A 140,522-nucleotide genomic window follows, 5' to 3' on the forward strand; every position below is an offset into this window, starting at 1 on the left:
TCAGGAAGAGCCTATGAAATATGCATTCTAACGGCAAAGTTTTGATCATCAAAGCTGTTCACTTTCAGCAAATTTTCAGGTCTCAACAGACCTCCTTCATTATGGGATGGCCTGCTTCTGACACCCATTCTCATCTCAATTGGGCCCATCGGAGGCCCCTCACAGAAACGCACACGATGTGCATGATGAAACGCAGACTTGAGGGGATCAAAGGGAAGAGGAAAGGAATAGCTGCAGAATAATGTTTTTCTCCTGGGTCCCCACTCAGTTGCCAGAGCAGGACTCCCACCTGCCTGTGGGGGCTGAGGTCTGTCATGGCCCGAGGACAGTGCCGGGGTGGCCCTCGGCCTCAGAACTGTCACCTGGGCTTCCCACACAGGAGCACCTGAATGCAGTCCCAGAGGGACTGGAGGGGTGCCAACATGGCCCACACAGAGCTGCCTCGGAGCTGGTGGGGAGGCTGATGGGGCAGCGAGCTCCTTCGTCAGTGCAGATCTGATGAGAATGCCTTCCTAGAGATTATACACGTGGGGGCCAGAATGGCCAATGTCACATAGTAGATTTTATCCTTGCTGAGATGGGACGTTTGTGGAAGATCTACACTCCTCGGCCCTGCCTGCCTCCCCCATCGAACAAGCCCATTCAGTGAACCCCAAGTGTGTTCAAGCTTGAGAGCCACAGCATCTGAGTAGTGACAAAGGTCACTGGAGGTCGGGAAGGCTGCACCTGTTCTAGCTGGGTGACTCAGGCAGTAACAAAGATCAAAGCCAAACTAAACCAGACAAAATACAAGTTAAAACATAATCATTTTAGGGCGCCTGGGTGGCTCAGTTGGTTAAGCGACTGCCTTCGGCTCAGGTCATGATCCTGGAGTCCCTGGATCGAGTCCCGCATCGGGCTCCCTGCTCGGCAGGGAGTCTGCTTCTCCCTCTGACCCTCCCCCCTCTCATGTACTCGCTCTCTCTCAAATAAATAAATAAAATCTTAAAAAAAAAAAAAAAAAAAAAACAATCATTTTATTAGCTTGGGTCATTGAAAACTTCCTAGATCTCCAAACCATGACCCTGGGCCCTCCCTGTGCATCCGCCTCACTCAGGAAGCCCCTCGCAGAGGGCAGCAAGGCAGCCCCGGGCTTGTGTCACCCTTGGAGCTGGTGACCTCTGTCCCCAGACGTGTGTTCACATCAGCCTGGGAGATGGTCTCAGCCTGGACCAGGCATGTGCCCAGAGAGACCAGGGGCTCTGATGGGCCAGGCTCAGCCAGGAGCTGCCCCCATGAGGTGCCCTCAGACCCCGGCAGGTGGCAGGGACAGAAGAAACAGTATCCCAGCAGAGCTCACCCAGGGCTGCAAAGGCCGCAGCTGTTCTCAGCACCGCACATTCTCCGCACAGGAGAATTGGAGGGATTCTGCTCCCTCGGAGCCCTCGGGCCCCACTGACGGGCCTGGCCACATTCATAGGTCTGCAGGGCACTGGCACTCCCAGGACTCATGGGTCTGAATGGGAGGTGCTGGAGCAAAGACTCTCACACCCCATTCTGTTCTATTGGCTCCTCGGCGGGTGTCCAGTCCCTGCTGGATTTGGGGGTGGGCATCGGGGTGTGGAGGCAGAGACCTCCCACAAGGGGATGTGTTGCTCTTTCTCCTGAAGCCTGCTGGAGAGGTTGCACTGGCAGCCGCTGGAGAAGGATTCGTTGAGCAATCTTTTATTCTGCAAAGTAAAAATAAAAAGCCCAGGTCCCTGTTTACAGGAAGGTAAAGAAATCATAGTTATCAAAGGCAGCAAAGTAGTCATTTAGTTCGATACGAGGTGTATACTTAAAGTGTCTGAATGTTTCCCGCCGGAAGCATTTTCAAAGGCATTTCTCCCCGCTGCTGATTCTGTTGGCCAGCCACCCAAGGAGCTAACACCCACCTTGGAGGAGGGTCCGGAGGGACGGTCCACAAGGACGCGGGAGTAGGAGAGCTTCGAACCACCCCTACGGGAGCGAGGAGGCGTGGCCTCCGCTGGCAGCAGTGCGTGCTGGGGGCCGTCCCCGTGGGCCAGCTCGGGCCCCCCCAGCACTGGGTTTCATCAGCAGGCACCTCGACCCTCTGGGAGGCAGATTCCCGGGGCTCAGGGAGTGAATCTGTCACCGGCCCAACGTTCTCACTGCACTGCCGCCCACACGGCCCCTTCCCACGAGGCCTGAGCCGTTTGCAAGGACCCTGTGCTGTGTGCTCTGAACACACACTGTTGCCAATGGGGTTTCTTGGACGCCGTGCACCCCTCATTTACAGTGCCTTCGATTCATGGGATCCTGGCAGCCAGGGCTCCAAGGCAAAGCTGGGTGAACCACCAGCTCCTCATCAGCGAACTGAGCAATCAGCTCTCAGCCTAATGGAACCTAACTGGGTTCCGACAGCAGGTTTTCTTAGAGGAAGCTGTGCTCCCTCTGCCTCCTCGCCGTTAGAGATGATGATGTTCTCCCAGCTGTGAGGTTAATTTGTGGAGGACTCTAGGCTCTGGAGCCTGAGCACATGTAGACAGCAGTTGTCTGGAGGTTCATCCTACAGCTGGACGACCTTGTGCCCCAGACAGAGCCCCCCCTCTAAGGGACTAGAGATATTGCTTCTGACCATTTGCCACATGCCTCTTAGGACCCCCTGCCTCCATCTGCCCTCCACCTCTGACCCGCCCTCTTACAGGACATGGGCTGAAGGCAGGAGACGTGGGGAGTTTGCTCACTCGGTGCTGGCCTGCCCATCAGCAGCACCCCAAGCAGGGGCTCCCACCCCCCAGAGTCAGGGACATGGGCTGCAGGCAGGAGACATGGGGAGTTTGCTGTCCATCAGCAGCGACCCCACGGGGCAGCGCTTCACTCCCGACTGCACTGCAAACACCAGTAGGGTTTGACACTTCCCTGGTCCCGGCAGTCGGACCATGTGGACCAGATCCAGGGGGTCTCTGTGACTGGCCGCCCTTGCACCAGGCCTGTGGGGCAGGTGGACACGTCCTGGCCTGGAGCACAGAGCCAGGGTGGGCAGAAGGAACGAGTCGTAGAGTGCCTCCCCATGGCCTTGGTTGTCACCCGCCCCGATCCTGCTGTCCACAGCTGTGCAGGAGCACCCCTCAGTGTGGCCACGTGTGAAGCCCACAGGCCCCGCACGAGCCCTGAGCGGCTGACAAGACAAGCAGACGTCGCAGAGACCTGGCCTGTGCTGGGGGGCCGGCCTGAGGCTCACAGGGTGAGTGGTTGAGGAGGTGGGGACTGGGGGGTGTGCTGGCCTCTAATTTGGCACGCACTGGAGAATTTCCTCTCTATAGGCTGTGGAGGCAATAATGCCACTGAGGAAATGACCCACATTAAGCAGCTTCTGTGAAAGCATGGAACGCTTCCTCACAGGTCTGCGGGTTAGCATGAGTTTGGGGGTGCGGGCGTGTGCTTGGGTCTGGGTCTGCTCTATGTGTCTCTCATTCTTCTGGGTCAGTGGTGGCAGCAGAAGCTCAAGAAGAGAAACCCAACCCCTCAAGCACGTTGCAGGGCTGGCTGACATCACACCCACCAAACTCCCACTGAAAGACAGGGTCCTGCCATGGAAGCCAAGGGCAGGAGTGGTGCCCTGGTCTGGGCAGCTGTGAGCCTCACCTCCGTGCCTGCTGCAGTCGTGTCCACGGAGGAGCTGGGGTGTTGGTGAACACACCCTGCATGAGACCCTGCGTTCCCAGATCTCTGCCTCCAAGGTTGAGTTCAGACTCCCTAAAGGAATGCACAGCCCCCACTAGCTCCAGGGTCCTGCACAACGTATTCTACCAACCCCAACATCAGCCCCGGCTCGGCACTTCTATACATTTGTGCTGACAGATACCACATCTCCTTCCATCTCCACCTGGAAATGTTCTACTAACCCTTCAGGCTGGGTTAAATCAGCAAAGTGTGTTTGGGGAGGGCCTCATCCTGAGCTCCAGCCCTCCTGACAGACACGCTGGGAGGAAGGTCCCGTGGGAGGGTGCTGAGTTCCAGTCCCTGGGCGGGGGAGGGGGAAGTTCTAACAGAAAGGCATGGAGTAGGTGGTCTGGGGACTCCTGCCCTGAGGCTTCACACCTGCCTGACTCTGTGTAGGAAGGAGGGTGGGGAAAGTGGGTTCCAGTGGTCAAGGGATCTTCCCATTGGGCTCCTGCCCAGGGGTCAGAGGCTGTTCTGCTCCTGGGCAGGAACCAGAGCCCAGGTGAAGGGGACCACACTCAGGGGTTTGGGTTCCATCCCAGCCACTCACCAGACTCTGCCAGCCCTGAGGACAGAGAGTTCCCCCTCTCAGGGACCAGGTCAGGTAGAGAAACAATATCTACATCCACTGATGCTGAGGAGGGAAAACAGAATCGGCATTTATGAGCACTTACTGTATGCTTGATTCTATCCTGGGTAACAACACAGTCCAGGCTCTGACGCATACCCGCCCTATGACCCTGGAAAAGCCATCTTAGTTTCCCCAAGCCTCTGTCTGCTCATTCCTAAAATGGGCAGAATAGTCCTTCCTGGCTGGGTGATTGGGAGCATGACATGAGACAGTCCCTCTCTGGATCCAGCTTGGCAAGCCCAGCCCACAGAAGCAACACTGCAACATTTAGAGCCCACCGCATCCCCAAGAGTCCTCAAGAATCTCTCTGGAATTATGCCTCCTGACCAAACAGGAAGTTAAACAACCATAGACTGAGAGAGCCTGCCCCCACCCAGGCACCGAGGTCAAGGTGAGGCAGCTGCCAAGACGGCTCTTCTGGGGGCATCTACATTTGGCGCCCATATGTGCTGGGCCTTGCCGCCCTGCCTTGGAGAGACTAGGCTCTGCTCCCTCCCAGAGTCCAAGGCAAGTCTCCAGAGTCTGGTTGCTGCCAACATTGTGGGTGGGAGCTCCTGGTCCTGTGTCGTGGCCTGGCCAGGCCACACATTGTCCGTTATCAGGCCTGTCTTGCCAGAGAAAGTGCTCAAGGCCCGACCAGCCAGCCCTCCCAAAGCAGGGTCCACTTGGAGCGACTGCCCATGTCGTCAGACAGGTGTGCCCAATGTGAAGGCATGGCTGGCACCCGGCGAGGTCGGGGTCTCTAATGGGTCCCTTAGATCCTGCAGAGGTGTAGGGGCATCCCTGGCACCACCAGAAGGGGGTGAGGAGAGGCCTGGGGGGGATTCGGAGCCCCCACCCTTGGCAACCCCCTAGTAACTCCGTTGTGATGTTTTATCTGCTTTTATTTAAAAATCCATTAAAAACAGAATATAAAATCACTGAATCTAAAACACTTTAACAATCCAGAGGATTATTTCAAAGGGAAAATAGACTTGAGTTGCCCCCTGCCTTAGGGGGAGACCCTGCCTGTGACGTCTTTAAATGGAGCCTTGTTGAAAGCAAGAACCCTTAAGTCAGTCCAGCCTTCTCCTGACGCCCAAGAGAATAGGTGTGCCTGTCCCCTCGCTGCTCCGGCCGCCCCTTCCCCCAGAGCACCCAGGCTGTGTGGGGGGAACCTGTGCATTAGGCAGTCATCAGATGCCTCCTGTCGAGGGCTGCAATTTCCTCATTGTGTGGGCTCCAGCCTGGCTTTTAATAGCACCCACACCATTACCAGGAGGAGGAAGGCCCACTTACTCTGTGCGGATAAGAATTCCATTAATGTTCTAAGAATTCCATTAACGTTCGCTCTGACCTTTGCTAATTCCAGCATCATTAGCAGTGCATACGTTTCAAAATCTCCTTAATGCCAAAAAGCAGTAATGGGTGTCTGCTATGCTTGCTTAATGAGCCATAAAATGAACCAGTGGGTGATGTGTTTCTTGCCATCAAGCCCCTGGTTAAGTAATGGCCAGGCCGGTGGAATGAGGCTATGCATCTTGTCACCAGACAACAGCTCAAGGCACTGGCTTTCCTAATCACAATTGATTAAAAGGTAAAAATATTTATATGCACACATCTTATTTTCCATTATCTTAAAAATTTTTTCTCAGTAATTAGTTTCTCCATCATCATTTTGAGAGAATGTTAACATCATTGATCTTTGTTTCTTGAATTATGATAAATCCTCATGGGAGGATCCCCCAGAGGCTGGGCCTTCCTCCCCAGGACTGCCTCCCACCTCTTTCCCCGAGGCCCTAACTCCCACTGTCAGCTTCCCTGCTCAGACCTGGCCGTGCTGCCCTCCTGCCAGTCAGGGTCCCGCACACCAGGCCCCCGTCTCTGTGTTCACAAAACCTGTATCTTCTTGTTAAGGAAGAATGTGAGAAAAACACACACCCTGAAGTCTGTTACTCTACCATTTTTTTTTTTTTTTTTTACATTTGCTCACATCAAATAACATGTTTAGTATGTGGAGACATTTTAAGTGGTTTCTGTCTTAGTGCACATATAATACTGCTTTAACATATAATTGGCACTATTTTCTCAAGATCTAAGTCATTTTGAAAACTATTATTGTAAACAATTGCATCATATTCCAATAACTCCCTAAGTCAAATTCACCTTCCATCCCTCGAACGCTGAAATACTCTTTTTCCCCTGATATATATCCTTCAACAGGTAATGCCACATGTATCTTTAAGAAGGGAAGTCTACCTTTTTGTTGCTATTGTTATGTGTTTGTTTGCTTGTTTCTTCAGTTGAGTCATTTCTTTGTGGGGTCAGTGGTTATGAAGAGCTTTATGGGTCTAGCTTTTCTTTTTTTTTTTTTTTAAGATTTTATTTATTTGTGAGAGAGACAATGAGAGACAGAGAGCATGAGAGGGAGGAGGGTCAGAGGGAGAAGCAGACTCCCTGTTGAGCAGGGAGCCTGATGTGGGACTCGATCCCGAGACTCCAGGATCATGACCTGAGCCGAAGGCAGTCGCTTAACCAACTGAGCCACCCAGGCGCCCTATGGGTCTAGCTTTTCAAAAAGGTGGTGCCGATCTGCAGGGCGGGATCCCTCAGGACGGAGCCAAGTGACAGGCCCTAGAACAGGCTCTGGGCTCAGACGGGTCCCCTCCCCTTTGCTCTCACGCCTGTGTTTTATGAACTCCTCCCAGGCACCAGTGCAGCCCCTCCCCTTTGCATGGCCAGGACCCAGGGACTTGCTTCCAACGATGGCTGGCTCTTCCTCGAGATTGGGTGGTAAAGGCTGTCCCTCCTGTGCCTTTCTCTCTCCCCCCTTCACCCTCGGCTTGCTCCCTCTGGCGAAGCCCCCATCCTGTTGTGAGCTGCTGATAGAGACCCACGTCCAGGGAACTGAGGGCAGCATCTCCAGGGCCCTGGGGCTCCCACGGAGGCACTGAACTTTCAGCATGAGGCATAACCTCCTCCAGAGGCCAAGCTGTGGCCAGGCCGGGGTTGGGGCTGGTCTGTCTTCCCGGACCGGAGGCCTGCAGGGGGAATCCTGATGGGGCACCCCCCTCCCACTTCAAGACCCCCGTCAGGAGCCACATTCGGATGGTACCTTGATCCCAGACAGAGGCAGCATTGGAGACACTTCCTCTGGGCTACTCAGCCCTGGCTTCATTCTGTAAGCAGAGCCTGAGCACTCCCCACCTCCCCTGTCAGGCTGGTGTGAGGGGATAAGTGAGTCTCAGAGAGCCAGCACACAGTAGGAGCTCAATACATGTCAGCCACCAGCCTCCCCAGCCCATGCATTTATCCCCTGTCCTTCCTGGCCGGGTGATTGGGAGCATGACATGAGATACATGTCAGCACGCCCCTCTTCCCCATCAGACTGTGAACACCTATCCACTCTCCTGGCACCTTGCGGGCACTCGGAGATGCCTGTTCAGTTAACAAAGGGGTGTGTGGACCAGAGGGTCAATCAAAGGCCTCCATGTAAGGGCAAGGCCACCGTCTGCCCCAGAGGACTGTTTCCAAGGGTCAGGGCTGGGAGGCCACAGTGTAGCCAAAGGCGCGGGGAGCGGGCGGGTCTGGGGACCACCAGAGGTTTTGCCTACTGTCTGCTCACAGCGTCTCCTCTGTTCTCCTTCCAAGGGCCTGAAGCCAGATGATGCACTGGAGATGGAGAGGGGAAGAGAAGTGGGGTGTGGACGCTGGGGTGTGCCAGGGCAGGCTCCCTGGGCTTAGCCGCCTCGGACCCGCCGCCCTAAGGCTCCAAGAGGCGAGGCTGAGTCGTTGCGCCTGGGGCTTACTCACCTCAACGTAGCTGCTCCAGGAAAGGCGCCAATGCCCACTCTTCTGGGTAGGGCTGGGGCCTCTCGATCCTTGCAGAGAAGCCCCATCCCCAGGCCTGTGCACAGGCACACACACACCAACACACACGTGCCCTCGAATATACATGCATGCACGCCTGCATACACACGTGTGTACATGCACATAGGTGTGTGCACACGTGCACAGAAGAGTGCATTCTTCATCCCTTGGCATCTCCCAAAAGGGCTCGTCCTAATTTCCTGTGACAGGACGGTGACGGGCGTGCAGCCTCCGAGGTCTCAGGGTTGCCTGGGAGACGCCCCTCTGTGCAGTTGGGGACCTGCGGGGGACTGCCTATTCTCACCGCTCCCCTGCCCATCAGACCCCCAGAACCTGGGCTCACTCCCTGACTGACTTTGGGCACCTGCCTGCTGGCCTCAGTTTACCCAACTTGTGCTGTGAGCAGATGGACCAGAGCATCACTGGGGTCATTTCAGCTCTGGCGGTGGAGGACTCACCCCCATGCTACCCAAATCCTGGCCAGTTTTTCCTGCATCCCTCTGGTTTTCTGACAAAGAGGGGCATGCTAGCACTTGAAATGTTCTCACCTCTTGCTATTTTTGCAAGAGGCCTGAACGCAATTGTTAAAAATAGAAATAATGAGGGAAGGCAGAAGCTTCTGACCTTGAGTCACGAGGCCAGGACAGGTTCCCAGTATCCTTCCCGGCTCGTGATGATAGATGATGGTCGCGCTGCGTGTGTCCTTAGCTAATTTATCCTTGGCCTAGAGAGAGAGAAAGTTTTCTGCCTGCTTTTTCTTGGGGGTGGGGGGAGAACTGGAAAGGTGCTTTAGGCCCAGTAGCTTTGCCTGCTCTGTTTTAGGTGCCTGGTAGTGCTGGGAGGAGCTTGTCCCAGGTGCTCTGAGTCATCATGCCACCTGTGCTGGCCAGAAGCCAGCGAGGCCCCACCAGACATCTGGCTGTGTGCCAGAAATGACCCCCCCATATTCTTGTTCCCTTGAGCTGACCCGCCCCCCTGCAAAGGGACTGTGGAGGCTAGAGATCCTCGAGCACCCTTGCGAGGCTGTGTGTCATTGAAACAAGAGCCAGCCTCCCGGATGTCCCACACAAAGGCTGTGTAGGGCAGGGCCCAGGAGGTGGCGGGACCCCAGGATCTGGCTACTGCAGGCCTGGCATGTCTTGTAGATAAGGGAGAGTTTGCATCTGGAAGGGCCCTTGGCATCTCCTACCCAGGAGGATTCAGAACACCAGCTTCTTTCCACTCTCGCCTCACACATGTGGCTGCCCCTTGCCCCATTCTGTCACCCCTCCCAGACAAAAGGAGCCCCCACACCCCCCCCAGGAGCCATAGAGAGAGGCAGGGGGTCTTCAGAGAAGCTGGCATCCACCACCCACAGCACCTGGAACTGAGCTGAGATGCTGTCCCCATCCAGGACTTAAGTCTACACAGATTTAGAGCTCCTTTTTTAAAATCCAGGACACTGCTCAAAGCTCACAGTTGTACCTCTGCCTTAAGGTGCTGAGACAGGGAGAGATTCAGTGAGAAACAAACCAAAGGACTTTCTTGCAAATTGTGGTGTGGAGAAGGGCATGTGGATGTGGCTGGGGGGTGTGGGTCCACATAGGAGGGCAGGCGGGGAACCCTGGCCAGAGTGAGTGCATGGGTGTATTTTGGAGATGAGGTGGGCATGTTTTACTTTTTGCCTTTTACAAATCTGGATCAATCCCAGGAGCTATGGGATGATGGCTGATTGTGCCTGTCTGCTGTGACCAAGAGGACACTTTGGCATGGATGTTCCCCACCGTCCTGCCTCCCTGGGTTTGTGTATTTCAAGAGTCACAGTGTGTTTGCTGCTGAAGTGAGGAGGGTGTGTGTGTGTGTGTGTGTGCACAAGTTTATACACATGTGTGTACACTCACACGTACACATAATGTACACGCGCCCAGGTACAGAGCGCATATGCATGTGTGTATCTGAGTGTGCACACACATGTACACCACACGTTTGCCTGTGTGTGCGTGTGTGAGCATGGCTGTATGCACCTATATATGTCACATGAGCGCATATGCATGTGTGTGCACATGCAGAGGTGCGTGTCCGTGTGTGCGTGTGGGCCTGCCCAGATACTCAGCTGCACTCTCTGCCCTGAGTCTCGCCACTGGGCTCCCCAGAGCTGACGGTTGGCTGGTAAGTCTTGCTGAGGCCCAGTCCTTGGCTGGCACTCCCTGCTGCCAGGATAGAGCGGCTCTCTTAGTCCTTACTCTACAGGAATTGAACCTCCAATCTGGGATTCTCAGGGTTTCCTCTGGTCAGCCAGGAAGACGACAATAAGGAAAGGCCCCGCCAGGCTTTAACAGTGTTCCAGTGGTGTAGACCAGTGAGAGGGACCCAGGAGTCTCGCTTTAAAAACCGGCATCAGCTACCCAAGATGGACAGGGAGGCAGGTGCCAGGTGGCTTCCGGTAGGCAGGGCTGACATGCAGTCGGCTCCAGTTATCACCGCAGTTCTGACGCTTCCAGAATCAGTGCATGCAGGGCCATTCTGTTAGCACATTCAGGCTCCACAGGAAAGAAAAGGAAGAAAGACATCTACTGATGCCCAAAATAGAAAATCAGTTGAGTCACCCTAGGCCAGAAGCAGGTGGTTAAGTGAAGGAAGAGGCCCCAGGTCCGGAAGGGGCCAGGCGTCTGCAACCTGGCCTCAACGGAGACAGCTCTGCTTTATGCCCGACCAGCCTCACAGTCCTACTGCTTCCGCAGTCGTACAGGTGCAAGCACGTGCCACCCGCTTGCCCACACTGAGCCTTCCCCACTCTCCCAAGGCCCCAGCAGTGCCCTGAGCCAGGAGGGCGACACTCCGGTCCTGACGCCTCCCCCACCATCCAGGCCCCGTGCTCTAAGTTACACACAGCCATTTATCTGAGCTCCAGAGGGGCCAAGTCTGACCTGGAAAAGCAAAGCTTCTCACACATACATGGTGCTGGCCTCTTTCTCAGCTGGTGGCCACTCCCTTGGCCTCGGGGGTCCCTGGGAGGCTGCAAGGCTGTGTCTCCCCACCCAACTCAAAGGCTGATCCCACCCAGCCAGAGTCCTTTGGGTGGACTGTGCCAGAAGAAGGAGGGGCAGGACTGACTGACCCCAGCCACGGTGGTCTGCCGTGTGTGAGCCCACCAGGTGTGTGTTCTCAGATCCTGCTTATCAAGTGGGCAGGACGGTGGCAGGTCCAGGCAGGGGTCAACCCCCTTCTATTTTACTGATGGATTTGGACTGTGGATGAGCTGAAACCCTAGTGCATTTCCTACACCACTTCTGCTATGGACTGGATGCTTGTGTCCGCTCCCCCCACCCATTCATATATTGAAACCTGATACCCAGTGGGATGGTGTTAGGAGGTGGGAACTTTGGGGTGATGAGGTCATGGGGTGGAGCCCCGAAGGATGGGATTAGAGCCCTTATAAGAAGAGACCCCAGAGAGCTCTTCTGTCCTTTCGGCCATTCGAAGACACAGATGGCCATCTAGTGTCCAGGAAACAAGTCCTCACCAGACATCAAATATGGGGGTCGGTGCCTTGATCTTGGATGTCCAGCCATCAGCCACCCGAGTGGACTCGGACACCTTCTTAGGCATCCTGCCTGCGACCGGACCAGCCCATGAGTACCGTGCCGGGTGTGTGCGCAGACCAGGAGCCACAAGAGCTGCAGACGGTGTCCACACCTGCAGAGCCGGGTCTCGCCACGTGGTTTACCGACAAAGACCGTGCGGGAAGGCGGAGCTCGGGGCCAGAGGGTGGAAGGAGGATGGACAGTCTGCTTCTTTCACCTTCAGTGATTTTAGTCCGTAAGTGCTTAAAATAACACCAGCCGTATCCCAAATACCAACTTTGTCCCTGGTTCAGCAAGCAGGATTGGGTCCATGGTGCAGGCTTGACCCCGTGCCTGTGGGGGGGGGGGGGGGCTGTTCCCCCCCCTCTGGTGTCTCCCGGGGGGGGGGGGGGGGGGGGAGATCCCAAAGGCCAGAGTCCAGTGGTCACCTCTCAGGAAGTCAGGAATGCATGCCCCCAGGTCACACCTGAGCCTCTGCTGCCCCTGCAGTGCTGGCCTGTTGCCTTCCCCAAGCCCCAAGTCAGGCCAGAGCAATTCCAGATCCCTGGGCAGCCTGTCCTGGGCAGGCCACACCCCACTAATCCTGGGGCTCCCCTAAGCCCATCTGCAGAGTGAGGTATGCTGGCAGGGCAGGAGAACCCGACACTGGAGGAGAGCACCTGGACCCGCAGGGGTCAGCTCCGCTTTGGAGCCACTGTGGGCACCCAGGGTGCTTCCAGCCTTTGGCTCCTGCATCTCCACTTTGCATTTTACCATTTGCATAGTCCAAATTGCCAAGGTCTCTGAGAATGTTAAAATCTTTGCACCTGTATTCTCAAAGGAGGGGCCAGCCACACTGAAGAGTGAGTAGTGGGTGGGGGAGACAGACCATGGAAGGAGGCTGCATTTTCCAGGGAGGGGTCAAAGGCAGTCTGGGCACCCCCTGGGGCCCCCGAGGGCTGGGGATAGGGGCTTTCTAAAGGTACCCCATGTCCCCCCAGCATGTCCAAGACTCCTCCTTGGCTCCCAGGAGAAAATAAAGACTGCCCTGAGGGCACCAGCATGGACCATGGTCAGATCCCATCTGGGGGACAGCAGTCTGGAGCAGGCTCTGCTCAGAGGGACGGAAGAGATGTCACCTGGCCACAGGGTGGGGAGGGCAGTCTGGGAAGTTCAGGGTGGCATGCCAGCAGGGGTCCCTGAGGTGTTGACCCTGAGACCCACATAACAAAAGTGCTCCAAAGGAAAATGAACTACCTCAACCCTTGGCTGTCCTCCAGCCTGGGTGCCAGGGACATGGGCTTGGCCCCCAAGTGAGACCCCTTCAAGAAGCTTCTGGACACCCCCCACACATCTGTCCCAATCCCTATTTCTACTGCAGTCCGTCTACCTCCCTGCTTCTAGATCATCTTCATCCTGCAGCTTGTCCTGCCTCGCTCGCCCTGGCTGAGGCTCCTGAGTCTTTTTCTCTATTCCTTAACCCAGCAGTACAGTGTGGGCCCTGGAAGCTGGCCCCTCTCAGGGGGCCGAGCTCTCCTTTAAGCCTTTGATCGAGGAGCTGAAGCTGAATTTTGGGGTATTCAAGTCATTCCTCTTTGGACCAAATGCAGTGATTTCCCTGGACTGAGAAATCTTTTTAAATCCTGTTGCAGTGCCAGGAGGCTCAGGAACAGATCTGAGCCACAGTTACAGGATCCCTGGGAGACAGGCACCCATTCAGCAGGGGCCCAGGGGAGAGACGGAGGAGAATGGGGTTTTTGGCCTTGGCCACTAGACACAGGTCTGAATTGGAGGAGCTCAACAAACACTGATTTTTGTCTTCTGGAAAAGAGAACAGGTTGGCCAGGGAGGTCCACGCAGGTGGCCATGGGGCAGAGGATGGAGGAGAAAGGACAAAGGCTTCGGTGCGGGGCCCTCAGGGTGGGGGGCAACCAATCGTGGAGACTGGCCTGAGCCAGGGCTGTGCCCAGATACAGGGGCACCAACAGTTGCTTTTGCTGCAGTGACGTGACGGGCAGGAAAACAGAGTGGGAAATGAACCTCAGTCAGTGTGGTCCAGGGACCCCTACTCAAGGCCAGACCTGCAGGCTGTGCCCGCGGCACCCGCTCGGGTGCCCACGGCCACAGGGCCTCGCCACGGCCCTATCACCATAAGCGACAATGCAGAGGTGTGATAAAAGCCATCTGTCATTCATAAACTGCGACGTCGCCTTTTTGCAAAGCCATAAGCCATGCTGGGGCTCAGCCAAGAAATGGCCTATAAAATCCTGAGTAATGACCTCAAAGCATACTTTCCAATATAAACAATATTCTAGGCAGCTGTTTCTAGGATTTATCTGTGTGCAGTAATTTTATACCCAAAACGATTACCGGGCTCAGTGTCTGATGCCCCTCTTCAGCAGCACCCCTCCCCCCCATTAACAGCAGTAAAGCATCTAGAACGTGTTCCACAGTCCTGGGAGCACAGGATCCTGTCCCCTGGGTGACAAGTGGCAGCGTGTGCTCATGTGCCGTGCCCTTTGCCATCGGATGCATCGGCACGCAGGGGCCTGGGGGGAATGCTGGCTGTCTTTGGGATCTCCAAGTTACCAGGGAGGAGGAGCTCAGCCTTGTCCTGAAACTGTTTCTATGGTAACGCAAGAACAGCAGGTTTCGTCTGGCTTGGACAAGGGCAGGCATCCTCCCTGGCAAGGGCTGTAGGGGACCCTTCTGACCACATGCCCCGGGGCAGAGCCTGAAGTGTGCAGAGGACAGGGAGCCTCAGGGGGAGGGGCCTGCCGGAACCTGCTCGGGGCCCCACCTGGGGCTTGCACCCAACAAACAGAGGAGACTTGGAACTTTCATGATTTGGCTGAGGAGGTTGTCAGCACTGGCCATGGGGGTCAAAGCTCCTCTTCACACAACTGCTCCCCCAGGGAGAACTCGACATCCCCACACCGGGCAGGGTATCAGCTTGAGACTTGTGCTCCAGACCTGGAAAATCGAGGGCTCTGTATAAGTTTTGCTGTAATTTAGTTTCTCACTTGAATCTTGCGTTTGCCTCCAAATATCAGAACTTAGTTTTCTAATATCTGTAATTTCATCTCTAATCGGCAAACCTGTAGATTACATTATGCATAAAATAATGTTTGATGAATGCCTTTTAATTTCACAAAATGCCTCTTTCTAAAATTATTCCCCTTGACCCAGGAAAAGACAGAATGATGTCACTGGCAACTTGGAGATAAGAATGTTTTGCAAGTTCTATCAATTTCGGCTTTCTACATTCAGGTTAGGAAACACTGATGGACATCGGAGTGATGTCCTCAATTGTTGAGAGGAAGGAGACAATCTAACTGATAACATGTTCAATTGCTCTGTCCCCGTCCTCCCCCAGACCCTCCCCTTAGCAGGGGCAATGGCCCCAGAAGAATCAGTGGTCCCAAAGCAGCGCCCCAAGTGCCTTGCAGTCGGGATCTGGAGGCATCTGCCTTGTAATGTCTGTGCTGCCGGCCGAGAACCAGAGCTGGGCCAATCCAGCAACAGCATCCAGCCAGTCTAGGACCCACGAAGGCTGCACAAGAGCTTCTGGGAGAGCCCCGACCTGTCTGCACACTCTGCCCAGGTGCCAGTCAACTTCTCCGTCTGCCTGCTCACAAGGCCCCTCACGGGAGCCTCCTAAGCTCTCCGGGCAGTGGGGATCTCACACCCCCAGATTCTTATGACTCTGTGTCTACCCGTCTGCTTTCCGTGAGGCCCGAGCCTCTGTGGAACCGAGAACACTGCATGGGCTTCCTTGTGGCTCCCACATGGGTGCACTCAGCTGAAAGTCTTCATTCAGAACAGAGAGCCAGAGGCAGCCACTTGTGTTTCTTGAGAATTTTCTGTGCTATGAACCCTGGCCACTTAGAGCGCTGGCTCCCCACTTGGACACGTGGATTCTACCCTCCAGCACCCTTCCCACAGCCCTGGGAGGAGGAAGGGTACTCCCGTCCACTGTCGCTCAGGGCAGAAGCCAGGCTCAGAAATCCAAGCAATGTTGCGCACCTCATGAGTGGGACGCGACCGCAGCTGGATACAGATCTGGCTAATCTGACCCAGAGCCCTGCCCCTACTGACCCACCAGGGCAAAGAAGAGTGGCTCCAAGTGTACGGACTGACCCACATGGGAACGGAGAACTCTGAGCACCAGCGATGTGTGCACGGCGCCAGGCGCTTCCAAGACAGCTGCCGATTGAATCCTTGCCATAAACATCCCTTTCGCAGCAGGGAAACCGAGGCCCCAGAAATGCATCCACATGCTCACCATCACTTTGCCAGCGAGGGATGGACCAAGCTGGACCCAGGTCTGCAGGGCTTCCTGCTCTACCCCCTGGCACCAGCTGTGTCCACAGTCCCCCTCCAACCACCCTGTCCTGGGGCTCAGTCCCCAGCCCCAACGCATATGCAGCTGTGGGAGGGCAGTGTGGGACTCTGCAGGCCTCTGCTTCCTTATAAAGAGTAGTAACAGTACCTGTACTTTGTAAGGGTGATTCGCTATGTGGCCACTCTTGGTGGCCATCGGCTGGCCCCACCGGCAGCTCCTCTATCCTTCCAGGGGTCCCATCTGGGGTCCCATCTGGACTGGTGATGTGGCCTCCATGGGGGTCTGTCCCCTTATTTTCAAAGGCCAGTGTCTGCAGGGTAAGGACTCCCTCTCACCCCTAAGGCCAGATGTGGTGACCTCTAGGAGCAGGGTTCACTTTGGCCAGAGCAGACGTCAGCCTGGTCCTGGCCCCATTGACCTACCAGGGTTTTCCCAACAGAATCATCCCAGATCCTCAAACACGTCTTCCTTCCTTCCCTTCTTCAGGGGCTGACAATGTGGACTCTGGGATTCTCCACAGGACCATGTGTTACCCGCTAGCATCCTACTGGTCACTAAGCGTGTTTCCCATGACCAAAGGGTGACACACCATGAGAATCTTCTGGGACTAGAACGTGTGCTCTTCCAAGGAGCTGGGGGGAAAGCCCTGGGCCGCCGCCTGCATGTGAACTTGGGTCCTCGCTGGGAGGCGCAGTCTCAGACTGGTCCCTTCATGCTGGTTTTGCCTTGTGGTTAGGAATTACAGCTGCTTTTTGCTTCAATGACACCAAGTGAGTCTGCTGAGGGCAATTTGGTTAACTGTCAGCGAGAACATTTTTATACTTGTAACCTGTAATACTCCAATAACTGGTTTTTAAGAACTACATATTGAGTATCTGAACTATGAGCCACTCTGCCCCTGCAGCTAAGACTTGTGTGTGCTCCCTGCCTCCTGCCCCATGAATCTCTACATTCCCTCTGTTTTCCATCAAAGAAAGTGTGATTATTTTATAAATTCTAGGGCATCGTTTTATCATATACGATTATGACTGCAAATTCACTTTCCTCCACAATTCAGTAGACACAAGGTATTGTCATGGCCTCTCAAGAATGCCTTGCTGGGTTGAGTTGCTTCCTTCTGTAGACGGTGGTGGGAAGCTCGGGTCTGGCCCTGCCTGGCTCAGAGCAGGGATGTGGACACACAGTGAAACTTTTCATCATGTTCCTTCCTAGGTGGATGAAAATAAAGTGATGTGACTAAACCTATGGCATGGAAATGGAAATTCAGACCTCACATAAATGATGTCAGGTGGCAACAGGCAGAACAAGGAAGCAGGGTGAGGGGTGGCAAGTAAGGGCATGAAGATCTAAAAGAAATGAGGGAGCAAGCCCACAGACATCTGGGCAAAGAATCCTTCAACAGCACATGCAAAGGCCCTGGGGTATACACCTGCTTGTCTAGGAAGTAGAGGAGAGAGAAGTATAAGACAAGTCAGAGAGTGGGGTAGAGGCAGGTCCTGGATGGCCTTGCAGGCCATGGGCAGTGCTTTGGATGGAGAGTAACTGAAGGACTTTGGGCGAAAACTGACCTGTTCTATTTGTCTTAATAAGATCGCTCTGATGTCCTGTGCAGCATGCAGTGGGGGCGGGGAGGGCAGGGCAAGGACGAAAGCCAGGAAAACCAGGGAAGAGGATGTCCCAACAGTCCAGGCAATTGACGCCAGCTTCAATCAGCAGTGGAGGTGGTAAGGACATGTTTTGAAAACTGCATTAACAGGATTTATGTCTGGGATGATTCCAAGATTTCTTGGCCCAGGCAAATATTTGACCAGTAGGAGTGTTGGGGTGGTGGGGGGCGGCTGGGGGCTGAGGGCAGATGTTGGTCTTGGGCATGCTGGGTTTGAGATTTTCATTGGTAATCCAAGCAGAAAAAGCCAGTTGGGCATTCGTTCTGCAGACATGGAGTGGGAGTGCACCGAAGACATTTAGTGGGACTGGAGGAGACACCAGGGGTGCATGGAGACAGGGGTTCCGGGACTGAGCTCGTGTCTCCAGGTGCAGGAGCCAGGCAATTGGACTGCTCAATGAGGGCGGCAGAGAAGGAGCAGTGGTGGTAGGAGGGGACTGGGATCTGCTCAGTGGTTGGGATATTAGGGCTGGAGCAGGGGAGATGGGGGAAAAAGGAGCCTGGAAGTCCCAAGCCCATGAGGACATGGCCACATGTGTGTTTCAGAAGCACTCCTTCATTGAACGGAGTGTTTATAACAAACCTCTGGTGAATGGGATGGAGCAGCAAGTTCCACAGGCACCCCAGTCAAAGCGATGCAATTTCCTACTCTTTGTGGTTTGCCGGGCATTTTAACAATGCTAAGTGCTGAATTTTACAAAGTGGATTTTCAGCACCTATCGAATGATCAGAGGATTTTCTCCTTCATCTGTGAAGTGAACAGAGTGGAGTGCTTGCTGCTTAGAGGTGGGATGGCCTTATCTGGGGGACACCAGCGTCAGGATTGTCTGAAATGGCCAGTGACTCTCCACCCTTTTCCTCCACTTTGGAGCAATTTCTGTAACATGCCAGGTGTCTGTTCCTCAAGTGTCTGATAAAGGGCAGGCAACACGGGCCTGACTTCTGTGTTTAGGGATAAATATTTGATCATTTTTCAACTTCTCCTACGATGATTGGTCTAGCCCCATCTTCTAGACCTTTGTTTGAGCTTTTCTTTAAAAACACCTCTTTGGGGGCGCCTGGGTGGCTCAGTTGGTTAAGCAACTGCCTTCGGCTCAGGTCATGATCCTGGAGTCCCGGGATCGAGTCCCGCATCGGGCTCCCTGCTCGGCAGGGAGTCTGCTTCTCCCTCTGACCCTCCTCCCTCTCATGCTCTCTGTCTCTCATTCTCTCTCTCAAATAAATAAATAAAATCTTTAAAAAAAAAAAAAAAACACCTCTTTGGTTTGCATCATCAAGCTGATATCATGGCACCATCTCATCAGGGACTTTCAAGCCTGTCCCCCTCCCAGCCCTGCGCCTCACTCCAGAGCCCTCATCTGCATGCCCTTCTGTCCCTCACTCTGGCCTCACCGCTCACTGGCTCTCCCACTGGCCTTTTCCATCTTCTTAGCTACCTCCAGCACTGCTTACTTTCTAATGCATTTGGTTTTGGTTTGTTCTGCGTTAATTCATCCCTTCTTTATTTGGGATTTTTAAAATTGCTCTTCTTTTAGTTTCTTGGACTGAAAACTCAGTTCATGTACATGTGGTCATTATTGTGTTCTAGTGAGTGGGGTCATCACCCCAACTTCCCTCTGAGCGCCCCTTTGGTGGCCTCCTGAACATTTTAATGGGTGCTGTTCTCATTTGCTTTCATTTTTAAATAGTGTGTAATTTCCCTTCTGGTTTCCGTGATGACCTCCAAATTATATATACGAGTTTTTATTTGTGGTATTAATTTCCGGGTAGAAATATTTTTAAAGCTTAGCTCTTGTTTTTATTAAACTGCGTTGTGTTCAATGAACAGACTGCAGATCACGTATGCATGTGTTTCTGCACGAATGTGTATATGCACACACAGTGAACAGACTGCAGATTGGCCGCCTTTGCAATTTCTTAACATTACCCTTATGGTCAAAAGATGGTCAGTTTTGTGGCTCTTTGTGAATGATAGAATATAAATCATGTATTTGAGCAATCCAAAATGTCCAAAATAAAGTCAAGCTTTTTATTGTTTTATTTGTTCATTTTTGGCTTTTTGACCAGTTGCTTTAAATTAGAACAAAGAAGCTCTATTTTCCAATGACCCCTCAGGCTATGGCCTTGTGGCTGAGGAATGAATGAGCCAGAGGTCCCACCTTGTCCACTGAATGCTTCCCCACTCCCCCTGTTCCAAGTCACCCCGGGAGTCCCTCAAAGCCAGCACAGAGGACAGTGGTCTCAACTCACCTTCTCCTGGGGGGCCATTTCTCCTGGGTAAGGTCTGCTGGCCAGGCCCGTTACCCCATCACCCCTGCCCGCCGAGTCCAGTTCCACTTTCTCTGGTGCCAGCAGACAGGGGTTAAAAGTGCACACCCCATGATGCCTGGACACAGGTGCCGGGTGAAGACCAGGACCTGCTCCTCCTCCCTGCTGTCTGTCCGCCCCCAGCTCCCAGAAGAGCCTGTGGTCAAGGCTGGCCTGTGGTAAACCGCCACAGAAGCCTCCCTGCTGGGTCCTGGATGAGTAATCCTTGGGAAAACATCGAAGGGTCTGAAAGATGTAGGTGCCAGGACTTGGTGGGTGGGTCCCTCTGGGCCTCCCTCCTGGGCCCTTCTGGAATGTTCTCCAGCCATTTGGCCAGGAAAACCAGTCATCTTCCGCTGATAGGCCTGCAGCTCCCAGGACAGTCTTCCTCCAGCAGCTCTGCCTCCTCACCCGGTTATGCAAACCCGAAGTGTCTTCCCCACCCTCACCCTTGTGGTGCGGGTTCCACGTCACAGATGACCGCTGTCCTGGCTCCTCCATCCCTCACTCAACAGTCACCATTATGCATCTCCTACACTTCCACTCTTCCTGGGCCTCACCTCCGGTCACCTAAAGGAGCCCTGTATTAATGGCGGCTTCTCAGCCAGGCCAGCTGGTGGCTTCGCACACCCAGGGCAGGTTTAGGGTGAGAGGCTCGCCTCCGCTGTGCTTTAACCAGGACTGAGGAGTGACTGGCAGACTTCTCTGCTGCCCTAAGCACTTTAGAGCAAGTGGCGCCTCCCCATGCTGCCTGTCCCCAGGGACCCAGCCACAAAGAACCCAAAGACCTTACATCTACATCGGGTACCCAGGCTGCTTGCTCCCTCTCTGCCTGGAAAATCCCTCCCTCCACCATCCACCAGGGAATGCCGTCCCCACCACTGCAGCCCACTGTTTTTTTTGTGATTTCCATGGATGAATGGATTGAACCAAATCAAATTACTCCTCAGAGCAAAGTGTAAAGGGACCCGGCAGAAAAATCTGGCCAAGGGTTTTCGTGCTCCGTCCCCGTAGCACGTGCTCTTTTCAAAGGCCATTTCCTGTGTGTACCTAAGCCTGCTAAGGCCTGACCCCGAGTTGGATGGTGGCTTGTGGTCTGCTCTGAGCACCTGCTCTGCACCAGGGCAGAGCTGTGAACAAGGCATGGTGGGAGGCTCCTACATAGTGGGGCATATGCATTTTAGGGGAGTCAAGCCATAAACAAGAACAGAAGATGTTACCTTCAGATAGTGGCGGGTGTTGCTAGGAAAATAGAGTAGTCAGACATTGAGGAAAGGGGGTGGGGATACTTCGAAACCATCTGGTCAGCGAGACAATGCCTCTTCAAGGTGATAGTTGAGGTGAACCAAGACCTAGGCAAGAGAGCCATCCAGTGGTGAACAGGAGTCCAACTAACACCTCAGATCCCCAAAGAATCCATCAGGGGAGGGGCATGAATAAGTGCCCTGTGAGCCCCAGTGAGGCCCCCTACATGATATCTACAGTTCATGGGGTCAGGTCACCCCACGGCCACCCTGAGGTGGAAATTAATTACCTCTCTGGGTAACCTTGCCCGAAGTTACCTCTTCTGCACACAAATGGTGCAGTGTGGGAGGGAGGGGAGCTCCATCTCCAGGTCAGACCCACCTTCACACCCTGCCCCCTCCAACCTCCAGCTCCAACTCCAGAAGGGCTGAGTGACCATTTCACTTACTTCCAATGACTTCAGAGACACTTACTTCACTGACCAGCTGGGCTGGGACTCCTCTCCTTCACCAAGCATCTAGTGGGTGCCAGTATACTGCATGTTCGGGCCTGGGCCAGACATGGAGATTCAATGATGAGTCTCAGGGATGAAGTACCCTGAATTCAGGTAAGAGGAAATTGAAGTCCAGAGAGGGCAGTGAGATGCCCAGGCAGCACAGCAAGTGGACATGAAAGCAGGGGCTCCTTCCTTGGCCCCCCACCAGAGACTGCTTCCCCTCTCAGTAGTGCCAGGGGCTGAAAACAATTTGCAGGGCCTGGAGGGCATGGGGCAGACAGCCTGTTTGCTTGGCGACGGATATGTTTGGACTGCCTTCCCCCGCCAGGTTCACTTAACCCTTCTCACCAGGACTTTAGACTGAGGTCCACATTAATATTCCCTATTGGGGGCTGGGGGCCCAGAAGTTGTGTGGGCCCAAAAGACGGAAGAGGCCACGTAGAAGTGCCACGCCCCTGGGTCTGGATGGCTGATTTTCCGCATCTAGAGAAGCAAATGACACACACACACACACACACACACACACACACATACACACACACACACACAAGCCAGGGAGGTGCGGCCTCCGCAAACACCAGGTACCTCTCAGTGCCAAGCGTATCCTAGCACTGGGGCGCCCGCGCCACCAGAGTTAAGGCGCAGGCGTGTCCCCTTGGGGTGGGGTGGGGCCCCAGCCGGGTGCAGGAGCTGCCCTGGCATCCCCTCCGGATTTGCTATTTGGGCGAAATACCGAGCTCCTTTCGTCTCTCCGGCGGCGGCGCCCGGTCGCCCCTTCCTCCCCTCGCCGGCAGCGGGGCGCGCGGGGGGCGTCCCCGAGGCGGGGGGGCGGGGGGCACAAGGTCGCCGCCCGGCGGGGAGCTCATCCGGCGGCGCAGACGCCCAGCGGCTCCGGGGAGGGATTTGGCCTGGGCTCTGGCCCTCGGCTCATCTGGGGAGGAGCCTGGAGGCTGCAGCTGGCGGCGGCCGGCCCCGGGCAACCGGAGGTCCTACGTACCGCGGCCTGGCCGGAGAGCCCCCCTAGACATCGCCCGCGCGCGCTCCCCGTGCTGCAGGAGCCCGCTCGCCGCGCCCGAGCGCTCCGGCCTTCGTCTCTCGGGTCTCTCCGTCTTCTCTCGGCCACCGAGGGAAGAAGGCGCCCTCTCCTTAGCGGGCCCGGAGCTGCAGAAGCAACGCGGGGCGCGGCCGAGGGGAGGAGAAAGGAGAGGGAGCGGAGTCGGCTCGGGCCTGGCCCTGACTCGCGGGGCTGCGTCTCCGCCAATCTGCGGGCGCTGACGCGGGGGGCGGCTCCGCGGCTCTCCGATATCTGCCGGCCCGGGCGCGGGGCGCCGAGAGGCTCGGCCGCGCGGGCGCTGCGCTCCGGGGACGGCCGCTGCACCTGCCCGGGGACCTCCCCGGCCGCTCCGTGCGCCCCCAACCCCGTACCCGCCCCCTCCTTGTCCCCGCGGCCCTGCGCCCTGCTCCCCCTCCAGGTCCCCGCCTCCGGACCGCAGCGTGAGAGAGACGAGCCTTGCCCGAAGGAGCCGCCCCTTCTCCGCCTGGCCAGCCCGGCGCCTGGCGCGGCCCACGGAGCCGCGGAGGGGACTGCGCCGCGCCATCTCCACCGCCACCCCCAGGCCGCCGCGCCCTGGCCTAGATGGGCCGCAGCGTCGGGCCCCTGCGCGCCGGATGAGCGCAGAGACCACAAGCCGGCCGCTGAGTGCGCGGGGCCTCACCCGGCTGCGCACCCAGCTCCGCGGACGAGGGCCGCTAGGCCCGGCCGCTGAGGGCGCGGCCACTCCGGAGAGGCGAGAGGGAACGGCCCCGAGATGGCCCGGCGAGCGGGCTCTTTGGCGGTGGGCGCCCTACACGTGGTGCGGGCCGGGGAACAGCCCTGGAGCTGGTAGCTGTCCGACGCCAGATGGACCTTGACCTGGGCCTCGGCACTGCGTTCGTGCCAAGCCAAGACTAGCTGGGCACGGGCGGAGCGCGCTCTAGGAGGTCGCCCGGAGCCCAGGCCGCGCTCGCCGGCGCGGCCATGAAGATGATCCTGGTGCGCAGGTTCCGCGTGCTCATCCTGATGGTGTTCCTGGTGGCCTGCGCGCTGCACATCGTGCTGGACTTGCTGCCCAAACTGGAGCGGCGCGCCGTGCGGCCCTCGGGGGAACCCGGTTGCTCGTGCGCGCAACCCGCGGTCGAGGCGGCGGCGCCTGGCTGGGCCAAGGCGCGGGGCCGCCCCGGGGAGCCCCCGGCCGCCTCGTCCGCGGCCGGCGACGCGGGCTGGCCCAACAAACACACGCTGCGTATCCTGCAGGACTTTAGCTCCGACCCTTCCTCCAACCTCACATCCCACTCGCTGGAGAAACTGCTGGCCGCAGCCGAACCGGCCGAAGGCGCCTCGCAGGGGCAGGAACCCGGCAGTCCCCGGCCCCGCGATCCCGCGCACCGGCCGCTGCTCCGAGATCCCGGGCCCCGTCGGTCGGCGCCGCCCCCTGGCCCGAGCGGGGACAGCTCTCTCCTGGCTAGGCTGTTTGAACACCCACTCTACCAGGTGTCGGTTCCACCGCTGACGGAGGACGACGTCCTCTTCAATGTGAACAGCGACATCAGGTTCAACCCCAAGGCGGCAGCTGAGAATCCTGCCTGGTGAGTGAGGCGAGAGGCAGCTCAGGGTGGGTGCTGCCAGGCCCCGGACCCTCAAGCAGCCGTCAACCTGTGCTCCCCTTCCCAGGAGATGCCCTTGCACACCCCAGGCATTGTTTAAAGAGGCCCAGGGGCTCGGGAACCCCCAGGGGGCATGGACCCCCCATGGCAGAGTTCCCAACCCCCACGCCCCCTCCTCCGAGGGCAGCTTCGTGAGGCAGGAGAGAATGCTGCCCCTTGCTCAGAGCAGTGCCTTTGTCTCCAGAATGACTGCCTCCTTGAGAAGGGCTGCTGGGTGGTTTGGGAGCTCCTCCCTGGGGAGTCGGGGGAGGGTCAGTGCTGACTCCATAGGACAGCAGTGCTGGCCCGTGAGGTCCTGGTCGCTGGCTCCGGAAACTAAGTCCGGCGCTGCAGGCACCAGCCGGCAGAGGAGTGAATGGGAGAGCCTGCCCCTGACCTTTCCCTGGGGAGCTGCTGGCCACCGAGCTTTCAGATCCCCGGCGACATTTCTCCAGTGGACACGTCAGGAAAGTCTGCAGAAGCCTAATGAGCCTTGTAAGCCAGTCGCTGAGAACAAAATTAGCAGAGGGGCGTGCTGGCCCCAGTGAGGCGTAACAAAAGGGTTCTCCCAGCTGGGGTGCAAACAGCAGCTGCCCTTGGAACGCTGCCAGCTCCGTTGGGTGACAGCTTCATAAAAGGTGAGAAGCATCCTCAGGAGCATCTCCTTAAGCTGTCCCGGTTTAAACCTTTCCCCCCAGGCCCTCCACAGCCACACAGTTCAGAATAAGCAGATTCTGCAGCCTGGAGTAGTGAAATATTAACTAGCAGCAAGGCCAGAATAAATAGCTACCCAAGCAACTCAGGGGGAAGGCAGCTTCCCAAAACATCTTATACAAACCCTTTCTACCCTGAAATTTGACTAGGCCCAGGCTTTTCTGTCAAAATACACCACGGTGTTTGGTGGCATCTGAGCTTTGTCTGCTGGCCAGGTTCAAGGAAATGCTCAGAAACTTGAGAATCAGAGCAGTGGCCCAGGCTTGGGGCTCTTCACAGGAAGGACAGAGCCCAGGACTGGTGGTCAGTGATGTGGCCCTGGTGGGACAGGGCTTGGGGCCAGAAGGGCCTCATTTGCAGGTGTATTAGAGCTAAGACAAACTCCACTTTCCCTCCAGCCCAGCAGCAGATAGGCTCTGTCCTCCCGCAGACTGGCCCCTTGACTCCGGAGATGTAAGGACAGGCCACATGGGCAGCAGGTCCTCACATTGGGCCTCAGCAGGAGTGAGTGCCTGCCTCTTTCCTCTCTCCCCACCCAGGACTGCTCTCATTAAAATCAAATTTAGCTTCTTGCATCATTTCTACCCTTGGTTGTTGGAACCAAAGCAGAGTGCCCAGGGAAGGTTTCTGACAGGCAGGGTGTGTCTCTGATGTGCACACAGTTTGTGGTCAAAGAAGGCTCGCTTGTCTGTCCCCAGGAAGAGCTGACAGCCTCTCATACCCCAAGCTGACATCACACTTGCTGGGCTGTTTTCGTGACCCCAGGACAGACTCGGTAAGGCCTGGCACTGAAGTTCTGGGCTTGATCTTGACTTAGTTATAGCTGTCTGGGCGTCTCCTGAGGGAAAGTAAGAATTACAGTTTAGATATGTTATTAGTTGGTACAACAACAGCCACAGAAAAAGTAGGGATGTCCGCAAAGTCCTGTTTGGGCAGAGGCATCTTTGAACAAATCTGCATTTGTTTGGATCCAAAGTTAAAACCTTGGCATTGGCACCGACTCACCCGTATTCATCCAGGATCTTACCACTCTGTTCTTTCCCTGCTGACTCCAGGTCCCCTTCATTTTCTGTAGGCCACGTGAAGGCACTGAAAATGAAGAATTCTTGCCCACGGGGGAGGTGGCAGTGGACTCCTACCCCAACTGGCTTAAGTTCCACATCGGCATTAACCGGTACGAGCTCTACTCCAGACATAACCCAGCGATCGAAGCCCTCCTGCGTGACCTCGGTGCCCAGAAGATAACCAGTGTCGGTACGTGCCCTCCCCGAGCTCTCCGATGGGGTCAGGTGTGCTGGGGGCTGGCTTTCCTTTGCTGGAACATCGCTTCCTGGAGTGATTGGTAAGGGCAGCCTTCTAGAGGGACAAGCCTGCAGGGCCTCGAAGGGAGAGGAGGGACACCTTCGATGCCGTCAGTGGTTCAGGGGCTACGGCCTGCTTTCGCAAGGCTAGCGGGGGGGGGGGGGGTTGCTGCACAGCCATTCCTGTTGCATTCTGCTTACCCACCTGAGGAGGGGCACTTTCCAGGCTACAGTGTAAAGAAGGGGCATGCGCCCCTGATGGCCGGGGCCCCTCCCTCAGCACAGCAGGGAGACCCAGGGCAGAGCTCAGAGACCAGCTCTGCCCCAGAGCTCTGCCAGGTGCTCCTGCCATTTCCTGTGCCCAGGGAGTGACCAGGGCTCAGCTCTGTCTCGGGAGGAGGCCCACATGCTTAGTAATTCAGAGGCAACATCATTGAGTACTTTGGGATCTGCTGAATTTCAGGAAAAAGGCATCCAATTACTGATTTCAGGGAAATGTGTCAGCAGCAGTTTCTGAGCATGGAGGTTTGCTGCCACTGTTCCCAGGCCTGGAGACCATTGTTTGTGAAGGTCTGCATTAGTCACTGGTGGCTCCAAGAGGCGGTGAGGGATGGGCTGAGGCCCTGAGGTGGAAAAAACAGTCCTGGGGGCTTTGCAGGAAGCTAGCCTGGGGACACACAGCTGGGAAGGGGTGGAGGGAGGCCAGTCGGGGGCAACATGAGTGCAGGTCCCCACCCTGTGCTGTGGAGTAGGCAGTTCCAGACACTGTCTTCTCGGTGTTCCCCTAAGCAACACTGAGGCTGAAAGGGGCCCAGTATCCTGGGGATCCGTCCAGTTGCTGATACAAGGGAGTGAGGCTGACAAGTGGGTTTTCCAGAGGTCTTTAAGGACTGTTTTTGGCTCTTTCTGCCCAGTACTGAGCTGTTTGCTGGGCATCTGCCTTGCTGCGTAGCTTTTCTCTAGCATGTGATTGCTCACCTTCGTGAAAGGGATCGCGCAGGAAAAAGCTGGTGTTTCTTCTCTTAGCTGCCTGCACAGGGGGAGTCTGAGGACCTCCCCAGGCCCCAGCCCGGCCTCAGCCCTCCCCGTGAGAAGCTCAGCCTCCTCCTGCCCCTCGCAGGTGTCAGAGGCGTCAGGTGGTGCTGGGAAGCAGTCTGTGTGCACGACAGAGATTGTCCTGTGGACAGCCACGTCCGGGGTGCCCCTTTCACTCCTGAGAGTAGACGAGGCCATTAAAGAAGCCTCCAGGGCCTTGACCGACTCGTTCACCCATTCAGTAGATTTCCTCGGACATCTCCTGCACTTCAGGCCCCTTTCTGGGTAGTGGCTTGAGGATGAATGAACCTCAACAAGGTTCTGCTGCAGCTGACCTGAGAGGCCCGGGAGCGGGGGGCAGGAAACGGATACACAATGAGGAAGAATAAATGCTTGGAACACTATTCACATAGAATCTAGGAGGGTTTAGAAAGGAGGTGACCTCCATCTAGAGGGAGGGATATGGCGCACCTTCTATGAGAAAAGACGTCTGACCAGGGGCTTAAATGAAGTGTAGGCATTTGTCATAAAAGGGGGCATGGAGGGCTGGGCTTTCTGGGAAAATGAGAACAATGTTTTAAAAATTAGAAATGGTTTTAGGGAAGTACAATGTTAAGAGATCCTGCTTTGCTGCTGTCCGTGGCACCCCTCTCTGCCTCGGTTTCCCCATCTGTCAAATGGAATTGTGGCTGCTCAGGTACATTGCATGTGTTCTGATAAGATGGTGCATATGACCAAGCTTGTAAATATTAACCAGTTTTTTGCAGGGTCACTTGTGCTTGCAGGGTCCCCACTCAAGTGCAGGGTCTGGGGTGGAGGAAGGGCTGCTGGGATTTCAAAGGCTGGCCAAGCTCGCCATATCCCTCAGGGAACAAACGGCCTCCAGCTCTCCCCAGACAGCCACTTTGTGCAGAGGACAGGGCCCAGCAGCTCGGGGAGCAGCTACAGAGAGAAGACCGGTGGCTGGGGCTCGCAGGCACATTGCCCACCCTAGGCATCCTCCCCTCTCTGTTCCCCCAGGGGCCTGGCCCTCCCACCCACTTTGGTCTGACTGCCCGGGGCAGGGGTGCCTAGCTTGCCTGAGCACGGTGGACCGAGCCTGTGCCTGGGGATCCCACCCCAGGGTTCTGGCATGGTCATGCCTGGTGGTGTGAGTGGGAATGAGTCCTCGCACGTCTGTCTCCGGTGGGCCGTCCGTGCTGCCGTCACCCACTCCCAGACCGCTGTGGCCGAGCTGGTCCTTCCCAGTCCCTGTGCAGCACCCAATCAGTGTGGGAAGGTTGCCTGATGCATCTGGTGTGTGGTGTGAGTCTGGCCCTGGCGTGACTCTGGGCAAGTGGATTAATCTCTAGTGCTCTGGGTTCTCATGTGGGTTCTAGAAAGAAGGTTCTAACCTAGGGCCTATAATCTCTGGCTTGCCAATCTGAAATCCAAATGTAATTTGTTCAGCAAAATCTGACTCAACCTGAACTTATATGGGAGCAAAACCTAAATTGACAAAGCTATTTATAAATCCTTATTTTTCTCACTTGGAGCGAATATTCACATGTTCCTCTGAGGAAATTATGGGGTTCTGCCCAGACCCATTTGGGCTGTTACATAATATGTGGGATATACACATTACCTGTGCCTTTTGTCATCTGAAATTTTTGAAATCCATGAGTACTTCTGTCTTCAGAGATTTTAATGAAGGGCTTGGACCTGTGAAACCTATATCTTGGGCTATTGAGAGGCTTCAGTGAGTAAATAAGAGAAAGGTAAAAACAGGGCCTAAGCAGTGTCCCTGCTCTAGGTGTCTGTGTGGGGGGACGGTTTCAGGGGCAGGCCAGAGCCTCCTTGACCACAGCAACCTGTGCGGGACAAACCAGTGGAAGGCCTCAGCCGATGCTTGGCCCCACTGTCCGTGCTGCTTTGGTGAGCTCCCAGGTGAGTTCACGCCTGTGAAAAGGCCCTGGTCCACAGGGAGCCACAGGAGAGGGGCTGGCCCTGGGCCAGGCTGCAGGCATCCCTTGGAGATGCGTGCTTTCCGGGCTGCGTCTGCCCCCACATCCAGCTGGATGTTTTGACTGAGAACCCAACCCCTGGTGGGCCCTTGGCTTAGCAGAGCCAGCTGGGCAGGTTTGGAAATGGAGGCCCCAGCTAAGAACTGTCTGCAGGCAGCCCTGTGCCTAGCAGTGCTGTGACCCAGAGCTGGACAGCTTTGAAGGCCTCGTGGAGAGCCCTGGATGGCAGCCCCTTTATAGGAGCCCAGGCCTACCTCAGGGTCAAGACTCAGCCGTGCCATCCTCCTGAGCATGAAATGGGAGAGAGACAAAGAAGTCACACTGACCCACAGTGGTGGTGTAAGGAAGTGTCTAAGTTTCAAGAGCTGGAGATCCAACCCACTTCCAACACCCGTTCTGTAAACAGGGAAACTGAGGCCTCCAAGACGCGGGGGAGGGTGTCTTACAAGTCCCTGCTCCCAGATCTCTGTCCCCTAGCTGTCCAGCTGTGGTGGTCCCTTTAATCTTCAAGGTGTGCATCCACTATTAAATGTGAGCCCAGAAACATTGTTGGAATGGGGAACAGTTCCTGCAAGGTTCCCAGAGCTTCCTGTCGGAAGAGTTCCATTAACTCTCCCCGTTCAGAACCACTTGATCCACTTCATGAAGCACGTGTGGCCTTCGGTACAGCTGCTGTGACCGACAGAGATTTATTTATAGCCAGGCTCCTGGCTGCTTGGTAACGGCCGTTCACTGCCTTTAAAGAGGCTCGGGACGTTATCTACCTCTATTCAGCTTGAAATCAGGCGTGCAACGCCTTCGGCTCGGGCCAGTGATAATTAAATTGCTATCGTGCACAATTATGGATGCAACGAATAAATGACACAATTAACTGCTCTGTACTTGGAATTGCTTAAAAAGGAAAAGAAGTCACACTACCGTGGAGAGGGTTCAGACAGCCTCTGGCTGAAAGACGCCACCGTTACTCCATCCAGATTGGGACACACCTGTGGTGGGGGCCCGAACACAGGAGAACCACTCCGCAGGACCCAAGTCCTGGGCGCTAATTGATCTAGCTAGGATCCAGGACTAATTGGCTTCCAGGAACAAAGGCTGCGGCTGGGGCAGCCCAGGGTGGGCAGCTGCCTGAGGGCCTGGGGGCCGCCCTGTCTAATTGGTCAGAGGTGGGCTCCTTGGGAAGGCAGTTCCAGCCCCAGAGAGGTCACAGTCCCCCTCCCGCCCTGCGTGGTTGCAGTGGGTCCCAGTCTCCAGGTCCTGGCTCTCCGACCTGGAGACTGACAACTGAAAATGCTCGATTCACCCGGAGCACCTTAGGTCATCTGGGAGGAAGGACGCAGACCACCCAGAAGGAAGATTGCAGGCAAGGCACCACAGAAGGTGGCAAATTGCTGAGCCCCTCCTCAGTTTTCCTTCCAGCCGTCTGGTCCAAGATCAAGGACAAAAGCCCAGGCAAATGCCCCGGCACCTGCTTTCTCCATCTTGAGCAGACAACATTTGGGGCTCCAGAATCCACAGGCATGTATTCCAATGGTGTTCCTTCTAGTCCAGGGTGTGCTGGTTTCCAGCTGGGGCAGGGCTGTACTTTCTCTTTTAAGTCAATTTAATTATCATAATAAAAAACCCTGGGCGTGCGTGTGAGGGACTGAAGTTTGGTAGAGGCCTGCCAAGGTCTCACAGCAAGTGGGGCAGGAGGACCCTGGCCCTTAGAGCCTCCTCCAGCCCCTCACTCAAAGCAGCCCCCTCAATACCAGCCCCGGGTCGCCCACTGATGACAGACAGGTGGACACGCACCATGCTGCTCTCCCTTGATGCCCAAGGGCAGGAAAAGGGGCTCTGCATGGCACCCAGGGGTCTAGGACACTGGTTAGATCCCACTCCTGCCAGGGAGGGAGGCCTGTGGGGTGGGCAGGGAAGAAGAGCTGACCTAAGTGCTCCTGGCGTCACATCCCTCAGATCTGAGCCATCCTGGGCCCTAAAGCAAGGCAGTGGCTGGGAAAGTATTCACACCACTTGCCTGACCATGATCCCTAAGGCCAAACATGGATCCCAAGTCCCAGAGGCCGCCCCTGGCGGTGCCTTGCACATGGGTGTGTTTGTGTGGGCCACCGATCTCTTCAGTAGAATTAGTTCCTTTAAAAGTCAGGAGGTGGCTCACCAAAATATGGGTTGGGGGTTCTTGTTAGAAGTGGGGAACCTGGCGCTGCTGACCCTGGTTTCCACGGGAAACAAATTGCTGAGTGACCCAGGTCACTTGTCCCTGCTAGCCCTGAGGTGTGTGACACAGGATGAGCTAAAGGCAGAGCCCAGCGTCTTGTGTGTCCCACCACTCACGCCTCCTCGGTGTGGCGGTGTTGGGGTCCCTGGCCAGGACGGCACCCCTTTTCCTTTCGGGGCTGTCTCTCTCCTCCCAGGGAGGATCCTTCCTAGGAGGGTCCTAAGAAATGCAGTTCCTGTTCTGGTTCTTCTGAGGGGAGCTGTGTTCTGGGGAAAGACAGCAAAACCCCACAGTGTCCAAGTGTCTTAGTGGTCATGGAATTTATAGCATCCACGACCATTAGAATAAAGTATAGGGTGTTCTATCAGTGTATATTAGCATGTATAATTACTGATGCGTGTCATTAATGCTCACTAGTCAATGCTAATTAATACCATCTATTAATGCATAGCTGGGGGATATGGCTCTCGAGGGAGAGCGGGAAAGACAGAGCCGACATCCGTGGACTGAATGGTGGGACACGCCTGTCGGCGGCGAGCTGGGGAGGGCAGCGTGTATACAGAGGGCCGTCCCTGGGGCTTGAGCGAGCCAAGCTACCAGTTAGGTGCCCTCGTGGGTCAGTGATTTGATGACTATAATAAGGCCCAGATTTGGGTGGGGCCGTGGAGATGGAGAGAAGGTGGCCGATGGGGCTTGTTCAGGGTGTCTTCTGGGGACGTGGCCACTGGCCTTAGCCCGTCCTCTAGCCCACGGTGGGCTCACTGCTCAGTCAGGTGCCCCTCAGGGCTGAGGTTGGCCAGGTTTTGACAGACCTCTGTCCCCTGAGAAACATGGAGACCCAACCAGGTGAGGGCATGTCCACCGCCTCTCACATGGGGCCCTTGCTGCACACCTGGGCTTCTCTCGGAAGTTTGCCTCTGCTCCCACCGCCTCTCTCCCCCACACGGGGGCAAGATTCCTCAAGTCTGGCTTCAGGAAGAAACCCCAAACTCACACCCTCCTTCTCGAGGCCTGGTTAGTGTCCCGGCTCTGCCACTGAGGCCCTCGGCCCTGACCACCTCCCCAGGCCCATGTGCAGCGGCAGAGCAGGGCCACCCACTCCAAGCACAGACTTGTGGGGGCATCTGCCTCTCACCCATCCCAGACGAACACTTGGCCTCTGCCAGGACTTCAGGCAGTTTGCATGTGGGTTTTTGCAGACCGTACCTGATTTTCAAGCAGAATTCCAAGTGTCTTCCAGCTGTCCACTCCAGCTCGGCAGAGTGAATGGTGGACCCTGGTGGGAAGGCACATGTCCCCAGACAAGAGAAAGGTGGTGCCCAGGACAGTTAGCAAAAGCCTGGCCTTTCCAGAGTTCTTAGTCACCTGGAGAGTCTAAGGCCCATTAATTTCTAGTTACTTGCTTGGTCTGTAGAGAGGAGCTAGTAGTGCAGTGGAAAACACAGGTCAGCAGCGCATTGAGATTCACTTCCAGAAAAGAATGACTAAACCGGCCAGATTTGCATAATAATTTATTATTCAAGAAAACCAGGATTACAGGCCCTGGAAAGAGCTGATGTGCTGTCCCCGATTGGCCTGGGAAGGAATAATTAAATCCAGTAACCCCAGTTATTACATGGAAATGGGGATATCGAATGGGGCTTAATCGGGCCACTAATTTTCTTAATGATCACTTCTGTTTTCATCTTATTAAAAATGTAATAAATGTTCATTGTTGAAATTTAGAAAGCACAGATAAGGGAAAAAAGGAAATTGAAATCATCTGTGGTTCTACTCTTGGGGGGTAAGCACTGGGCTGTAGCTTATCTGTGCATCCAGATTTTCCCACGCACTTACATACACACCTTCCAAAGAAGGCAGCTCACAGAGTGTAAATGCTTCATGAGCTGCTTTGCTTAATAATAAAATAATGAGTAGTTTGCTGCGTCATTAGAGAGTCTTTGGTACCTAGTATTCCCTCACGTGGGATTACCGTGCATTGTGCTTCTGCCCCCAGGATTGGGCATTTTTAGGTTATTTCCAATGTTTTGGAGGGAAGTGGAATTAGGCGGGGGGTTTGTTTTCCTGCGAAGGGCTCAGGCTGGGAGAGCGTCAGACAGACCCAAGTCACACACTGGTCTGGGGGAACTGTGCCTTCAGCTCCACCTCCTGGACCCCAAGACCAGGGCGCTCCCAAGGCAGCCAGGCTGTCCCGGCCACAGATGTTGCAGAGGAAGGAACGAGCAAGTGGCTGGGTTGGGAACCCAGGAGTGGGGCTGGGCCTGGGCCCTTACAGAGGCCACGAGAGCCACCGAAGACATTCAGGGAACTCAGAACTCCTGGTTCTTCTTCACACTCCTGTGGCAGTCTGCCGTCTTGAATGTGCCACGGGCCCTGCGCCGTTCTAGGTGCTCCACGAGCATTACCCACTCGATGGCAATAGCAGCCCTGCTTTGTAACGTGACGTGGTCGACCTATAGCACTGCACTGTCCTTATTTGTCCTGACCTTCACCACAGCCCCGTGAAGGAGGCTGGGCAGGCATCCGTGCCCCAACTAACACAGGGGGAAACCAAGATGAGGGAGAGTGGAGGTTCCTTCTAGGGCACCCGGCCATAGGAAGCTGAGCGGAGACTCCAGCCTCAGGGCTCCTCCATGCCAAAGCCCCCGAGTATGGTGCCCCTCTAATGTGGTGCACCCCCGGTATGGAGCACCTCCAGTATGGTGCACCCCCAGCGTGCTGCCCCTCGAGTACGGCACCCCTCAGTCATCCCTGCTCACCTGGCCTTGATCTTCACTTCCATGCACGTTCCTCCCCATTCATCCACTGCTCCAACTGGAATCCAAGAGTCAACCTAGGTTCCTCTCTTCCCTCCACACCCCACACCTACTCCACTAAATGGTTCCTTGGACCCCCTGATATTTCATTAATTCTTCCATTTTCCCCATCTCTGCCATCCAAGCCACCACCAACTGCTATGACTGCCTTAGCCTGCTTCCCCTGGCTTCCACCTTCCATACTTGTAGCCAGCCCCCTAGGCCCTGGGGGACAGCATCTACCTGGTTCCTGGCTATTCTGCTGCCCAGGGCTGACCACTCCCTCCCTGTGGGAGGGTCAGACTGTCTGAGAGATTCTGCCCCCAGCCCCAGCACCTAAATATCAGGTGGGAGTGTTTATCAGCATCATTGCTGGAAACCCCAGACTTTCCAGGCAGAATGGGCACCCTCAGCCACATCGAGGGCCCAGGTGGGGCCATGGGACCAGAGTGGGAGCTGGCCTCACTTGCCCACAGAGGGAGGAGTCTGAGGGCAGCAAGTGACCCCGTGTCTCTTTCCCTCTTCCTTGCAGCCATGAAGTCGGGGGGCACGCAGCTCAAGCTCATCATGACGTTCCAGAATTATGGGCAAGCACTGTTCAAACCCATGAAGTAAGTGCCGGGGGCTGGTTGGGACTGGGTGTCAGGGGCAGAGATGGGTCTGTGCTAGAGTGTACAGGCACCATATTTCTGGTGGAAAATGCAGTGTTTCCTCCCAGAGGTGTTTTGGGGTGAACTGTGGGTGACCACACTGGGCTTTCTCCCCATCAAGGCAAGCGAGCAACACAGGGGTCCTGCACCCTCACCTCCTCTCTCTGGCCTCCGCAGTCCTCCCCCTCCCCACCTTCATCCAGTGGCAGATCATTCCTACCCCAGCGAGCATAAGTGGTTTTTTTGTTTGTTTGTTTGTTTTAAAGATTTTATTTATTTATTTGACAGAGAGAGACACAGCAAGAGAGGGAACACAAGCAGGGGGAGTGGGAGAGGGAGAAGCAGGCTTCCTGCAGAGCAGGGAGCCCGATGCGGGGCTCGATCCCAGGACCCTGGGATCATGACCTGAGCTGAAGGCAGACGCTTAACGACTGAGCCACCCAGGCGCCCCAGCGAGCATAAGTGTTTTAAACAAGGAACCCAGATATGGACACCAAAGAATGCTCCTAAAGGAGGTGACTTTTGCCTCTCCTGCACGGCTCAGGGATCAGCAGACTTTTTCTATAAAGGGCCAGCTGATAGGTATTTTAAGTTTTGTAGGCCATATGGTCTGTGTCTTAGCTACTCAGGTCTGCTGTCCTAGCCCAAAAGCAGCCAAACAAAATTTAAGTGAACAGGCATGGCTGTCTGTCAGTAAAGCTTTATTTATAAAACTAGCAGTGGACTGGATTGACCACCCCCACCCACTGTAGTTTCCTGTTGCATAAAATAGAAACCATGCTACCAGAATAAATATTAAGGCATTCATTGGCATATGAAAATTTGTGGGATGGTGGAGAAGGGATATTTGAAAGCCAGGATGACCCAAGAAAATTCACGGGGAACATCCATGTTTTTGATGTCCACTCTGATGATGCTGGGTCTTGGGTAACCCATTTGGTCCAAGGTTGCTCCTCCATCTCCTGTTAGCCCCCACAAGGCCATTTGTGCACTGGCAAGACAGAGTTCATTGCATTTAAAGTGTGGGTTGCAGCCCCAAGTGCCCACGAGGACCGTGCAAGTTGTGTGGGCTGATGCTGGTAGTTGGGGGCAGGCGGGTTGCACGCTGCCAGGCATGGGCTCCACCGGAAGGGGCAGCTGCCTTGTGCTCGCCAGATCTTGGCCATCTGTCCTGATGTCCAATTTTCAGGATAAGCTAGAAGTACGACTATCTTTTCCTACTTGATTTTCAAATTTCAAAAATGATGGTAACTAATTGAGAAGCATTCCAAATACCTTGGAGGCCAAACAGAATACAGCTGCTAGTTTGTAACTTGTGACCGAAGGTATGATTTTGTGTTCAGGGTATTTCTGGGCCTCTTGCTCCCTTTCCTTGGGACAGATGTCCCGCCAGGGGTTTCCCTGAGGATCCACTTGGCCTGTCTGTGGTCTGGGGCTGCCCAGAGCAGGTGGGGCTGAGAACGTTATTCACACAGGCAAGATGAAGGACGACACCAGGACAGGGTGAAAGCCTGGGGCTGCAGGGATCTGGTGCAAATGCCCCCCGCCGAGGCTGGTGAAGCCACCCCTGTTGCTGTCAGGGGTCCACGGGCACAGGCACCTCCTTCCCTGGGCCTGGGCAAAAAGGGAAGTTCGCATCTCCTTCAGGAGAATCGGGATAGGAAAGGGGGCTGCGGTGGGCTTGCCTGTCTCAGGAAGAGGGCTGGATGCAGGAGTGTGGACAACCAGTGTGGTTCATGCAGCCCCCGACTCAGGAGGGATGACTGGGGAGGGGTCCACACAGCTGGAGGGTATGCAGCCTGGGGGCGTGTGAGCGCTCCCCGTGCAACATTCTGGAAGGAAATGAGGCCTGGGATGGGCACGGGCTCCTCGTGGAACTTTCCAGCCTCCTTGGGCTTCTTCGTGGTTTTGGCCCCTCTGTTGAGGGGAGACAGTTGAGAGGTTGCGGCCTCTCACAGGGGAGCTGAGGCAGAAGGGCTACTTGCAGTCCCTCGATGCCACGAGGGTGCTCTTCCCGCCCCTCCGTGGGCTTACCTGTGTGAACGCCTGCCGAGGGGATGCCCGGCGTGGGTTGTAAGAGCAGCAGTACTGGTAACGTTGCCTGAGAGGCTGCCGTGTGCAAGCGCTGCCGCCCCAGCCTTTCAGGACCGGGCTCTGTGCCCAGGGTTCTGTGCCCAGGGTTCACACAGCTGCTGCTCCGTCCTCAAAACGCCTCCGGGGGTTACGGGAAATATTAGCACTCTTGCTGCGGTTCTGCCACATAAAGATGAGGAAGCCAGGGCTCAGGGAAGTAGCGGAGATTGCCCAAGTTTGAGCCCAAAGTCCAGGGTGCCTGCTTCCCCCCCCCCCCCCCCCTGCCCCGGCCTCTCCCCCTTCACCTCTACCCAGCCTCCCCCCACCAGCCACCGCCCCGGCCGGGCCGGCTTCAGCAGCCACGGTGGGGGCACCACCCGTGGTCATGGGAGCAGCTGAGTGCACAGATCTGGCACGGTGGGACAGCCAAGCTCCTGGGTCCCTGGAAGGCTCACTTCTCTCCTGAACTCTCCGTCCCCAGCCCCTTTATAGCAGGACGAATGCCTGGCCCTGCCTCTCCAGGGCTGAGAATCTCTAGGCAGCTGGGGAGACTGAGGCCAGAAAGGGCAAGCACATGCTCATGGCCTGCCAGCTAGACTGCCAGAGCCAGGGCCATGGTCGGTGTCCTGAGGTCAGCCAGGCTCCAGCGTGCAGCGTGTTCCTGGGCAGCCGACCCCCACTGGGCAGAGTGGACACACCTTGGGGGTTTACAGGCTGTCCCTGTTGTCCCTCTTGCAGCTTCTGCTGGACTGGATCCAGGCATTCCTTGGCACCCTCTGCTGACCATGTCCTGAGTCTGATATTGATTGGGGTCCTGTGGCCAGCAGCTTTCACTCCCCTGAGGACCCCGGGGCCCGGGCCCAGGACATGAGGAGGCTGCACGCGCCATTCCCATCCCCCGGTGCCTGTGGTCTGAATATGAAAGCAGCTGTGGTTTGTGACCATAGCATTAAAAAATTAAAATCCATGATTAATAGTTCTTTTTAAGAAAAACTTTTTTCTATGACCTCCTAATAGCTTTGTAAGTTGTCAGTAGAAGATTCTGAATTAGTTAGATGGTAGTACTTTTCCTCCAAGATCTTGAAGGATAGAAGTTCAGAGGTTCTAGAAGAGGAATGGCCAGTGAGATGAGGGGTTGAAGCCTGTGGGACCTGCTGAGTGCGATTTGTGTGCAGTGGGGGTGACTCCTTGAAGTTTAATGGTTAGATATTTTTAAAAGTCACTGGAAAACATATGCCTAGCACATTAGTCCGCAAGTTTCTGGACATTCTTGCTTTAGGGTTAAAGTAAGAAAAATCTCTAACAGCTTCATCAAGATGTAATTCACATATCCTACAGTTCACCCACTTAAAGCCTACGACTCAGTAGCTTTTACTATATTCACAGAAGTGCACATCCATCACCACCACCCATGTGACAGCCTTTTGGGGTCTCCAGAAAGGGCCCTGTCCAATGTTGCCATCACTCTCCAATTCCCCCTGGACCACGCTCTAGGCCTGGACCACCACCAAGCCATCTTCTGTCTCTATGGATTTACCCACTCTGGAATTTCATATAAATACGCTATGATATATGTTCTTTGTAACTCGCCTCTTTCACTGAACATCACGTACTCTGGGTTCATCCACGTTGTGGCAGGTGTTCAGCGCTCCACTCCTTTTTACTGCCAGGTGATATTGCATGGTGTGGATAGGCCATACGTTATTTATACTTCCACCAGTTAATGGGCGCTGGGGTTATCTCCACTCCGGGGCTGTTATGAATAATGCTGCAATGAACATTCATGTACAGGTTTTTGGGTCGACATGTGTTTACATTTCTTTTGGGTCTATACCTAGGACTGGAATTGCTGGAATCTGGTAATAACTGAACTTAACTGTTTGAGGGGCTGCCAGACTGTTTTCCACAGGGGCTGCACCACTTACATCCCTGGCCCGCACCTGTTTGATTCTGGGCCCCCTGCGGGTGTGAAGTGGTGTCTCCTTGTGGTTTTGACCTGCATTTTTCTAATCACTAATGATGTTGAGTAACTTTTGATGTCCTTCTTGGCCATTTGTGTATCTTCTTCAGAGAAATGCCTCTTCAGATCTGCCATTTTTTAGTTGGGTTGTCTTTTTGTTAGTAGTTGTAAGAGTTCTTTATGCATTTTGCACACAAGACCCTCATCATATACGTGGGGTCCTTTGAAGCATGAGTTTTTTATTTTGAGGGTGTCCAGTGCAGGTGATGTGTGTGGCCAAAGTTTGCAAGTGCTGTTGTACCCACAGAGCCGGCAGGCCTGGCATGGCCACAGGCCCCAAGTTCCTCGAAGGCAGCCATGAGGAGCTGGTGGTCTAGCAACGTGGGGTGGAGTTGGTTGGACATACCAAAGAGTATGGGCTCTTTGCAACAAGTTTCAGCTTGCTTCTTGAAAAGCGGCCTTCCAGGCAGGCCCAGGATAGCAGCTGTGACCACCTCCCGGCAGAAACATTCACAGCCATCCCACAAATGCTCACGGAGCCCCTGGGCCTGGTCTCGTGCCTCTGCAGACCCTGCTCTCTTGCTGCTCAGGTGGGACCGAGAGCCGTGTGTGTTGCCTCAGGACTGCGGCCCCGGGAGCAGGGGCCGCACTCACCGTTGGCGCTCTCTCTGTGTGCACAGAGCGAACGAGGGGGTGGGCAGACAGTGGTAGACATGGGCACGTGAGCAGCTACACTCACCTTTGAGTATGACCAGGGCCGGCTAGTGCCTGGTGGGCAGCTGGAGAGCTTCTCAGAAGGGACCTCCAGCTGAGGCCTGAGGATGAGGTCCCATCACTCCAGGCCAGGGGACCCGAGGGATAAAAGGAGGTGAATGTTGGACTCCCTTCAGGGAGCGTCAGCCAGCTCGAAAGGCCACCCCTGCTGCTGGCAGAGGGCTGCAGGTGGGGAGCGAGGGGAGAGCTTTATTGGGTGTCAGATGAGAGGTGACGGTATGGACTCAGGGTTAGGGTGACTTAAGGGTTCTACCTGGGGGCGGGGGGACAAGTGGCAGCCTGGAGCCTTGAGGAGAGGACGGGCCTGTATCGAGGGCCGCCTGCCGCTTTCTTGCCCTGTGATGCTCAGACCCCCTTGTCTTCTCTGGGCCTCGGTTTCCTTATGCAGTCAGAGGCTGGATTCCATGACACCAAGAGTCCCTCTCTTTCTTGGGAGGAAAGGGAGTTGATGCCCAGCATGAGCTGAGTGGTAGGTTTGTTTGGTGGGAGACCCAGGGAGTGACCTGCAGTTTCCTCCCCAGCGTTAATTTGGGCTCTATCTACAATGATTTCTGGGCACTCCGGGGTTTGGGGTTTTGACTTGCAAATATCACAGGGAAGATGAGTATTTGGTGTGGCTAAGGCAGGCCAGAAACGGAGTACAGATGCGCTTCTGCTGGGGTCACCCAGCGCCCGGTGAGGCCGGTGTGAGGGTCCTGTCATAACCAGCACTGCCGAGCGGCCCCTCAGCGTTGGAGGGGCAACAGTGAAGCAGACGCCAGGGGCTGAAACTCCTCCTGTGCCGTGTGGGGTTTGGGATTGAAAGTGTCCAGAGGCTGTGAGGAAGGGGAAATATCCTGACCACATGGTAGCTTTTCAGGGAAAACCAACTTCAGCAACAAGAATGACGATACTGATGGTTATGATTGCGGGTGCCCTACAGGTCTAGCCTTGCTTGGAAAAAAAAAGAGGAAAACGAGAAAAATCCCACAGGTCAGGCTCAACAAAGTGTGAGATGGGTCATTTTGAATCTGGCTTAATGACTGTCATCCGAGGCTTAGGGAGATCTAGGGGGAAGACAGAAGGTCTTCCAAGGGAAGCTCCCTAGGGCTGGCCTGAGGGTGGCCAGGGTTGAGGCCATGGCTGCGGAATCGGAGCCCTGCACCAAGCCCAGCACAAGGGTATCTCAGACACCCTAAGGGGGCCGCTGTTACCCCACGGACCTCATCAGGGAGGAGCGGACCAAAGCTCAGGGTGGTCGGGGACATGCCCGAGGGCACCAAGGTCACCCAAGGTCACTGGCTGTCAGGAGGCGGGCCGTGCAGATAACTGACCTCGGTGCGGCCCGGCTGCCATGTGTTCCGCTCAGAGCTCAAGGCAGGCGTGCAGGGCGCAGGACCACAAGCGTCCCGATACTGTTCAAACGTAGTTACTTTCTTAATTCCGCAGCTGATAATAACAGTTGCATTCTACACCTGCATGAGTGTCCCGGGCCGTAACAAAGCAGCACAAACTGGGCAGCCTGAAGCAACAGAAATTTATTCTCAGTTGTGGGGCAGAAGCGTGAGCTCAGGGTCAGGGCCACGCTCGCTCTGAGGGCTCCGGGGGAGGGTCCCTCCTGCCTCGTCCAGCTCCTGGTGGCGATGCTGGGCTGGTGACTGTGTCACCCCAACCTTTGCCTCCGTGGCCGCGTGGCCTCCTCCCTGCGTGCATGTCCACGCTCCCCTCTTCTGTGAGGACACCACCCCGCTCCAGCGTGACCTCCCCTTAACCATCACACCTGCAGAGTCCCTGCTTCCGAGTAAGCTCACGTTCACGGGGACCAGGGCTAGGACTCGGACGTACCTTTGGGGGCACAGTTCAACCCGTTAGAGCCCCCAGGTAAGACAAGGTCTCCATGTTCACCAACACCTCTTCTCAGCACTGGGGTTGACAAAGGTACTGAAGGCTCTTCATCAGTTCACCCTCCAACCCCCCAACCTCCTTCTCTGTGTGTTGAGAGATGAGATGAGGTCAAGAGCAAATATCCTAAGTATTGCTAAAATCCAATTCCTGCACACAGACAGCCCGACCTTGTTCTTTTGTGCGTGGAAACCTCTGCTCTTTTCCATGCCAGGCGCCTTGTGCTCAGAGCTGCGTCTGCAAGACGCCACTAGCTGTGGTTCAAGTCGTGTTCCGTTGTGTGAAGCATCCCAATTCATCTGCCCCCTCTCCTGTTGATGGGCATGCAGGTTGTTTCCAGTTTGGGGGTATTATTGATAAAGCTGCTGTGACCATTCTTGTACTTCGGGAAGTGGGATATACCCAGAGCAAAGTGTTTGGTCACAGGGTGGGGTGGTCATTGGCAGCAGTAGGTCCTGCGAGAGCTGTCCAAAGGCCATTCGGTGGTCTGTACTCAGCAGCCCGGGGTGAGGTTCCCAGGACGGAGCCTGGTACCTGGGCTCGATGCTGAAGCCCGTGCTTGCCGGGGGGCTGGCTGCACAGGGTCCTCACAGGCAGGGGAGAGGCTGCCCACGCAGCCTGGAGAGGTCACGGGTGGTGAATGTGCTGATCCCAAGGTCCCCTTGCCTCGGTGGGCAGGAGGCTCCCTGCTGCCCTGCTCCAGGCTGCTGGGTCTGGGAGAACCGCTGGATGGCGTCGAGGCCACCTGTGTCCGCAAATCTCCATGCGGTGCGGACACGCGCCAGTGGCGATTGTCCCCGTCGGGGAGTGGGCCCCACGTCTCCCACCATGTGCTTCTCTTCCCCCTTCCCTTTGTCTTCACATGGCTGCAGAAAGAATGTGTGTCCAAGGCTGCCATGCTGAGTTTTGACTTGCCCTCAAGAAGGCCATTTCCTCGTCTTTGTGTTTTGGGTTTTCAGTCTCTGCTCTGGCCAGCTCCGGAGCAGGTGACGGGGGGAGTTGATGGTTACGTGGCTTGCACCAAGTCATCTGACCTTTCCAACCACACGAGTAGACTTTATTTTTATTGCCAACTCTCCTTCAGGGAAGAAGAAACTGAGGATCCAGAGGGTTTAAGTATCAACAGAGAGTGGGCAGCCAGTCAGGGCTCCAGTCCAGTGCCTTGGACGCCAGGTCTTGGTCCTTCAGGCAGCATCAGGCTGAGGAAGGGCCATCTTGGGAGTCCTGGAGTCCACCTTGCTGGGACCCGGGTGTCTGCAGGGAGGCACCTGCCGATGGGGGTGCCTCTCAGCCTGCGGATTTCCAGAGGCACCACACATGGTGAAGAGGCCTCCATACTCGGATTTGTCTCCTGTCTGCTGTTCAGCTGTGTTGATGGTGCGTGGGGCAGGGCCTCCAGCCCAGCATGTCCCGTCTGCCTTGATTTCCCTGTTTTCCGCCAGCCCAAGCGTTGGCCCAGTGGCCAGGCTGCAGCTCAGCCTCATGTTCTGTGCATGCTGCAGAACCTGCGAACTGGCCATCTGCATTTGTTTCCTCTTGCAAAGAACAAAAACGTGTGTGTGTGTGAGAGAGAGAGAGAGAGAGAGAAACCATCTGCAAACAGCTGTTTGGGGCCCAGGAATTCCTAGCAGCTGAGATGCACACACAGAGGCAGCTGTAGAAAAATGTGCAGGCTGAGACGGTATTTCTAAATGCAGAAACCCCAGCCTCCCTCGTGCACTGACCAAGTGTGGTCCATCAGGCAGAGTGTGTACCATGGGGAGAGCAGGGCCCCCTCCCCGTGACCCAGGCACTGCTCTGGGCTGCAAGCCAGGTGCCTCCCCAACGAGCTGAGGGCCCAAGGGGACGTGGGGCTGGTGCGTCCCTCGTGGGGCAAGCAGGTTCAGCTGGGAGACTCTGGAACTTAGCATTGACTTTCCCGGGGGTGCTGGGGCCATGCGGGGGGCCATGCGCTGGAGACCACTAACCAACCATTGACCTTCAGGCCTCCAGCATGAGCCATGTCCCACTAGGGGCTTGACTCCCAGACAGGCACCCTGCTTGGGGGGCCGTCTTCCTCCATGAACACTGCTGTCCCGAGGCCCAGAAGTGAACCAGGAGGGCTCTGGTAGGCAGCTGAGACCCTGCTGGCATTGAACATATTCGGATCCCAGAGGCCTGAGGGTGGGCACCAAGTGAGGCTCTGAAAAGAGATGATCCTAAGAAGGATTCGCTGATCATATGAGAACCTGTGGTCTTGTCCTGTCCTGTGCTCATTGTGCTGGGCGCCCGGTACAGAGCTGAAACAGTTCCCAGGGGTGACGGACCTGGGCACAGACCCAGGCAAGACCACATGTCGAGGCCATACAAGGTGGGAGGGCAGGAAAGAAGGAGCCTTGCCTGCCAAACAACCTTGAAGAAGACCTTTGAGCTGGGTCTGGCAGGGTGAATAGGAGTTCTTCCTGGGCACAGGAGGAGTTCTAGGCACATGCCCTACATACTAAGGCTTAGGGAAATAAAAAGATTTTGAGAACCAGTGAGCGAGCAGTCAGGAGTTTCAAGGATTTGTCATTCTGCTGGTAAATAATTCATGTTTTGTCTCCACTGGTACCCTGACCCAGGCCCCAAAGGCAAACTGATTGCCCAATAGCCAGTCACTGGGTGTGGAGCCAGCAGAGGCCTGGGCCTGACCAGAGGTGAACAAGGACCCCTTTGTGTCCATGCTCAGCTCGGGCCCATCTCCAAGCCCGCTTTCCACCCTCATTCTGACTGGCTTCCAGGAGCTCCAGCATCCTCCCCCATAGGGAGCCAGGCCAGCATCCTTGGTCAGACTTGACCCACTCAACAAGAAGCTGCCGGAACCCCATGTCCCTGCTGCTGCTGCTGCGCTGAGCTTTTCTAAGGCCCAGTGATGAGTTCATCGTTCTCCTGCATCCCACTGGCCTGGCACAGTCTCCAGACTAACTCCTTGGTGCCAACTGCAGGCCACTGGACAAGAGGAATAAGGCCCAGCCTGGCAGGGAGCTTAACTTCTGGGGAGGAGTCAGTAGACGCATAACATTTCAGAGGGTACATCTGAGCAACACAGCAGAGATGCTTTAGTGACAGGCCTCTCCACTGGTGCTGGCAGATTCCTCCCCCAGGTACTGGGAAAGCACCTACTACACGCAGACACTGCTCCCGGCCACGTGTCAGAAGGTGGCATGTACGCTGAGGTCCGAACAGCAAGGTGAGAACCAGACATGGGAAGGTCTAGGGCAGAACGTTCCAGCGATGGTCTACCTGTGGTCCCGTCTAAGGCTGGGGAAGGACGGGATGGGTGAGGACCCCAAACGGGCCAGCTCCGCTGCCGTCCCTGTAACAGGAGCCAAGGGGGGCTTTTACCCTGTGGAGAAGTATGGCATTCCCGCAGGGCAACCTCAAGAACACCCGGACAAGAAAGCAAGATTTTAGGGCGGTCAGCTCATTTCCTGTGGGGCTCCCTGAGTGCCACAGCCGGGGACAGGAGAAGAGCCCACGGATGGTGAGCAGATGCACTCACAGCGGCCCGGCCCTGACGAAGCAAGGGAGACAGCAAGCAGCAGCCTCCTCAGCCAGGCTGAGGAGGGGGCAGATCTCGTGATCTGGGCTTCAACAGATGAGAAGGGGTCGGCCAAGAGAGGCACTGGGGAAGGACGATTCAGGGTGGCTGGACCCTAGAGTGTGTGGGGGAGCCTACAGGATGGCTGTGCGGGCCCTTGGGGGCCGTGGCGGGACTTCAGGGGAGCTGTGCAGTGATGCGGGCCGTGGCTGCCATCGATGTGCTTCTAAGGAAGCTCTCAGGCCAGTGTGGGCAATGGGCAGGAGGCGCAGAGGTGTAGAGGATGTCCCTGTGAGGACAGGGTAGGCCAGGTCCAGGGTGCTGGTAGTGAGGGGGGACAGAGGCCAAGGTTCCGGGCAACCTAGCACTGCTGGACATCTCAGAGCAGCCTGCTGACACCGTCAGCCTCCCACCAGGGCCCTGAGTCCCGGAAACCCTAGAAAAATGGCCTGATTGCCCCGGTGCAGGGAGCAGGTGCAGGGAACAGACGGCCACTGGGGAATGGCTCGAACCCCCAGGGGCCTGAGTGCCAGACGGAGACCAGTCAGGTTTCTACGGACGCTCCACCCTGCAGGAGGCTCTGAGACCCTGGGGCCTGGCTCCAAGCAGGGGTCTCTCCAGCTGGCCGCAGAGGGGTGAGTGGAGGGGGCCCTAGGGTGGGCATCCAAGGGATGGAGAGCAGCCCAGTGCAAGAGCGTGTGTGCACGAGTGCATGTATGTGTGTGCACGGGCACATGGGAGGCCAAGACTAGCACTCGTCCCACCAGTCAAGGTTCAGAGGGTATGGGACCAGCTTCTCTCTGGCCTGAAGCTGGTTGTTGGCTTAGGTCCCTGTGGGCCATGGCTCCTATTGGAGCAGCAACCAGGCTCCCATCCAGACAGGCACCAGTTTGACACTGAGGGGTCCAGCATTCGGGGGGTAAAAACTAGCAAGCACCTCGTTGTCAGGAGGTGCCCACTGAGTGTTCAGTCCTTCCAAGTACGCCCCCCACATGCACACAGGCACAAACACACACAGTTACGGTGACAGGGATCGGAGCTTTACCTGTTGTCTGCTCTCCTCTAGACCATGAGCTCCATGGGGCATGCCTCAGGTGTTAGTTTTCCCCAGCCCTGTCGCTGCAACCCTAGTCATGTAGTAGGCACACGAGTGAATGAATGAATGAATGGATGAAGAATCTGATGATGGGGTTTAATGTGCACAGCCCACCGGTGAGGGGTGCATGGAGCTCCTGAGGGCTCAGAGCAGCTCCTGGTGTCTGGGTCACCAGATGGGCCACACGTGGTCCCCGCTCCAAGGAGCAGGACCCTAGCAGACTGTCCTGGCCACTGTGGGCCAGTGCACACACAGCATCCCGAGGTGCAGAGGTCTGGTGCTCCGGATCCGGGGCAGGTGGAGATCCCTGACGTGGGGTGTGGACAGGTCCCTTGAGCGACCTGCAGGCAGGGTCAGAGCACGTGGGGGCTCTTCCACTGCTGTGCCGCATCCCACAGGGAGCCTCTGTGTGTGTCTGTGGAGCACTCAGCTTGCGTGCTTCCCGTTTCTGGGGGTGATGAGCAGATGCCACACTGCATACGGCCGTTTACCCTGTAGGCCCTCAGCTGCAGGGCGCTTGGGCTGTCTCCAGCTTCATGGGTTAGAGTCAGAAAAAACATGGACCTTATTAATTAAAAAACAAATAAGTAACCAGAAGCAGACTTTCGAGAGACTCTCAAAGACATGCAGCCCAGAGGAGGCCAAGCAGCTGGGGCTCCAGCGGCCCAGAGAAGCCCACGTCTGCCTGGCGGCACCATCGAAAGACAGCTGTCCACCCCGAGTTCCACCGCACCAAGAACGCGTTGGATTTAATAAGCTTGAGAAGAGACAACAGGAGAAGCAGACTTGGGGACAGAGTGGGGCTCTCGATCTGCAGGGGGCTGTGGCCAGGAGCACCATATGGGGCCTTGGAGAAGGGTCTCCTCCCTCAGCAACCCCGGCTTTGAGCCCTGGGGTCCACTGCAAGCTTTTCCCCTGGGATCCTGGTGTCCCCACACACAACTTTGAGGACACAGGGACCTGCTCTGCCCCTGGCCAGCAGAGCCCATGGGAAAGACAGCTTGGCGCTGCCCACTTGGAGAAGGCGGCACGTCCTTACAGGAGGCCGTAAGCCCCGGGAGCTGCTCCGACGAACACGTGAGGGGGACTGCCTCCGCACTGCGTCCACAGAGGGGGACCCAGAGTCTCAGCGCAGGGATCGCTGCCCATGGGCATACAACTGCAGAGCTGCATGACACCGGCACCGTGGCCCCAAGGGAGTGTTGCTCCGTGGCTCTGTGTGTGGTCCTGCGTGGCTCAGCATGGGCGCTCACGCCGGCTCACACTCTCCATGGTCCCAAAGCAGCTGAGGTCACTCCAGCTTCCCCAAGCACCCCGTCGATTTACCGTCAGCCAAGACCGCCCACAGAAGTTAACCACCCTCTCCTGCTCTCACTTGGCAGCTGGGAATTCCTTTGCTTAACAAAATAAAAAGGAAAGGAAATGATTAACAATTCCAAAGCAGATGCAGAGAACCTGGCAAGAAAACAAATAAATGGTAAAAATGTCATAAACCCTTCAGAGAGCGTGGTTCTTCACCTGCACCTGCTTTGCCCCCGCGGTACAGATGCGGAAGCTGAAGTCTGTGCTCAGAGCGGCCAGGCTGGACCCATCTCCCCCGCTTTCGGGCCAGCCGCCCGGCTCACTACGGCACCTGTGTCCCTGGCGGCTTCTGGCAAAGGTGATCCCCTTTGTTTAAAGGCAAGTCATTTTTTCCAAAAATGTTCTCCCAAACAGCAATATCAAGGGTGTCTTTTTGTGTTTTTCTCTGGTTATCGTGGTCTCTGGGGTGTCTGCCAGTGTGTGGGCCATCATTCTAATTGTCTTGAAAGAGAGGGAAGATTAAAAGGAGGGAAGGAAAATACAATTTTCATTTTCCTTGTGCTGCGGAAGCAAATGGAAGTCAGGGACTTCTCTCAAGTCTGGCTGTTTCTTACATGCCAAAAGGGAGTTTTGCAGACTGAAGATCTCCTTAAACAAGCCTGGAGAATGAGCTGGAATGCCCCCACCCTCTGGATGAGTTTGTTTTTCTGACTGGAGGAAAAACTACATCAGAGCAGTCACTTTGGTGCTGAATGGTCAATCCACGGTTTAGTGGATCGGGAACATGGTGCCATCTCATCTTGTTATCACCTGTTAAAAAACGGTGAACCACAGGGCCTTAAAAACACAAAGACGTGCACAGCTGTGTTTTCAGAGCTGCTGGAGAAGATGCATCTGTCCCCATCTAATGTCGTTCCTTACTCATCCCCATGAATGCTGGATGAACTGGCAGAAGGGTATTTGAAACACAGTGGATCTCAAACTTTCAAACGAATTGTTTTCCCCCTTTACTTTTGAAATCAAGTCTAAGTCATTGCAAGTATTTTTAAATGGAAATAACTTCAGGCTTTCTTTACAGTTACACATCTTTGAATCACTTTTTATGGTAAAGATTTATTTATTTGAGAGAGCGCACACATGTGCACTTGCGAGCACAGAGGGAGAGGGGCAGAGGGAATCCCAAGCAGACTCCCTGCTGAGCAGGAAGCCCAACACAGGCCTCGATCCCATGACCCTGAGATCACAACCTGAGCCGAAATCAAGAGTTTGAGCCACCCAGGCACCCCACTTTGAATCACTTTTAAATTGGTTTTCACTATATTGGCCATTTTTCCACCCAAACAAACCGATGTGTGACTTCTCTTGTGTGGCTCACCTTGAAGGACCTGTGGGAGGGCAGGAGCCGCGGGTCTGGAGGCTCCCCGTGGTCACCTGCATGGCGGCAAGGCTGAAGCCCTGGTGGCCGAGGCTCACAGTGTCGCCTTCAGGAGCACATGCAGGTGTGTGCTTCAGTGACACGATGCCAGGAGGAAAACCCGTCCACCAGCCGTGGCTGTTATGAGGCCCGCGGCCATCAGAGAAATTTTGCCAAAACCAGAAAACAGGTTGGTAGGCAGCCCCGCCCTGGGCCCTGTCTTGGCTTCGTGTCTCCCGCCCCATGGCTTCTGGACAGGAGGGCTCAGCAGCCAAGCTCAGAAAACTCCCCAGCCTGCACGATGCCAAGGTCTCTGCCAGGGGCTGGCTCTGCGAGGGCTCAGGCCCCCTCCCCAGGTCAGGGAGCCCCGAGAGTCTGTGGCACTCTAGAGGCGGCCACCTGGGGCCAGCGTCATGGCTCAGCATGGCAACCAACAGGCCAGGTCTGTGTCCCTGGGCTGGAGGCCACCTCCCCTGTCCTGCACGGCCGCGGCGCCAGCACCGTGGAGGGCCCTGAGAGAATGGCAGGGACAGTGTTCACGGCGGCTGCACCCCGCCGGCTCTCAGTGGCGGGCAGCAGTTTCCAAAGCTGGTGTGAGCCACGGAAATGAACACATCCCACCAGAAGCAGGATGCGCTGGCCACCACTCGCCAGAGCCAAGGCCTTCGCCAGAGCTGCCCGCCTGCTGCCACGTCCTCCACCAAGACCGGCTTGGACCCTGCCGGACAGCACCCCAACTCAGGCAGTGTCGGCTGAGGGCATGGTCACGGCCTGGGTGGCCATCTCAACAGGTTAAAGTCCTGTGAATGTGCAGGTCCCTCCCTCGGCCACCTCCTCGAACTGGGCACTCGGCCAGGTGTCTCACGTACAGACAAGACCAGAGCCGGGTGACCGAGCCCTGCTCCCACGGCACCTCCCAGGGTGTCCTCCCCGCCAGGTCCCTCAGGGCCAGAGCACCCTCCTGTCTTCACGACTGGACTAGAAGTTCTTGTCGTAACCATCACACCTCTAGATTCTTGTGGAACAGGCGTGCTTTCTGGGGCCGAGCGCATGTGAGTGCGTCTTCTGCTCGGCGCACATTATGCAGGGTCTCCCAGACCCATGACGAGTCTACTGGGGCCTCCCCACTCGTCCGGGCCTTTCTGTTGCCCTCACTCTTGAAGTTTCTCTGGCGTGCACGCGCCGCAGGTGTGGTGAGCACGGATGGGCCCGGCGGGCACTGACGCGGTGATGGCCGTGCCCCCTCTGCAGCCGCAGAGCCCCACAGAGGCTTCGGCAGCTCAGACAACACGGGTCAGGCCCAGAGAGCCTGGACAGATGAACAGGTGCCAGAGGTTTGGAATATAACGAGCATGTTTTACCAAACAAACAGATCCCCCGCACCCACATGGGGCTGGAATTAGCAGGAAATACTCAGTGGGCCTTAAGGGCTGAAAGGTCATGCTGAAGTAGCTGCCAGGGAGAGGCCCTTCTCTCCCCTTCTAGAACATCTGCCAGCCGAAAACCTGATATTAAACAGCTTAATATATCTCTTTAATGACAAGGTGGTTGTTTTCTGCTGTGTGAGTGATGGGAAAATTATCCACGATAGAAAGGCTAATTTTTGCTTCTGTGCCTTCATTTGGTGAGTCAGGGATCTGCTGTGTGTTCAGGAGGAAAGGGAAAGCATTCACCTTATCTGGTGTTTTGCCTCCCTGAGGTTATCCCTGGAAATGGGAAACAGGGTCCCCAGGATATCAGACCCTGGTCCCGGGCACCTGGATTAGCCAGCTGGGGCCTGAATGCTGCCTCCCGTGTCCTTATAGGAGGGAAGCAGAGAAACCAGAGACGGTGATGGGACCGCCCCGATGAAGCTACTTAGGTGGTCAGGTGACAGGCTGATTTGTCCCACCGCCTGTGGTTGGCTACCTCCTGCCTCCGCCTGTGAGTGGGGCTGAGTCTGTTCTTTAGAAAAGATGGTCGAGGGCCAGAGCATTCCAGGGACAACAGTTAAGTGCAAAGGGCCTGGGCATCAACACACAGGCCCTGCCAAGTTCTGCCCATTCGTGGCACAACAGACAGATGGTGAGAAGTGGGATTTGGGTGGCAGCGGGGGGGGGGGGCGCATCGTGATAATGGGGTCCGTTGGAGTGCAGTGGGGTGCCCTCAGGATGAGCAGGGGTGGCATGAGGAGCATTGTTCATGGTGATCAAGTAGCAGACACTGGTGGGAGGTGCTTATGGACATGCCCTGGATGGGATCCCCTTAGGCAGAAGTTCCTGGGGCGGGGGTCATCCAGGGAGCCACACTGTATGTCCTCAGCTGGTGCAGGTGTTGGTGGGGAGCCCTGGTGAGCAGGGGGCCCGGCACATGGGAGCCCTGGCAGCCTGCCGTGTGCACCAACATGGACACCTGTGTCTCCCTCTGGGTTTTGCACGCAGGGACATCTGCAGATGGGCTTCCTGGCAGCTCCTCCCAAGTGTTCTCTTCTCTCTGCTTCTGTCCTGCAGTGCTTTTCCCTGATGCACAGAAGGTTTGTGTGTGGCCCTCCTCTCTGGGCCTGTTTCCCATCTGCACTCAGGGATCTCAGGGGGCCCTTAGCTCTGACTAGAACGCCCAAAACGGCTGTGTGACAGCTGTCTGTGCCCCGAGCAGCCCCACAATTGCCCCTCCTCCAGAGTCTGACCTGACAATTTGCTGTAGGTTCTGTTCTGGCTCTGCGTTCGATCGGCCTCATCCCCATGCCTGCCATGTGGAGCCCACTGACCGGGCAGGTGTTTGGCTCCCCCACGTGGGACTGCATGCCTCTTCCCTCTCCGTAAGCCTGGCAGCATGGCGGCGGCTGCCGCAGCAGGGAGAGGACCACGGGTCCTTGCTGCTCCCAGAGGCGTCAGCCCTGAGCCGCCTCACCTGCCACACTGCTCCTTCGAGGGAGCTGTGGGCGCACCTGCCCCCAGCCAGCCTGCAGAGGGTGGGGGTCAGGGCTGCAGCTGTTTTCTTCAGGTGTCAGTGGAGAGAATGGGGCCCAGCCCACCCCCCACCCCGCCTCCCATGTCAGAGCCTTTCTGGGGCACCGTGAGGCGGAAGCAGGGCCGTGGACCCACATGCACAGCCCTGAATCAGGCCTTCCACGTGCAAGCTGAGACCCCTCTGACTGGCTCCGATCTGGCTGTGGACGGGGACACCTCACAGGCTGTCATGGAGGTGCGGGGAGTGAATCCACATACACTGCTTAGCTCATAGTAAGAGCTGCATACTGTTGGCTTTTCTTCCCCCACAGGCTTCAGTAAAAAGCTGCCAATTTCCTCTATTTTTAACCAAGCACAAGTTTTCTGTTTTCCCACAACGTAAAGAACATAGAGATGTTAATAGTGACAGTGGGAACTGGGTGGGGGTGGGGGGACATGCTTGTAAAGGAGGAAGGGAGGGGTCTCACTGTGTTGAGGGCCAGTTCGGGTGGGGAAATCACAGCTGCTGGGAGCCAGCACCTCTCTGGGGACTCGGGGACTGTTCCTGCAGCCAGACGGATAAGCCTGCACACAGCCTCCCTGAGTCCCCAAGGGGCCTGGCACCTGACCCGTCTCCGGGGCCCTGGGGCAGTCCTAGAACCCAGACCTTGGGGGACCCTGAAGAAAGAACCCATTTCTAGCTGTGTGATTCTGCACATGCCTTTTCCCCTTTGCCGACCTCAGACTTCCTTGTCACTAAAATGGGGACAAGGATCGGAGCCTGGAGGGACTCCCATGGTACTTACAGGGTTCTGCCTCTCTTTGGCTTCTGCGAAAACCTTCTTTCAAAATGTTCTGCGTCAGTTCTTCAAAGTCTCATAAATGTAGCAGTGATGGCATGACCAGATCTGTGGAAATAGACCAGATTTCATAACCGTTCCAAGGGTGCTAAATCACTGTGTCCTCCCTGCTGCTTTGGGGTTGCCAAAGGTTCTAGACGAGTTCCCTGTGCTGCTGCGGCACACCACCACAAAGTTAGTGGCGTAGAGCAACATGAACGTGTCCTCCTGCCGTTTGGGAGGTCAGCAATCCGAAAGGGACCTGCAGGCTCTGTCCCTGCCGGAGGCTCTGGGAGACCATGTACTTCCTTGCAGAGGAAGGCAGCCTGCCTCTAGAAGCTGGAGGAGGCGAGGAAACAGATTCTCTCCCAGAACCTCTCTCTTCGAAGCCACCACTGTGGTTCTTCACCTGTTAGATCTCCCTCTGCTTCCTTCTTATAAGGACCCTTGGGATGACATTACCCCCCACCCCAGACGATACAGGATAATTTCCCCATCTCAAGATCCCTGACTTAATCACATCCGCAAAGTTCCTTTTGCGCTTTAAGGAAGTTCAGACCATAGATTTCCTAGGAGAGTTCAATACGGTAGTCATTCTCACTTAAGTATAAAAATGCATCATCAGCTCTTATTGTGCTTCCTTCCCAGCGAAGCGAAGTTGCTCTAAAGGAAGGGGGTTTGGGTGTGGTCAGCTCTGGAAAGGAGGGAGAGAGGGAATGTGGAAGTGAGGGAGGCCCCAAGAACTGGTCCTGAGCAGCCCCTTGCCAGGGTTTAGCAGGCCTGGGCTTAAGGGTGGTGGGGTGCTCAGCGTACCCCTGGGGGCTGCCCTCCACTGCCTGCTTTCTCGTGGCCTGTGGGGCCCAGTGCGGTTATCTGTGAGGTTTTGGTGCCTTCCTAGAGAGCAGGACCAAAACCTTCCCCGGGATCCAGGCCTCCTGAATTCACCATGCTCTGCCCGTCTGCCTGCTCTGACCCTCAGTCGCTGCCGCCGAAGCCTTTCCCTGAAACCATGTCCTTGCCTATGGTTTGTGCCTGATTCCTCAGCTGCTGTTTTCTGAGGAAAGTGAGCGTACACTTTTCCATTTCCCCGCTGCTCAGGCCTTCCCGAGGCCAGGTGGGGCTCGCTCAGACCTCAGAGGCCGTCGGGGTGGGGCTCCCAGGCTCTGAATGCTCCCTGTGTGGGGGCAGTGACCCCCGGGGGGTGTGTGGCCAGACTAGGAGGCTCCTCCTGTCCCTGTGCCCCTGGGAAGGGCTGCCACCCGTCCCCTGGCCCTCTCAGTCCTCAGGAGAGGACCTCGACTTGCTGGCGCTGTGCTCCCAGGTACACAGTGTTCCAGGAAACACTCGTCCCCAGCCGCCCGGTCTCCCCACCCCTCATCAGGGCAGGCACAGGCTCTGGGTGCCGAGCCAACCCCAGAGTGTCTGATAGCATCTTCTTTCCACATTTCCATGCCCCACACCCCAGGAAGAAGCCCAGAGCCCCGGGCAGACCACGCCCTTCACCTGCCCTCCGCAGCTGGGCCCAGCTTCCTCCAGGACACCTGGAGGAAGGGGAGGCTGCCAGGTGACTGGGTTCAACTGAGTTCAGTCTCCCGCTGGGTGCAGTGAGCTCAGTACTTTTCCAAATTGTTTTCCTCAAACGGCTGGGTCAACAGCGGCACCTGCTGCTCTCCAGCGCCACCCAGGATGTGGCAGGAAGCAAGCCGACCTCCCCACAGAGGGGACCAACCACGTCCTGTCTCTTCCCAGCCCCCCCGCGCTGCCCTGCTCCCCACACAGACACCCCCGTGTTGTCCCCTGCTCTGCAGCCCCGCCCTGAGAAGAGCCCACATACCCCCTGCAGTGAGTACCCCCAGCTGTCAGGCCCCCTGAGTGCTCCACTCAGGCGTGGATGGGCTGGTCAGGACACCCTGCGGGAGTTAAGCTAGTGGTTCGTGTCATGTCACCACACCATGCAGGTGGGTGGCTGGCCAGGTGGACCCTGCGCTACTCCCTCTGTCACTGGTGGTGCACAGCTGGAAGACTTCCACTACCCTTGTTCCCTTGTTGACTTGGGCACAGACCTTCAGCAGGAAGAGCAGCAGGGAGCCAGCCTCGTCCTTCCTGAGCACCCTTACCGGTTAGTCCTGGGCCTCTTCTAGCCATTCTTCCTACTTCAAGCTCCGCACTTGTGTGTGTGAGTCCTGACCACTCTGATGACAGGACCTGGGGTCAGCTGGCCACACCCAGAGCGCAGAACTGTCCCCATTCTACAGCTGGGGAAGCTGAGGGTCCAGAGGTCCAGCTCACTCAGCCCTGCCCACTGGCCTTGGGGAGCCAGGTCTGCACAGCGCTGACCTAGGCACCTTCACTCCGGCCCACAGGCACTCTGTCTAAAACAAATGAGTGGGGAGGCCCACACTGGAGCCCACCTTCCCACCCACATGACCCCCTCCCCTTTGGGTGTTTCCTGAGTTCCCAGCTCCACCCTTATCAGGACAGGTTAAGTGGGGCCCCTTCCCCAAGTTGTTCACAGCCTATAGGAGCCTTGAAACCACTCACAGGCATGTCACACATCTTGAGGACAGCCCAAAGAACACAGAGGTCCCAGGAGCACCTCAGAGCCTCTCAGGAGTGAAGATAGTCACTGAGCACACAGACAAAAAGCACCTCATCACCACTTCTCTGCACTTCCAGGGTCATTCTGGGGAGGGGCATTTGGAAGCTGAGACAGCCAAGCAGAAGGCCTGTATATGGCCTCGGGGTGGAGGAAAGAGCTGCCCTATTGTGTGAACAGCTAGAGGACAGAGGTCACTGGAAAGCCCTGAGGTGGGAGATGTAAGGGAACCAGGAACTGTTCTGGAACCTGGTCACAGAGCTTCCAGGAAGCGGTTTGGCCCTTCCCGGAGTAGCAGGGCTCAGAGCCACCTGCTTTCCAGATGTGTGACCTGATCAGAGGGGTGGGCTAGAGTGAGGGAGAAGGGAACAAAAGCCAAAGAGTTGGCAAATAGAAAAGCTCATTAGGTAACATCACAGATAAAGCCAATGCACATGGTGATAATGGTGGTGATGATGGTGGTGATGGTGATGATTATGGTGATGATGGTGATGGTGGTGATGGTGGTGATGGTGATGATGATGATGGTGGTGATGGTGGTGATGATGATGGTGATGGTGATGATGATGGTGGTGATGGTGATGATGGTGATGGTGGTGATGGTGATGATGGTGATGGAGGTGATGGTGATGGTGATGATGGCGATGGTGGTGATGGTGATGATGATGGTGATGGTGATGACGATGATGGTGGTGGTGGTGATGATGATGGTGATGACGGTGATGGTGGTGATGATGATGATGGTGGAGGTGGTGCTGATGATGGTGATGGAGGTGATGGTGATGATGGTGATGATGGTAGAAATTGAGGAAATGAGGGTGGGAAGAGCTCAAGGCTGTGGACCAATTTGCACCCATTCCCTGTCCTTCCTCCATCAGTTCATTTGTTTATTGAACACCTGTTCTAAAGCAGGCACTTGGCTCGACACTCCTGCCCCCAGGCCCTGCAAACAGTGGTCTAATGTAGCAGTACCAAGTTCCTCAGCAGAAGGCTAATGCCAAGGAAGGCTTGCCAGGTTGCCAGGGAAAGCCCATGGGGGCTGAGGCCAATCTTGGGAAGGATGGAGGAAGCAAGTACAGGTGGAGAGCGTAGCACAAGCAAAGGTGCAGAGGTGGAAGTGTCCTGGGTGCTGGGTCTAGGAGAGGTTTGGTGGAGGCAGCAGGGGTGAGAGAGAGAGAGGAGGGCAGAGCAGAAGAGGGGCCAGGAGGTCTCTGGTGGCAGTAGTCCTGGATTGGGTGTAGGCAGTCCTAACTGGTGGGTGCCCTGATGGACACTGGAAAATGTCCCACCTGTGGCCCCAAGAAAGCTTCCCAGACTCTCTCGCATCTTGCAGGGGGAACCTGTCTGGGCAGGTGGACTGGTAGATGGCTGAGAACAGGCTGAGGGACAGTTGTGTAGCCTGAACTTGGTCCCCAGCTCATGCCCCAGGGAAGTCATCTCGTTCTGTGTAGGGTGATTGCTGCCCCCGGCACCTCCATCATCCACACTCCCTGGGCTCGGGCAAGGGGCTGCCTTTTGCCATCCGCCCTTCTGGAAAACCTGTTTGGCTGGTGTTATGGACCTGGTTGGTGGTGGGCTGATCAGTGTTTAGTAGCCAGCTCCTTTGTGAGGGAAAAGCCTGACTGGAAGAGTTTGCCCATTCTGTGGTGCAAATACTTCCTCACTGGCCCATTTCAAGCTCTCAGCATGAGGTCATTAAAGGTGGCGTTGGGGACACGCATCACCTCATGATATATGCTGTTTGCCACTGCAGAGGCAAGAGGTGTCAGCAGCCTCAGGAGCAAACAGTAGGATGCCATAAAATAAGCGGGAAGTGATGAGAATTAAATGTTTATTGCTTTTTAAATGTAACTTATGTAGTTGTATGTTTATATAAGCTGATTTTCAAGGATGACTTTAACAACTGGCTCTCAACAGTCTTGGAAGTTTGACAGCCTGTTTTTGCCGGCCAGTACAACCCACCAGCACCCTTTCACCGGAGGGTTTTGACAGTGATAAACCCTTTGTTTCATCCCCTTTTCTCTAGGCAAACAAGGGAGCAGGAGACACCCCCTGACTTCTTTTATTTCTCTGACTATGAGAGGCACAACGCAGAGATCGCTGCCTTCCACCTGGACAGGTGAGCCCTCCTGTCTGCACCCTAGGTCTGAGCGCCGTATGGGTGAGCTCTCCCCCCAACACGCAGCCGAGGGGGTCCTGTCGTTAGCTCCATTGTACAGAAGAGGGGAAACTGAGGCATGGTGAGCCCACAGCCCAGGCTGGTAACCATTCCTCTGCAGCACAGAGGTGGTGTTCGCCCTGGCGATGTTATAACCCAGACAGACATGCCCTGCTGTGGGCCCCACACCTAGGACGGTGCCAGACAGGAGATCCTCCACAGCAGCTAGTGACCAGGGTGGACGTGACCCATTGGGAATAACGGAAAAGAAGATAGGGAAGGAGTATGAGGGCTGGGAATTTTAATGCAGAGTGTTTCAGGATGTAAACTCTGGGGCCGTGGTGAGACCGAGGGACACACGTCTCCACACCTGCTCCCCCATCACCCATCTTCTGGGACAGCTCTGCCAGGCAGAATGTGAATTCCTTTGTGGTCTCCGCACGGTCCCTTGCTGCTGGGGAGCTGGGCAGGTGGTAATAGGTGACCGTGTGGGTGAGCCTCTCAGCAGCCCCCCTGCTCACCCAGAGCTTTGTGCCCTCCAGGGGCAGTCACAGGCCTGGCTCTGGGGTCAGTTCCCAGAATCCAGGGGGTGGAGGACCCCACCTCAGAACGCAGAGAGAGAGGTATTCATTCCACGCCAGCCTGGAGCGGGCCAGGGTACAGAGGTTAGACCCTTTCCCTGTCACTTTCCCGCCAGGATCCTGGACTTCCGCCGGGTCCCCCCCGTGGCCGGCAGGATGGTCAACATGACGAAGGAGATCCGGGATGTGACGAGGGACAAGAAGCTGTGGAGGACTTTCTTCATCTCCCCAGGTAACCTGCACCTGGGAGGCCCCCTCTCCAGGCTTCTCACACACAGTCACCACAAGCCTGCTTACCTTTCCAAAATAGAAGAGAGAAACTGGAAAGAATTCTTGTATAATCCAGCCCACTGCTTGACCAGAGGCGGGGTGCCCACTCCACATTGGGTGCATCTGCATCGTAATTTTAAAAGGGTGCCAGGAATGGCCATGTTATCATCATTGACTCGATCCCCTGGTCTGGGCATACAGGTTTTTTATCTACCATTTGTTTGTTTTAAAAGGCAAAATGACTTCATTTTTGGAAACTCCCAGCCTCTCTGGAGAGTCTCCTCCAGGAGGTCCGGCTGGAGAAACCTCTGTTCCCTGAACTTTCCCGGATTAAGAAACACCCCAGCAAGACCCTCACGTAGTGACAGGGACCGGGCCGCCTCCCCTTCCTCAGCTCTGCAGCTGGAGTGCGAGTGGAGCGGCGGCCCCACCTGGTCCTCAGTGTTCGGCATGGGGGCCTGAGTGTGCCCTGTGCTGTCGAGAGAGAGGTGCTGATGTCCATGAAAACCTTTAGGACTTCATATCCCTAATCTCAAGTGCAGACAAACTGTAAGTCACACCGACCGTACCACCTGCCCCAGGTGCTTTGAGCTCTGGTGTTCAAGGCTCCATGATCGCCTGTCTGTCCGTCTGTCCGTCCCTGTGGGTACCTCCCTTGAGCCAGGCCCTGTGCTGAGCTGCCACCAGGCTTGCTCGGCCTGAGCGTGGGGAACACCTTCTCCCTCACAGGGATTTTGTCCCTTATATGCAGGTCTTGGGCGTGTCCCAGCGATGCCTGAGCAGTGGAGTGCAGGGATGAGCGTGGACCCACCCCAGGGTAGAGACCCTCCCAGTGGTGAGGGCCTGTCTGCTGGAATGCATGGCCACACCGTGTGCCCATCTCTGTTAGTTCATGAACGTAGAACCCACACAAGGCCCTTGATTGACTGCATCTGGAGATCCCCTGGACCTGGCTTCTACTTTCACAGGAAAGTAGGACAGAAATCCCCCAAGAGGCAGGAGGGATGTGCCCCGACTCCCTGTGCCCGCAGCGTGTCCAGCCCATGACCAGAAACCAAAGGGGAGGGGTCTTTGAGGGCTTCTCGGTCAGCCTCGTCTAAGCTGGTCCGCAGCTGCAGGTTGCACGCCCCCAGTGATGGGGAGCTCACTGGCTCCTGTTTGCACAGCCTGAACTTCTGGAGAGGTCCTTCTTCTCCAAGGCTGGAAACCTGCCTCCCCAACCTTGGGTTCTTGAGCTCTCTGCCTGAATCCCCCTGAGACATCGAGCTCCTCCTCCACCTCTGCCCGTCAGGGCCTCCGGGGTCTCTTGTCCTCAGCCTGGGTGCCCCCAGCACCTGCACCTGCAGCCTCCCCGGCCACCCCTCGGAGGCCAGGCTGGGCCACACCCACAGGGCACCCAGGCTGTGTGGCCGCTCCTTGTCAATTGGTTCTGCAGTTTTTATTGCAGCATTTCTGGTGATGTTGTTCAGTGTTCAAAAATTAAGATAAAATGTGCCTGTGCCCCCACACCCACCACCCAGTTTATCAGTTGCCAGTGTCCTTCCACGTTAGGTGGACGCTCTCCATTTCTGTCCTGGACTAGTTCTGAGGCTCACAGAACCCACAGAGACACTGGCGTAGGGTCGGCAGAGACACTGTCGCTGCTGAGAGCACATCGTGCGTGTGGCCCCTCAGGCTGGATAACGTCCCCTCAGGCAGAAACGAGCCCGTTCCCGTGTGGGCAGCCCCCAGACCCTCCAGTGGGGCCTGCAGGGAGGTCTCACACGGGGGGCGCCCGTTGCACGGCGGGAAGGATCTGAGCAAAGGGACATGAGCGTTACTGAGTGTCTGCTGTGCCAGGCACCGCTGTGTACCTGCGATGGGGGTCCTCGTTTGATTCTTAGGCAGGAGTGTGGGGGCAGATGGTTTCCTCATCCCCGTTTTTAAGTGATTCTATTGAGGTGTGATTGACATGCTGTAAATAGTATCCAAGTGCAAAGTCCCCCGAGTTTTGATAAGCAGAGAAACCGTGGACTGGTCCGTCCTCCCCGGTCCCATCCTGCCCTGTCTCCCCCACGACGACACAATCTGTTCTCTGTCTCTGAGGCTTACTTTGCTTTTTCTATAGTTTTGCACAAGTGGGGGTGGTACACGGTGTGTGCTTCTGTCTGTCTGTCTTCTGGCGCTCGACAGCACTGTCCTGAGATTCATCCGTGCGGTCGTGTGGTGTCCAGCGTGTTGCTGTTTAGATCAGAGTCCTGTTGCTCTGGATGGACACACTGCGGTTTGCTCATCCAGTCGTCTGTTGATGGGCCCCAGACAGAGGGGACTTGGTAACTTGCCCGAAATTAGGGAAAGGAGCTGGGGTTTGAAGTGTCAAGAAAAACAAACAAATCAAGAAGTTTCTGTTTCGCTTTCTTGGTGCAAAGGGGCCTCCCCTCAGGAGCCCGCTCCTGGGTCTGGAGGTGTCGCCGGGACACATGGCAGCCTTGCTGGGGGCTCTCAGAGAAGGGGCCATGCAGCCACCAGCGTCCAGAACCCCATGACTGATGTCCCACAGGTGGTGGGCGAAGGCTCGTGGATTCCTTTTTATAAACGAAAGACGGAGTCGGTTACTAGTCTAAGCAGGTTAAGACACGTGTCTGTCCCACTTTGGTGGTATAGCGTTCCTTCCGTGCACTGGAGTTTTCGGCCACCCTGGCGTGTTCCCGGGTGCCCCGTGGAGATCGCGGTGATGCCTGAATTTGGCGCCACGATTGCCGGAATCTTGTGCCACACCACTCAGACGGCTGGACCCCCGTTCCCGGTGCCCGGCTCCTGATGGCCTTCTCAGCTGCACCTGCAACTCTGACACGCAGCCCCACTCTGTCAGCTGGATCTCTTCCCGAAAGCCCTTAGAGATGTGTGGTTTTCTCTAAAGCAACCGGGTGGCAGGAGCCCCCTTTGACCCCATTCTAGAAAACAAAGTCTGTTCAGACTCATTTGCAGCCTTTTTGCTTTGCCTGCACTTCTAGAACCATCCACTTGCAACGTTGCTGCAGATGCCGAGCTTTGCTCGAGAGCCAGGCGCACGGCGGACATCCCTTCCACCTCCAGAAGCCTGAGTGGTTCTGTCTGGGGTCAGTCATAAAAGGGGAAAGTCCCAGCAGCCGGTGGGGAGCTTGGCGCCAGCCAGGAGCTGGAGGGGCGTGTGCGAGGTGGAGACGGCCCTCCTGCCCAGACCAGCCCGGGGCCAGCACTGGTGGGAGGACTGGTGCCCTGGGAGGCTGGCCGAGCTCACGCAAGCTGCGGTCTTTCTGTGTGGGAGGGGCAGGCCCCAGGCAATACAGAGAACGGCGTCAGGATGTGGAGCTCACTCTCAGGAGAGCAGCTAAGTGCCCCCCGCCACACAGCAGTGCGGAGGCAGGCTGGGCCAGAACCCAGCTGTGCTGAGCCCCACCGAAGTCCTTGTACTGTTTCAGTAAATTTCTATGGGCACGTCTCATCTGTCCTGAAAGGTGCACACTTCCGTGGGTTTCCGCAAGGGGAGCCCACCTGCATAAACGACTAGACACGGAACGTGAGCAGCTCTGGGAACCCCCTCCTGCCCCCTCCCAGCCACTCAGCCCCCACCCACATCTTTAAAGTGGCTCTTTTTCCTGCCACATGGGCTGGGGTGGCTGGGTGGGCCCGGACACTCTGCCCACACACTGTGGACACAGCGTCCAGTTTAAATGCACGTGGAGGGTTAGAGGGGGTCCCAGGCTGGGCCTGGGAGTCTTCGGGCCACTCCTGAGTGATGGTGGCTCCCCAGCATTCCAGCCCCACCTGACGGCCACCCACCCTTCAGAGCCATCCAGGTTGGACAAAGACAGCGAGCGTCCTGTTCTTTGGGACTCAGCTTCCTGCCAGGCAGATACCTGAAAGGCTCCTCATAGGCGGAGGGTCCTTGTGCAGAGTCACATGCTTGCCGGCTCCACAGAGACTGGGTCCTTCCTCAGCCCGTCTCCCCCCGAGGTCTCAGGTGTTGGAGGAGGTGGCCCCGGGGTGTGAGGGAAGGCAGGTTTTCCCCCACTGACTACCTCGATTGTCCTCACTGAGATGGAAAAGGGCTGGCGCTCCTTCTTCCCCCTCGCCCACTCCTGCCCAAGCGCAGGGTTGAGCTCATGGCCACTCCCTGCACTGGCCCCTGACTCGCTGCCAGACATCTGACTCGACCTGGTCACCTTGTTTAACACTCAGCCCATGAGAAGGTGCTGCTGGGGCCCTCATTCAGGTGGGACACTGAGGCACGAGGAGGTGAAGCGCCGTACCAAGGTTGCACCCCTGGGAAGCTTTCTGGGCCCCACTCTGGCTATTCTTTTAGAAACCAGATTTGGATCTCCCATGAGGAAAACGCTGTGCACTCACAACATGCCCTTCTCTCTGAGCACGAATCCATCTCAAGCCAGCTTCGGCTCTGAGACTGCAAAGCCCGGGGCTCCAGCCAACAGGATCAGATAAAGATTTTCATCCTGAAAGTGGAGCTGCCACCTCGGTTGAGGCTATATTGTGCATCAGTGGGATGCTGACGAACTGGGTCAACACACAGGCGAGATCACAGACGAATCTTTTCCCGGATTGTCCTCCAGCGCTGGCTCTGGGATCACGAGGTCCAGGGAGGGAGAGAGGCAGGTGATCTAAGTGGGGACTTGCTGTGCTCAGGCAGCATGGTGGGAGCCCCTGGACCGCCTTCCCGTGTCCTCCAGATGGTGGGAGCCCCTGGGCCGCCTTCCCATGTCCTCCAGATGGCTGCTCACCAGACACGGAGACTGCGTGGTCAGGAGACCCCTCGTCTGGGAAACTGGCCATTTGCACAGTTGGGAAGGGGCCTGTGCCTGGTGCCTGCCGTTCTGACTGCCATAACCCTACATACGCAGACACACAAAGTTAACTGAACACGAGAACATGAACTCCATCGGTAAATACACACACAAGTGCCATCGCATCCCGGACCAGCAAGGGAAAACTAGCTGGGGCCTCCAGCAACAGATCAGCAAACTGGGCCGCAGGAGACACATGCTTTATTAAATGACTCGTGTAGATTTGAGTCACATACCATAAAATTCACCATCTTTTTTTGGTAACAAAATGACCAAGGCATTTTATTCTTTTTCTTTAAGTAATGTGCCTGTACATCATGGTTAAATTGAGTTAAATTTACCCTGCTTTATTTTCTATGAAACTCATCATTTTGAAGTGTGGAATTCTGTGGTTTCTAGTACATTCATGACGTGTCACATCACCACCAATTCCAGAATGTTCTCCTCACCCATTAGCAGTCGCCCCAGCACCCCTGAACCATTTCACACACACAGAATGCGACAGCGTGTGGCTTCTCTCACTGAGCATCACGTTTTTATGGTTCGTCCACGATGTAGGCATTCCTCCTGTGGGTGAACAGGGCGCCATTTTAGGGAGGGACACCCCTGGGGGGACACGAGGTTTGTATGCACTCTTCAGCCAGTGTGAACAGAGCGGCCGGGACCCTCTGTGTCCAGTGCTGAGTGGACATGCGATCGCTTCTCTTGAGTGTAGAATTGCTGCATCGTGTGGTCCTTCTACGCCAAACTTTTGGAGGAGCCACCAAACTGGCTTCCACAGCGGCTGCACTGGCTTGCATCCCACCAGCACCGAATCGGCTCCCATGTCTCCACACCCTCAGCAATACTCCTTAGAGTCTGTTCTCGTGACTGAAACCAGCCTGGTGGGCAAGAAACGGTGTCTCACTGTGGTTTCGGCTTGCACTCCCCTAATGACCAAGGTGTGGAGCATCTTTCTCATGTCCTTTTTGGCCATTTCTGTATTTTCTTTGGGGAAATATCTGTTGAACTCCTTGGCTCATTTATGAGTTGGGCTATTTATCTTTTTATTATTGGGTTGTACGAGTTCTTCGTATGTGCTACATGCTAGATCCTTGTCAGAGGTATGATTTGCAAGCATCCTCTCCCACTGTGGAGTGCTACACTTTCTTCATGGTGAGAATGCCTTTTTTAAGCCACTGAGCATTGGCTCTAGAATTTCAATAGATGCCAGTGGGAGATCCTAACCCCAGCTCCCCCTGCGTAGCCTCGGGCAGGTCAGCCCCCCTCTCTGGGCCTCGGCGTTCTGTACCACAGGTTGCAGCAATTTGTGAGATCCGGTGCAAAAAAGTGGGTGAGCCCAGCCCATCGGACAGATGATGTGGATGGGGGCCCAGCCCAGACAGATGGTGTGGACGGGGCCCCATCGGACAGATGGTGTGGACCGGGGCCCATCAAACGGATGGTGTGGACCGGGGCCTGGCCCAGACGGATGGTGTAAACGGGGGCCCGGCCCAAACAGATGGTGTGGACCGGGGCCCGGCCCAGACGGATGGTGTAAACGGGGGCCCGGCCCAGACAGATGGTGTGGACGGAGGCCCATCGGACGGATGGTGTGGACCGGGGCCCATCAGACAGTTGGTGTGGACCGGGGCCCATCAGACAGATGGTGTGGACCAGGGCCTGGCCCAGACAGATGGTGTGGACGGGGGCCCGGCCCAGACGGATGGTGTGGACGGGGGTCCATCGGATGGATGGTGTGGACGGGGGCCGGGCCCAGACGGATGGTATGGGTGGGGGCCTGGCCCAGACGGATGGTGTGGACGGGGGTCCATCGGACAGATGGTGTGGACAGGGGCCGGGCCCAGACGGATGGTGTGGACGGGGGTCCATCAGACGGATGGTGTGGACGGGGGCCGGGCCCAGACGGATGGTGTGGATGGCGGCCTGGCCCAGACGGATGGTGTAAACGGGGGCCCGGCCCAGACAGATGGTGTGGACGGGGGCCCATCGGACGGATGGTGTGGATGGGGGGCCGGGCCCAGGACAGATGTGTGGGGAGGGCTGGCATGGAGGATGTTGTTCCCCACTCACCAGTGTGCCCGTCTGCCACCAGCCAACAACATCTGCTTCTATGGCGAGTGTTCCTACTACTGCTCCACGGAGCATGCCCTGTGCGGGAAGCCGGACCAAATAGAGGGCTCGCTGGCAGCCTTCCTGCCAGACCTGTCCCTGGCCAAGAGGAAGACATGGCGGAACCCCTGGCGGCGCTCGTACCACAAGCGCAAGAAGGCAGAGTGAGTGTCGGGCAGGCACCCCCCACACGTGGCCCACATCCTCCTTATTCTGACATCACGGGGTCTGAGAGGCTTCTGCCCACTTTGCTCAGAGGGGCCCCAGGCCGCAGGGAATAAGGAGTATCAAGGAAGGGAGGCACACCCAGCTCCGCCTGCCCCCAGTGTGGGCGAGACCACCCCTTCCTGAGTAGATGGCGGGAAGGGCTGCCTGACTCTGCGAACCAGATGCGTCCCCCACAGGGGTGCTGGCCGGCCCACTGCGGTCTGGAAACACAGCCTCTCAGGGTTGGAACTCCGCTTTCACTCCTTGCCCTTCTTGTCCCTCATGCAAAAGAGATGGCCCCTCTGAGCCTGGGAGTGTGGTGTCCAGGCCCTGTTTCCTAACAGTGACCCTCCAGAAACCTGGCATCTGGGGCTAACGGCAGCCTCCAGACATGGCTTGATCACCTCCCAGCCCCTTACTCCTGTTACTGCAGCCTTAGCTGGCAGCACTGTTCTGTGGTGACACCTCTCTCCACCCCCAGTCCTCGCTGCAGTAATCCTGCTGTGCTGAGCTGGTTTGGGCCTCCCTGTCCACACAGAGGAGGAAACTGGCCTTCTCACACTGGCTCCCCTGCAGGTGGGAAGTGGACCCCGACTACTGTGAGGAGGTGAAGCAGACACCCCCATATGACAGCAGCCATCGTGTCCTGGACATCATGGACATGACCATTTTTGACTTCCTCATGGGTACGTCGGCAGCCCCAGCCTGCACCGGGAGCTCCCACCCTGCATTTGACCCAGCTGTGGCCAAGCCCCTGCTTTGCTCTGTCGCTTTGGCTCTAGGGTCAGACGTGGAGAGCGGGCGACAGCCCTGAATTTTCAGCTTGCTTCTCTCCACAGGGAACATGGACCGCCATCACTATGAGACTTTTGAGAAGTTTGGGAACGAGACATTTATCATCCACTTAGACAATGGAAGAGGGTGAGCCATGTTCTTGCTCTTCCAGACCCGGGAGGACAGGGCTCCAAGTGGGGGATGGTGGCCGTCCCCCAAGGACGCTGTGTGTGTGATGCAGGGCGCTGGCCCCTAGCTTCCAGCTCCTGTCAGGAGGAAGCGCCTATAATGTTACTCTTCCTGGTCCTCAGGGTCACCCTGTGTGCTAGGTCCTGTTATGTCCTCGTATTGCCCTGAGGAAACTGAGGCCCAGAGTCTGCTTGCCCAGAAGGGCAGAGTGGTGAGGTGCACTTTACCCCTTACGTGGTCACATGGGACTGGCTAGCTGGGACAAATGGCCCTCCCTGCCCCAAAAAGAGGGCCTGTGGCCACCGCTGGCTGGCCCCTGGGCAGTCCTGGGCCACCTAGGAGAGCCGTCTGCCTGACGGGTGTGCGTGCAGGGACCTACCGTTCCTAAGTGGTTAACGGTGCTGGTGCTCAGATGCCTCAGACAAGTCCTCATTGGGCACCCGGACAGCTGATGTGTGTGGGCCACGGATACCCAGCTGTCAGAGACAGCAGCGTGGCTGGACCCTGGGCTGACTCACCCCGGTGCCTTCTCCACTCAGCCTGCCTCAGACCCCGCATCTATGAGCTTCTGTCCAGTGCAGTGGCCAGAACACCAGGCTGCTTTCAGGGACCTCCCTTGTCCCAGGCCCTGCGTCTGGTGCCGGGGCCAGCAGGGACCAGGCCACACTGTACAGGGTCTTGGGGACACGCTGCCCGGTCTCCATAGCTGTGGCACTCCAGCAGGGCACACACGAAGTGCTGCTCGTTCTCGGGTCCCCCGTGGGGTGCACGTTGCAGGCTCTGCACACAGGTGTCCTGCTGCATGTTGCACCCTCAACAATTCTGCGTTTCTTCGGCAGGTTTGGGAAATATTCCCATGATGAGCTGTCCATTCTGGTGCCTTTACAGCAGTGCTGCAGGTATGGCCTCTCCCTCTGCCCCCCCGGGAGCCCCCAGCCCAGCCACAGATTGGGCAGAGGCCCCCAAGCCCCACTCGCACGGCACAGCACCCCGAGCCTGAGCAGCTCGAGCTCCGGCATCCACAGCCCTTCCCGGCACACAGCTCACGCCGGTCCTAACAGCCCGTCTCACAGATGAACTCGCTGAGGCTCAGACAGCCGTCCTGACCCCCCAGCACTCCGTGCCACTCGCTGCAACCCTCTGTGGGGCTCCCCACCCAACTTTTTCCCTTTAGGGTTGGGGAAACGGGCCATGGGGCAGAACCAGCTGCACCCTGCCGGGGCAGGTGTGTGGGGCTGAGCTGGGCTCGGTCTCCCAGACGCGTGGGCCATCCCTCCCCGCCCTGTGTCTGCCTGGAGTCTCAGGTCTCTGCGGGCACCGCCAGGTCTCCCATGGCCACCTGCTCTGCCAGGCAGGACCCTCACCGTGGTGCCTCTGAGAGGCAGGGGCCGGAGCAGACCAGGGACCAACTTGCGACCACCCCCCACTTAGAGCTGGCCTCCCCTATCCCCAGTTCCCGGAGGCTGGGGCCTGACCTCTTTCTCCCCTGTAGGGTCAGGAAGTCCACCTACCTTCGGTTGCAGCTCCTGGCCAAGGAGGAGTACCGGCTGAGCCTGATGATGGCGGAGTCCCTGCGTAAGGACCGGGTGGCCCCCATCTTGTACCGGCCACATCTAGAGGCCCTGGACCGGCGGCTGCGCATCGTGCTGCAGGCCATCAGGGACTGCGTGGAGAAGGATGGGCCCCATAGCGTGGTGGAGGATGACCTGGACCCTGAGCACAGAGTACCCCCCGGCAGGTAGTGACCAAGAGCCGCCGGCCTGCCATGGAGGAAGGACAGGCGCATCCACGCTGTGAATTCAGTGACTTCAGGAAGGACAGGCCACTCCTGGAGTCAGGAACCGTGAGAATGTGAGCTCCTTCGGCAGTGGGTCCGAGAGGACTCACTGTATTCGCTTTCGAGACCGGAGAAGGTTGGGGATGGGCGCTCTGTGCTCATGGACGAGGCAGCCTGGCGGCAGGGTCAACCCACCCTTTTTGTATGGAAAGAAAGCCTTTATTTACTATTTTGTATTTATACATGGTGTCTATGTATATAAATAGTGACACCTATGCAGACCCCAGACCACCTACCAAATGCACACATGGGGGCCGCGCCCCTGGGGCTGGACTGTCCCACCAAGTGCACCCACACTCTGGACCTAACTTGAAACAAACTCCCATCTCTCCTCCCTTTCGGCGGCCCTGCAGCCAGATGGCTGACAGCCTCGGTTTGGGCACAGGAGGCTCCCAATGGCGTCACAGGCTGGTTGACAGACAGACTCCCGGTTTCAGAGTGACGTCAACGACCACGTCTTCCATTTCTCAGAGCCGCCCAGCAGCACCTGTGATTTCCCTTGGCGGCCGAGGGTGCTGCTCGTCTTCTGACTTTGCTTTGATAGCTGGTGTAAATACATCACGTAGGCTCCTCCAAGGGCCTCAGCAACGGGCTTAATTTTGCGGCATTTTTGTGGAATAGTTTGCAATGTGGTAAGAGTGCAATAAAACTAGAGCAAATGTATGTTGGGGTCTGGGTCCCTTACGCCCTGAGCTCAGCTGCCACCCACCCACCCTCCACAGAAGTAAGGCCATAACCAAAGCTCAGCTTTCAAGGTGCCACAGGTAGTCTGGGGCCGTGGCTGGGAAGGAGGAGTTGGGGAAGCCACCTGTCCCACTCTTGGTGTGGCAGGTGCTGACAGAGCTGGGTGGGGGTCCCCGAAGACACAGGCCAGTCCCAGAGGGTAATGTCACATCTACACAGACCTGGCACCTGTGGGCACACTGGCTTTGCCCAGTGGAGCTGGGACAGGTCCAGCCCTGCTGGCCACGGGGCCTGAATCTTCCTCTGGGAGCCTTGCCTGGAGGCTCCCCAAGACTGTTGCCTACATGGGGTGTAGTGTGGGCACAGGGCACCGTGATAGGCCAGCCCCAGGGCTTCCAAGAGGAGGACACTGCTGAGGGCTGACATAAACCCTGGAGAATCCCTGGGATCAGAGAGAGCTGGAGGTCAGAGCCCCTGGTGCCTCCTGGGCTCCCAGCCCTCTGCTGCCCCAGGACCACTGCTTTCCATGCACCTTGCAAAGCCGCCAACATAAATTATTAGTGGTCTCTAAAGCAAGACTGCAAGGTTGATTTTCTTTTCCTCATTTCACAGGTGGGGACACTGAGGTTCAGTGAGGGGCTGACACTCATCACAAAAGTCAGTTTAGGCTTCCTGAATGGCCAAGCCATTGGCTACTGGGCGGGAGGCCTCCCCTCCATCCCTGAACCCCACCTGGGGCTGTGCTCAGGGTACGGCCCACAACAGAACTACAAGAGAGCCTCAGACTACAAAGGAAGTAAATGGAGGGTGGCCCCCAAAGCCGGCCCCCCTCAGTCTCCCGCCAGACACTGGTTTCCCGCCCAGCACTCACCCAGTGACCCCACTGGCCGAGTCGTCCCTGCCCCTTCTTGCCAGGGGCAGGCACCTGCGTACCTCTGGCCTCAGCCGCCACCCTCCCGGTCTCCTGCTGTGCCCCTGTCCTTGCCGCATGGGGAGGAGGAGGTGAGTGTGCAGGAGGAGGGCCTGATGTGGTCCCACAAGAGGGAGCAGCCAGCTCTGCGTCCTCCTCCCTCCTCCCTCCTCCCTCCTCCCAGGCCGCGCAGAGAGAACAGAGTGACTCCGAGGGCCAGTGCTGCTGCCCCCACCCCTCCAGGCCCCTGGTCCATTTGCCACTGGTCCAGTGGAGCTCGCGGGGCAGCTGCTATAGGCAGGCTGGAGCCTGCTGGTGACCCCAACGGACATCACTGGAGCTTTGCAGGGCAGTGAGGGTGACACACGGCCAACTCGTACGTACGGCTGCAAATAACAGAGACGGTGAAGGGACAAAGGAAATGGAGACACCGGGCAGGGCCACGTGCAAAGACGTGTCTCCCAAGTTCCTGGGTTGAGGCCCGACCCCCAATGTGACTGCATTTGGAGACGGGCCTTTAAGGAGGAGATTCAGGTTGAGTGAGGTCAGGAGGTGGGGCCCAATCCCCTAGGACCGGTGTCCTTGTAGGAGGGGAAAGCAACACTGCATATCTCCCACAGCACATGCAGGCGCCAGCCACTCGGGACGGGCCACGCGGGGACGGGCCACGCGGGGATGGGCAGGAGACCTCACCAGGAACCAGCCCTGCACCTGCTCTTTGCAGTCCAGCCTCTGGATGGGCGGTGAGAGAAGAAACATCCGCGCGCTGGCTGCCCGGCATGTGGGGTTCTGATACGGCGCCTGGGGCAGCGGGAGATCCACATTCGGTCTTTTCCCTTGGGTTCCAACACAGAACTCCCAGGTCTTTTGGAGCTGCCTGAGCAAAGACAGAAGAAGGAAAGTGGGGGGAGGCCAGTCACGGGGGCGACCAGGAAGAGCACCTTAAGCAAGCGCGTGGTTGTCACCCAGATTCAAATCGGAACCTGTCTCTGGGACCTGGAGTCATGGGTCCCCCTCCTCGTCCACAGCAGACACACTCTTACACGTGGAGGTCACCTTTATCAGTGCGAACGTCCCGCACAAAAGGGGGACTTCTACTCTGCTTCAGAGCATCTCCCGTGTCTGCCATTTCTCAAAATAACCAGCTCAAAATAATCCTTATGCCAAAGAGGCACATTTCGGGGTGACATATCTGCCACCCTGCAAGAACCAGGCACCATGACGAGGACACTAAAACCTGCAGTTGTGTTGAAGAAAGGCCAGCGTGGGGCTGTGGCCGTGGGTACCAGAGACCTCCGTGTGGACCCGGGCTCTGTGCAGACACGGCCTGGAATGTGATGATTCACAGACGAGAAGCAGGAGTTCAGCGGCTCAGAAATTACTAAGGGAGCGTGGGGCTGGGATTCTTGCTGCTGCAGGCCAGGGTGACCAGACACCACCGGGGGGTGCAGGACGGGGACCGGATCAGGCATCAAGGGTGGGCGGGGCTCTCACTAAACTGACTTAAAAGGATTCTTGCTAAAATTGGCCAAAGCAAAGCTGACACAGAGGTCCAAAGGCTGAGGGCTAGTCAGGGAAGAAGGCAGGTCAGGTAGAAAGGAGACTCCTCACACCCAGCACACAGGGCTTGACAACTGAGATATAATGGGCAGCGATGCTGGAAGCCACAGGGGGGTGGAGTGATTCCCTCAACGGCCACCGAGGAGCCCACTGCCCCTGGGCAAGGACACAGGTCCTGAACAGCCCGTGCCCAGGAGGGCGCTGCGGTCATTGGGCCCTGTGCTACCAGGAGAAAATAGAGAAAGAGGGAAAGCGGGAAGGGGTGGACCCCAGCCAGGTGAAGGAGGAGCATTCATGCCACCCTGGTTCAGTGGGCAGAGCGTGGCATGGGAGGGCCATGGCCAGGAGGACACAGACAGAGAGGAACCAGCTCTTTCTGCAGAAGAGGGGCTGGTACAGCCGTAGTGGGTCGAGAACACCTGCCGGAACCAGGCAGACAGGAAATGCCATCTGTCCAGAGGGTCAGCTGCTCAGGAGAGGAAGTATAATTACCAGAACCCATGACTCAGCTCGGTATGGCATTCACAGACATAATCAACATTATTTCTCCAAAGAAAGAAAAGGTGGTATAACTGAGTCGGAACGGAGTGGGGGAGGATGCTGTCTGAGAGCTAATCCTCTCTTGCAGGGCAGAAAGTTGATTGGCATTAAACTTAAAAAGTGTTTAACACCTGCCTGTCCGCTAGAAGCACAGAGGTAATGCAGAAGCAGACGAGAAGACACCCAGGGGAACATGGAATGTGATTTCTCAGGGATGCAGTGATGGGAGCAGGAGGAAAGTGGGGTCTGCTGCTCTTCACACCCCGATCTTGGTGTTATTAAGGCTTCACAAGGCGCGTTCCCCAGTTACGTTGGCAGAGTTCGGCATGTGGGTGAAGCAGGGGAGGAAGTGGGGTCAGAGCCTGGGCTGCAGGCCTGGCCAGGCCGAAGGATCACCACCCGCCCGCCCCCGAGAGAAATCCCTGCCCAACTGCACACATTTAAAGCTGTCACACTGAGGCCCAGACCCAAAAAATTATTTTCCTGAGTCCAGCACTGTGGTGTTCGGGGCCCGGATCTGCCTGACCTCTAAACGCAAGAGACCCCTCTTTCTGTCTTCAAATCAAACCAAACCTTTCCCTGAAGCACCCACAGCTGTGGAGAGAGAACACAGACCCAACACCCAGACCAGCATGCCCGCGGGGCTCCAGGGCAACCTCGTGGGATGGAGAGAGGCCGGAGCTGAGGGAGCCGGTCCCGAACAAAAAGAAGGAAAAAGGGCTTTCCATTAAACTCCTCTTGGTGCAAGTCAGCTGTCCAGGGACGCCTACCCAGCCTGCCTGGTCCACAAACCAGACAACATTTCGGCAGAGGTGCCTGGGGAAAGTGCGGGCAAGAACTCAAACAGAACCATCCCTCAGTGGGCCTGGGAACTCGTTCTGGAGACTCAAGGGGCAGGTAGGAGGGGAGGAAACACCCCACCTGAGGCCGCAAGCTCTGGGCTCAGACCACTACCCAAAGTGAAATAAGTAAATAAACAAACAAACTAACATATAAACCCCAGCCCCTGTGGGCCACAGGGGGCAAAATGTGTGCAGTGGGGCTTCGGCAATGCAGGTGGGTGGGCACCCCCTCATTTCCCAGCCCCCTACCCAGAAGTCTGAGATGCACAAAGGACAAAGGACACCCCCCGCCATGGCCCAAGAGAAGGATGACAAAGGCACCTCATGGACTGCAGTCCCTCCCAGGTGCACCCCCGTGGCTCCCCAGACCACCTGGGAGCAAACTGAATGAACAGACCGCTGGGGCCAGAGCCTCAAAGGCCAAGCCCCCAGGCAGAGGAGGTCTTTGGCAGGCTCCCAGGTGGTCCAGCCTCAATGCCTCACCCAAGCGGCTTCCACCTGCCACTCAGATCACAGACTCACCCTCACATATCCCTCCCAAATCCTGACCAGTTTCTAAGGAAAACTCCTCTGCACCGCACCCAGAGGGACCTTAACAGAAGAGTCGAGCAAAGAAGGTCTCAAGCAGCCTCTGCCTGGGTGTGAGGTGTGGTGAGTGGTGAAGGAAGATAGGAGAGCAGAATCCCAAAGCCCCCCATGTGGGAAGGAGGTCCCCATACGCACGGAGGGGTCTTTCTTACTCTTCTTGGAGCTGGCATTTGGAAGGAAAGGTTCAGAGCTGGCTGGGACTTGCCCACCTGGGAGCCGGGAACAGTGTCCACTCTGTCTCAGAGGGGTGAGGACAGCTCCTGGCCTGGCAGTTTTAACGGGGCAATGGGGTGAAGCTGTCAAAGAGGTCGGCTGCCAGGTGGGGTTCTGTGGGCTACACACTGGTGCCTCAGCCCAGAACAGGCTAGGTTGCTGTGTCCACCCGAGGCCCCTGGTGTGGCCATCCCTGTGGGTCCCAGGGCTCTAGGAGGCAACTTCTCCTCACCACGCTGACTGCTGTAGCCAGATATGTCCTGTGGCCACCGTCATCCTGGAAAGCTCCCCGCTGGGGGGAGGAGGGGGCAAGAGGAACACTGCCCAAGACTGGTCCACTTGCACCATCTAGAGGAGAGCCCGAGAAAAGCAAGAGCCACTCCGCAGGGCCCAATGACCCCCCTCAGGAGCCCCGTGGTCCTCAGGACCAGAATCCAGGACCTCCAAGGCAGAGGGGACATGGGGACCCTCAGCTGCCTGGCACGTGGGTCCCTCAGCCAGGCAGGCCGTCGGCAAGCCCTAACCAGGCCAGCCGGTCCTACCGTGTCCAGGCCTTGAGTGGCCCCAGGCAAAGGGCCCATCAGGCTCACTCTTCATTGTCCCACCAGGATCAGCACAGTGCCTGCCATTCAAAAACCACCCCAGAACGAATGGGTCATTCTTCAATGGCAATTGAGTCAAGCTCTGTGCACCAAGAAACACGTCCAGACACAGAAGAAGTTTGGGGCTCATGTGGAGGGCAGTGGAGGCTGGAGAGGCACCCCCTCTGTGGTGCCACAGGGCCTTTGCATAGCCTCCCAGCCTGGAGCTCTCTGCCCCACACCAACCATATTTTGTTAATTCCTATTCTGAGTGCTGCTCAAGCATTCCAGCAGTGGAGGGGAGTTTCCTGGTGCTTCTCCTGGCCATCTCAGTATGTCCTATCATGGGTACATACTGTCCTTTCCACTTTCTGGGATCCTCTGCTTCCCCACTAGGCTGGGAGCAATGTGAGGACCAGGAGTGTTTTTCGTTCTGCCCAGTTCCTGGCTTGTGGTAAGTCCTCACTGAACACTGTGGATGAGCAACTTGGCATGGCTCAGTCCCCGCCGACCTCACCACTTGTCTCATGCACTGAACTTGTAACATTCCTCCGAGGCACCTCCTTTCCCCACCCTGAGCCCTGGCGCCCAGCTGGCCGGCTCTACACCTGGGTCCTCATCTCTGTGGTGCTCCGGCACTTGCTGATTCTCTACCCCATGCTGTCCCCACCACTGGAGTCAAGGGTTCCCACTTCCCGTGGGCCCCCTGTGGTCCATGTCTCCTGGTAATCACACCCCTGCAAGCCCCTCAGCGTTGCACCAGGTTGGTCTCTGAGGCCAGTAGACATACAGGTCCCTGCCAAAACTAGGTCCCGGAAGGCCCTGGGCCCCTGCTTCTCCTTCTCTCAGATCTCCTGTGCAGGGAAAGTTACCTGCCTTGTTGTGAGTGGCTCGGTGGAGGGGCCCATGTGGTGAGGACTGGAGGCCCCCGGGCCACCAGTTGGCACCAGCACACGAGGCAGGCGGGAGGCTGCTTGGAGGGGGGTCTCCAGCCCGTCAAGCTTTCAGAAGACACACCCCCGGCCACAGGGAGAGAGAGAGCCTGAGCTGGAAGTTGTCGGTTCAGCCACACCCAAATCCAACTCTCAGAAAGCCTGCGAGACAGACATGCTGGCAGAGAGAGTGCCACAGACTCCAGCAGAACCAGCCGTCTCGTTCAATGTGTCTACTGATTTTACACAAGAAGCAGGATTCTACCAGGGGTGTTACAAAGTGCGTCACGGGGTGTGGGACCGAATGCCCACCCCAAGCAAAGGAGCCCAGCTGGCCGCTCGGAGGGGAGGCTGCCTCCACGTCCTGCTCTTATGACATTAAGTGTTTTCCATCAGCCCTCGGAAGTGACACGTGGGAGACAGCATGGTTTTTGGTAATGAGAACTCTTAATTAGAAGTGGCTTCAAACTTGGGCTCTGATCGTCAACAGCTGTGGGACGCAGGGCCTGGGATTATTGTCATCTGTTTCTCCACGGGCTGGTATGTGGCCTTTCCAACGGAAGGGACCATTTTCAGGGGATGGGCCAGCTCACACGGAGGTGTAAGGTGCTGAATGTGCCACGCATGACCCGGGTCTCGAGATGATGGCTCCCCTGAGAGTCTCTGGGTTACTCCAGCTCAGGGTTCCCCTCCTCGAGAGGTTCAGGTTTGGAGTGGCCACCGGAGCCTCCGCCAAGATGTGGAAGGCTGGAGTGAAGTAGCCATGTTGTTTCCTGCTTGTCCATCATCTGTGTGACAGAGGCTTCAAGGTCCTTCTTGTAGCCCGGTCCCCAGGGTCCCCTGACGCTGGCTGACCTCGCTGGCCAGGACGGAGCTCCAGGCCCATCACATCTGCTCCCACTGCTTCTGCCTGCCCGTGCAGCTCCTGGGAGGGCAAGCCTCAGAGCCCAGGCTCTCCGAGGAGGCGCCTGAAGCTTGACAGAAAGCCGTGGAGGGAAGGGCGAGGACAAGAACAGGAACTGGCAGAGAAAACCCTTGCTGAGCAGGTGATGTGTTTCTCTCTCTGGCACAGACTGCTCTGCCTCAAATCTCATTCTCACCGCTTGACATCTTGGGTCTCCAAGACCACTGCAGATTATTGAATTAAACTTTTTTATTTTGAGATAATTGTGGATTCCATGCAGTTGTAAGAAATAAAACAGAGGTCCCATGTACCCTTTACTCAGTTTCCCCCCATGGTGACATCTTGCATGACGCACAATCCCACGACCAAGACCTTGACAGTGACACAGCACATGCAGAGCGTGGCAAGGTCGCAAGGGCCCCTCGCATCATCCTGTTATCGTTGCAACCACTTGTGTCCTGCCCGCACCTCCTCCTCACTCCAGGAAACCACTCTGTTCCCCATTTTATCATATTGTCTTTTCAAGAATGTCTATAGATGGCAGCATGTAGTGTGTGACCCTTGAGCCTGGCTTTTGCGCTTAGTTGGAGATCCATCCAGCCTGCTGCTCTGTCAGTGGTTGGTTGCTTTGCGTTGCTGAGGTGTCCCCTGGGGTCGACGGGACGGAAGCTTGTTTAGCCATTTCCCTGTGGAAGGACGTCTGGGCAAGTCCCAGTTTGGGGATGTGACCAAAAAAACTGCTCTAAGTATGTGTGCACAGGTGTTCTGTGACTTTCACTTTCCATTTCTCTGGGATAAATGCCCGAGAGTCTAATTGCTGGTTAACACTGTGGTCACATGTTTAATTTTTAAAGAAACTGCCAAAATGTTTTCAAGAGGGGCTGTACCATTTTATGTTCCCACAGTCCAGCAGATATAATTTTGACATCTGACAGAGAGGACGACACAGAGCCGCTGAATGTGTTTGAGCCCCAGTGTGCTTCTGATCCGCAGCAGAAGGACCCCCGCACAGCCTCCCGGGGGTGCTGAGCGAACCCGGCTGCACCAAGTCAGGCCTGCCCACCCTTCCTCACCAAGGGCGGTGGGCCGCATCAAGCCCTCATGGGGCCAACTGGCTGGACTGAACACAGGTCATTTCTGAGCTCAAGGTTGTGCTTTGAAGGGAGAATTTTCTGGAAAAAGACTATCCAGGCTTCCTGACCTCAGGCAGATTCGCAGAAATGGGTCAGTTCAGAATTCTGCAGATTATTCATGGAAATGCCTTTGGTGGCACATCCACTGTGAAACAGACTCCCCCCCCCCCACCCCGCCCGCCCCTTGCCGCACCCCGCCCGGCAAGATCCCACCTCATTCTTTTTCCTAAAATTCCCACACCTTGTCTTCTCTTCCGCATGAATCCACCCATACAAGGAACCACAGCTCTGGAGCTAGAAGGGACCAGTAAAGTAGTGGCTAAGCTGTCAAGTGTGCTCCCAGGACTGAAAGCTCTGTGCCCCAGGCACTCAGGGGCTCCCTTACAGAGCGGGCTCCTGAGCCCCTCGCCGGGACCTGGAGGAGGCACCCTTCTGGGCAGTTAGAGACAGTGCCGCTGGGACGCAGGGCCTTGGAGGAAATGCTGGACCCTGTGTCTCTGACCGGGCTCTGATCCAGTGCTCCAGGCAGGGACACACCAGTGGGGCCCAAACTATCCTGCCTGGACCCTGCTGTTCTGGGGCAGGAGGTGGGGCCGAGCCTGGTAGTGGGGGAGGCGACAGTCCCGGCCCTGTCTGTGGCCTGGCTCATGGTTCTGGCAACCCAAGAGTCCACTCCGGGATCCGGCACCAGGGAAGAATCTAGTGTCTCCGTGCGCGCCCAGGACGCACAGACCCGCGAGCTCCGAGGAAACATCCGCCAGTGCAGGGAGCCCACGGGGAGCCCCAGCTCTGGCTCGGGGCAGGGGGGGGGGGGGCGGATGGGAGGGATACCCAGCGACCCTTCCTCAAAATCTGGGCCAGCGCAGGGAGCGCGGCGACGCGCACCGGGGCGGGAGCAGGAGGCAGGGGGGTGGCGCCCCGCCTGTCGGACCACCCAGCGCGCCATTCCCTCCTCCCTCCGTCCGCAGGCGGTCAGAGGGTCACCCAGAGCCCCGCTCGGCTCCCCTCAGCCGCTTTCCTGGTGGCTGGGGCCTCCCCCGCGCTGGGATTGGATGCGAGAGAACAGGGTGGGCGCGGGTGGGGGACCCCAGAAGCCCAGGTTCCCAGCTCGGGCGTAGAAGAGCCCGCAGTGCAGACGCTGCTGGCCCGCGCCCCGGAGGACCTCAGCAAAGACCTGGCGGGCTGGCGGGCGGCGCGGAGGAGGTGGCAAAGACAGCGGTGGTCCCCGCGGGCGCTGGGTGCGCCAAGATGTTTGACAGCTCACAGTATCCCTACAATTGCTTCAATTACGACGCGGACGACTACCCAGCCGGCAGCTCGGACGAGGAGAAGCGGCTCACGCGGCCCGCATACAGGTGACCGCGGGGTGCGTGGTGGGAGCCTGCGGGCCGGGGACCCTCCTCCTCAAGGACCTCCTGGACGGAGGGAGGGCTTTCTTCTCCGGAGGCCGGGGGTTGGGTGGGATTCAGGGAAGGGACGCCTTCCTCTGCATGTTCTCTCAACCGCCCTGAGGAAACTCCCAAGTGTGAAGATGAGCTTCTTGGGTCTGGGCAGAAGCGGGGAGCGGGGAACTCCAGGCTTCACGCTCCCAAACAACCCCTTCCCGCCGGCACCTCCCACACACCACGGAGCCCTGGGGGCGGAGGAGTCGTTCGCTTCTAGAGGGGCTCCTGGCTGGAGGGGATTCCAGACGCCACGGCGTCCCCTCCTCCGCCCCGCGTGGCCCCATGTGCCCCTATTTGCAGCTACATCGCGCTGATCGCCATGGCCATTCAGCAGAGCCCCTCAGGCAGGGTGACCCTGTCCGGCATCTACGACTTCATCATGCGCAGGTTCCCCTACTACCGAGCCAACCAGCGCGCCTGGCAGAACTCCATCCGCCACAACCTGTCCCTCAACAGCTGCTTTGTCAAGGTGAGCCCCCGCCCCGGCCCGCCACCCCGCTCCCCGGAATGGCCCCCGAGTGTCCCAAGCTTGGGGGCTCCTGGACCAAGTCATCCTTGATTGGGGGCGGGGGAGGATTTTGCAGCAGCAGTTGCTGGAAAGTTCGTTTTTAGCAAATTTAGTGCCTCCAGTTTGCTCCATGAGCAACGCCGCACAACACAAGGACAGGGACCTACCCAGTGCTTGTCCTGGAGTCCTAAGTGAGCCCAGATGCGGAGAGGGGTGGGCAGGAGCGCACCGGGAGCCAGCCCCTCGCGGAGCCCCTCCCTCTCCCACAGGTGCCTCGGACGGAAGGCCACGAGAAGGGCAAGGGCAACTACTGGACGTTGGCGGGCGGCTGCGAGTCGGTGCTGGACCTCTTCGAGAATGGCAACTACCGGCGGCGGCGGCGGCGCCGTGGCCCCAAGCGGGAGGGGGTGGGGGAGGCGAGGGCGGGGGGCGCGGAGGGGCCTCCAGGGCCGCCTGAGCCAGCCCCCCACCGCCAGCCCCCGGCCCCTGTTAGCTGCGCTGCCACGGGGAAGGAGGAGTCCAGGGGCATCAAGTTCAGCATTGACTACATCCTGTCCTCGCCCGACCCTTTTCCAGGGCTCAAGTATCCCTACGGCCCCCAGGAGGGCAGAAACCCCTGGCTGGAAACCCAGCAAATGAACCTCCACCTTTGGACAGTATGAGTCAGGGCTGGCACCCAGTTAGTCTGGGGTCTTCCAGGTGATTGCAACCCCACCTCGAGGCAAGAAGCAAAGTTTTGCCACATCCTACTAACTTCCACAGACACGTCCCTGCTCCGTGCTGAAAACCACCCTGGGCTGGAGAGACAGGAGGTCAGTCTTCGGGCTTCATCCCTCAGAGAAAGTTCCCTTGCAAGAAGACCCACGGGGTCCTGCTTGACTGAAGCGTTTGCTCTGGATTCACTGAAAGATCCTTCTCTGAGGAATAGGAATACAGGTTTAGGGCCACGTTCACTTAGACCCAAGGTAGCATTTCATCCCTCCGTAATCTGAGAATTGGCTGCATAGACAGCCACACCCTGGAAGGCGGCCAGTACGCTCAGTCTACAGTTGGCGAAGTGGGTGGGCATCTTCCCTAGAGCTAAAAGTGATACTAATAAAGTGCAAACAGTGAAGTCAGATATCAGTTGATCCCATGAATGTCGCCCCGAGGTTTTTGACTGTGGCCCTGCTACGGATGATGTGATCGAAAGAGTAAGTGCATCTTGTGTTGTGAACAGAATAGCCGATGATTGCTTGAGAAATCCCGTGCACTTTTTTATACAGGAAAGAAGGCAGGAAGAAGGGAGGAGCAAGAGGGAGGAGGGAGGGGTCCAAATTTGGGACAACATGGGGCAAAGCACACTTTTCTTGGTTCTTCTGAGCAGGGAGTGCGCTTCTACTGAGGCACGTTCCACCCAGCTGGTTTCCCGAGGAGGCAGACATTCCGTAGCGGGCGGCTGATGGATCCCTGCTACACTGTGAGGTGTACAATTAGGGAGTGCACAATGACGAGCATTAGGGGTGGGTACACTCCATTTGAAATGTAAATGATTTAATTACTGCGTGGAGACAGGCATTTTAAAAAACACAATTATGCACAGTGAAACTATTTGACCAACCTTATCATTTTTCACCAGCCCAGTTTTGCGGAGTTAATTGCTTTCCGTGACTTAATTTGAACATTAGTATGGATTACACCTAATCTGATCCACTAGGGGACAATGATTGGCTAATTTTATAAACAACAAAAACACACCCAAGGAAGCTGACTGTCTCGACTGGGAATTACATGGTTGTGCTTTATTGGACTCTGAAAAACCCAGACCGGTAAAGGAAGGCAGGCAGGAGGTGGAGACAGACAGAGCCATGCAAGAGACTCACTTAGACTAGCTCGCTTCTGATTCAGACAAGCTGACATTTCATTAAACTGCAGCATTATTATTCGTCCACCCTGTAGAGACCTCCTTGGGTTGACATAATCGTTTTGAGAAGAGGGGAGAAGGCCGTTACTTATGAATGTTGTGAAATGCCTGATCCCCGAGTCCAGAGATGAGTGCTGGTGGTGATGTGCCCACCGCCTGCCTGCCATCACTCTCTTGGTCTGGCCAGGCCCTGCCCATGGGGCAGCCAGTCAGCCTCATGGGAGGAGGGGAGCCCTGCCTCAAACAGCCCTCCGGAAAAAGGACTAAGGCCTGCAACACAGAGGACATCTCTCCTTCACAAATGCCAGATGCCAGAGCTCTTTGCTGGGAAAGCACCCAACATTGGTGGGCCCTCACTGCCCGCTAGGCACCCTGCTGAGCCCAGACAGGGGCTGTATCCATGGCAGGAACACCAGCCCTGGTTGATGGTTGCATTACTTCTCACCCCCACTTTACAGATGGGACCCACATGCAGGTGGACCCAGGCCCGGGCCCAGGCATGTGGCTTTGGGGCTGGGCTGCTAACATGCCCTCCAAGCTATGGCTCATGCGGACTCAGAGTGTCTGTCTGCACGTTTGTGCATGTGTGCATCGCAGGCGTGATGTCTGTCTGTGTTCCCGTTATTCGTATCCCTTTGCCAGTTGAGCTAAAAGCATTGCTTTAAATGATAGTGGATATGACGTAGGTGGTGCAGCGCAGGTGGCACTTATCATACATAAGTAGATGGCATACAGAGTATCTGAAGATATATTTTTCTGCTACGAATCAAGCAAATAAAATTTGCATTTTATCTTTCGGGTTCTAGCCGCATTCCCGCTTTTTGTCCTGGTGAGCAAAGCCTGATGGAACAGAAAATTCCTCTGTCCTAAAAGAGGGCAATTTTGGAAGCCCCAGCCTTGGAGGGGGAGAGGAGTCCTGGCAACCAGACAGGCTGTTAGCACGCCCTCCCCTGTGCACAGGGTCCGCGGCAGGTGCTCACTGGGTGCCGGCGAGCAAAGGGGTGGTGCCAGGCAGGCGAGGTCTGTGTACTATGAGGTATAACATTTGTTTTGCAAAGGATATCAATCATGTTTTTAAAAGCGAAGGGACATTTTCAATTTGCCAGCGTGTGATATCCCACAACTCAGGCAGGTCTTCCAGTCTTTCAAGTGAGTGGCATTTAATACCAAACAACATTGCAGGGGTGAGGGCCGGCTCTGACCTATTCAAATACCGCCACCACGCAGACTCGCCCAGCACACGTCTAATTAAATACTTTATGCCTCTCTTGCAAATCCACTGATTGATCACCGATATGCACATTACCAGCACATTACCCCCGAGCAGATGTCTGCCACACGGTTACGGATCACCGGGTTTCCATTAACAAAGTTGGGAGACGCTGCTGTGCGGGAGTTCAGCGGAGGTGTGTGCAAACCACCATCGTGTAGAGCAAAGTTCCCAGCTGGGCGGCATCCAGGCTGAGCTTTTCCTCACCCAGACTCCGTGGGAGGATGTCCTTCCTCACAGCGCTGGCCAGGCCTCGGCCCTCCACCACAGCCAGAGACCAATGGAGACCACATTTGGGTGGATGGGAGAGAACCCTGGGATGAGTACAAAGTGGCTCTGGATGATGCCCTCCCCTGCCGCCCCGTCCGACCCTGGGGTCCAGCATCGCTGTGTCTCCCCAGAGAGGCCTCCCTTAGCCAACAGTGCCCTCCATACCAAGCCACTCTTTGGCCCTTGGTCTGCCCCCCCAGGAAGTAGAGAAAAGGCCTCCTTTCTCTTCAAATTCCTTCCTTCCTTGATTGAGCGGTTCTGGGGCTGTGTGTTCATTCACTCAACAAACATCCATAAGTCCCGTGCTAGGTTCTGGGGTGCAGTTATGGACCAGCCTGCATCCCAGCAGCATGCATAGAGCGCTCACATATCCAGGAGGCTGGGAAGGAAGCCTGCGCCCAGGGAGCTGAGACAGCGGACCACTCGGGGGACAACAACCAGTTCAGACAGGGTGGATAGGCAGGACCCTCCAAGGGCCATCTTCAAGTCGAGGCCCCAGGGACAGGCAGGGGCCCGCGTGCCAAGAGGAAGGGCATTCCAGGTGGGGGGTGGTAAGCTGAACCCCTGAGCGGGGGGAGGGAGTTGGCGGGGGTGGGGGTGGCTTGCAGAAGGCCAGTGTGGCTGGAGGGAAGCACAGGGAGGGGAAAATGCTCTCCCAGCCCCCAAGTCCAAGACAAACACCCATGTCTTTAGCCTTTGAAGTTTGAAGTGCGTCTCCTGCATTTGCCTCAGTTTGTCACTGTTCTTTCTGATACGTGGAACTCCTACAGGACAATCACCTCCCATGCTCTGGGCACTTCACCTTGGTTAATGTGGCCTCCATACTGGCTCCCTTGCTGGGGCAGACACGCGCTGCATGTCTCCTGCTCTTGTCCTCAAGTGTCTCTTCCTGACCTGTCCCATCCTGTGCTCATGAAACCAAGACACAGGTCCTGGCTGGGTGGGTGATGCAAGCAAGGATAGTGTACAGAGGGTGAGAGGGGTCTTCTAGAGCTCCTCTTGGCACCAGCCCTCCTTGGCATCTTCTAGGCCTCAGTCAGCTACCCAGAATGACCTTGGAGGCCTTCGGACCCATGGTCCTGGCCTCCCAGGTAGGGGCAGGGAGCAGCAGCAGGCTGGGAGCCTTGCAGATGCATGTCCTCAGACAGGCCATCTGCCCACTTGAGCCCTGGGTTCTTCATTTGTAGCATGGGCCACACACAGAACCCCTGGGGACTCAGCTGAGATGGACCATGTCTCCCATCCACCCCCAGTGCTCTGCTCAGCTCACACCCCGTGGGGGAGGCAGAGAACAGACTGGCTCTGGGCTATGAGAAGCCTCATAGAAACCGGCTCCCCCAAGCTGGGCAAGTCCTCTGGGCACCTCCCTTCCTTGAAGAGCCCCCAGGGCCCCTGCTCCTTCCCTGGGACCTCACATCTGCCCTGGGCACTGCCCGCTTCCTGCCTCCCCACAGGCAGGCCGGGATGGGGCCACCTGGAGCCTCCAGAGTGGGAGGGGTCATGCCGGGGGGGCTCTCCTTCTCCCACATGTGCAGCTTCCTCAGTGAATCTACTCTGGCCTCACACTCTGGGGGTTGGGCAGCGTTTCCCTCTCTGCCTCATCCCTCCATTGGGAAGTGAGGCCCTTGGCACTGAGCTGGGTACAAGGCCAGGGAGGAGCCTCCGCAGGGTATGGGCTCCCTCTGAAATCCCTCCAGGACAGACCCTGGGCCATGTGGGTGCAGCCCCAACAACAGTGAGACCAGGAACTGGACCGGGGAGACCCTGATAGTGGAGGAGGCCACTCAGCCCAGGGAGGGGAGGCTGACACCAAGGGGCCTCCTGTCGGAAGTGAGACCAGTGCTTTACATCGAAGCCATGGACTCAGTCATGCAGGTGTCCGAGGGGGCGGCTCCCCTGGACAGCACTGGGGTAGAGAGCGGTGCTCATCTGAGGAAGGGCGGCTGAAGGCGGTGTTGGGGAGGAAAATCCTCAAGGGTTTAGTGACCAGGCGGAGGCCCCACAACAACCCACTCACAGAGGACGTCCACCCAGGGTGTGTGTGAGGATGGGAAAGGGCCCCTGGGGGTGGGACCCTGGTGGGGAGGGCAGGCAAGCTACACAGGTAAGGAACGCGGTAATGCTGCACGCCCAGAAGTTCCCCTAGGGGACGGGGCAGAAGGGCATCCCATCATGCACAGGACAGCTGTGCTCACCCCACAGACCCCAGCCGGCAGTCAGGGGTCCAGCCCAGACGGCAACCTGGACAACAGTGGCAGCAGCGTGCTGGTATTTGCTGAGGGTTCCCCACAGGCCAGGCCCTGTTCTGAGGATCCTCAGGCCACGTTAAGTGGGTCATCTGACTCTCTGCATTTCACGGGGGAGACAGACAGAGGTGTGCGGTGGGGTTTGAACGCAGGGGTCCGACCACACCTGTCAGCAGTTTGTCTAGAGGACCCCAGGGTCATTGGCCAGGCAGCAGTGTGATATCCGGGTGTCACTCTGGGAGGTGGGAGAGTGCAGGGCCAGGGCCCAGCGTCCCCACACTCTCTGGGAGCCTGCCCCCACCTGCCTCTTCTCGGAGTGCCTCCAGCTCATGCCCTAGAGAGGAGGGTAATGTAGTGACAGCCAAGGAGAGGGCAGACATGCCCACCCCCAGCACCTGCTGCACACCACGACGGCTGAGGGCAGGGGCGGGACAGACGCACAGCTCCATTTCACAGAGGAGGAGACTGAGGCTCAGAGAGGTCTCCCAGAGCTCATGGGAGCAGAGGCAGGTCCTCGGTCCATCCTCCCCCACCCAGGTGCCCAGGATGCCAGGCTGAGCCAGGCCAACCTTCTAGGCTGGAGGTTAAATGGAATCAGACTCCAGGACCCCTCCACCCCCAAGCTACAGCCACCATTTGACCGCTGAGCAAGTGCCAGGGACTCCAATTCGGGACTGCGAGGTGGGCATGGACCCACGTGCAGCCTCATCTTCCCGGCCCCCTGCCTTCTAGGGGAGGGGGCATGAGAACTGCCGCCCCCTGCCCCATGGGGATGAGCCCGGTGTGTAGCCCTGTCAGCAAATACTCCAGCAGGAAGCTGCAGAAGGGCATGTGCTGTCTATCCCCTCTAACTTGATTCTGTATTCAGCCAAATTAGCAATCCATAAACATTTGCAAAATGAATGTTTTCATCCCATTAAAAATACCAAGTACATCTTATGCAGGTGGGTCTCACCCGAGCGCTTGCTATTCTGGAGAAACTCGCTCCTGGAACGGAAGGTGCTGTCAGGCCTCGCTGTGGCTGACTGCAAATTAACAGCCCCCGTGCTCTTGTGGGGCCACATCTCCCCAGCTTTAGGCCACTTCAGACCCCGTCCACATTGATGTGAGCTCGCCCAACCGAGACGGCAGAATTAGATTTATAATGAAGCACGGTCACACAGCCACGCAGTTTCCGAAGAAAAGGAGATTGAGTGGGAACATTTGAACTGATGTAACTTCGCTCTGCGCTGTGTTGGTGTGCGCACCGCCGGGAGGCCGCCGCCCTGACCCCTAGCCCTGCGCCTCCCAGTCGGTCGCCCTGTGGCCTGTCAGGTGCTCCAACAACCATCGTGCATCCCCACACTCACCACGCACTCCCGCTGGTCCCCAGGTCCCCGCAAGCCCAGGACTCCCCTCAATTGCCTATGCTCACTCTCCAGAGCTGCTCGGCTTCTGGCTTTGAGAGACACCACGGTATTTGCACCGAGTTTGGAGCAAGAGGAACAGAGTCAAACCAGCTGTCTCTCACATTGGTTCATGGGAAGGATCCGGTTGTAGGCAGCGTGTCACATCCATTCCTGACATGAGTTGTGTCACCGCCTCTGTCCCTCCGAGGGCACCTGTGGTGAGCCACCGACCCCATGCGTGGTGGAGCCTTGTGCAGTGCTCAGCAAACGTGGATGACCTTAGAGCCGGGGCCCCGGTGGCTCCTGGTCTAGACCCCCTTTTTACCGGCCACAGAGGCAAGTGGCCACCAGTGGCAGGAACCCTGGAGGACAACGAGCAGGGAGTTCTGTCCCCAGCGAGAAGGCGGGGTGGCGGGGCCATGCCGGTGCTGAACCTGGTGGCAGCAGAGCCAGGGTGGTGGCGCAGCCCGCTGCCTCCCTCAGTGACACAGGTCCGGGCTGAGTGCACCTGCGCAGCAGGGATTCCGGGAAAGTCCAGGAGAAGCCACTTTTGTCTCTGTCAGCCAAGCAGGTGCAATAAGACAAGAGCCAGAACCACCCAGACTGGAGAGTTCTGTTCAAGGGAAATTCTGGTGCTGGGTGAGGGTGGTGACCCACGTGCGGCCTGACCTCCTATGTATCATCCACACCTGAGAGAGATTTACTAATGCAGATGTGCCCTCTGCCAGACTCTGTGGAAGGAAGAGGATCTTTCTTTGGTGGCCTCTGACAGCATCCTGGGAGGTGAGGGCAGAGGACACCCTGATCTGACAAAGGGGGACCCTGAGGCTCAGAGAGAGACCACAGCTTGGAACAGCCATGGCCATGTGTAAATCTGGGCCCTCAGATTCCCACCCCAGCCATTCACAGGCGGACGAGGCAGAGATGGCCATCATGCATGTGCGTACGCACACACACACTCACGGGCACTTGCACACATGCACACTCACAGGCACTTGCATACATGCACACACTCATGGGTGTTTGCACGTGCACACTCACAAGCGCTTGCACACATGCACACTCTCACGGACACATGCACACACTCGCGGGTGCTTGCACACAAGCACACTCATGGGCGTGTGCACATACAGGCACGCGCACACACTTGCAGGTGCTTGCACACATGCACACTCTCACGGACACATGCACACTCACAGGCGCTTGCACACACGCACATTCGTGGGCACGTGCACACACTCACGGGTGCTTGCACACATGCACACTCACGGGCACGTGCACACACGCACAGGGCACACAGCATGGGACATGCACACTCGTATCATTCATCTACAGGCTCAGAGAGGAAATGGGAGTCTCATGGGCGCTGCTGGCTGGATCCGCTTGCCGCTGTCACCCTGGCACGCCCTGGCACATGTAGCTCTCTCTCCCACAATGCCTTTTCCATCTTCGCGGCCTCATAAAAACCTATTTGGCTTTCAAATCATGCTGCAAAATTCCCTCCTCTGTCCAGGCTCCCAGCGCCCACGGGCAGACATGGCTGTTTGGCCCATGCTCAGATGGTAGGTACAGAGGAGAAAGCAGAGCCTCGGAGAGATGTGCCGGGGCCACGCCGCTCAGGGTGGGTCAGGTGGGCTCCCAAGGTCCCTGGCATCTCCCACCCCAGAGAGGCAGGGACATGATGGAGCAGAGGGTGCAGGAGCTCTCCAGGCCACACTGCCCCCTGCCCCCCGCCCCGTGCTCATCCTGCACTTGGCAGGCGCCTCGGTAAGTGCATCTCAGACATGTCCTTGTCTCCTGAGAAGTCTTGGGCCCACAGAGCAGGACGTTCCAGACACGAAGACAAGAAGGCCACATGTGTCTGCAGTTTCTGGAAAGCTGGGAACAATTTTTCCCCACTGTCTTCTGTTTAGATTAACTGACTTGGCCCGATGTCATCCAGGAAACTGGCTGGGTGGCTCACGTTAGCCCAGAGAGGCAGACAGGCAAACCTCCAGCTCCCCAGTCACAAAGGGCTGACATTGCCCCCCTGTAGGTGGTGGTCTGGGCTGGGGTGGGGGGCTGAGCCAGGTCCAGCCTGAGGAGCCCAGTGCTCCAAACATGGAATGTGGACATGTCCGCCCTGCTTGTAAGCCTGAGCTGGCTGGGCTGCCGGGGATGCCTGCCCTCCACCTGCAGCTGCCCCCATCAGGGCCAGCATTCAGGGACCCCATAGTCCAGTCCTAGAGCCAAGGGACCCTCCCAGGCACTACCCACAGCGCTTGAAGCAAACAAATGATGGAGCAGGCAATTGATCCCCATTCTACAGATGAGAGATGGAGGCCAGGAGAAGAGATGGGCCTCCATGGCTCTGTGCCCCCATCAACAGCCCTCCGAGGGCCTCATGTCACAGCCTATGGGACAAGGGGTGGCTGGACTGTGGGTCGGCAGTGCTATCCTGGGTTGGAGCCTTCACGTCCCGTGTTGGCTCTTTCTGGGTCTGCTTCTCCGGCTCCTGTTCTTCTTGCCTCTGGAGCTTGCCCCCGACACCTGGGCTTCAGCAGGAGGAGCAGACCGAGGGGCACGGGACCTTCCCCGAGCAGGGTGTCCCTGGTGGTCCCACACTGCAGCCAGCACGGGGACAGGCAGCCCTGCGCTCAGAGGAGTCTGCATCTGCAACGGAAGAGTGTCTGTTCTGCCCAGTGGATCATACTGGGAATCAGTCGCTGCAGCTGTCCCCACCCTGTTCCCTTGGGGACAGACCCTCCCACCTATGGCTACCTGGCACAACTTTCATCCTTGAACGGATCCAGACTTCCCCAGTCAGATTACCCCTTCCCCTTGGCCACAGACATTGGTGCAGGGAGGGTCACATGACCCCCATACAACTGAATAACCCCAGCCCCAGGGCCTCCGCTGGAACGGTGGGAAAAGAGCACTCTCTGGCTGGTGGAATGTGAATCTGGGACTGTATGTGGCCATCTTGCCACTGCCTAAGAAAAGCCTGTTGGAGAATAAATAGCACAGCCAGAAGCAGAGCCAAAAGGTGGGGAGAGACAGATTCTTGAAAGCATGATAACACCTAGATCCAGCCATGCCTAAAGCCATTACTTTCCAATTATCTATGCCAATAATACTCTATTGAGCTCAAGGCAGTGTGACTTGTGATTCTAACACTCCCAACTGAAGGAATCTGGTTTATACAAAAGTGTCTCAGTATTTGCTCCACTATGGAGAATAAATGCTTTAACCCAAGAAATATATCCCTAATGGTGGAATCATGACCAGTGAAACAGACACAACAGCTTAAAGGCCCTCGTGCTCAAGCACAGTGTGGAAACCTGGTCTACAGGTCACCGAGTCTGAGCCCCCTGGGAAAGAAATGCAGGTTCTCCTACAAGTTCTGAATTGATACAGCTGAGGAGGAGGCTGAGCTCTGCATTCTCATAAACTTCCTGATGCATCAGAGTTTGGGAACTATAGTCCTGGTCTCTCTGCTGCTGGGGCAGTTGCAAGAGGGCACACCTGCAGGTGGTCAGACCCCTGTGCTGCCCGCCTGCCTGCCCCGTGCTGGGGGCTTGCTCTGCAGACGCACAGCTCTGGGGAGGGGCGCAGACAACTCTGCCACATCTTCTGTCCCGGAGAGGGCTGGACAGAGCCCTGCTGCGGAGGCTGGGACCGTGCTGACCTGGCAGCCAGCTGGGAGGTGCAGGGCCGGGGCGGGGGCGCCAGGGGCTCAGAGCCAGCACAGCAAGGGCGTGCTGGAGAGGGAAGCAGTGGGGGGCACTGGGCACGGCGTCTCGTGTGTCCCCACACGAGGGCGGCTCTCCAGCCATCAGGGCTGTGTGTGCAGACACTCAGCTCAGCCTCCGCCCCTTCAGCCCCATCTCTGAGCTGAGGCAGCACAGACTCTCCAGTGCTCTTGAACTCATACTCACTGCCCACCCTCCCCGCCCCTGGGGTCACCTCTGAGGCATTTGCTGCACCGAGTCTGGCTCAGACCACATGTGCAGGACCAGCTGCAGACCTCTAGCCTGGCAGGTGTGATGCCCAGCCCTGTCTGTCCCGGTGCTCTGGACCCCTGGGAGCAGAAGGGGCTTCTCCTCCCGTCAGTTCACCAACGTGGCATTCTTGGCGTGAGTGGGAATGCTGGGTGTGCATGTCTGCCGGTTTGTACCTGTGAGCTCTGGGTGAGTGTGCCCCTGCAAGTGTGCACTGTGAGTGTGCATGCATGGGTAACTGCGCAGGTTTTGCTGGTGCCTGTGTGCATGTGCACACGAGTGTGCCGAGTGTGGGTGCTATGGGTGTGTCGGGGAGGGCGTGACACCCTCCACATAAAGCCACCCTCCAAGTGAAAGGTGGCTGTGAGAGGTGGGGCAGGCAGCCGTGGGGGTCTCTGGGATGTCACACCCCCTCACTCCCAGCCGCACAGTCACTGGGGCCACATGGGTCTGTCACCACCCTCACGACCTGATCGCATCGGCACAAACTTGGCGGCTTCTCCAATCCTTTCTGTGCTGAGACACGGGCGTGCAGTGACACCTGTGAGGGCCCAGATCTTGTAGGAACGTCTCCTCCCCGGGCAGGTGGCGGCTGGGGTCTCGCCAAGCGTCTCCATGGTGAGCCCGTCTCAGGGAGCTGCTCGGCACTGAGAAGTGCTCCCAGAGGAGCGGCCACCTCGAAGCGGAAGAAAGCAATCAGTGCAGCCACGCGGCTGGATGTAAAGGTTAGTACATAAATCAAGGGAAATGTCAATGCCTTTTTACACTGATTGAGATGTAATTTGGGGCGGGGCCACGCCGGTCACTCGTGCTCAGGGAACCGGGAAGAAATCATGTCCATAATCACTTCGAGATTGATGGCCCCTCGCCCTGGACGGAAAGCTCTGCCGCCTCCCAGGATGGAGTGAGTGTGGCCGGCACGGGTCCTCTGTCCATGGTATTGACCAGAACCCAGGACATGTCACAAACATGGGTCCGGCCAGGAAAATTTTTCAGATGCCCCGAGACAGCACACATCCTGGAATCATCCGTGAGGGCCCGGGGCCACGAGGCTCAGCCCCGGGCCTCCAATGGCCAGAACCAGGCCCAGGGCCGGAGCGGCCTGTGAGGGGGTGTCATGCAAGGTAAAGAGGGGCAGTTCAGAGTGACAGACCCTCACTCTGCCCGCAGCTCCAGACGCACAGGGCAAAACCCCAGAAGTGGAAAGTGGACAAATGCACAACAGCTGGGGCTGAGATTTGACAGTCACTTTTGGCAGCTGAGGGGTGCACAGACGTGGAGAGGGCCCAAACAGCACCGTCGGCCCACCCTGAAAGGAAACAATACATTCGAACTAAGGACGCACTCAGGACGGACAGGGAGGCGTCCTGCAGGCATCACAAAGACAGAGGGTGTTCATGACACGCCGGTGCCCTGCCCTCGGACCAGCCAGGAGGCTCCCCGCCCAGACTGTGAGCGGGACGAGGGTGCCGGCTACCGTCCAGGGTGACAAAGCCAGGAGAGCAACTAACAGCCACACCTTTATTAATGTTGGAAAGCACGAGATAGGCTCCCTGTGCAGACTGAAAAATCTTTGAAAAATCTCCTTGCACTTGCCCGATCGCCTGCATTATATGATTCCTGACTTGGTGGTAAAAATAGTGCCTCCCATCACCTAGATGGCTAGGGGCAGGCATGTAACGGAGGCTTCTACTCCACTGGGGCACCCACTCAATAACCAGAGTTGGATTTGTGCGTGGTCCATGTGAGCGGATAGCGGGCACAGGGGAGTCTGCCTTCCGGGAAGCCCAGAGGCGAGGAGTCCAGCTCTTCGGGGCAGATGCAGCAGAACCTCTCCTGGGTAACCTTGAGCCACGGCTCTCGACCCAAGATGGTGCCACCCTCTCCTGGAAAACCGCAGGAACGTATTTGTATCGGGGTTGATAGGATGCTGTGGGCTGACCGGTGCTGGGGGTGGACCAGGGATGTTAGACAGTCAGCGGTAAACTAGAAAGAATCCTCCTTCTCAAAATGCCAGTGTGCTCCACAGAGAGACCCTGTCCCCAAGCCGTCGGGCCGCCCATTCTCACCCGAGAAGCCCCTGCAGCCCCCACACCCGGCGCATCCCCAGAGCCCGAGCTCCCCAATATTCACTGATAAGTGTGTTTTCTGCTTTAACTTAGCCAGAGTAGATGTATTGTTTGCAATTAAATATCATGACTGAGCCAAGCTCCATCTTGTCCTTATAACCCTGACTATCCACTGTCTTTTTGTCTTACTCAAAGAGTGCCTGAATAGAGATTTCCAGATGTTGGCCGCTTTCTCTATTGACCATCCATTCTTGCAGCTCGGACCTTTCTTTTGAACTTAATTTTCTCCTTCCTAAATTATACCCTTAAGTTCTTCTTTCCATTGGTGGTACTTTCTCAGTCTGAAGATGTCTTCTTCCTTCCCTCCCTCCCCTCTCCCTCCCCCCCTCCTTCCCCCCCCCCCCCCCCCCCTCCTTCCCTCCCTCCCTCCCTCCCTCCCTCACCCCCTTCCTTTCCTTCCTTCCTTCCTTCCTTCCTTCCCTCCCTCCTTCCCTCTCTCCCTCCTTCCTTCCCTCCCTCCCTCCTCCCTCCCCCGCCCTCCCTCCTTCCTTCCCTCCCTCCCTCCCTCCCTCACCCCCTTCCTTTCCTTCATTCCTTCCTTCCTTCCCTCCCTCCCTCCTTCTTTCCCTCCTCCTTCCCTCCTTCATTCCTACCTTCCCTCCCTCCTTCCCTCCCTCCCTTCTTCCTTCCCTCGTTCCTATTTCAAGGGGAGAACATTCCATCTTTCACTGTTCAGTGTGATAGTAGCCATGGGTTTTGTAAATAAATGCCCTTTATCATGTCAAAGAAATTCACCTCTATTCCTAATTTGCCAAGAGTTTGTATTGAGAGTAGGTATTAGATTTTGTCAAATTCTTCTCCTGCACTTACTGAGATAATTACGTGGCTGTTCTTTGCTATTTGTTAATATGGTCTACTACATTGATTGATTTGCAAACATTACATCACCTCTGCATTCCCGGTCTGATTTATTTTTCTTTTTATGCGTGTCAGAACCAATTTTATAGAATTCTGTTTAGACTTTATATCTATGTCTATGAGGTATATTGGTCTGTAGTTTTCCTCTCATGACTTTGGAAAACAGTCTGGCAGCTCCTCAGAAAGGTAGACATAGACTTACCTTGCAACTCAGCGATTCCACTTCTAGGGTATATGCCCCAAGGTATAGAGACTGGGACTAGCAGACACCTGTAAACACACACACACGGCAGCATTACTCACAGTAGCCAAAAAGAGCAAGTAACCCAAATGCCCACTGGTGGATGAATGGATAACTGTGGCATGTCCATACAATAGGATGTTATTCGGTCATAAAAGGTGATGCGGTGCTGCACGTGCTATGACATGGGTGAGCCTGGAAAACGCTAAGTGAAAGGAGCCAGTCACCATAGGCCCCATGTTGTAGGATTCCGCTTCTATGAAGTACCTTGGCAAATGTGTACAGACAGGAAGCAAATCCATGGTTGCCAAGGGAAGGAGGGAGGGGAGATTTGGGAGTGACTGCCAATGGGAGAGGGGTTTCTTTTTGAGGTGATGAAAATGTTCTGGATTTAGATATGCTGCTCAGCAGTGTGAATATACTAAAAACCACTGAATTGTACAAGCTAAAATAGTGAATTTTATGCTATGTGGATTATATCTCAGTTTTTTAAATTGCACACACACTAACCGCAGTGAAAGCCCCACTCAGCCCCTCACTGCCATAGAAACTAGGAGCACGTCACTTTCTGAGCTTTTGCTTCCTTATGCTTGAAATGGGGGCAATAACCCTGACTCACAAGGTGGTTGTGCCAGTCAAGTCAGATAAGGTGCGGAACGCCCTGGGCTATTGTGCTAAATAATGAGATAATGCGTGCAATGTCACCATTTACAAAACGTCACCTGGCCCTGTTCCCACCACACCTGTGGGTGATTTGGACCTGACACCTGGGAGTCAGCCTTCACCCACAGCAATTCCTCCAGGCTTTACCCTCAGCCTTGTCCCCTGAGCCCTGAAGGCAGCAAGAGTCCCCGCCTGCTTCCTGCCCACTCCAGCCAGAATGGGACTTCTGGAATCACACCATGCCCACCCCTTTCCCTGCCACATCCTGGGTCCCCGCCAGACTTCTCACGCACCTAGAATAAGTCCAGATCTGCAGCATGGCCCCACGAGGTCTGGGGACCTGTTCCTCTTCACCCCACTTTCTCCTCCATGTTCCCTGGGCTCCCGCACTCACTGGGCTCCAACAGTGGCCTCCCAGCGGCTCCTGCCCCAGGGCCTTTGGACCACTGTCTCCTGGCCTGGAATGATCTCCACTCTTTGTCCTCACTCACGTCTCCATGAAAACGCCACCCCATCGAAACCAGCAGCACACCAGTCATTGACCTCTCCCTTGGCTTTGTAACTCACTTCCCTCTACAGAACATAATGATATATTACTCCCCACGGTATTGCGGTATATTAGCTCTATTACAATTTTTGGCATTTGTTTCCTTCTTCATTTGCCTTCCACACTAGGGTATAGGCTCCATCTACAGCCCAGACCTTTGCTTGGGGCTCTCCCTATGCCCTAGAACAGCGACTGGCATGCAGCAGGACCTCACTGTCCTCATGAGAGGAGCGCTACCACAACCTCTCGAGCCTCAGTTTCCCCAGCAGTAGAGTGAGGAGAGCAGTTCGTGAATGCACAGCCCTTCCTAGCTCCCCAGGTGCAGTGCAGGTGGTTCCACACCACAGGTAGCAATGTGCTTGTCAGGGACCCCTTTAGGCACAAAAGTTGAGTCCAGAGGAGTGAGCAGCTTCCCTTTCGTCCCCACCCTCTCCCCATCACTGCGTCAGGGAGCCTAGAAGCTCCTCTGCGGGGTTGGCCTTCCAGGAATACGCACCGCCCCTGCGTGTCCCACAGGTGAGGGCCAGAGGGTGCACGTCCGCGCCGCGACACCAGGTGGCAGCAGAGCGCCAGGGATGGTCCGCGGAGCCTGGAGCCTGGCGGCGGCTGGAGCAAGCGCAGACAGTGGTGGTCTGGCCCCGCCCCGCGGCCCAGGCCCCGCCCCCTCTCCCTCCCCGACCGTCCTGTAAAGGAATGTGAGCCACGGATGATGGAGTTGGGGAGTGGGGGCGGTGGGAGGGCTCTGCCAGCGGAGAGCCTTTCTAAGCCCCTGACACTCCTGTAATCATTACCAGGACCCGGTGTACAGATGAGACACTGACGGAAATCCCAGACATCTCCCTGGAACATGTGCGGCCCAGAGAAACCAAGTGGAGGGTGGGCTGAGTCATCCTGCCACGCTGGGGCCCGGTGTGAGCTGGCCCCTCACCAACACCCCCATGGAGACACTGTGGGTCCCCTCCCACACCGGTCAGCTTAACGGTCAGCTCCAGCCTGAGCAGAGACACCAGAACCACCTGGGCTCAGGTGGGCTCTGACCCTCAGCCCAGGTGGGCTCTGACCTGGGGCCTAGGTGGGTTCTCTCACCCCAGGCCCAGGTGAGCTCTGACCTCCAGCCCAGGTGGGCTCTGACCTGGGGCCTAGGTGGGTTCTCTCACCCCAGGCCCAGGTGAGCTCTCTGACCCCCAGTCCAGGTGGGCTCTGACCTGGGGCCTAGGTGAGCTCTGACCTCCAGCCCAGGTGGGCTCTGACCTGGGGCCTAGGTGGGTTCTCTGACCCCAGGCCCAGGTGAGCTCTCTGACCCCCAGCCCAGATGGGCTTCTTGGCCCAGCACAGTTCTTCCCCACTTCCTCCCACTGCCCCACACTGTGATCTGGTGGGGGTGGACTTGGAGGACAGCTGTCCAATGGGGTTCACAATGAGACCAATCCTGAGATGCAGACACAGGAATTGGACCCAGGTATCCAGGTCCTGTCTGTCCTCATGTCCCCTTTCCCCTGTCCATTCCCAAATGCCCTTTTAGGGTCTCTGAGCAAACTCAAAACCTAGTCTTTGGATTTATTCCCAACCAGGCTGAGAAAGCATCTTGCTCTTAGCTGTGGCCAGGAGGACCCCTGAGCTGTCGCCCTTGAGGGGGACCCTAGGAAGGTCTCTCAAACTAGTAACTTCTGCACCCCTCTGAGGGAGCCATGGAGTTTGGAAACCCACATGCTGATTCTAACCTGTTCCCCTAGTGTTTTGTACTAAAATAACACAGATGTCCTCTGGCATAGAATTCGGATTTTCCATTAAATCCTATTTAAAAAACAGAAATGTTGAAGAAATTCTGAATCTGGGTAGGGCTGATCCAGGTCAACGGCACACTTTTAGCGCCCTTTGGTTTTAAAGGTGTGCCCACAGGAATGTTCAAGAACATCCATGGAAAGCCACCATCAAGCACTAACACCCAGTAAGTGCGGCAGCTGTAGGAGCAGGGCACCAGCGGGGGCAGGGTGGGGGCGGGGCCGTGACACAGCAGCCCTGGGTGCTGGGGAGGCCTCATGCAAAGGGTACTCTCATGGGGAGAGGCAGGGCAGGGCAGCCATGCGTGCAAGCCCGTCCTCCAGCTTGGCATCTCCCTCTTCCCTGGAGCCCTCCCCAGGCTCCCCAGGGCCTGCCCACCCCGGAGCCCCAGACCACACCTCGGATGACCAGGGGATGTTAAAGATTGTTTTTTAAAGGTAAAATCATGACTATCATACAAGGATAAAATGTATCAAAGATTTTATTGAACCCATTAATTAATGAGGAAACCAGTAGCGTGTTCGAACTAGCTGGCAGAATTCAAAACACCACATTAAACAGGAAATTAGGAAGGCTGAAGGGAATTTATAAATGATGGAAGGCAGGTCTCCCCACAGGGCAGTGATCGATCACATTCTCCAAACAAAACTGACTTCATTTCTAGGGCCGTGCATCAGGCCCTAGAGAGACGGGGAGGGCCCAGCAGGGTGTGCTAGACGGGGCCCCTGCAGAGCCTCTCGAAAATGCTCCTACATGGCCAGTCACTTGCTTGCTCCCTTGTCTCAGACCCCACAGGTCTGGAAGCCCAGCTGCGGGCTCCCTGGAGCCAGGCTCCCCACCCATCTGGCCCCATCGCCTCCATAATCAAAACCGTCATCCAGTCAGCCCTCTCTGGGTTAAGGCCGCTTGGGCTGGCCCTTCTGTTCTCGTAGCCCGGTAATTCCTAATGAACATCCTTCCCCTTGCCTGCAGCCCTTCATGTTTCCCGGGATGCTCCGGGCATTGGGTGTGCTCTGCTCATCAGCGGGCAGTTTGAGCCAAGCTCCCAAAGACCTCACAGAAACAAGGCTTGTTCAGAGCGAGGCGTGCACTTGTTCCTGTGTGGGGATCTGACAGGGCCTGGCAGTTGTCATACGGCTTTGTAAAGGACAGAGCAGATTGGCACAGATGTCAGGGTCACAGGGGTCTCCACTGGCATTGGAGTCTTTGGAGTTTTCTCTGTCATTATTTCCTCCTTACCAGTCCTCCAGAACACACAGACTAACACCTCCAGCCCTCCAGGCTGGAGATGCGTGGAGAAATGGGCTGGCCCCACCAGCAGGCCCTAGTACTCCCGAGTCCATGTCATCAGTCAACAAGAGCTCACCAGCCCAGGAGTGCTGGGCATGCTGGCCTGTGTCCTGTATTTTTCAAATACCCCAAAATGCACTTCATGATTCTGGAAGCTTCAGCTGGTCTGCAATTACAAGGAGCCCTAACTAAAAGTCCGCACAGCCTCCCCTATCAAACAAGATTAATCAGTAACAAGCTGTAATGTTATGAGGTCATTTCCCAACACACAGTAACTCCTGGGCAACCCTATCTGATTGGCCAACATGTAAAGCCTCGGGAACTCTCCCGCCTTTATCCGTGTGCCGTGAGCCTTGTGCGAGATGTTTGTCTTTGGTTGAATCATAGTGGGTGTTGTTTGGCTGCATATATCTCCATTGAGCTGGCGGGTGTATCTTATGGGGTATATGCCACGCAGATGGTCGTCTTGTTCAGGCCGAGACCACGTTCCCGTAAAGGGGAGGACCTCATCCCAACAACTGCCCGCCTTCCCCAGCACCTCTCTCCGTGAAGCGGCCAGAGCGAGTCCTCGTGACGTCACCCAAATCTCACCATTCACTGATACGTGATATTTGCTCTCCATGGATCTCATCATACTTGTCCTGGCCCAGTCCACAAGGCCTGCATGCTGAGTCCTTGCTGGCCTGCACCCCTCGGTCCTCGTGCCGCCCCTACCTCCACAACCGCGTGGCGTGGCAGGCTGTGCCCCCCCAAGACAGCCACAACAACATGTCCATCCCACGGCTCCTCTTGCAGGACTTTAGGAAGGTGAATTGGGGTCTCCTGCCCTGGACTCTGGACAGGGCCCCTGACGACCTGCAGCCCTGAGCTGCCACGTCGGGGTCTGGGTGCCTGATGCCGCCATGTTGTAAGGATGCCCACACCGCCCACACGAGAGGCCACATGGTGAAGCCCCAAGGTGACAGAGAGAGAGAGAAGCGCCTGCCCAGCCCCAAAACAGCAGGCCCTACTGCGACCGAGCTGGAACCGCCCAGCCAAGCCCTTCCTGACATTCAGCATCCCTGAGGGTGTGGAATGACCATTGTTGCTTTGAACCACAGAGTTGTGGAGTGTCTCCTTACCCAGCAACAAGACGGCAGACTTCACACACCTGCTTAGCCACCTCCAAAGGCCTGGTGCAATGCCTGGCATTTGAATGGCACAGACTCCAGCGCTGTGACCCACAAGCTGACTGCCTGAGTGGGCGCACAGGTGATCATGGCAGACGAGGGGCGGGCTCAGCAGTGGGTCACACACCAGAGGGTTGTGGGCGGTGTGGGCCCAGGAGAAGGGAGGGACTGATAAGCCGCAGGACTCCGGGGTCTCGGCGGGTGGAGGGGTCCCTGCTCTGAGGGCCCAGCAAAGAGGACTCTGTCCACATCAGCGATGCCCTGGTGCTGAAATGGAAGGGAGGCCAGAGCCTGGTCCAGCCCAGTCCCCAGCGCCCAAGTGTGGACTCTGCCACGGAGAAGACAGTGTGGTCGGGAGGGTCACTCGTGGGGGGAAAGCTGAAGGGACACCGGTCGACCCGGGCACCATTCTTGGCCGGTGGCACGAACCAGCTCATCCGACCTTGGACAGCCCTGAGATGGGCGGCTGCACGGCCCCCCGGAGATGAAGCAGTCATCTTCTAGGAGGGCAGTCAGGTCCCACGGCCGCAGCGTGTCAGAGCCAGCAAGGGATCATTTGGCTGAGCTCACCTCAGTCTTGCTCCTCTGTCTTGTTAAAGAAATACATTTTTTTAAGATTTTACTTATTTATTTGAGAGAGACAGAGAGAGCACAAGCAGGAGGGAAAGGCAGAGGGAGAGGGAGAAGCAGTCCGACGTGGACTCAGTCCCAGGACCCTGAGATCATGACCTGAGTCGAAGGCAGACGCTTCACAGACTTAGCCACCCAGGCGTCCCAAGAAACACATTTTTTTAAGAGAAAGAGAGCATATGTGTAAGTAAGCAGGAGGAGGGGCAGAGGGAGAGAGAATCTCAAGCAGACTCCACACCTAGCATGGATCTCAGTGCGGGGCTTGATCTCACGACCCTGAGATCACAACCAGAGCTGAAATCAAGAGTTGGGTGCTTAACTGACTGAGTCACCAGGTGCCCCAAGAAACATATGTTTTTAAAAGATTTATTTATTTATTTGAGAGAGAGAGAGAGAGCAAGCAAGCTTGGGGGGAGGGGCAGAGGGAAAGGGAGAGAGAAAACCAAGCAGACTCCACGCTGAGTGCGAAGTCTGATAGAAGGCTCAATCCCAGGACCCTGAAATCATGACCTGAGCCGAAATCAAGAGTCAGACACTGAACCGACTTAGCCAGCCAGGAGCCCGAAGAAACACATTTTTAAAGCAGGTAGCTTTCTGTAGAAAGTAACAAGAACCCCACTTGGCCTCCATGAGTCCTCCCAGCCAGACTGTTTCAGAGGTTTGCAAGTTCCTTTGCAAGTGGATGACCCAGCCACTCAGTGAAGTCTTCCAGCACCCCTCGTTTGCAAGCTGGTGGCAGCCCCACTGGCTTCTTGCGGCCCACACAGAGGGCTGGGGCTGAGCGTGAGGCTGGCAGGACAGCGAGCCCTTGGGCCCACCACTCACGAGCACTGGCAGCCAGGAGCACAGGGTTGGTCTAAGCCCTGGGTCCATGGCTCAGGCGGGGACAAAGGTGCTGCTTTATAGTTATGTGGCCCTTTATGGGAACAAGAGGGCAATTCTCCCTCTAAAACGCTTTCTGCCGTTCTATTTTTTATTATATCATATACACACACTTCTCTATATGTGTACATATGCATATATATATACATCTGTCTCCATATACATGTCTTTATGACCTCATCTGAGGTCATAAATGTCATTAAATATTCCAAAATATCATTTGGAAAGCTGCCCGGAATCCCATCGAGTGGATGGCATAACTAATTTGCCAGTCCCCAGTTCTGAGACAGGTGGTAGGCCCGCTCACGGTGCTCTCCTGGGAAGAACGCCCAGAGCCGGACGCGCCTGTGAGGCTCACAGTGCGTGTGGTCCAACCGTCCTCTAGAGAGGTCAGCTGAAGACGGGTGTGCAAACACACAGTCTCTCCCATGGAATGGGTGTTCTCACTGCATTTCCTCTCACTCGGGCTTTTATCACTCAAAGACACCTTTGCCACCTGGGGGCAAGTAAAGTGCCCCTTCGTAGGCATGGGCGAGAGGAGCACTCTTCGTGTGCACAGTGTATTCTTTTGTCGTGTGGAGGTGGCCAGGTCCCCAATGGGCAGCAATCCCACCCCAGCCGGCCTACGGCCTGACCTCTCAGGTGTCTGAGTACCATGCACAGTCCACCTGTGACAACGTGGTCCTGACCATTCGCCTGGCTCCACCCACCAGTCACCAAATGATGTGCGTTTTTGCTAATAGATTCTGAATGATTCACAAGGACTCAATCTTCTATCCCTGTGTCTCCTCAGCACCCAGTGAAGCCTCTTCACTCAGAAAATATTTTAAACACTAGGTAGGTGCTCAATAAACATTTGCCCAGCTGGTTGGGTTGACTTTATTTAAAATTGCCAAGAGTGCTGGCCTCAGTGACCAAGCAGAGAGATTAAGCAGCATATTTTAGCAGCAACAAAACAGCAAATTCCTAGGAATAAACATAACATGAAATCGCAGGATATACATAAAGAAAATATTAAGATGCTATAAGCAAAGTCAAAAGATAGTCAACCAATTGGGGAAAAAAATATCAACAATTATGTAATAAACCATGAGCTAATCTCTAAAATATGTAAAGATCTCCTACAAAACAATAAGATAAACGCTGGCAACCTAGTCGAAACATGGACAAAGAATACAAATAAGCAACTGGCTTTTTAACATATGGAGAGATGCTCAGTCACACAGCAAGAGAGAGGCCGGGAAAACTAAGAGAGATTTTACTTTATTATCCGGATCGGGAAAGAGAAAAGTGCTGGAGAACCTTCCATATCGGCAGACTCGCATCCAGCTGACAGAAAAGTTAGCACAGCCGCATGGTCGGTAAGTGTCACTGTCACTAAGAGACCCTGACCCCCTCTGGCCCAGCAACTTACCCTGTGCGTATGGTTGCACACAGGTGGATGGTTTCGGTACAGTCATTCACTATGTCGTTATTTATAATGACCTAAAAGCCCATTAATAGGAAATTGTTAAATAAATCATAATGGGCCCATAAAATAAAAAGTTTCTAAACAGAATGAAGCCTCGGATTTGGGCTTTAGTCAGCCAAGTGAGAGGAAGTCCCATGCCAGCGCGCATCGAAGTGGCCGCACGGCCAGGGCGTGAGGCCCGGGGCATCGCAGAGAAGGGAAGCCCCGAGCTCAGCGCTTCTCGCACAAAGCAGCTGCAGCCAACTGTGGCGCGAGCGGAGATGCCAAGAGACCAAGGGAGTCCATCAAGACGCACAGCAGGTCAGCAAGGGCTTTCGCTGCCGTGGGAGGAGGTTTGGGGCTCCTCACACAGCCGGGCACTCGGGGGCAGGATCCCAGCGAGAAGACTTGCTCTGAGCAGAACGGGTGCCGTCCTGGGGCGCTGGGTCAGTGGGTCGTGCAGTGGGCTCCCTGGCACAGGCCCGTGGCTCGCAGGCCCACCCTCAGCTCTGTCTTGATGCATCCGAGGGGCTCGACCCACGCCTGAAAGCCCCACGGGCATTGAGGGCAGGACACTCAGAACAAACCCCCTCCACTCACACCTGCTCCCTGCCGGCCACTGCCCTCTGGGCCCCTCAGCACCAGGGTTCCCCCGCCCCACAGCACCTGCTGAAGTGGAAGTCAAAAACCCAACTTGCTGAGAATACCTGTGTGGTCAGCCCCCCACTTCTTTTTTATACACATTCTATTTTAGAACATTTTTAGTTGACAGAAAAGTCGTGAGGACAGTACAGAGTCCCCTTCTCTCCTGTCTTCCGTGTGTGGCCCGTGCCACAGTTACTGACCAGTGCTAACAAGTGTCACTAGTTGGAGCCCACACTTTATTTGCATTTCAGTGTCCCCCCACTGGGCTCCTTGCTCTTTCCAAGCCTGCTGGCGTTTCGAACCATGTGACTATATTACCTGTTAATTAAATTATTCAGTTTCTTTTTCAAGCGTGTCTCAGTCCCAGTCTGGCCCGTGAGTGGACCTGGACACAAGACACCCGGCAGAAACCACCAAGGCCAGGTCAGGCTGGACAGGTGTGCCCTTCAGAGTCGGGGGCTGCCCTCCGGTGTGGGGGTGGGGGGAGGCGAGCGCACAGAGCCTCGAGCCGGGCCGAACCCTGAGGGGCAGAGACCGTGGTTGGCCCGAGTTCTGCCAGTGGATGAGGCAGAGAAGCAGCGGGGGTCTCTTCCCGGCTGCCTGGAGCTCAGGACGGTGGCGGATGACTGACAGCGCTGCCCCCTGACCCCCGGGGCCGAGGCCTGCCACGGCGTGTAGGGCTGCTTTCCAGGAGAAATGCTATCTCAAGTGTGAAATCAGCCATTCCCGGGGCATGAAGTCACTGCTGGGGTTGGGCAAGGAGGGGCCCCCGGCTCACCCCGAGCCCTGACCTGGAATGGTCATTTCCCAGGGAAAGTGCGGCCGGCCCGCAGGTGCCAGGGTGCCCCGGGCAGGGACGAAGCAGTGGGCGCTCCCTCACCCATGCGCCCTCACCAAGGCTTGAACCACCGTGGACGACATAGTGCGGGCTCTGGACCCGCACCCTCCCAGGCGGGCAGGAGGGTGCACCTTGACCTCTGCCTCAGCTTGCAGCCAAGCACCCGCAGGCCCACCTCCACCAGCAGGGGCACCTTTGTCTGACTCTCCCACAGCGGCCGCAGTGGCGGTGACAGCCCCTCAGCAGCCTGTCCCTGTCTCCAGCCCCACCCTTAGAGCAGGGGTCCAGCCCCCAGTCTCAGTTTGAGGGACTAAGTTGGTAGGAGAATTTCCTCCAAAGCAGTCCTGAGGGATGGCCTGGGATCTCCCCAGCACAACAGCCGTGGGCTCCCAGCTTCACCCTAGATACCCTGTCCGTGCTCGCCTCAGAGGGGTCTCTGATCCCAAGTCCCTGACCATTGGCTGGTGGAGCTCAGTGCTAGGACCCCCAGGAAGGAAGGGGTGGGTCCGAGTGGCCCTCCCCCGTGGCTGCCCACACCCCCCACGGTGGAGCCATGCAGAGGGGCCCCTGGAGAGCCTGGTCCTAAGGGCTGCACTGCTGTCTAAGCCCTGACGGCCCCTCCCGCCTGCCACCAGCCCTCTGAAAGGCCTTTTCATCCCTGTGCGGACAACACCAGTGGCCGCATCAAAGAACTTCTATGGAAAGTCATATTTTTCCCCAAACCAGAAAAGTTCAGGCTCAGAGCACAAACATTCAGCTCATTATTTAGAAATAACAAGTCCTCTGGGTCCTGGTATCAGATCAAAGCTCAGAAATTAAATTCTCCAAAAGAGGAGGCGGCCTGGGATCAGCAGATTTGTGTTTGCTTATTTTTTTTTCATTCAGCAGCTAAAAAAAGGGAATCGAGATCTGCCTAGCGGTTTGGAAGTCTGGCCGGGGTTTGCGAGCCGAGGAGACAGCGTGCTCCGGAGCCTCCTGGGCGTGGAGGCTGAAAATATTTGGTTGACATGACAATGGAGACAACTTGGCAGTGTCTCAGGAATAGGTCTGCAGGAGGGCGACGGTCCCACTTCCCCACCCTCACCGACACACACACGCACACACACGTGTGCACGCACACACATCTGCTAGGGCGTCGGCACCCCGGGATCCACATGTGAGCACACCTCAGAGCAGCCACCAGCGAGAGGCATCAGGAGGCACCACTCTGCACCCTCACCTGAGGAGACCGGGCCTGGCACGGTGGGGAAGTGTGTCCCTGCACCCCAGGGAAGGCCCAGGGCACGTGCCCCAGGGTCCAGCCCCAGCGCAACAGCCCGAGGCCTCCCAGACCAGACGAGCCGTGGACTCTTCTGCCCCTCCATCTCTGGGGCTCCCGGGCCCCTCCCCGGCCCTGTGGCCCCCACCACACCAGATGGCACACCACTGAAGGAAGGTGCTGAGGGCACTGGGCCACCCTCACTGAGACCACACGTCACTGCTCGCTGCCTATCTCCAGGGGTCTCTCTGGCGTGGCCGGGCTAGGGCTCCGAATGGCAGGCCTCCACCACCCCTCTCCGCAGACCCTCACCCTCACCTGGGGTGGCCAGCAGATCGGGCACCTGGACCAGGCCTAGCCCCGCTCCACAGCCCTGCCCCTGCCCCCTCCCCTGGCCTCATCTGCAAGCATGTGATGTGGCCCCAGCCCATGAGATGGCAAGAGCCCTGTCTCAGCCTGCAGGAAGCGCACGAGGGCCAGGCGGTTCACTGTGGTCGGGGAGCCAAGTGCACGGTACCATCACTGAGCACTGAGTCACACCGGCCCTGAAACCCCCGCCAGCTCCCACCTTCTGAGCCCAAGAGCCCATACACCCCTTTACTACTTTAGGTCGTTTCAGTTGGGCTTCCTCGTAACTGTAAATCCTGGAGGTGGCAGCCAGCGGTCAGTCCTCCCCATCTGTCGTGAAATGGGCATCTGCCTCCAAAGGCTGACAAGGTGACCTCTGTCACTTACCCCCCAGGATGCCCAGCAGCAGTGACCCCTCAGACCCTGCACGCCGCCCCCCCAGCCTGGCATTGCTCGCTATCCCTCCTCAGTCTCTCCAGGTGCCCCCCGCAACATCCTTCCTGCCAACTGGCCTTCTCCAGGCCACTTCCTCTGCCTGATACACCTGATGCTCTCCCTCTCCCCTTCCCCCTACATGTGATACACTTGGGGCCTGCCCACATAACCCAGGACAGTCCCTCTAAGACCAAAGCCCCATTGTCATATATTCCCCCGTGACACCCCCAGTTTCCAATAATTAGGATGTGGACATCTTGGTTTTTTGGGGGAGGCACATTTTCCAGCCTACCACCTACACAAGTAAGCCTAATCGTGTGTGTACACATTCAGCTACATGACACGCTCACAAGCTCACACATGGAAACAGACAGGCTCCCTTCACCTAGGTCCCCTAAAAGCAGAGCCTGGGACAAGGATTCGGGTGTGGGTGGTTTGGGAGGAGATCTCAGCAGTGGGAGTGGGAGGGTGGAGCTGGGGGCAGGAGCCTTCACCAGAGGACGCTTCCCTGGCCCCGGGCCCCCTGCCCCGGGACCCTCTGAGAGACCACGAGGCTGGGGTATTGATCTATTTATCACCCGGTCCCTTTGCCTGTCAGTTGAGGGTCACCCCTGATACATTACCATGCTAGCTAGCACTTCCGGGGTCCACAGACAGAGCCTGGATGCAAGTACACAGGGGCAGGGGCCTCTGGGGCCAGACATGTCCATGACACCCACGTGCACTGCTGGACATGCACTTGAGCCCCCGCAGCATCCCGTGTCAGGAGCTTGTCCCAGAGCAGGATGCACCGCACGCCTCAGGGCGGATGCTCATCCCCATGAGGAGGGCTTGTGGGAGTGGACCTGGGGCACATTAGCACAAATTAGGGCTGCTAGTCTTGAACTTTCTCCCAGAATTCCCGTCTGTAAGTTTACCACCAAACACCAAATAGAAGAAATGGGAAACAGCTGGAAATGCTGAAATGTGATGAATTTTTCCTCAAAAAAAAAGATAAAAATAGTATCATAGATAAGTTCGTTTTCTAGGCAATGTTATCTTAGGTAACGTGTATTAATGGCATGAGGATAAGTGCAAATTAAGTACCTGGGTGCCAGAGCTGATGCACGGGGCACTGGCCGGGCTGCCCGGGGCGCTCTGGGTGGCTGTGCTCTGGGCACAGGCCAGGGAGACCGAGCAGCCCCTGAGCAGCCTGTGGACCCGGAGCCAGACGGAGCCCGCCCTCCCGGACCCCCTCTGGGCAGAGCCAGGGGCCCAAGCATCACGCTCTCCTGCAGGGGTGCCCAGTGTGCCAATCCGCATGGCGGGCATGGGACCCACACCCTCCAAAAGTGCCTGTCTGGGCACCAACGTCAGTGACGTCAGCTGTCACACTGCCACTCCGAGAGAACTTCGAGCCCCTTTCACAGATGAGCAAACTGAGGCCCAAACTTAGGGATACCGAGTATCCCTAAGCCACGTGGCTGGGGTGGAGGTTATAGGTCTGTCTCACTCACTGCACACCTTCCCATCCCAGGTCTTGGGAGTGCAGGGCTCAGGATAGACTCACCCGGAGCCCCGCTGTCTGGGTGTCGAGGGAGACACATGGGCCATCTCTGGAGTGCCTACAGGCTGTCCGACGTCCTAAGGACAAGGCTGTGGGGTGGCATTCCCCTGGGGTCCTCTGGGCTCTCCTGGCTGGGGCTGGGCACACCTGGGTTCTATGCTTCCTGTTGCCTGTGTGTGGTCCCGGGCAAGCCCCCCGCCTCAGTTTCCCCCTGCTGCAGAAGAGGCAGGGAGAGCTGGGTAACTGGGAGCCGTGTCCTGTAAGGTGAGTACAAAGTGCTCAGTAATGACCATTATCACTGCCGCCCCCATAAGCTCTGAGTCCCCAGGTGCCTGTCCTGTCATCTTGGTGACCTCCTGAGCCCATGGTTGGCCTCCCCGTTCCGTATGTCTTTAGGAGAAACTGAGGCTTCTGGTAGAATCCCCTTCTCAAGGACATTCCCAGACCGAACCAGCTTGACCCTTTGCCTTTTACCCCCTGAGCTCCTGAGGACAAAGGTTGCTGTGCTTTGCTCCCTGTTTGTCCCAGCACAGGCCCAGCAAACAGGTGTTCAGAGATCGTTGGTCGGCCTCCCAGAGGGCCGGCAGGGGCTTCCCCCTCTCAGCTCCTCACCAACCCTGCGAGGCCCCTCCAGCCCAGGGCTCCACGCTGATGGCGGGGAAGCAGGGTCTGTGCTGCCCGCCCCAGGAGTCACGAGAACACCCGCAGAGCCACACCAGGCATGTCCTCGGGCCCAGGGTCCTCGTGCGGCCCCCAGGCTCCGGAAGTAGTGGGGTCTGCGCTCACTCACTCTGGGACATCCCACCTTCTTGGACCATCACACATTTGTTTCTAGAAACCTCTTGCCACCCGACCGAAGCTGTGTCCGGCAGGGGCAGGCGCCATAAACCACGTCCTACACGCCCGAGGTCACTGTGCGCCCTGTCCCCTGCCTGCCCCTCCTTGACCAGTGGGGACAGCAAGCCTGGCAGGGGTGCGAGCCTGTCCCTGGCCCCAGCTGTGGAGCAGCTGAGCTCACTGGGAACCAGGCTGTGGCCTGAATGCGGCCCTTGTGTCCGGGCCCTCGTCAATAGCCTCCATAACCACCCAGCGTCCTATTGACTCAAGATAAGTTCCGGGAGGCCCAGAGCGGCTCTGTCTGGCCGTGTCCACCAGCCAAGGCCGGGCCGGGCCAGCTGGGCTTGGCAGGTCCTGCAGGCCAGGACCCAGCTCAGCACACACCCTGCCCAGCCGCAGGCTTTACCCTTATCCTTGGGGCCCTCCCCCAGAGCCCTGCGGGCAATCACACCTATCAGCTTGACTTGGCAGTGCCAGTGTGTAAAGACCGTCCCGTGTCCTCACAGCTCCGTCCAGAAACAGGTGCTGGGGGTGACATCATCGCTCCTAGCAGGGATCCCTTAGGTCTCCCGACTTCTATCAATATTTACGTTTCCAGTTCCACAGAGGATCTAATCGGACTTCCGATGACACCTGCCTTGTTTCTGGTCACTGTGCTCCGGGCTGGGGGCTGGGGGTGGTTTAAGAGTTTGTCCTCGTCGGGGCCCGTTCAGCTGACAGGCAGGGCCTCTGGGTTACCAGGTGAGGGGACAGAGCTGGGTTAGGGGACGAGGCCCAGGAGCGGGAATGGATAGGGTTGACTCCAGGCCCCAGACCTCAGTGGGAATAGAGGGCATGTCCCCTCCATCTGGGTCCTCAGAATGTAGCTGATCTCCCCAAACCTCATCACTCATGCCCAGTGAGCAGGCCCCACACTCAGAGGTTCATCTGAGAAAGAAAGGGATGGAGAAGCTCTTTCCAGAAAATTCTTTTGGGAACAAAGGCCACTTTGCAGTCCAGCCTCCAGGGAGCAAGTACAGTACCAGTCAGGCCCACAGCCTAGAGCTCTGCTGGGGAGGGGCCTGGGACCACCAGGGCCGGGGCTGTGCTGTGGGGATGCGACAGGCCTTCGTCCTGCCTGCCCACCCACCACCACTTCTGACCCCTATGTTTGCAGGCTTACCTGCTCTGCTTTAGGCCCCTGCGCCCTTAAAACAGGGCGGCTGAACCCAGCAGGGCGGACACCGGCAGAACGGCCCAGACAGACCCTCATCTCCTCTGGAACTTTGGTTCTGGGAAGAAGCAAGTCCTCCCTATGTCCTGTGACCCCCTCAGCCTGCCCCAGAGGCCCCCTGAACCTCGGAGAGACTTCCCAGCAGCGTCTGGGGTTTTATTGACACTCCAGAGCAGGAGATAAACCCCACCTAATGTCAGAACAAATACGAGGCTGAAACCCGAGAGGCCTGGGAGAGATAAGGCAGGCATCCGCCTGGGGCTGTGAGGTGAGCAGGGGAGGGGAGAGGCTGTGCCCCCAGCCACCCCCACACCCACCCACGAGAAGCAGGGAGCCATTCCTGGTGGGCCCAGGGACCCAGACAGACCCCATCCCTGCCCTCCTGACAATCTGGTTTGGAGAGGGACACACTTACCAGGAGACCACAGAGCTGGGGGACAGTGACAGAGGGCGCTGGACCCTCACTGGTTGGTGGCAGAGCTCTGGGTCTCTCACGGGTGAGGGGGAAATGGAGACAGGTTCCATCTTCAGGAAACTGAATGTCAGAATGGGCCCCACCTCCCACACCCCTGTGCCGCCTCATCATTATCTTGGGGTTGGTGTGGAGAGGGGAGGAAGACGCTGCCCCCACCCCGCCCCTGGGGTGAAGCTGATGGAACTGGGCCTGCCAAAGGTGGTTTTTCAGAATTCCAGGAGGTGACCCCTGGCAGAGAGCCCCACCTGAGCCTGAGGCCCCACAGCAGGTGCAAGGCAGAGCTGGATGAAGCCCACCAGCCGCCATGGGCGGACCTGGGGTCCAGTCCTCCCCAACTCCAGGCTGGGCCTAAAGAAGCCAGGCAGTCAGACAGGGGCAGGCTTGGTCCTTCCCCTGGAGAGCAGGGGGAAGAGCCTGAGGTTGCCCAGGAGGTGGGAGAGGCCCCAGTGGAGAGGCGAGGGGATGGGGGGGCAGGGGGGAGGGACCGACAGGTGACCTCTGCGGGAACTTCTCAGAAACTTGAAGGCAGGTGGCCTCCTCTGACAAGCTGGGAGTCTGCAACCAAGAGGCCCTGAGGGGAGGGATGGAAAGCCCTGGGGGCAGCCAACAGGAGGCCTGGGCCAGACTGACCCCACTGGGCTCCATCATTTCTCTACTTTATGTCAGTTGAATTACAGTATTATAATATAATAAGATGATTATATTTTATGCCAACAAAGTGGTCATTTTAGATGAAATGGATAAATTCCTAGGGGAAAATGGCTTACCAGGCTGGCACGGAGAAAGGTTAGGGAACATTGATAAGGATTTGGACTCCCACTCAATCCCAAAGAAGGACTGAAGCCAGAGAGCAGGTCCCTCTGACCCCAGAGGCCTGGCTTTTCCCCTAAAGGAGAGACACATTCCAGTGACAGAGGGAGAGCTTAGCCGGCCCTGGACAGGACGTGTGTGTGTGCGTGCACGTGTTTGTGTGTGTAAGCATGTGTGTGCATGGACGTGTGTGTGTGCGTGCACGTTTTTGTGTGTGTAAGCATGTGTGTGCATGGACGTGTGTGTGCGTGCACGTGTTTGTGTGTGTGAGCATGTGTGTGCATGGACGTGTGTGTGCGTGCATGTGTTTGTGTGTGTGAGCATGTGTGTGCATGTGTGCACTTGTGTTTGTGTGTGTGTGTGCACACAGAGTGAAGATGTGCAGGCCCCAGTGATATTTGAATATAAACAAGGTTACCATAATCTCACCTTCATTGATTAATGCCCAACCAAAAAGTATTTTCAAGAGCAAACTATTAACCCAATGTAACTAATCCCGGCTCAATTGTCTAAGCTCAAAATCAATTTTCATTTCCCTGGAATTATATTCATAGCAATCATTTCAGTTTCAAGCAAAATTATGATTTCTTCATTGCTATTTATTCCTATCTGGTTTTGTGATTATAGGTTCTCATATGGGGTCTTTGAGGGCAGGAGACCCGTGTAAATCTCAATGGGGGACAAGCCACTATGTCTCCCCTTCTCGCCCACTTCCCCACCTTTGCAGACACAGCATCCACTTTTTCTTGGTTGAAGTTTGCACAATTCTCTCAACTTAGAGTCCATAGCAAAATTTACCATGGACAGTTTAGTTTAATGATTTCTACCATTTTTAATTTTTAAAAAAATTATACAAAAAGTGATTGTTTCTGGCTTTTTTTTCTCATTGTTTGGTCTCGTTTTTGTTTTTTCAGCTCACCCAGGAGAAAGTTGTGAGCAGAGTTGCATGAGTGAGGACAGCAGGGAGTAGGGGAGGGGGATGCACAGATGGTCCCAAGGGGAAGCAGACACGGTGGGCCCAGCTCGAACTGTGGGTCAGCATGTTTTCTGTGTCAAATGCCAGTGTCACCGTGGGTTGTCATGCTGTCTGGAGACAACCTCATGGAAACAGAGGGTTTGGGGTGCAGGACCCAGACACCAGGGTGAGTCACATGGATGCTCATCCCCATTGCCCTGTGCCCAGAGCACCACAGAGGCTCATAGAGGGGCGGCTGGTGAGACCACCAGCCCAGATCCTGAGGGGTTCAAGCCCCCTCAACCTTTGCCCTGTGTTGCCCGGAGCACATCTCTCGCCTGCTCTGTGCCCAGGCTCCTCCCCGAATCGAGGCAATGCGCCTTCTGGGGCATCAGATGCAGAAGTGTTTGGAAACGGCAAACCCAAGTTTTCACTGCTGTGCCCTCACGGTGCTCACAGCACCTGGCAAGCCCACTGTGGAACTGAGCTACGAAAAGAGCTTTAACAGAAGGCCTTCAGTGGCTTCTCCCTGAGACTATCAGTCCAGATGTCTCGTCCCACCTCCTCCCTGAACTTGGCCAGGTAGGGGGGCTGATGATTCCTCCTGGGCTCTTGGCTCCTCATGATGACCTGGGGACCCCACATAGGGGGCCAGTGCTGACCTCATGTCCACCACCCCTGAGAGCACCAGTCAGGGCCTGGGCAAGCCCCATGTAGGAGGGGGCAGTATGGAGACCCTTGGAGGCCTCTACCCGTGGCCCCTGGGCGTGGGTTTGGGAGAAGCACTGTTGGTTCTCTGTGCTCGTGTTTTCACTTAACCCGAATTAATTACAAGAGGGAAGGCTGGTGTCCTCTCAATCTCTCTCCCTTCATGTGCTTGCAAACAGCTCAGTGGCCTGTGGCCAGATCCCTCAGTGGTCCGTGGAAGGAGGCCAAGTGGTGGGAAGCTGGGTCCACGCCTGGAGCCCTCCCAGTCCCAGAGGGTGGGCTCCTGTTGCTTATCTCTGCTGTACCAGCTTGCAAGCCCTTTCCCCAGTGCAGCAACTCAGGTTGTAAACCAATCAGCAAAGGGTCAAAGAACCAGGGTCCCCGCTGTGTGGGGCAGGGGAGTGCCTTCTAAACCCTCGGGCTGCGGACTTGGCCGTGACCTGGTCTGGCCACACCTCTGCAGACCTCGGTTTGGTGATGTCCTTGAGATGAAGGGGAGCTGGAAGCACAGTGGGATGGAGGGGCTTGGAGCACAGCCCCGGGAAAGAAGGGTCCCTGGGTCCGGAGCACTCCCATTTGAGGCCACACAGGAGGACTCCAAAAAGTAGAAAGAGGGTCAGGGCCAGGGTCTCCAGGACTGGAGGAAAGTAGTGAAGGAAGTAGCTCAGGGAGGGTCATTCCTCTGCCCTCTGCTCTGCCTGACCTTTGCCCCCTGCTCTCTGTTCTCTGTGCTGCTGCTGGTCATGGGCCCTGTTTCCAAGGAATCTGGGAGATTCTGAATGGCACAAAGGCAAACAGGGACGGAGGAAGGAGCCGGGGCATCTGGCTGATGGTCCAGATGCTCATGATTCAGGACTGCAGGCACAGCGCCCACAGGGAAAGCCCTCAGGACAAGCACCAGACACTGACAAGCTCCCGGACATTCCTCCCAGGCTGATGCGAGTTGCCAGGAAACAGATGCCAGGAGGGAGTGTAATGCGCATTCAGTCGCCACAGGATGTACCTCTCTGATGTGCCCGAGGCTGGCACAGTGCCCCAGGCTCACTAGACCCCTGCGGGCCCAGAGAAGGGTGACTGGAGGCATGCAGGGCAGCCTAGGCGCTGGGGATGGAGGCCTGCGGGTGGGTCCCCGCCCCTTCACTTGAGCAGGATGGCCTTGGGCAGGTCCCACATCACCGTCCCTGGACAGCGGAGGACAAGGTACCCACGTCAGTGACTTACAGGAGAGGACCCAGGTGAGATCACTGGTGCTAAGGTCTGCACACAGTAGGTGCTTAATAAATGGGGGTCTTGATTAGGGCTCCTGTCTTTAGGAAGCACGACTACATATTGCCCACGTGCTCTGGGCGTGCTGCCAAGTCTGGCCGAGTTAAGTCTTGAGTCCCCCACTTGTCTCTGGAGCAGAGCAAGTTCTGAGGTCAGTAAGAAGCTTCAGAAAGGGAGGCATCGCTCCACCTCCCACCACCACTGCCCGTTACCCCTCAGGCTTGTCCCGGCCCCTTGGGCACCAGCTGCTCTGATTCCTTCTGCGAAGATCTGCCCGGGGCCCAAGGCAGAGCCATGTGGGTCTCAGAGCCTTCACGGTTCCTGCAGCTTCTTCTGTCGTTCAGGTCCTCTCCACGCTGCGTGTCAGGCCTGGACCAGGGTCTTCATCACCTTCACCTTCATCACCATCGTCACCACCATCACCATCATCACTACTTCTCTCTCTTTCTACCTTTTCCTGAGACACTGATAAATTCCTCATCCTTTTTTAGCTTAAAAGCTCACTTTGGTCAACTGCAAATATAATTGGGTGGGGCTCAGGGAAGTGCTATCCTCTCAGTCAGTATTGGCTTAAACAGACCTCAGATCCCTGGCTGTACCCACATGTGGAACTATCCAAGGAGCCTCACACCCTAAATCTCATTTAAACCTCACTGTAGCTTTGGTGGGTGCACATGGTTTTAGTATTCCATTTTATGATGAAGAAACCGAGGTTCAGAAAGTTAGTGTGTCCAAGGTCACATTGGCACCCAGTGGTAGAACCAGGACCTGAGCTCAAGTCTTCCTAATCCCAAAATGCTTGCAAATCTGTTTTTGCCCAGAGAGTGACCCCTAACGCCCTGGTTCCCTGTTCCTCTCACGATGCCCTTGGCCCCCTGCTCAGAGCACTGCAGCCATCCTCACAGCCAAGGGTAAAAGAAGAGGAGGGAGCAAGCTTTCTGGCTTACTCAGTGCTGGGTGCCTGCCCCTTATAACCACTCTGGAGAAATGGCAGACCAGCGTGAGCTCCGTGTGGTTCAGGGAGCTGAGGGGCAGCGATGGCTTCTTTCTCTCTCCTCTAGGGAGGCCTTCCTCTTGGGGTCCTGAGCCAGGCCTGACCCAGGCAGCTCTGCTGGGGAGGGGGGAAGTGTGACCAGGGAGGGTGTGTTCTGGGGCAGGCAGCTGCCACTCTGTGGCTGAGGACTCCAGACAGCAGATGCTTGGTCACCAGCCACGAGGCGAGCAAGCAAGCTGGGCGTGATGGGGGTCACTGATGCGGGCTGCTCCCAGAGCCCCAGCTCCCAGCACTTCTGGCCTGTCCTGAACCTTGGCCAGGTGGCTTAGGCAGCCAGGTGTGGCCTTCAGTAAGGCCTGGAGGCTTGCCCACAGGGATGGTGGCTGGGGTGGGCTGGCAGCTGGGAGCGCTGAGCCCTTCCAGATATGCGGGTGGTGTTTGTCTTCAGCGCCAGAGGGCTGAGGGAAGACAGGGGCACAGGTGCCTAAAGAGGCTGGCAGGGGTCCCCTTTGTTCTGTTTCACCTCCTGAGGGAGAGGGAAGAGGCCTGTGGGCCTGGCGAGGACCTGCAACTTTGTGGGGAAACCAAACTGCCTAACTGGCAGGTGGAGGACATTCTCCCAAATCTGGTTCCATCCCTTTCCAACTCCTGATGCCCCTGGATTGGCCGTGAGTTCAAGTCAGATGCTGTTGACACCCCTGCCTGGACCCCATCATCACTCCCCATCTCATGCCCACCATCTCCGGCCCACCCACCCGCCCCCGGGATGTCCCTCCTCAGAAAGTGCCCACAACCCAGCCCTGCTCCAGCCAAAGCCGTTCTAGAGACACAGCCCCTCCTGCGCTTTCCAAGGAGGGGACGTCGCTCCATTCCCCTCCAGGCCGGTTTACCTGCTTCTGGGAATGAAAATGCCTTATGAACAAAGGCCTTCCTGTGGGATCTGGAGCTGTGAACAAAAGAAAACTTTGCAAAGATGGTTTTGGCATGATGCACTGGTAACTCCCTTTCTCCCTCTTCATAAAAACCTTCTGCAAAAATCTTTGCCAATTTTTATGATAGCCAGACCCCCGGGGTCTCCCAGTGATCCCAGCCACCTGGCACTCAGCCCTGCATGAGGCCGCTCCCCAACTGAACGCGGGGAGGTGAGAGCACGTGACCCCCACGGCAGATCTGTTGGTCTCTGTGGAAGCAGCCCCTCTGAGAGGAACCAACAGCCCAGCCGCATGGCGGACCCACGTGGGAAGTGGGCCCTCCAGCCCTGGCCAAGCCTCGAGAGCCCCCTTGAGCCAGAGGGCCCAGCTCTCAAATTCCTGATCCATGGAGGCCACGAGACAGGGATGTGGTCACCGTCCTTATAAGCCAGGAAGAGAGGCCTCACCAGAAACACCCCATAGGACCTTATTTTGGGAGGTCTGCCTGCCAGGGACTTGAGGGTCTCTGGTGTTGGTTACACAGCCTGAGAGACAGGAAGGTCCTCTAGGGCCGGGGGTCCTGCTTGGTCCTTGAGGCCCCCCGACTCCCCCTGCACCGCCCCTGACAAAGGTCCACAATCCAAGCTCCAGAAATGTTGGAAAGTTTATCGATTATGTGTTGCCATGTAACAAGTCGTCCCAAAACTTGGTGGCTTATAACCACATCCCAAGGAACCTATGGGGCCCCGAGTTGCCCATCTTCCATCGTAGGCCATTTATCCCATGGGGAGGGAAAGGGTGAATAGCAGAAGCTCTTGTCGGAGGGGCTCAGCCCTGCAAGGGGCTTAGGGACAGAGTCTGGCCTTCTCCTTGTACAGATGGGGAAACTGAGGCCCGGAGGACTGTGGAATCTGCCCCAAGTTGCCCAGTGGCCCTGCCCCAGACCAGCGCTCCTCCAAAAGGCTGTTTGCTCAAGGATGCCTAGAAGCTATTTTTTCTCCTAAAGTTAAAGACTTTGCTTTCAGGGATGAAACGTCAGAAAACATTGCACAGGCTGCCCCCGCCCCCTTGTCCCCGCCAGCCAGCCACGAGCCACGAACGGGATCCCTGGTCTGGGTCCCTGACCAGAGAGCGTGCAGCCAGTGGAGCCCCAGACCCCCAGGCAGCCAGTCGGCTCTGGGGCTCAGCCCAAAGCCCAGGTGTTTTTTCTGGCACATTTGGGGCCAGTGGGGGTGCTCCTCCTCCCTGGAGGCCCCGGGAAGGTGTGGGCACGCCGGGGTGGCCAGGCCACTCCCTGGAGGGTTTGCTTACTCCACGGGGCCCAGCTGGGCACCCCCAGCTCCTCTGGCTACTATTTACTCAGACCCTGACCCCTTGCAAACGGGATCGGAGGAGGACGGCTTGCCTGTGTATGCAAAGCCAAAGTCAATGGAAAACCCTCTCAGGGGAGGAAGGGAAGGGTGTGGGACGTCTGACCTGTGGAGAGAGGGCCCCGGGCTGCGCGCTCTGAGCCAAGTGCTGGTGGAGGAAGCAGGTGCGCCCGCCCGGGCGGGCCCCGCTGGCGGACGAGGAGGTGGCAGCCTGATCCCAGCCCCGAGGAGAAGCCATTCTGTTCTGTCTTGAAGTTTAATTCCCTCTCCTCTCGCTCCCTGCCCTGGATCGCGTGAGGGTCACTGCCTTGCTCTCCTACGTACTTTTATCAGGTATCAGCCTAACAAACGAGGTCACGCTGTCCACGGCGTGGGGCCAGCCCCCGCCTCCGCTGAGAGAACCCTTCCTGCTGGTGTTGGTGGCTGTGCTGGGTAAATTCACACACGTCCTTCCCGCCGCTGGGAGTGCACATCTGGGTTGTGTCCAGGTTTTTTTGCTCCGTAAATAAGCCTGCCTTGAACATTCCCACAAAGCCCCCAAGTCCACAGCACAAGACTTTCCCCGAGACAGACAGCTGAGCGGGGTGCAGGCTCAGCCTCCCCAAATGCTGCCACCAAGTGTCCCAACCAGGTGGCAGAGGGGTCCCTTGGCCTCGCCAGCCCTTGGTATGGTCAGACTTTTCAAACTTTTGCCAACCTGCTGGGTGAGTAATGGTCTCTCATTGTGACTCGAACTTGCTTTTCCTGATTACTAATGAGGTTTGATCCTATCTGGGCTTCCTCTTCGGTGAAGTCACTGGCCCATTTTTACACTTAGGTGCTTTGTCCCATTGATGCCTTTTAAAGTTTGTTTTTTATATTCTAGACCTTCCTTTTTTGGTCGTATGTATGGCAGATCTCCTACATTGTGGTTTGTCTCTTCTCTCCTTTTATGGTGCCTTTTTATGAAATGGAATTTCTTAATTTTAATTAGACTGTATCAATCTTTGCTTTTATGACCATTACTTTGTAAATTGTTTAAGAAGTCCATACACAACCCAAAGTTATGAAGATGGCCCCCATATCCTATTGTAAAACCGCTATGGTTTTGTTCTACCATTTAATCTACCCGGGTGTGTGTGTGTGTGTGATAGACATATGAACCAGAAGCACACTTTCCACTTTTTGTGTGTGGGAACCCAGGAGTCCCAGAACCGTTTATCCAAAAACCCACCCTTCTCCACTGTGCTTCCCGCTTCATGTTAAGAACTCTGTCTGCTCGGAGACCTGGCTGACCCCGTAGCTACTCCCGCTTTCTTCTGATTGGTGTTAGCATGGTGTGCTTTTGTCCATTCATTTACTTTTCATCTATGTGCGTCTCTATGTTTAAAGTGGGTTCCGTGTAGACAGGTGGTCTTGTTTTTTGATCCCCTCTGACCATCTGTCTTCCATGGGAGCGTGTGGACCACTGATGTTCCAAGAGGAGACTCCTACGGCAGGGTTCATATCCACCCTATTCCAGACTGTCTTCTGTTTGTCATCCTTGTTGTGTGTTCCTGTTATTGTCTTCCTCTCCTTTTCTCAGCTTTGTGGTTTTAATTGAGCATTTTACATGGTTCCATTTTATATCTTTTCTTAGCATATTGCTTATACTTCTTTTTTTATTTTTTTTATTTGTTACCCTAGAGTGTGCAGTATGCATTCACAGCGAATCCAAGGGAACCGTCAAATAGTACCGCCCCGCCCCGTGGGTGGTGTGCTGGACTCCTAGCAGCACAGCTCCGATTCCTTCCTCCTGCTCCTGTCATTCACCCCACTCCACGTGAACACAGACATGTGGGACACACAAGCACACATAATTGAACAAACTGATACAGGCTAGATCAAGTAAGAATAAGAAAAAAAAGTTTTATTAGAAATCACATAAGTGAATTATTTTGCCAGTCTGATTTTTCTCTACCAAATCTCCTCCCTTTTGTCGTTAATTCAAATACTCAGTCGTCACCTGTACTTATTTTTCCTTGTATTTTCATAAATACAATGAAAAGGCGAGTGTTTCTAACACAGTGCTTTGGTTCTCAGTGCTCTGGTTGCTCGGCCTTCTTGAGCATCTCAACAATGTTCTTTTAGTCAATCGCCTTGACAAAAATCTTACACATCTTTTGCTTTTTCTATATTTCCATGCCCTTATAAATGATGTATTTCTGAATTCAATTTGTGCCGGCACGCAGAGAGGCAGCTGGTTTTATGTATTAATTTTGTGTCCAGCAAACTCCCCAGGCCTCTTGCTGATTTTGATGACTTTTCTGAATGCTCTTCAGCTCCTTCTACACACACACCCTCTGAAGATACTGAAAACTTCACTCCTTCCTTTCTGATCCTTACCTTTTATTGATTTTTCTCACCTCCTGGCTTTGGCTAGGACCCCCAGAGCGATGCTGAGTGAAGTCCCTCCTTGTCCCCAGTCTTACGTGAGGCTGTGGAGTGCAGTCCTCACAGCGGTTAGTACACCACTGAACGGGTTCGGGACTGGCCTCTATTCCCAGGCGAGGCATCTTTTTCAAGAACGGAGATTGAATTTTATCAAAAATTTCTCCTCACCTATTGACAGGACCTAGGATATTCCCCTCAAATTTGTTGAGATGGAGGAGTATATTGGTTGCTTTTTAAATACTGAGCCACTATTTTATTTCTGGGATAAACACAGCGTGGTCATCTTGTGCTCTCCCTTTTCTGCAATGAGGGCTTCGGGCACACGTTTCAGGGGTCACTTCCCTTCTTGTTCTTCAGTTGTGTTCTCAAGGGTCTATTCGCTTCCTCGAGTGAGTCAGAGAGGATTCTTTCTCTGCTGTGCCCTGGAAGAGTTAAGAGTGGATTCATTGTTTCTTGAACATATTGGGTAAAAATCACCCTTGAAGGCATTTGAACCTCGAATTTTCTTAATAAGATTATTTTTCATTTCAAATGTATAAAAGTAATATATGGAGACTCTAATACATTGCTGGTAAGAGTGCAACTTGATGTAATCACTTTGGACAACAATTCAACAATTTCTACTGAAGCTGAACACCCACATTCCCCAAAGGCCCAGCGGGTACCCCGCAGCTGTGCACCCCGGGAACTGGGCACCCGCATCTACTGAGATGTGTGTGTGACATTTACATCTGTGTCATCTGTAATAACTGAGGGCTGGACACCACCCATGTCCACGCGCAGGGGAGCGGGCCACCAGGCTGTGATTTATCCATTCAGTGGACTAGTACATACCAGTGAAGAAGACCAAAGTACAAATTCACACACGAGTGGTGTTGCAGGCATCGTGTTGAGTGGAGGAAGCCAGGCCCTGAGGAGCACACGCCATGTGATTTCACTTACGTGTGGCTTCAGAACAAGCAAAACCCACTGAGGAGATAGATGGAGGCCACGGGGCCAGGCCCAGCGTGCAGCCAGGAGGCGCCGCTTTGCCCATTTTCCGCGCCCTAGCGCCAGCCTGGAAGCCAGAGTCCTGGTCACTCAGAAACAGGCGCTGGCCGGGGAGATGGGGATCTGGAGCCTTGCTGTGTCCTGTGCAATTGGACAATCTGTACACTAAAATTAGTGTGCTTTACAGCGTTCATTGTGTGTTACATGCCAGTAAAAAGGACATAAATAAACATGATACAATTATATTGTTCAACGTGAGCAACAGAGAAGAAAAATCGCTCATTGTCGGCTCCGAGCGCGGTCGACACAAAGCTGCTCTGTCGAGATTCTCGTCCTTCAGGTGTTGGCGTGTGGAATGTGAGTCCGTCGCCCGCAGCTGTCTCTCAGCTGAGGGATCATGGGCACAACTTCTGATTCAACAACATCAGCTGACACGTACGAGTCATTCAGGGGCTTTTTGATGACGTGTCGGCCCTGCACCCCAAAACCCGATGGGGAAGACCTCACCCACCTCCTCCATCACCATTCCAGGAGCCATATATCCATTTTATAGTTTGGGCAACCTAGCGGGATGGTTATTAGACACTCGGTGGGCCTCGGGGGGAAAAGATGCTTTGCAGATCATCTCATTGACCAGGCAGAGAAACTGAGGCCCAGTGGGGAAAGGGCCCACCCACGGCATGGAGTAGGGGCCACAAGTCCCTGTTTGCTGTGGAGGGAAGGTCACAGGTGAGTGCTGATGCCATGGGGAGAGGCTACCTGTCCCGTGGCCCCAGGGCTCAGAATGGGATCTCTCCAGCTTGGCTCAAAGCCCACCAAGCCAGCATGAGAGTGGGGCCCCCTGGGCCCCCTGGGCAAGCTGAATTGGAACCCCCGGCAGCTAGGAATTGACCCTAGGGTCCTACAGGGCGTTCTGTGGGCACCGAGTTTGAGAACGAGTCCGCAGTGGTCCCGTTTCTCCATGTGCCTACTGGACCTTCGTCCGGTCTGCCGGCTGGCCACCTGGGGCAGTGTCCCTCCGGGGCAGTGACCCTCTGGCAGCTGGCACTCTGGACATCACCAAGAGGGTGGGAAGAAAAGGACAGATTCCTACGTCAGCCTCGGGCATTTGGTGACCCACGAGGTCATCACAACCGACAGCGTCTCCTCAGTGTCCCTCGGTGTCCCAAACCTGTGGCCCAGTGCAGAAATTCTCCCCAAACTGCATTTAGGTCCTGGATCAACTTGTCCTGAACTCCACACAGTAGCTAAGTGACTGGTTGTGTTTTCCACGGGCACCGCTCCCCCTACAAAAACCCTAAACCTAGACTCACGCTCCCCAGGGAGGACCCCAGCCAAGATTCCCCAAAATCCCCCTCCCACACATTTTAGCGACAGCCGGTTCTCCTCCAGATACTCGTGTCTGCTGGTCAGAACCGTGTTATTGTCCCAAACCTGTTGAGCATGAAGGAAGGACTCGCGTGGGAAAGGGGCCTGGGAGCAGGCGGCTTCGGGGGGAGGGAGGACGGCAGGACATTCCTGGACAAGAGGAGACACAGGCTGCAGCCGCGAGTAAGCTGCTCTTGCCGAGTCCCGGATGTGGCTTGGGGCACATGCCTGGTCTTGCGGGGACAGGCGGCCCCTCCTGGTGCTGACAGCCCAAGCCCTGCAGTGGCTTCCCCAGGCTGCAGGTGGCCTATCAGAGGCAGGAGATCACCTCGGGGCCGGGAGATTGATCGCATTCCTGGGGACCCAGCCCGCGCCCGCGTGCCAGTCCCCAGAGCAGAAACTCTGCAGCCCAGTCAGCGGCGGCCTGGGCCCTGCAGGCTGGTGACGAGGTGAGCCCAGCACCCAGCCTCGCTTGGGCCAGAAGAGATAAGACACCTACACAAACAAGGACACAAAGACAGCTCTCACGGCCACGCCAGCTGCACGCCAAGCCCTCGGCGGGCACTTTATGGCGCATTATCTCCTCGGTGCCCCACAACAGCCCTGCCAGGTGGGAATGTTGCTCCCATTAAACAGATAAGGAAACAGGGTTCCGAGAGGCAAGGGGGTGGCCAAGGTCACCCAGGTTATAAAGCGGCTGGGCCTGGATACAGCCCAGGCCCACCTGGACACTGAGCCCACCCCCCTTTAATGGAATGTGCTAAATAGACGCTTTGTTTTCGAGAAGATGTTTCGAAAAGCAGCGTTGGTTCCAGGGAAGGAGCAGGGGCAGGACCCAAGCGGTGGTGTCTCCCCTCCTCACACACACACACGCACACAACACACAGGGGACAAGACGGGCCCTCCTCTCACACACACACACACACACATACTCACACACAGTTGGTGACATGGGGCTGGCTGGGGCTGCCCCAGGAGAAGGTGAAAATGGCTGGAGGTTGCATGAAGGACCCACAGGGGGCCAGGGGTGATGGCACCAGGTGTCTGAAGCCATGGGAGTGATGAGGGCCACAAGAGAGCAGGTGGGGTGAGCCTGTGTGAGCACCCCCACTCTGCACCCCTGTGACTCCCCCCTGACCCTCCAGCTTTTGGGAGGTTTGTTCAGAGCCCCCAGGTCTGGGATGCCAGGCATAGTTGAGAGCAAGGAAGCCTCAGGACAGAAGGGGAATTCTGAGAGTGGGTGAGTAAGGAGGGTGGGCAGGAGCCGGGCGTAGGGAGGATCTTCCGGAAAACCGACCACCCGGGAGGACCCGGCCTCAGGGTTTCCTGCTGAAATGACCTGGCTGATCACCCCACCGAGGCACGCCCCCCTGCAGCCAGCAGGCTGGAGCAGACACGGAGAGAAGCTGCCTGCAGGGCAGGGGTGGGGGGACGCATATCCAACGAGAGTGCGGTGCAGAAGCCCCGTCCCTGGGGCGAGGCTGTTGCTGCTGTGACATAGCACTGGGCTCCTGGAAGGGAACGCAGAGAACAAAGACCTGCTCTTGCAAATAAAAAAATTCCATAGCAAAACAGATCTGGTTAACAAAGTTGAAGAGATCTTCTAGAAACAGAGCCAAAGGGCAAAGTGATACAAAATTAGGGAAAAAAAGAGTTTTTAAACTGTGGGTGACAAGGTTGGAGGCCCAATATCCAAATAGGACTTCAGCAAATAGAGGAGACAGAGGCAATAGAGGAGACAGAGGGAAGGCAATCACTCCAGAAAGGATTCTGGAGAACTCCCAGACCTTCGGGACACGACCAGGGACGGGGGACACCACAGGGCAGCAACCACCGCTGGGGCTCGCGGTTCCCGTGCCAGGCCCCGTCACGGGAGGGCTAAGTGGTTTCCAGCTTTTCGACAATATGGGAAGCTACAAGATGGATGAGGTGTCCAGAATTTTGAAGGAAATTATTTCCACCTGGAATTCAATCGCCAGCCACAGTACCACTGGTGCGCAATGCCGCGGGAAGACCCGTATCCGAGGGCACCCATTCAGTGGTGTGGCACGCTGACATTCTCACACACTCAGCAACATGCGTGCTTTTCACAAATGAGCTGACATTATACGGGGACAGTTCTGCAACTTTTTTTAAATTCAAGAATATGTGATTGACAACATCCTTTGTCAATACATCAGTTGTGTTCATTCTTTTTATCAGCTGCGTAGTATTCCTTCCTGTGGATTACTGGGACTTATTTAGCCAGCCCCTGTTGATGGGCTTTTAATCTGTGTCAGTATTTGTCACTTTTGCCAGCACTTATAAGGGCTGGCCCAGGGACATCAACCCATCAACATCTGGGCAAGAGGGATGCCCACACAATCACAGATGCCATGAGGATGGACAGACACGGCCCTCCAGCCCCAGGGTGCTGGGACGAGTCCATTTATCTGCATCCTTGCCCGAGTGCCAGGAGGAATGTGGATTTGGGGAGGTGGTGGACGACCCACCCACACATTCTCTTCCTTTCCGAATGACCCCAGCCGAGCCTCAGAGACTCGGAGGCCCTCAGGTCAGTGAGGGAACAGCCCACCCATGGGAGCCTTGCCGACCAGGCAGCTGAGCCACATCATCTCTTGGGCTGGGCCTGGGAGCAGGTGGTTCTGCCAGAAGCCAGCCCGGAGCTGTCACAGGTGACACAAGGGACAGCGAGTGCCCAGCTGCTGCAGCCCGCCCAGCACCCTGCCAGCCCCGCTGACGCCACTATCCTCCATCTCAGGAAAGAGCACCAAGGAACGACCAGTTCGCCAAGCCACACCGGCAACAAACGCTGGGCCTGGATTTGAAGCCAGGTGAAGCCCGTCTTCAATGTCCGCCATCACATTCCTGGACCTGGAAATAGGGCAGCTGTCCCGTGGCAGGCTACTGCCCAGGCACTGATGGAGCGACCTCACTGCCCTCCCTCCACGGCTCAGTTTCCCCCTGTGGTTGGAGCAGGCAGCCAACTCGCGAGACCACAGGGCGGGAGGAGGGAGGGCGTCCCTGCTTGCAGGTTGGGGAGGGCCCGGCAGAGAACCCTAAGCTTGGGGCCCATTTTAGCTCTGTCACCTGTGCACTGTGACCTTAAAGCCAATCCCATTCCCTCCCCAACACTGTGTTTTCTTCCGCAGGGAATGCGTTCCACTCTGGTGCCCAAGGGGGACATCTCGGGATCACGTCCGCTCCTGGGAGGCAGGGTGCTTCTGAAATTGCTACGGGCACGTGGGTTTGGGGCAACTGTCACCAAGTGCATGTGTGTGAGTGTGTGCCCACGTGCCCATGCGACAGACACATCATTCAGCTCACCCGGTCCCTCCAGGGAGCCCTGACATGCAACTTACACAACATTCTCCAGACAGATGCCTTTGGCTGGGAAACAGAGCTGAGCAGCCAGTGAATGGAAGAGCCGTGTGCTCTTCCACCGTGGAGCAGAAAGTCTTTGCATTGAGAACACAGACATTTTTTCTTCTGTATTTGTCCAGAGACATCACCTACCCAGCATTTCGCTTTTGAGAACCCTTGCTCAGAGAAGTGCTGTGAATTCTAGAGAAGGGGTGGTGGCGCTCTCCGGATCAAATCCTAGTCCGACTTCTCTTAAAGAGCAGACCTGTCATGAAGACATTCTGGTCAGGCCACGCGAGCCCAGCGTGGGGTTCCTGCCGTGTGGCCCTCAGGTCTGAAGCTCCCACACCGGCAGGCATCACTCAGCAAGGCCCTGCAAATCTGCCCCCCCCCCCCGCGCCCCGAGGGGCCTCCCCTTTCAAAGCCAGCCTGGGCTTCCGGAGAACTGACTTTCCACCTCATCCTCTTGCGTCCCTGATTGTCCGTCTTCCCAGGGATGCTCCTGGGAGCCCAGGTGGGGGTGTAGGCAGCTGTTTTCCAGAACAGCCCAGCAGGAGCTGTCTGATGGGTGTCCCCTCCTTGAGAGGAACAAACCCAGGAAACCCAAACCGTGAGAGAAGCCTGAAGTCCAGGGGCCCTAGCGAGTCTGACGGGCATCTCGGGCTGAGGGCTGGCCCACCCGTCAGCCCAACCCAGTTCTGAGATTCAGGGGCCTGTGGCTGCCAGCCCCGGGGGGTGCAGGGCGGGCTGCCCCTCCATCTGTCTCCCTTCTGGGGGTTGGGGCAGAGCACTCGCGGCACCCTGCTTCCAACCTGGCTCCCGTCCCTCCTCAGCCAGGGGCTTGGCCGGGGGGTGGGGGGGTGGGGGGGCCCGGAGAGCCCACCAGCGGTGCTTCTCCTACAGCGCCCTCCTCAGCTCCACACGCCACCCGGCCCCGGCCGCCACTAGCTTTGTAATGGTTAACCGGAGCAATAAAAACGGGCAATACTGCGGTTTTTGCTCCCTTATCAGCATCTCCAAGGGCTGTGAAGGCTGTGAACATCCCACCCTGGGCCCGACCACCCTTTCATGTGCAGCCAAGCGACTCAAAGGGGAGAAAGCGTTCCCAAACCCAATGCCCTTTGCCAGTGCAAATTTTGCAGTAAAAATAGAGAAGGAAATTCCTAATCTGCTGCTTCATGTGTGACAAGCGGTCCTTTGGCAGGACAGTGGCTGGGAGCGCTCTGTCCCTTCATCTGAGGCTCCCTGCCTTTCCCAGCGCGAGTAAATACCACGCCGCCCGGAGAGCTTTTGTGTTTGCCACCAGCCCGCCAGGCTTTATTGTGGGGAGCAGAAACTCTGTGGGGTTGCCTGCGCCTCTGATCTGCATTTGGCACCATGAACACTCCGGCAGGCAGCCTGTGCGGGCATCAGACCCCTGGGGCCTCTGTCCCCACAACACAGCGGTCCCAGACCGTCCACAACTGTGCGCACGAGCACGCCTGGACGCAGGGGCAGAGAGGCCCCGATCCACGTCCACCTGTGGCAGGCAGCCAGGACTCCTCCAGAAGTCGGCGGGCATATTCCTGGGCCTTCGGGTCTGGGGACCGCTCTGCCTGCCCCGCTTCCTGAGTCTTCATTGGCTGGGGTGCATCTCACCTTCGGTTCCTGAGAAAGCATTCGGGTCGTGTTCCCAAGTGCAGCCAATTGTGAATATACTTTACCCCAAAAAAAAAATTCCAGAAAAATAGTTCCAGTTGGTGCTTTTTGAAGTTTGAGGGCCCTGGGCTCTGTGATGGAATGAGGCCAAATGCAGGAACGGTGGCATGAGTGGGACAGTGAACGTGTGAATGGGCAGATCCTCCCAGGGGCACCCTGTGTGGGGTCTGGAGGCCTCAGGGCTCCTTCTTTCTCTCTTAGGGCCTTGTTCCGGGCTGCTCACACAGGGGCCGCCCCAGCGCCTCCCGCCCCAGCCCCGGGAGCCACCGCACAGATGCTCTCGTCTTAGGAGACCAGGACCCTGTTCACGGCTCCCTCCCACTCACATTTCTGCTGAATCTGTACGGTTCTTACAATGTCCCCCCTGCACTCACATTGGGCTATTGGATGATGCTTTGCTGGCCATCTGAGACCAGATGGGTCTCAGGTGTCTGGATTTACCATTCACTCAGTCACTCATTCATTCACCTGTCTACCCCTTTGAAGGGTGTCTGCCCCAGCCGCTCGGGACCCACAGGTGGAAACAGGGACACAGTTCCCACCCTTGCAGAACTCACAGTCTGCTGGTCCAGGAAGGTATGAAAACATGCAAATTATCCTGAATCAGGGAATTTCTGTCTTAGCCCCGATCCCCAAACGCTGAGGTTGGGCAGAGGGGCAGGGGGAGGCTGACGCTCCCCTGGGGAGAGGAGGGGAGGGGAGGGGAGGGGAGGGAAGAAGGAGGGTCCTCCAGCAGGTGCAGCTGTTGGGCCCTGGATGTGCGGTGATGGGGGTGGGGCACAGACAGGACAGGGAGGTGACATACCTGTTCTAATCACAGTGACGCTCTTGTTTGTGTCCCTAGGGTTAATCGTGCCAACCAGAGTTGCTCGTTTCCAGAAGACAAGGACTGTGTGCCTTGTTCCCCCTGGAACGCACAAGCGATTGGTGAATAAATGGGGTATGTGGTGTTTGGACCCTGCCACTTGATTCGCTGGGCCCACCCTCCACCCGGCCCATCATCAGATAGGCGCACAGCAGCCGTCCTGGCTCCCTATCCAGAGGAGATCAGGGTTTGGCTGCAGAGCAAGCCCAGGGGTACAGAATTTACAGGGAGGCCCGCAGGGGCAGAGATCCCGCAGATGGACCCTGCCTGAGTCTAACACCCACCAGGCTGCTGGCCTCCCAAAAGACTCCTAGTGGCCTGGAGAAATGAAACAGCCCAGCTCTCCCTGCACGGCCTCTGGGAGTAAGCCCAGCTGAGATATGCCCCCTGCCCAGCAGCCAGTCTCCTGCTGTCCAGCTTCTACCCACTGGCTGGACAATCCTAGGTGGGCTCCTCAACTGCTCTGACCTTCAGTGTTCAAAGCCTGAGGTCTGTTTCCACTTAAAGGTGGTGGGTTCCAACCCTTTGACTGGTGAGGTCAGTGCTCAGAAGGCTAGAACCCCGAAGTACATAAGACCCAGGCTGGGTGAGCCGGCAAAGTGATGAGACCTTCCAAGCCCTGCATGGAGCCTGGGCTGGTGGGGGGGGGGGGGGGAGGGCAAGCAGAACTTGCCTGTTCTACAGATCGAAAAACTGAGGCCTCCTGGTAGGACACAAAGAAGGCGCCAGGGCATGCAACCCCTGAAAAGTATTTAAAGCTAAAAACAGCCATCTCCATGAAGATGATGGGATATCTTGGGTTAAGATGTGAAAGTTCACTTGAAGTTCGCCGAGGCTTTCAGTGCCCGGGCCATGAAATCGCTTCCTGGGGCCGTGGGAAAACTGCGGCCAAGCAGAGAACCAAAGGCCACAGTGAGGAACAGCTTCCCGGGCTTGGAACCGCGGGCGGGCCCAGCCGGAGAGGAGAGCAGGAGCGGTCTCGCTGATGATGCAAGAGGCCTGGGACTCGGGGCTGGCATGGGGACCCAGCAGGGAGGGGGCAGGGCATCCGCCTCCCCAAGAGTCATCATGTGAGGGGCCAGGAGGGATGGCTCCAACTCCTTTCACCTCCCTTTCCTGGGCCCACATCATCCCCCCTGACATCTCCCTCTGCTCCCTACCGCCTGGTGACGCGAGTGCAGAGGTCTTCCCAGGGGCCTTGCAGGGTGGTACGGAGCTGGCTGGGCAGAGGGGAGGGAGGCCTGCAGGCGTGGGAACCATGGAGCACAGACCCAAGGGAGAGAACGTGCGGTCGGAACTGATCGGAGATGAAGGGCAATGTGGAGGGTGGTGGGGACACCAGAGGCCAGGGGGAGGACAGCCCCAGAAAGGGAACGTCACGGCTCTGGAAAGCCCCCAGGCACGGGGGGCTGTGCAGGCTGCCGGCGGGAGCCCCAGGGAGGCAGGCCGCCCCAGCTGGTGGCTGGTGGCTTCTCGGGAAGAGGTTTTCTTTTTTTCCCTGCTGGAAAGGAATGGCGAAGGAGGCGGGTGGGTGGCAGCTGTGGGGCAGGGAGGCGTGGGGTGGGGGCCCCTGCGGGCCGGGCTCAGGCGTCCAGGAGGAAGGAAGGAAGGCTGCAAGCAGGCGCTTGTTGGAGCTGAAGGTGGCTGCTCGGCGAGGCATGCGCCACCCGAGTTGGGACATGCCAGCCACAGCAGCCTCTGCCCCCCTCCATAGCCAGCCCTCTCCTGACACGTCCCAGGAATTCCTGGCTGCACAGCTGCTCTCCACCGTCTCGCTGCTGCAGGTTGGGGCAGGGGGCCCATGGGAGAAGGGGGCCTTCTAGTCTCATGTCCGTTCTGTGACTTATGCAGTGTTGGGCTGTGGGGACAAAGCGACACGTCTTCAGCTTGGAGGGCCTGGGACACAAGGCTGGCCCCAGGGAACAACCAAACAGCAGAAGGAGATGGGGCATGTGCCAAGAGTGGAAGGCTCATGGAGCCTGGGAAGAGGACCTGTGTGAACCTTGACAAGTCCCTTCCCCTCTCTGAGCCTCAGCTTCCTTGCCTGAGAAATGGGTCAATAGCCTGTTACAAGGCTCATCTCATCAGCAACATTAGACATAGGTGCTTTCTATGGGCTGTGTGGGTGGATGGGCGAGTGAATGGACAGATGGACAGATGGGTGGATGAGTGGGTGGGTGAGTGAATGGATAGATGGATGGATGAGTGGATGGGTGGGTGGGTGGGTGGATGGATGGGTGGATGAGTGAACTAATGGATGGGTGGATGGATGGATGGATGGATGAGTGGATGGGTGGATGGATGGATGAGTGGATGGGTGGATGGATGGATGGGAGGACGGACAACTTGTTGGTGCAGCAGAACTTCTGAAAATGTAGAGGCAAACACAATTGGAGACTTTTGTTTAGTTCGGTAGTATTTCCTCTGTGCTTACATTGTGTCCATCTCTATGTAAGGCACCAGGGTAGGTTCTACATGAAAAGTAGAAGACAGGGCGCCGGGGTGGCTCAGATGGTTAAGCGTCTGCCTTCGGCTCAGGTCATGATCCCAGGGTCTTGGGATCGAGTCCCGCATCGGGCTCCCTGCTCGGCGGGGAGCCTGCCTCTCTCTCTCTCTCTCTCTGTCTCTTATGAATAAATAAATAAAATCTTAAAAAAAAAAAAAAGAAAAGAAAAGTAGAAGACAGAGGGGAATTTGAGGTTGAGCACGGAATTTTCTGCTGCTAATAATTATGATGCAAGTACTTACCTGATACTGGAGACAGCCCTGACAAAGAAGGTCCTTGTCCTCCTAATACTGTGGCAAATGGGTGGTCAGTGATGCCCTTGGCCCTGGAGAAGTGAGGCTATGGTGCAGAGAGGGCAGGCTGCAGAAGAGGGGTCCACAGTGGGGAGGGTGAGCAGCATTCAGGTCAGTGTCCTCCAGCCAAGGACGCCCTGTGAGTGGCCTCTGAGGTTCTGGTTCCACCCGCCCCCAGCACCTAGCCTGGCCGACCTCCGTTTCACTTTGTGTCCTCCCGATGCTGGGCAATGTGTCGGCTCACAGTGCCACTCACTGGTTGTCAGGGACCCTCTCCCATTACCTTGGGAAAGTGGCAGTTTAAGGTCAGGTCAGTGCTGAAGCTGGAGGACAGCGTCCGGAAGCAGCTTACAGCACCGCCCCTCACTTGAGGAGTCCCCAGGCCTCAGAGAGGACCCTGCCTCGGTCTGTGAACCCGGATCCTCCTCCAGTCCTGGCCTCTGTTCCCTTGTGTTTCAGCCTTAACTGAAGCTCTGACCTTCTGTCAACTCCACTAACCGGTGATTCTTCAAGTTTCCGAGTCGCAGTCCCATGACAGAGGGAGGCTCTGATTGTCCAGGTCACTGCTGGACGCCAGGTTGTACGGGCAGCCTCTGCACGGGGCTGTCTCTGGTGGGCTGTCTCTCCTGGATCAGGCATGGCCAAAGTGGAGTTCCAGAGGGAACCCAGGGCCTACGGCACCAGGGCTGTGGGCAGAGACGGCTCCGTGGCTGGCACATCCATGGCAATCCTGTACGACGAGGCACCTGCTCTGATGGGTAACTTTACGTGCCAACTTGGCTGGCCACGAGGATCCCAGACATTCGGTGAGCATCACTCTGGGCGCGTCTGTGAGGGTGTTTCTGGAAGAGACAGACACGTGAATCAGTGGACGGAGTCAGGCAGGTGGCCCTCCCCAGTGTGGGTGGGCCTGGTCCAATCCACTGAACAGAACGCTCGGCAGGAACCTAGTGGCTCTGTTTCTCTGGGGAGCCTTCACGATCCCCTCCACAGCTTCCTCCTCACCTCCTCTGTTAAGAGGAGTAAGGGTGTGGGTCTAGGGTCAGCTGGGTAACTCTCAGCCTCACTCAAGATTACAAACTACGACTGACCTGCAGCTCCTGGGGCTAAAACAAAACAAAAACACAAACAAACAAAACAAAAACAAAAAACCAGAAATGCATCACCCAGAATCAAAAAGATTGCTCACGGCCCACTGTGTCTCCGACCCTCTCCCTCCAGCTTCTCAGCCCCGGTGGACTGGCACGTGGCAATCTCTGCCTGGGATGGTGCTGCCCGAGAAGGGCAGCTGCTAGCACACGCACCCACTGAAATTTAACTTAACTGAAAATCAGTGAAATTAGAAAGCTGGTTTCCAGGGCTCCGGGTCAGGGTTGGTGGTGGTGCGGCAGTGGGACGTCCGAGCATCATGAGTAGCTCTGCTGGCCTGTGCTGGCCCAGCCTATGCCCCCACACCCCCGCGCCAACCACCGTGGCCTGCTTAACACCTGCGTCCCCCCACCACTCAGCCCAGCAGCCGCAGCCCCAAGGGACCTGTGCCCCCCTTATGCTCCTGGTACTTTCTTCGGTTGGGGTCAGATGCCCGCGAGCCCAGGCACACTTTGGGTGTGGGCACTGCCCGATCTGTCCCTGGGCCCAGAGTAGGTCCACATCCCAGTATGTGTCTGCAGGGTGGATGCAGGAACAGGGCCTCCCAGGCGGCTTTATGCAAAGACCAGTCTGACAGAACCACATCGCTTTCAGATTCAAGCCTGTTGTGTCGAGACTCTGAGCCGGATCCCAGGCTCTCAGGGTCCGTTGTGGCTTCTCCAAGCAGGACCAAGAGTTCCCTGGCTCTGCCCCAAGAGGGGCTCTGAATCTCAAGCTTAGCCAGGTCGGGGGCTCTTAATCTCTGAAGGAAAAGTCCTTGCAAAGTGATGTCCCGAAGGCCCAGGCGGAGCCACTTCTGGGCTGGGAGCAGGGGGCCTGGGTCTGAGGGGGGCTCCGCACCAGCTCCATGTGTGACTTCGGGCACTGGGTTCCCCTCTCTGGACCTCAGTTTCCTCCTCTGAATATAGGGTGAGACTCCAGTCCCCGTTCCCAGGACAGAGAAAGCCCGGGGTTCCCTGTGCACATGGGCGGGAGGGGGCGGGGAGGAGAGGAGGGTGTCATTGTCACAGGCTCCACATCAGGAAAAGGAATCAGCACTAATGGTCCCGGGCTCCAGGGCTGCCCCACACCCTGCTTCTGAGGAAAGACAATAGGACAGGAGGGCAGGGGCAGGGGACAGACGCCAGCAGGGTGGAGGCCCCGTCAGAGGAGCTGAAGGATCCCCATAGGCAGCCCGGCTCTTGGTCGGGTGAAGCCAGCCATCCCAGGGCCAGGACCCTTGGCACAGAGGAGCTTGGGGACAGGAGATGAGGGGCTTCTTTGCCAGGGCCAGGGCGGAGCGGCCTTCTTGAAGGAGCAGGAAACAGATGGTCCAACCAGGATGGTCTCTCGGGCTTTCTGGGAGCCAGGAAGGGCCAGGAGGAAGGAGGAGGCCCTGCCTATGCGGGCACGATGCTGGTGGGGCTCCAGGCCAGGTCCCCCCATCATAGGAGGGGCTCGGGGCCATCTCCGACCCAGCCGGCCCCTGCGCATCATGGGTGCCCTGGATAAGGAGAGTGAGGCCACAAGCAGGTGCAGAGGGGCCAGAGGCTCAGAGTGGACTGGCCGGGCCTCCTGCGATGTCCTGGCTCGGTGGAGATCGTGGGCATGCGGCCTTCCGTCCACATCCACACAGGCCAGGGGAAGTCTCGGTCTCCACCCCCAGCAGAGGCAACCAGAGGAAGTGGGAGAGGGGCTCCGGGCTGGGGCTCAGCACAGCTGGAAGAAGGCTTCCAGCCCCTTCTCCCATCATCATCGGAACATGAACAGCTTGTCCCAAGGGATCAGAGGCTCCCAGCTCCCCACTCGCTAGCTCTGTGATGTTGAGCAAGTCACTCACCTTCTCTGGGCCTCAGTTGTCTTGTCTAGGAAGTGGGTGGGTAACAGTACCCACCTCACAAGTTCATGGGGTACAGTGAGCAAGGGCATCACTCTGCCCGGAACATAGAGAACAATAAACACCATTTCTTTTCCGTTCCAGAAGTCTGCAAGAATGCACTTGGGTAAGAGACACCATCAAGTCATGTACTGTAAAGGCCCTTTGGACACCAGAGTGACCCCAGAGTCCCACGCAGCCCCCACGCTGGGCCTCTGTGAGATCCCCACACTCCAAGACGGCATGGCCCGGAAAGAGAAGGCCTGAGTCCAGGGCCTTTCCTCCCACACCGCCCAGGCCTCGGCCACCCTGCTCTCTGCCAGGACCTCCAAGCCTGAGGGGGGGAGTCCACTTCTCCAAGGAGATCTCCCTGGCCTGCCCCTGTGTGAGTCCCTGACTCCTGGCCACGGGGGCCCCTTCCCCAAGGTCTTGGAGGGAGCGGCCGGTGGGGCCACGGACACGGGGAGAACATCCATCTGTAATGACACACCAGGCAGGCTCCAGTCCCACCGACAGAGGTCACAGCCTCAGGCTCCCTCCACGGCCTTTGGACCCTACAAACTGGGCTTCAGGGGAGACCTGGCCTCCTGGAAGCCCACCCCTGCTGGCCTAGGGAGGACAGCACCGTTGTGGCTGCCCACAGCACCTCCCTCAGGGGCAGGGACACTGGGCAGGGGCGGGGGGGCCCACAGGACCTCTGCGTGGGCAGACCCGTGCCACGGACACTTCCTGCTCAGCTCTGTTCATGTCCCTGCTGTTGAGGCGCTCAGGGTAGGGACTCCTGACCCAGACGGACCCCTCGGGAGCCACCAAGAGGAAGGCAGGAGGGCACCTTGACAGGACATCTGCCCAGTGCTGTCCTGGCCCCTCCAATGGCCCCTGTCCCCTTATCTGTGAAATAGGCATAAGGGCCATCCCTAGATGAGGGGGTGCCCACAGGCGCTTGTCACTCTGGCTGCAGCCCCAGGGCTTCTGTGAGCACCCTTTGAACTTGAGCTTCCTGGTCTGTAAAGTTGGGGAAAGGGACCCAGCCAAGACCTGGCTCCAGTCCACAGCAAACTGAGGACTAGGGTGGGACCCGGGGCTCCAGGAGAGGCAGCCCCAACCCTGGGCCCACGTTGTCCCGACCTGTGGCTACTGCCAAGGGCGGAGGACATGGAGGCCAGGCTGGTGACCCTCCCAGAGCCCCCTGCCCTGCAGGTGGGGTCACCCTCCTGGCTGGCAGCCTGGGCTTGGCCACCCACTGCCCCCCAGATAAGCATCGTCAGAAACTGTAGGTCACGGAGGGGAAGCACTGAACAGGTGTAAGTCAGAGCATCTCGGGACCCGAGGGAGGTGTTGGGTAAGGACGGGCCCCCACAGACCAGCCTCTGAGGAATTTCTGGCTGAGCTGCCGTGGGTGGATCCAGCCCCGAAGCGCTGGACGTTGGCTCATGGCCCCTCCCTCCTTGGGTGCTTCTCCAGGTGAGCACGGCCCCCCCAGGGCCCCCGTCGCCGCCCACGTTCCCCTGGGTGCACAGGTGCCAGGCCTGCCTTGAGAGCAGGGGACTGGAGTCTGTGTGACGTAAGAAGGCTACATCGTGTCCTGCAACCTGGGGCGGCTGTAACAACAGAAACACATCAGGAGGCACAAGTCCCGGGTGGAGGGCTGGTTCCTCCTAGAGGCGCTAAGGGCGCGGCTGCTCCAGGCCACACCCCGAGCCCCCGAGCCCCCCGTGGTTCCTCGGCTGTGGACACGTCCCCCCACCTCTTCCTCCTCCATCACACAGCGTTCTCCCCGCATGCGTGTCCGTGTCCACATCCCCCTTTTATAAGGACACAGCTATGTCGAATTAGGACCCACCCCACTCCAGCATGACCTCGTCTTAACTAATTACATCTGCAATGACCTTATTTCCAAACAAGGTCCCCTTCTGAGGCACCGCGGTCAGGACTACAACACATGAAACTGGAGGAGTACAGCTGGACGGGGAGTGGCTTCTGGTTCCCAGGACCCTCAATCCTTAGGAGAACCGAGACAGGCCAGAGGAGCGTCCGAGTCTGACTTTGCCAGAAAAGAGATCTTGTGGCAAAGCCCATGAGCTAGAGCTTTATTGTGGGCACAGCCCCAGGACAGCAAGTCCAAGGAGCAGGAAGAGAGGCAAGTGGCTAGGTCCTGAGCGAGAAGCAGCTCCCCCAGAAAACAGTGGATTATCAGCCCCGTTGGACCCCTGGTCTCACCTGCAAAGAGGAATTCACCCATGGCCCCATATCTCCCAGGCCCACTGGCAAATGGCTCCCAGGGTGTTAGCCTCCATGGCCCTGCCGGTGAGAAGACCTGGGGAGGCGGGGGCTCTGGGTCACAGGAAGGGGTGCACAGGCAGGAAGGATGGGGCTGCCCCATGCAGAGCCCATCCTAGTGTCTGACCGCACTCACCATGTTTGAACCTCCAGCCCCCACATGGACCCTCCAAGCCCCTCCCCGCACCCCCTTTGCACCACCTGCTGAGCTGAACAAAGGCCAGGCTAAGGGCAGGGTGCCAGGTACCCCCAGGCAGCGGGAGGCCTCTCCTCCCTCCCATCCCGCTCAGAATGACCCTGTGCCCCTCGTGGGGTGGGGGGTGCCATGGCTCCCACCTCTGGAGCTTCCTGAGGGATTTGCAAGTCATCTGAGGACAAGGTATGGAGATACCAGATAGACAGGGTCCGGGGACCACCTGTCAGGGCCCCCCAGGCCTGCCATGCTTTGCAGACCTGGAACATTCATGAACCTTGCCTCAGAACAGCCCAGAGGGGCAGGGACTCCAACAGGTGAGGACGTGAAGGCATGGCAAAGGGACCTACCAGGGTCCCACTTCAAGAGGGACACCAGGAGACATCCAGCCCCAACAAGATGGCAGAGGCTCATTGCCTCCAGCTTCTCCTCACGAAGCCCAGCAGCAAACCCAGGAGATAACAGAGACAACAAGGGGAGAGTTCCAAATGTGCACTGGGTGGGGGCGGTCAGGAGCCCCAGGACTGGAGGGGGCGGCTCAGGGAGAGTGCCTCACACACCCCACCCATGGAACATGAGGACCAAGGCCTGGCACCTCCTGATTCCCAACCAGAAGGAAGGGGACGTACCACAGCACCTTAAGCCCGGTGCTCCCACCCTGGAAAGCCCCCTGACCCCTCAGGCTAGACTCTCTCCCACCAAGAAATGCTAGGTGGCTCCAGGAAGGGGATCCCCACATCACAAACTGGTCCAGCACCTCAGGGCCTCAGGAGCACCCACAGGGGATGCCCCAGCAGCACCAGATAAACCAAGTAAACCCAAAAAACACCACAACGGCTCTGCAAACTGAAATATCACTGAGGCCACCGCCCTGAGCATGGGCCAGGACTGCACGAGTCCTGGACAGGGCGCCACAGGCTAGAATAAAATCCTCATTAAATGTCCAGGGTACCACGGAAAATCACACCCCAGTGAGAAAGACAAGCAGCACCAGCACCAAGACAGACAAGACACTAGAACTTTCTGGAGAGGACTTTAGTGTTACCTTAGGAATGTTACAAAAAAGCAACTACTGGTCTACCCGCAGCAAATGAAAAATTAGAAAATCTCGGCAAAGGAGCGGAAATTACATAAAAGGACCAAACGGAAATTCTAGAGCTGAAAAGTGTGGTAAGAGAAACAAAGACTCAGTAGATGGGCCCAGAAGCAAAGAGGACATGAGGAGGACACAGTCAGTGGGTCTGGGGACGAATATGGAGAGACAGCCCACATGAGCAAGAAGGAGAACATAGACTGAAGAAGACAGAACACATACTCCAGGACAAAGGTTTCCGGAAAGTGTGTGGGCTGAAAGAGGATTCGAACAAGTAATGATGGAAAGCTTCTCAAATCAGGTGAAAGATATGATAATGAAAGCACAACACATCTGATTTGTGGTCTAGACAAAGCAGGTCTCAGAGGGAAAGTTACAGCACTAAATACACGTGAGACAGTCCTCAACACCATCATCTGAACCCTGAAACAGGACGGTCCGCCAAGCAAGAGAAGAACACAAGGGAGGTCGGCGAACTGGGAGACAGGACAGCAACAGAGAGATCAGTGAGAAGAAAGCTGCTTGTTTGAAAACCAGTGTGATTTATAAACCTCTAGCAAGACTGACAGAGAGAGACAGAGAGAGAGCACCACCCCTCCCGGGAAAAGGCCAGGGCCCACCACCAGCTCCTGCAGCCTCGAGAGCACAAGAGAAAACTGAGTAACGCTTCATGAGTTCTGCACCCAAGGAGGGGCAATTCCCCCAAAATCACGAACCATCGAAACCCAACCCAGAGGAAAGAGGTGAGTTGAACAGTCCCACAACCACCTGAGAAATTGAATCCATAGCTTAGAAGTTCCTAAAGCAGAAATCTCCCAGATCTGACAGTTTTATTGGAGAATTCTACCAAACATTTTAAAAAGAGCAACACCAATTTTACACAATTTTTTCCAGGACAGGGAAGAGGAGGGACTTCTCAACTTCCCTTATGAAGCTGATGTTATTCTGATACCAACACTAGACAAAGACAATGCAATCCCCCCAAAAAAAACCAAAACCACTATAAAGCGATGTCTCTCATGAACATAGATGCAAAAATCCTCCACAAAATATAAGCAAATCAAGCCCATCAATGCATAGAAGGAGTTATACACCATGACCAAGTGGGGTTCATTCCAAGTATGCTAGGCTGGGTCAGTACTTAGAAATCAGAGATTGTAATTCACCGTATCAATAAGCTGAACAGAAAGATGATGTAATCATATCAACTGATACAGAAAATGCATCTGACAGAAGCCAGCGCCATTCGTAATAAAAACCCTCGCAAATTAGGGATAGAGGGCCCTTCCTCAACTCAGTAAGCATACACTGCGGCTCCCAAGGTTGGAAACCAGGACAGATAGCCACAAATACCACTAATAAAGAAGAAAACCCCAAAAACAAACCAAGGAGGAGTCCTCATTCTTGAGGACCGAGAATGCTGCAGGTACCAGCTGGAGGCACTTACATCATCATTGTCCCGGGAGAGGGAAGCTTCCCAGTCCGTGATCCGATCGCATGCAGGGCCTCAAGTCAAGGCTCTGCCCTGCTCTGTGGCTTCCAGTCCTGAGCCTGGGAGCGTGGGTCATTTTCCCCATTTCCCTGAACTTGATTCCAGCTCCCAATGGAACCAGAGGCGGAACCTGCCCTGGGTGCTCCTTCTGGGCAGCACACAGTGCCCCGTGGCAGGGGCAGAGGGCAGAGCAGGCCCGAGGATCCAGGCAGGAGACCGTGCCCCCCATTCAAGCGAAGCCTTGGCTCAGGAGCAGAGGGATGGGCAGGGTTTCCCGGCAGGCAGGGCGTCTGGCCGCCTGTGGGAACCCAGAGGTCAAGGATGCCACATCAGAGGGCTGTGGCTCCGCTGTCCCGGACGTGGCCTGGCTGCCGACTTCTGAGCAGGCCAGGCACACTGATGTGCCCTCCCAGGGCTCACGCTGGAGTGTGATGCACTGTTTCTTGTGGTTTGCCCCAGCAGGTGGGGAGGGAAAGGGAATTTGTGTCCCCCCTGGAAGTGCTAAAAAGCTCTCATACTAATGATAATTGAGCCCCCCTGTTCCCCCCTCCCCAGCCCCCCATAGGCCTGGAACACTAACTTCCTTCCTCACAGAGAGTCTTGGGTCCTGCTGGACCGTCCCTCCACCTCCAGTTAAGAGATGGGCCAGTTCAGGGCTGAGAGAAGCCCCAAGGGGCAGGAGGGGTGGGACTTCTTGGAGGAGGCCAACAGATCTACAGGACAAAGGGCCCCGAGACAGATGGGGAGGGAACCCCTCAGGGTGTAGGAGGCCTGGCCAGGGAAGGAAAGGTGAGGATGGAGGGGAACTTCAAGCACACAGGGAAGGTGGGTTCTTCTGGTAACTGTTGACGCTGAGCTGGGCAGCTCTGAATGGAGCTCTCCTGAGACCAGGTCATTAGGACCAGGAATCAGAAGGGCAGCAGGTGTTAGCTCAGAGCTCAGCACAGAGTAGGTGCTTTGTCCCTGGAGGGTGGAGGGATTACTGCTGCCAGACTTTCCAGAGACCCTCCCCCGGAGCCCAAGATTCATCTTGTCCACCTCATCCTTGCAAGGAGACCCCAGCCTCCCTCCAGAGCAGTCCCCCTGCTCATAGTCCTCATCCTGGGCGAGATACAGACAGAGACCGGGGGAGGGTTAGGAGGGTGTTGGAAATTGAGAGACTTATCACCGGGGCCTCCCTTCTCCCAAAGTCCTTTAGCTGCAGGATGGGGACTCTGAATCCAGGACACCCAGAGAGGGAGACCTGTGCCTGCCCCACTTCCCCACCCAGGAAGGCTGGGGTCAGCTGCCAGGCTGGTATGAGATATGACCGAAAAGAAGTCACCCACCAGGGAGGGGGCCTCAGCCCCTCTGGCACTTCCCTATCCTGTGTTGCTTTCAAAAAGCAATCCCCACAGGGAGTGGGGCCTTGCTGCTGGATCCTGGGCCAGGAGCTGCTTTAATGGGAGCCAGAGCATCAGTGGTCCAGTGGCTTCTTCGAACCGCTGGTTCGGGGATGCTTATTACACAGCCGTGGTGCTAGGGGGACACGTCTGCTCTTCACACGGCAAGGCCTCCTGCTTGGGGCTGAGACCTGGGCTCACCTCTCTGAAGGGTTGGCTTCTGAGCTGGTGAGTCTCGGGCCTCCGTGAACACCTCGAGGTCCAGTCCGCCTCAGGGCCTTTGCGCTTGTCCTTCTCTGCCTGGAGGCTCATGCCCTGGCCACCTGCTGAAGGCGTTTCCCTCCTCCATGCCCAGCCCGGCGTGCGGTGGCTCTGTGCGTCTGCCTGCCCTGTAGTTGGATGGCTGCTTCTCCCACTGGCTTTTAGGTTTCTTGGGAGGAGGGACCAAATCTTCTTGGCTGTCCTATGACCTTGGTGAAGCACTGGGCCTGATAAATAGAGGGCACCAGGCAAATATTTTCAGACGCGCACATGAATGAATGGGTGGTTTGTAGCAGAGGAATGACATTGTCTGATCTGCATTTTTGAGAGAACTGTCGGAGAAAGGCAAGCCTGTGGACATGGGTGCCAGGGTTCGGGAAGATGGAGGGAGGGATGAACAGGTGCAGCTCAGGGGCTGCTGGGCTATGTGCGTGCCCTGCACGATGCAGGAAGGGTGGACCCGTGACGTCGCGCATTTGTCAAAACCCACAGAACTGGACAATACAGAGAACCCGAATGTAAACTGTAGATATTAGTTCATAAGAATGTGATAAGACCAGCTCATCAACCGGAACCGTCAAGAATTCAGATGTTAATAATAAGGGGAAACCCATGTGTGTGGTGG

The 140,522-nt window shown here is 56.6% G+C and overlaps 2 protein-coding genes and 1 long non-coding RNA gene across 3 annotated transcripts; 2 read left to right on the forward strand and 1 right to left on the reverse strand.

The window, feature by feature from the left end:
* Positions 1-19,770: 19,770 nt before the first annotated feature.
* On the reverse strand, positions 19,771-22,489 carry LOC116625521. The gene is made up of 3 exons (XR_004298097.1): positions 21,764-22,489; positions 21,266-21,397; positions 19,771-20,615 (listed from the first exon to the last, which is right to left on the reverse strand). It is a non-coding gene; the product is annotated as an uncharacterized LOC116625521 (long non-coding RNA).
* A 1,314-nt stretch (positions 22,490-23,803) lies between these two features.
* Positions 23,804-69,213, forward strand: FAM20C (FAM20C golgi associated secretory pathway kinase). Its single transcript, XM_032394128.1, has 10 exons — positions 23,804-24,411; positions 26,258-26,436; positions 35,064-35,142; positions 57,629-57,721; positions 58,458-58,573; positions 65,527-65,707; positions 66,327-66,436; positions 66,590-66,671; positions 67,553-67,612; positions 68,206-69,213. Exons 1-10 carry the CDS (start codon positions 23,804-23,806, stop codon positions 68,453-68,455), a joined length of 1,758 nt encoding a protein of 585 aa, XP_032250019.1. The 3' UTR covers positions 68,456-69,213.
* Positions 69,214-78,685: 9,472 nt separating this feature from the next.
* On the forward strand, positions 78,686-80,052 carry FOXL3 (forkhead box L3). Its single transcript, XM_032394129.1, has 3 exons — positions 78,686-78,792; positions 79,183-79,351; positions 79,660-80,052. The coding sequence occupies exons 1-3, from the start codon at positions 78,686-78,688 to the stop codon at positions 80,050-80,052; spliced, it is 669 nt and encodes a 222-aa protein (XP_032250020.1).
* The last annotated feature ends 60,470 nt before the right edge of the window (positions 80,053-140,522 follow it).

Source organism: Phoca vitulina, unplaced genomic scaffold (genome assembly GCF_004348235.1).
Source record: "Phoca vitulina isolate PV1807 unplaced genomic scaffold, GSC_HSeal_1.0 scaffold79, whole genome shotgun sequence".
Lineage (NCBI taxonomy): Eukaryota > Metazoa > Chordata > Mammalia > Carnivora > Phocidae > Phoca > Phoca vitulina.

What these genes read in the sequence shown, in the direction of transcription:
- FAM20C (XM_032394128.1), top strand. Translation starts at nt 23,804, where the DNA reads ATGAAGATGATCCTGGTGCGCAGGTTCCGCGTGCTCATCCTGATGGTG. An exon ending in CACAAGCGCAAGAAGGCAGA is followed by an intron (nt 65,708 to 66,326) that starts GTGAGTGTCGGG and finishes GCTCCCCTGCAG; the next exon opens with GTGGGAAGTGGACCCCGACT. An exon ending in CACTTAGACAATGGAAGAGG is followed by an intron (nt 66,672 to 67,552) that starts GTGAGCCATGTT and finishes TTTCTTCGGCAG; the next exon opens with GTTTGGGAAATATTCCCATG.
- FOXL3 (XM_032394129.1), top strand. Translation starts at nt 78,686, where the DNA reads ATGTTTGACAGCTCACAGTATCCCTACAATTGCTTCAATTACGACGCG. An exon ending in CTCACGCGGCCCGCATACAG is followed by an intron (nt 78,793 to 79,182) that starts GTGACCGCGGGG and finishes CCCTATTTGCAG; the next exon opens with CTACATCGCGCTGATCGCCA. An exon ending in TCAACAGCTGCTTTGTCAAG is followed by an intron (nt 79,352 to 79,659) that starts GTGAGCCCCCGC and finishes CCTCTCCCACAG; the next exon opens with GTGCCTCGGACGGAAGGCCA.